At 39.7% G+C, this 126,310-nt stretch overlaps 2 protein-coding genes across 7 annotated transcripts; one reads left to right on the top strand and one right to left on the bottom strand.

The window, feature by feature from the left end:
- The first annotated feature begins 41,698 nt into the window (after nt 1-41,698).
- On the top strand, nt 41,699-51,014 carry LOC118797363 (TRPM8 channel-associated factor homolog). Its single transcript, XM_036556699.1, has 8 exons — nt 41,699-41,703; nt 43,066-43,109; nt 44,274-45,227; nt 47,358-47,452; nt 47,827-48,040; nt 48,139-48,378; nt 48,536-48,873; nt 50,772-51,014. The coding sequence occupies exons 1-8, from the start codon at nt 41,699-41,701 to the stop codon at nt 51,012-51,014; spliced, it is 2,133 nt and encodes a 710-aa protein (XP_036412592.1).
- Nucleotides 51,015-62,488: 11,474 nt separating this feature from the next.
- agfg1a (ArfGAP with FG repeats 1a) lies at nt 62,489-124,525 on the bottom strand. Of its 6 annotated transcripts, XM_036558728.1 has the most exons (15): nt 124,102-124,525; nt 98,375-98,468; nt 86,266-86,381; nt 85,686-85,848; nt 84,479-84,629; nt 81,586-81,723; nt 78,626-78,697; nt 75,473-75,679; nt 73,937-74,117; nt 72,120-72,202; nt 70,853-70,948; nt 67,257-67,274; nt 64,981-65,130; nt 64,004-64,101; nt 62,489-63,578 (listed from the first exon to the last, which is right to left on the bottom strand). In XM_036558728.1, the coding sequence occupies exons 1-15, from the start codon at nt 124,266-124,268 to the stop codon at nt 63,519-63,521; spliced, it is 1,794 nt and encodes a 597-aa protein (XP_036414621.1). In that variant the 5' UTR covers nt 124,269-124,525; the 3' UTR covers nt 62,489-63,518. The 6 variants fall into 6 exon arrangements, with proteins under 6 accessions (XP_036414621.1, XP_036414645.1, XP_036414629.1 ...); XM_036558736.1 differs by lacking the exon at nt 67,257-67,274 and having other exon boundaries at nt 62,491-63,578; nt 124,102-124,521; XM_036558744.1 differs by lacking the exon at nt 78,626-78,697 and having other exon boundaries at nt 62,492-63,578; nt 124,102-124,520.
- Nucleotides 124,526-126,310: the final 1,785 nt, after the last annotated feature.

Genomic DNA, 126,310 nt, shown 5'->3' with positions numbered 1-126,310 from the left:
AATTTTTAACCGAGCGATCATTTTCTCGTAAATCGGGGCTATAAGAATTTAGGACTTGAGAAAACGTAAGGCCCTTCATATGCTGTTTTAGAAAATACACGCAGTGATGACCGCAGGCGTCGGACGTATAGTCTTGTACTTGCCTAGCGTTACACAAAACTCGTCGTGAATTATTTTTTAGAAAAAGCATGATGTAACTGGGGAAAAAATCAGAGTCGGCGGAAACCCGTAGGAATCAAAAAATTCGGCATTTCCATCTGACAGAATTAAAACAGCCAACCAGTGTTCTCCAGGTCGTGTGTGGGGGTGGGTGTTAACGACATAACCGGACGGAGGTGTGTGGTTTAACACCCACGGCAGTTGATCGCAGGGGAATGCGCCTCTGAACCCTCGGGTGCATCGCATGGCTTTAGAAATCTGTCTGGTGTCCATTTTTTTTCAAAAATAGTCCATAAGCACTTCACGTTTGTGATTCATTTCTAAAACGTTGTCGAAAACCGCAAACACGATGATGTTTATGGTGTTGGACAAAGGTGCTCGAAACCGGAGGTCTAGTGTGACGTGCCCCGACTGTATTAAGGAAACGTGTTCGCCCGAGCTTTCGTCGGGGGTCAAGTTGAACGCGAATAAACAGTAGCCCTGAGAAAAATCTTCACGAGAGATGGCCAAAGGCTGGTCCCTTAACCCTCTGTCCGTAGCCTCGACCAGGCTGAAGTATTCTCGCAGTCTGGGAAAAAGGGGTCGAAAAGGCGTGGACGGGTCGGACACGCCGTCCACGCTCAGATTTAAAGATTCCACGTCGTAATGATGAAAATTAAAAGGATTTCATGTAAGATCCGCTAAAAGCTTCCTTATGAACAAAACCTATAGCGATGAATTTTGGCACTTGGCCCAAGTTAATAGATTATCCTGGTTTGACATTATCCTGGTTTGACACGCGACCCCCCGCCGGCACGCTTAACACTTTCACGTTAACTCTCTCTAAGGGGTACTTAGCGTTAGACTGGAGCAAAGCTGACGCGTGCCCCAGTTTCACACTGGATGACACGTGTATTCTTTTCACGTACAAAAGGGCCGTTAAAATGTGAAGTTTATAGCCCGGGTTCGGATCCGATGACATTAAAACAAACTCGGTTTTATTACGAACTAACTTGATTCTCACGTCGACGGAATTTAAAAGAAGCTTTTCCTGAAATGCAAAGTCGTTATGCAAATGCCCCATCAATTCGAACGTTCGGCTCCTTTCGCAATAAGCGCTTCGCCACGTTAACCCCTCATTGTCTCTGTTCGGGTCAGCTTCGTCCATGCGCCCCGCTGTGTCTTTGCGAAACAGCCCCGCTGCGAATTGCGAATTCGGAGTAGGTTCGGAATAATTAAGCAAACACTCCAGAACGGCCCTGTAGGCGTACGTGGAACCGCTTTGAGAAATGAGCTTATCGCCGAGGGACAGGTCGACTTGGCTAAAAAGAGTAGCCGCGGGGTAATTGATCAAACCTACGGCCGCGCCGGCCGCCAGATCGGTTCCGTCCGCGTTGGTAACTTTGCACGTGAGGTACAAAAGCGAACGGTTCAGATCGACGTAGGTGTCCCCCGACCCCGCTATAAAATTCAAGGGGTCGGTTATCGGTAATGGCCGTGATCGGTGGCGTTTCTACATATTTGTAGGATTCTATACTTTGTTGCGTCATAGGGATCGTAAATAGGTCCAGCTCGGACTTCATGCATTCCGCCGAGGCGCTGTGTATGAGAGACATCTTTTTTTAAAAATATGTCGGGGCCCGCACCGGTTTTCCGCTCGCTCTTTTTTTTCTTCTTATTCCTTAAACGAGAGGCGCGGACCCGCCAGCTTCCTGTTCAGACTGAGGCCTTTCGATGAAACGCTTTTATTTTTAAAAGGTACGGAACCGAGTCGCCCCGGCGGGCGCATGCGCCGATTCGCACGGCTCAAAACCACCAGGCCTTCGCCCTCCTGCCGCCTTTCCGACACGTTTCCCAATAATTTCCCCGCCGCTGCGGAAACCACGTCTTTCGCGATATTTTTAGCAGCGGTCTTGAGGTGCGGTCTGACCAAGTTGAAGCTCGATTTTAGCAGAGGCACCGCCAGTCCAAACAAACCCCGAAAAACGTTGCCGATCCCTCTTCCGTACTGCACGGGCGCTCCGCTGAAACCTTCTAAACCGGACCCCGCCTGTCGCGTATAGTAGAGGACGTAGGGGCTAGGGTCGGCGTGATAAGCAGACATTTTTATCAGATCGGTCTAAAATGTAGCTTCACGATCACTTTTCCAAATTCGAATTTGACATTTCGGTTTTGATCGGTCTTTAACTCTATTAAAATTTCATCAAACACGTGTTTGCTGACCGGTTGTAATGCACCTTGTCAAAGTTTAGCGTGACGAAATCCAGATGCGCTTTGAGTATTTGAATGGTTCGCAAAAGAGGTGCTAAGGTATCGGCTACAATCTGATGCGAAGAAATATCTGAATAAAGAAACAAATAAAACGTTCCGCCTTTAATATGGGCAGGGAATTTAGTTTCGGTCGGGTCCGTCCACTTCTGTTCTTCGAAGCCCAGAATGTGCGCCAACTGTCCGTGCGTTCGAGTCCGAATAGGCCATCTGTTCAGCGAGGTCAGTCGTTTAATCTCCTCCGTTGTGACCCCTAATTTTATCCGTCTCTGACCTTATCCAAATATAATTCGACGTGGGTTTTGGTGGTTCTAAAATATTTGTTCATTTCGGTCAAAATGTCATTAATGTAAGTGTAATACCCGCATTTTAATTTAAAAGACACCTGTTTGCTGAGATCCGGCCCCCAAAAGTCCGTTTCCTGTCGCCCGCCGTCCGCCAGCGTGTACCAACCTTTCCATCTCACCTTAACGAGAACCTCGGATTTAGTATTTTTCCTAGCCAGTATTTTTTCTACACGATAGACTTTATTTTCAGGTACAATCATTTTCTGCATTTCTTCTTCATAAAAAGAACCTTCTATTAATTCAGTATCGAGGTCTTTTAGTTTATACATCGACGGGTCTCGTTTAACAATTTTATCCACAAAAAATATTCATCAGTAAAAGACATAACCTTTCCTGAAGACCCTGCGCTCTTTCGAAATCCGAACCGCGTCACCTACTTTAAACTTGGGTCGGGGTAATTCGCCTCTCATTCTTTTCCCATACAGATGATGAAACACCTTTATCTGATTACCCTCGTTCACGTCTTCGGGACGCATTTTAATAGATCTGTGAAAGGCGCGATTGTAAGAGCTCACTAGTTCCTGAAGCACATCTAAATATCTCAAGGTGTTAAAACCTGTAAAATATCTGAACATCCGCGTTTTGAGGGTTTTGTTAAATCGCTCCACCACAGAGGCTTTCAATTCGCTAGCCGTGGTAAAATGTCTTATTTTATATTTGTTTAAAAGTTTTTAAATAAATGATTACAAAATTCTCGCCCCGGTCACTTTGAAGAGTTACGGGTTTTCTACCTTGTAAAAGTATTTGTTCAAAGGCCTTCGTTACGCTCTTGGCGTTCTTATTTTCCAACGCCTCTACCCACGCCTATTTTGAAAACACATCTATGCAGGTTAAAATAAACTTTTTCCCATCGTTGTGTTCCGATAGAGAGGATAAATCTGCCAAGTCTAACTGCCATTGTGAATCTCTTTCGGACGCCAGTACGAAACTCCTTTTAAAGTTTATTCTTCCGGGTTTGTGTAGCGTGTAAGTGTCTGAACTTTGTAAAAACCGATCAATTTCATCTTTATTTTTTTTTTAACCAAACCCACCTCCCTTACGCTTTTGATAAAGGGCTGCCTACCGCACAGACCGCCTTCCGACCCGGGTTTATGGTACAACTCTTGCAGCGCCGTCTGAGACATGTCCAAATGGTCGAGGTGTGAAACACGTTCGGGTTTTTATATTTTCTTCTGGGTAAAACACGGTCTAAAATAAAATGTGGAGAAAACAAACTGATGACAGAAAACGACTTCAAAAGGTTTTTATGTGTTTTTTTTTGTTGTTTAAAGGTTTTTATGTTTTTTTTTGTTGTTATAAACGGTTTATTTCTTTTATAATTTTTTTGGTTGTTAGTATCTAATCTACTGACAAACCGTTAGTTTGAGATATAGATGAATTAGTTTCAAACTAAATGTGATGAACACTGAAGTATAAAATATGAAAATAAAAATGATTACACTATTAAATATACGAAAATGAAGAATGGTTACATGATTTAAAATATTAAAAAATTAAAATGATTACATGATTAAAATATTAAATGAAAATGATTACATGGTTTAAAATATTAAAATGAAAAGACTATACAGTTTGTCTAATAAACATGCACAAAAGGGGTTCAAAAAATATGTAAACTACTAGCAGCGATCAAAAGATGTCATAAAGGTGCTATAAACAATTACACAAACTCAAACGACTAAAATATTAAATGAAAAACGTGGTGTTTTTTAATAAAACAAAAAGGTCCCAGTTTTTTCTAATAAAAATAATGTTTATGGTTTGTCTAATGAAAAAAAATATACAATGTATAAACTTACTAGCAGCAAAAAAACATCGGTGTCATAAATGTCTTATGTACAAATACACAATCTCTCTCTCTCGCGAATCACTACACCGATCTGTCATCCTCAGACCCCATCAGAATTTTACACACGTCGGCGGCCGTTGATTCCGCAGCGCTGTTCAGAGGTTCATCCGGTCGCATGTAGAACCGGCTCAGAATTTCGGACGGATCTCTGCTCAGGTATATTCACTCAATTTTTCCTGCGTCAGCGTGTAAATTCTACGCAAAAGGTTTATTACAAAACCATCATGAGGTTCTTTTAATTCAAAGTGTTGCTTTAGAGACTCTTTTATTTCCAATTCACAAGCGGGAATGAGATTCAGCCACTTCTGCTTTAACTCGTTGTCCAGAAATCTTACGGGGACGCCTTCCACGCAACTGTGCTGTCTCTGTGATGGGTGTTCAATTTGACACCCACAGCAATCTCTCGTAACCCATTGACGAACAGCCAGAAATTGCACAATTTTCGTGGCTCGGTCCTTCAGACTGAGGTCCGAAGGCTTCTCGCTCTGACTTTCCGAGCTGGCGCCGGCGTCAAGAGGTTCCTCGCATTGACCCTTTGATCCCGTTCCTGAGAAAGCGCTCGCGTTCTCTCTCTCACGCTGCTCGATGTCAGCCGGCGAAGAAGGTCGGCTTTGTAAGCCGTCCTCGTCCACCACGATAAATTCATCGCTGTCCAGATCGGTCACGCCGGAGACTTCCTCTTCCTCTTCTTCTACCTCGCTCGCGCTGGTCGAATCTGAAATGTCATTTTCGCCGCTTTTTTTTTCTAGATCAGAACTCTCTTCATCGTGCTCTGGCTGGTGAGTGGGGGAACACCCCCAGTCTCTCCCGCTGGGCATGTCCTCGCACATGCGCATCGCTGTTTTGTCATCTTGGTATTTAGACATCAGACTCGTCGGGCGTGGAATATGACAGCTGTCGCAACCGCATATTAGGCTGGCTGGTGATAGAGAGAGAAAATCGTTAAAAGGTTTAACGGCCTCGTACATGCTTACTCTTCAGCCACACGCTGCAACTTGAAACGGTATAACCCTTTTCACGGCTTATATTCACAAACTACGGTACCTCGAACGGTCAAAATGAATTCTTAAGAAAAAAAGCGTTTTTCTTACCTGTCAGAACATGTTTGACCGCGTGATAAATATCCAGTAGTTCGCTCTCCCGCAAAGTTATTTCAATCAGCTGGACGTGCTCTTCTTTTTCAGTAGGGGCAAAATAAAAAATCCACTGATCGTCATCGCTGGAGCACACGTTTTCGTGCCTTATCACAGGTGACGTGCACACTTCCAGTCGAACTCTGTAGGTAAACTCAGTGGTCTTGAGCCCTGTGATGGTCAGGGTGATTTGACGCAAATAATGCGCGGATCTGACCTTCAGTGTGATTGTGGCTGACCTGGACAGTTCGGTCTTGTGTTTTGTGTCGCGAACCATGCATGACCTGTTTCTGGCCTGTAAGATCATAGCATGCAATTCCCCCACTTCATTCGTTTTCGGGACGGTCTGGTTTAACAGGTACAACTCCTTTTCAGAAATGGAGACTTCAGTCGGCTTGTCACTGTGAAACAGTCTGCTCTGACGGAAAACGATGTAGCGATTGTTCAGCCGGGTTTCTTTCGGCAAAATTGTCAAATACGTCATCGAAAGACATCTCCTCTTTATGCTCGGTTTAAACAGACTGTCGTCCGCTCTGAATCTGTCGATTTCCTGCTTTTTCTTCTGCAAAGGTGTAACATCGTTTTCTTCCCGAATCGAACGGGGCCAGCAGTGTTTAGGTATGTCATTGCGAACGAAGGCCTTCCTCGCGCTCAAAATTTGAATGGTCCTCAGGGGTTGCTCCTTCAGTTTCAGTCGTTTTAGGCTGTTTGGCCACACGAAATAAGGTATTCCACGCTTTTGTAAGTTGTCCCGAATGAATGTGCGATAGCGCCATTTGCTCAAGGAATTCAAGATCGGAGATCCGGCTTGAGCCTTAGACGATCTGTCTGGAGAATCCATGACGATGGTTTTGCAGAAAAGTCACTCTCCGCACCAATCTGTCTCTTTTACGGCCAGTTTTTATAGTATTGTGAGGAGAAAAACACCACGACACCTGTTCAATTATTAGTCACGCCCCCCCCCCACTTGCTACTGTCACTCAAAAACACAACAACAACAACTATGTCATACCATTACATCCTGGGAATCTTTTTTTTTCCCAAAACACATCCTGGGAATCTTTTTTTTTCCAAAACACATCCTGGGAATCTTTTGAAAATTATTCCCACGCATCATACCAGGCAAACCTCGGGTAGTTATCAAAAAGCATTCACACACACACACACACACACACACACACACACACACCATACCCCGACCCAACCACCCCCGTTAATAACCGCGGCCCTGCCTTTTGTGTTACAAATGCTGACCCCGAAACAGCGATGAACCACGCGCGAAAACTGTACCTAGTCTCTGCCGACCAGTTGCAAAAACTCACACCCTCCTCTAAAGGAGACATTAGGGAAAACAGCGAGAATGAAAAGGGGGCGGGAGATTAAATCCCTGTTGGAGAGAAAGGATTTATCCACGGACACCAAACTGGATTTGTATTTTCAACTTTTGCGGAAATATCTGACTCTGGTCAAACAAAAATCTTTGGAAAAAAATGAACTGACTTTAAGTTTACCTCCTCCTAAAGAAGAAGAAGAAGAAGAAGTAGAAGAAGAAGAAGAAGAAGAAGAAGAAGAAGAAGAAAAAAAAACGAGAAGGTAAAACACCGGACGGTTTCTCCATAAAGGTTTTGGAACACTTGCCCGGTCATTCGAGAAACAAAGCCCGACTGATTATGGACGCGCTGGAAAACGCGGGGACGGCTCGCGGCGAATTCGTGTACAGAGGGGGTGTCGTGGAAGGGAGTCATATATTTGCTTTGTTAAAAACGGCAACCTCTTATCAGAAGCTGAATTACAAACCCGTCGGGTGGAGCAGTTTCCTTCGCAGCTTAGCGGACGCCAACGTTCCTTCGGGGGCCTTGGGGAATTCTTCTGTAAGGCGAGAGTTGGAAAATTACAAACACATCAAGGGGTCCGTTGATGATTCTTTAACGTTTAGCACGCCTGTGAGTACGCCCTCGCGGGTTAAAAAAAAAAAGAAATAGAAAAAGATATTTTGAACCTCCGGGGTGGATGACGTATTAAAAATGTTTTCATTTGTATGCTTAAATAATCACATCATTTATATCTGAATCAAAGTACATTTTATGCTTTTTATAATCGTGTCATTTTTTTAAACCAATGGGTAATGTGTATTTTTGAATCTTTTTACATTTTTCATTAAAACCAAAAATGTTTTCATTTGTATGCTTAAATAATCACATCATTTATATTTGAATCAAAGTACATTTTCATGTTTTTTTCATCAAAACATCGTCTCATATTTTCAACTCTTTTAATAAGTTTTTTCTTGTGTGTGTTTGAATAAAATAAACATTTTTTTTAAAGTGTAGCGATTTTATTGAAATATATAATCACACAGACGTTAAAAGATCATTTTGTAATCATTTATTGATAAAATCACAACGGTAAACACAACTTTGTACGCCGTGTACAATATGACAATAAGAATCTATCTGCAGCTAACTTTTTACATAATTTTTAACCGAGCGATCATTTTCTCGTAAATCGGGGCTATAAGAATTTAGGACTTGAGAAAACGTAAGGCCCTTCATATGCTGTTTTAGAAAATACACGCAGTGATGACCGCAGGCGTCGGACGTATAGTCTTGTACTTGCCTAGCGTTACACAAAACTCGTCGTGAATTATTTTTTAGAAAAAGCATGATGTAACTGGGGAAAAAATCAGAGTCGGCGGAAACCCGTAGGAATCAAAAAATTCGGCATTTCCATCTGACAGAATTAAAACAGCCAACCAGTGTTCTCCAGGTCGTGTGTGGGGGTGGGTGTTAACGACATAACCGGACGGAGGTGTGTGGTTTAACACCCACGGCAGTTGATCGCAGGGGAATGCGCCTCTGAACCCTCGGGTGCATCGCATGGCTTTAGAAATCTGTCTGGTGTCCATTTTTTTTCAAAAATAGTCCATAAGCACTTCACGTTTGTGATTCATTTCTAAAACGTTGTCGAAAACCGCAAACACGATGATGTTTATGGTGTTGGACAAAGGTGCTCGAAACCGGAGGTCTAGTGTGACGTGCCCCGACTGTATTAAGGAAACGTGTTCGCCCGAGCTTTCGTCGGGGGTCAAGTTGAACGCGAATAAACAGTAGCCCTGAGAAAAATCTTCACGAGAGATGGCCAAAGGCTGGTCCCTTAACCCTCTGTCCGTAGCCTCGACCAGGCTGAAGTATTCTCGCAGTCTGGGAAAAAGGGGTCGAAAAGGCGTGGACGGGTCGGACACGCCGTCCACGCTCAGATTTAAAGATTCCACGTCGTAATGATGAAAATTAAAAGGATTTCATGTAAGATCCGCTAAAAGCTTCCTTATGAACAAAACCTATAGCGATGAATTTTGGCACTTGGCCCAAGTTAATAGATTATCCTGGTTTGACATTATCCTGGTTTGACACGCGACCCCCCGCCGGCACGCTTAACACTTTCACGTTAACTCTCTCTAAGGGGTACTTAGTGTTAGACTGGAGCAAAGCTGACGCGTGCCCCAGTTTCACACTGGATGACACGTGTATTCTTTTCACGTACAAAAGGGCCGTTAAAATGTGAAGTTTATAGCCCGGGTTCGGATCCGATGACATTAAAACAAACTCGGTTTTATTACGAACTAACTTGATTCTCACGTCGACGGAATTTAAAAGAAGCTTTTCCTGAAATGCAAAGTCGTTATGCAAATGCCCCATCAATTCGAACGTTCGGCTCCTTTCGCAATAAGCGCTTCGCCACGTTAACCCCTCATTGTCTCTGTTCGGGTCAGCTTCGTCCATGCGCCCCGCTGTGTCTTTGCGAAACAGCCCCGCTGCGAATTGCGAATTCGGAGTAGGTTCGGAATAATTAAGCAAACACTCCAGAACGGCCCTGTAGGCGTACGTGGAACCGCTTTGAGAAATGAGCTTATCGCCGAGGGACAGGTCGACTTGGCTAAAAAGAGTAGCCGCGGGGTAATTGATCAAACCTACGGCCGCGCCGGCCGCCAGATCGGTTCCGTCCGCGTTGGTAACTTTGCACGTGAGGTACAAAAGCGAACGGTTCAGATCGACGTAGGTGTCCCCCGACCCCGCTATAAAATTCAAGGGGTCGGTTATCGGTAATGGCCGTGATCGGTGGCGTTTCTACATATTTGTAGGATTCTATACTTTGTTGCGTCATAGGGATCGTAAATAGGTCCAGCTCGGACTTCATGCATTCCGCCGAGGCGCTGTGTATGAGAGACATCTTTTTTTAAAAATATGTCGGGGCCCGCACCGGTTTTCCGCTCGCTCTTTTTTTTCTTCTTATTCCTTAAACGAGAGGCGCGGACCCGCCAGCTTCCTGTTCAGACTGAGGCCTTTCGATGAAACGCTTTTATTTTTAAAAGGTACGGAACCGAGTCGCCCCGGCGGGCGCATGCGCCGATTCGCACGGCTCAAAACCACCAGGCCTTCGCCCTCCTGCCGCCTTTCCGACACGTTTCCCAATAATTTCCCCGCCGCTGCGGAAACCACGTCTTTCGCGATATTTTTAGCAGCGGTCTTGAGGTGCGGTCTGACCAAGTTGAAGCTCGATTTTAGCAGAGGCACCGCCAGTCCAAACAAACCCCGAAAAACGTTGCCGATCCCTCTTCCGTACTGCACGGGCGCTCCGCTGAAACCTTCTAAACCGGACCCCGCCTGTCGCGTATAGTAGAGGACGTAGGGGCTAGGGTCGGCGTGATAAGCAGACATTTTTATCAGATCGGTCTAAAATGTAGCTTCACGATCACTTTTCCAAATTCGAATTTGACATTTCGGTTTTGATCGGTCTTTAACTCTATTAAAATTTCATCAAACACGTGTTTGCTGACCGGTTGTAATGCACCTTGTCAAAGTTTAGCGTGACGAAATCCAGATGCGCTTTGAGTATTTGAATGGTTCGCAAAACAGGTGCTAAGGTATCGGCTACAATCTGATGCGAAGAAATATCTGAATAAAGAAACAAATAAAACGTTCCGCCTTTAATATGGGCAGGGAATTTAGTTTCGGTCGGGTCCGTCCACTTCTGTTCTTCGAAGCCCAGAATGTGCGCCAACTGTCCGTGCGTTCGAGTCCGAATAGGCCATCTGTTCAGCGAGGTCAGTCGTTTAATCTCCTCCGTTGTGACCCCTAATTTTATCCGTCTCTGACCTTATCCAAATATAATTCGACGTGGGTTTTGGTGGTTCTAAAATATTTGTTCATTTCGGTCAAAATGTCATTAATGTAAGTATAATACCCGCATTTTAATTTAAAAGACACCTGTTTGCTGAGATCCGGCCCCCAAAAGTCCGTTTCCTGTCGCCCGCCGTCCGCCAGCGTGTACCAACCTTTCCATCTCACCTTAACGAGAACCTCGGATTTAGTATTTTTCCTAGCCAGTATTTTTTCTACACGATAGACTTTATTTTCAGGTACAATCATTTTCTGCATTTCTTCTTCATAAAAAGAACCTTCTATTAATTCAGTATCGAGGTCTTTTAGTTTATACATCGACGGGTCTCGTTTAACAATTTTATCCACAAAAAATATTCATCAGTAAAAGACATAACCTTTCCTGAAGACCCTGCGCTCTTTCGAAATCCGAACCGCGTCACCTACTTTAAACTTGGGTCGGGGTAATTCGCCTCTCATTCTTTTCCCATACAGATGATGAAACACCTTTATCTGATTACCCTCGTTCACGTCTTCGGGACGCATTTTAATAGATCTGTGAAAGGCGCGATTGTAAGAGCTCACTAGTTCCTGAAGCACATCTAAATATCTCAAGGTGTTAAAACCTGTAAAATATCTGAACATCCGCGTTTTGAGGGTTTTGTTAAATCGCTCCACCACAGAGGCTTTCAATTCGCTAGCCGTGGTAAAATGTCTTATTTTATATTTGTTTAAAAGTTTTTAAATAAATGATTACAAAATTCTCGCCCCGGTCACTTTGAAGAGTTACGGGTTTTCTACCTTGTAAAAGTATTTGTTCAAAGGCCTTCGTTACGCTCTTGGCGTTCTTATTTTCCAACGCCTCTACCCACGCCTATTTTGAAAACACATCTATGCAGGTTAAAATAAACTTTTTCCCATCGTTGTGTTCCGATAGAGAGGATAAATCTGCCAAGTCTAACTGCCATTGTGAATCTCTTTCGGACGCCAGTACGAAACTCCTTTTAAAGTTTATTCTTCCGGGTTTGTGTAGCGTGTAAGTGTCTGAACTTTGTAAAAACCGATCAATTTCATCTTTATTTTTTTTTTAACCAAACCCACCTCCCTTACGCTTTTGATAAAGGGCTGCCTACCGCACAGACCGCCTTCCGACCCGGGTTTATGGTACAACTCTTGCAGCGCCGTCTGAGACATGTCCAAATGGTCGAGGTGTGAAACACGTTCGGGTTTTTATATTTTCTTCTGGGTAAAACACGGTCTAAAATAAAATGTGGAGAAAACAAACTGATGACAGAAAACGACTTCAAAAGGTTTTTATGTGTTGTTTAAAGGTTTTTATGTTTTTTTTTGTTGTTATAAACGGTTTATTTCTTTTATAATTTTTTTGGTTGTTAGTATCTAATCTACTGACAAACCGTTAGTTTGAGATATAGATGAATTAGTTTCAAACTAAATGTGATGAACACTGAAGTATAAAATATGAAAATAAAAATGATTACACTATTAAATATATGAAAATGAAGAATGGTTACATGATTTAAAATATTAAAAAATTAAAATGATTACATGATTAAAATATTAAATGAAAATGATTACATGGTTTAAAATATTAAAATGAAAAGACTATACAGTTTGTCTAATAAACATGCACAAAAGGGGTTCAAAAAATATGTAAACTACTAGCAGCGATCAAAAGATGTCATAAAGGTGCTATAAACAATTACACAAACTCAAACGACTAAAATATTAAATGAAAAACGTGGTGTTTTTTAATAAAACAAAAAGGTCCCAGTTTTTTCTAATAAAAATAATGTTTATGGTTTGTCTAATGAAAAAAAAATATACAATGTATAAACTTACTAGCAGCAAAAAAACATCGGTGTCATAAATGTCTTATGTACAAATACACAATCTCTCTCTCTCGCGAATCACTACACCGATCTGTCATCCTCAGACCCCATCAGAATTTTACACACGTCGGCGGCCGTTGATTCCGCAGCGCTGTTCAGAGGTTCATCCGGTCGCATGTAGAACCGGCTCAGAATTTCGGACGGATCTCTGCTCAGGTATATTCACTCAATTTTTCCTGCGTCAGCGTGTAAATTCTACGCAAAAGGTTTATTACAAAACCATCATGAGGTTCTTTTAATTCAAAGTGTTGCTTTAGAGACTCTTTTATTTCCAATTCACAAGCGGGAATGAGATTCAGCCACTTCTGCTTTAACTCGTTGTCCAGAAATCTTACGGGGACGCCTTCCACGCAACTGTGCTGTCTCTGTGATGGGTGTTCAATTTGACACCCACAGCAATCTCTCGTAACCCATTGACGAACAGCCAGAAATTGCACAATTTTCGTGGCTCGGTCCTTCAGACTGAGGTCCGAAGGCTTCTCGCTCTGACTTTCCGAGCTGGCGCCGGCGTCAAGAGGTTCCTCGCATTGACCCTTTGATCCCGTTCCTGAGAAAGCGCTCGCGTTCTCTCTCTCACGCTGCTCGATGTCAGCCGGCGAAGAAGGTCGGCTTTGTAAGCCGTCCTCGTCCACCACGATAAATTCATCGCTGTCCAGATCGGTCACGCCGGAGACTTCCTCTTCCTCTTCTTCTACCTCGCTCGCGCTGGTCGAATCTGAAATGTCATTTTCGCCGCTTTTTTTTTCTAGATCAGAACTCTCTTCATCGTGCTCTGGCTGGTGAGTGGGGGAACACCCCCAGTCTCTCCCGCTGGGCATGTCCTCGCACATGCGCATCGCTGTTTTGTCATCTTGGTATTTAGACATCAGACTCGTCGGGCGTGGAATATGACAGCTGTCGCAACCGCATATTAGGCTGGCTGGTGATAGAGAGAGAAAATCGTTAAAAGGTTTAACGGCCTCGTACATGCTTACTCTTCAGCCACACGCTGCAACTTGAAACGGTATAACCCTTTTCACGGCTTATATTCACAAACTACGGTACCTCGAACGGTCAAAATGAATTCTTAAGAAAAAAAGCGTTTTTCTTACCTGTCAGAACATGTTTGACCGCGTGATAAATATCCAGTAGTTCGCTCTCCCGCAAAGTTATTTCAATCAGCTGGACGTGCTCTTCTTTTTCAGTAGGGGCAAAATAAAAAATCCACTGATCGTCATCGCTGGAGCACACGTTTTCGTGCCTTATCACAGGTGACGTGCACACTTCCAGTCGAACTCTGTAGGTAAACTCAGTGGTCTTGAGCCCTGTGATGGTCAGGGTGATTTGACGCAAATAATGCGCGGATCTGACCTTCAGTGTGATTGTGGCTGACCTGGACAGTTCGGTCTTGTGTTTTGTGTCGCGAACCATGCATGACCTGTTTCTGGCCTGTAAGATCATAGCATGCAATTCCCCCACTTCATTCGTTTTCGGGACGGTCTGGTTTAACAGGTACAACTCCTTTTCAGAAATGGAGACTTCAGTCGGCTTGTCACTGTGAAACAGTCTGCTCTGACGGAAAACGATGTAGCGATTGTTCAGCCGGGTTTCTTTCGGCAAAATTGTCAAATACGTCATCGAAAGACATCTCCTCTTTATGCTCGGTTTAAACAGACTGTCGTCCGCTCTGAATCTGTCGATTTCCTGCTTTTTCTTCTGCAAAGGTGTAACATCGTTTTCTTCCCGAATCGAACGGGGCCAGCAGTGTTTAGGTATGTCATTGCGAACGAAGGCCTTCCTCGCGCTCAAAATTTGAATGGTCCTCAGGGGTTGCTCCTTCAGTTTCAGTCGTTTTAGGCTGTTTGGCCACACGAAATAAGGTATTCCACGCTTTTGTAAGTTGTCCCGAATGAATGTGCGATAGCGCCATTTGCTCAAGGAATTCAAGATCGGAGATCCGGCTTGAGCCTTAGACGATCTGTCTGGAGAATCCATGACGATGGTTTTGCAGAAAAGTCACTCTCCGCACCAATCTGTCTCTTTTACGGCCAGTTTTTATAGTATTGTGAGGAGAAAAACACCACGACACCTGTTCAATTATTAGTCACGCCCCCCCCCCCACTTGCTACTGTCACTCAAAAACACAACAACAACAACTATGTCATACCATTACATCCTGGGAATCTTTTTTTTTCCCAAAACACATCCTGGGAATCTTTTGAAAATTATTCCCACGCATCATACCGGGCAAACCTCGGGTAGTTATCAAAAAGCATTCACACACACACACACACACACACACACACCATACCCCGACCCAACCACCCCACCCCACCGACGGTAAGTCCTCGCATCTTCTTTTTTTTTTCGTCCTTACTCTTAATTTTTCACAACCCTTTAAACTTTTACACAAAATTCACATCATTTTTTTCATTAACACTTCTCAAGGGGGAAAATTTGCTACGCTTGCCACCCCTCCCAACACGCACCCTGGGGAAAATTGAACATTTTATCACCGGAAAAAAATTCTTTACAACCTACAATAGTTGTTCACATTTTTTACACACATTACCTCCTGGGAAAATTAGTTGCAATTTTGCACACGTGACATCATACAACTGATGTTTACATTTTACACACACCAACCCCTGGGAATTTTTTTTACATATTTCACACGTGATGTCATACCACTGATGTTTACATTTTTATACACATCAACCCCCCTGAAAAATACTTTACATATTTCACATGTGACGTCACGCATAACTCATAAATCATTTTGACATTTACCGGGGTTAATAACTACTATGGACGTTATGAGTCAGTCGGCAGAATTAAAAAGGGCTTTCACAAAATATTCTCACCACAATAATCTTAGCGTGTCAGCCCGTTTAAGAAAAGCTCTCCCTTTTCTAAGCGCTTGGATAAACGCCAAGAGAAAAAAAAACAAGCCGACAAAAAAAATTACCCAAATACGTGATTTTGGCCATTTGTGAAATCGTTCTAAACGTTTTAAAAGGCAACGTTCCGCTGACTGACTCTCAGTATAAAGAGTTTAAGTAAAGGCGACGCTGTTTAAGGCATCTGGCTGAGAAAAGTTATCCGTTTGGGCGCAAGCGTAAACTCATTCAGAAGGGGGGTTTTATCGCCCCGTTAATAACCGCGGCCCTCCCTTTTGTGTTACAAATGCTGACCCCGAAACAGCGATGAACCACGCGCGAAAACTGTACCTAGTCTCTGCCGACCAGTTGCAAAAACTCACACCCTCCTCTAAAGGAGACATTAGGGAAAACAGCGAGAATGAAAAGGGGGCGGGAGATTAAATCCCTGTTGGAGAGAAAGGATTTATCCACGGACACCAAACTGGATTTGTATTTTCAACTTTTGCGGAAATATCTGACTCTGGTCAAACAAAAATCTTTGGAAAAAAATGAACTGACTTTAAGTTTACCTCCTCCTAAAGAAGAAGAAGAAGAAGAAGTAGAAGAAGAAGAAGAAGAAGAAGAAGAAGAAGAAGAAAAAAAAACGAGAAGGTAAAACACCGGACGGTTTCTCCATAAAGGTTTTGGAACACTTGCCCGGTCATTCGAGAAACAAAGCCCGACTGATTATGGACGCGCTGGAAAACGCGGGGACGGCTCGCGGCGAATTCGTGTACAGAGGGGGTGTCGTGGAAGGGAGTCATATATTTGCTTTGTTAAAAACGGCAACCTCTTATCAGAAGCTGAATTACAAACCCGTCGGGTGGAGCAGTTTCCTTCGCAGCTTAGCGGACGCCAACGTTCCTTCGGGGGCCTTGGGGAATTCTTCTGTAAGGCGAGAGTTGGAAAATTACAAACACATCAAGGGGTCCGTTGATGATTCTTTAACGTTTAGCACGCCTGTGAGTACGCCCTCGCGGGTTAAAAAAAAAAAGAAATAGAAAAAGATATTTTGAACCTCCGGGGTGGATGACGTATTAAAAATGTTTTCATTTGTATGCTTAAATAATCACATCATTTATATCTGAATCAAAGTACATTTTATGCTTTTTATAATCGTGTCATTTTTTTAAACCAATGGGTAATGTGTATTTTTGAATCTTTTTACATTTTTCATTAAAACCAAAAATGTTTTCATTTGTATGCTTAAATAATCACATCATTTATATTTGAATCAAAGTACATTTTCATGTTTTTTTCATCAAAACATCGTCTCATATTTTCAACTCTTTTAATAAGTTTTTTCTTGTGTGTGTTTGAATAAAATAAACATTTTTTTTAAAGTGTAGCGATTTTATTGAAATATATAATCACACAGACGTTAAAAGATCATTTTGTAATCATTTATTGATAAAATCACAACGGTAAACACAACTTTGTACGCCGTGTACAATATGACAATAAGAATCTATCCGCAGCTAACTTTTTACATAATTTTTAACCGAGCGATCATTTTCTCGTAAATCGGGGCTATAAGAATTTAGGACTTGAGAAAACGTAAGGCCCTTCATATGCTGTTTTAGAAAATACACGCAGTGATGACCGCAGGCGTCGGACGTATAGTCTTGTACTTGCCTAGCGTTACACAAAACTCGTCGTGAATTATTTTTTAGAAAAAGCATGATGTAACTGGGGAAAAAATCAGAGTCGGCGGAAACCCGTAGGAATCAAAAAATTCGGCATTTCCATCTGACAGAATTAAAACAGCCAACCAGTGTTCTCCAGGTCGTGTGTGGGGGTGGGTGTTAACGACATAACCGGACGGAGGTGTGTGGTTTAACACCCACGGCAGTTGATCGCAGGGGAATGCGCCTCTGAACCCTCGGGTGCATCGCATGGCTTTAGAAATCTGTCTGGTGTCCATTTTTTTTCAAAAATAGTCCATAAGCACTTCACGTTTGTGATTAATTTCTAAAACGTTGTCGAAAACCGCAAACACGATGATGTTTATGGTGTTGGACAAAGGTGCTCGAAACCGGAGGTCTAGTGTGACGTGCCCCGACTGTATTAAGGAAACGTGTTCGCCCGAGCTTTCGTCGGGGGTCAAGTTGAACGCGAATAAACAGTAGCCCTGAGAAAAATCTTCACGAGAGATGGCCAAAGGCTGGTCCCTTAACCCTCTGTCCGTAGCCTCGACCAGGCTGAAGTATTCTCGCAGTCTGGGAAAAAGGGGTCGAAAAGGCGTGGACGGGTCGGACACGCCGTCCACGCTCAGATTTAAAGATTCCACGTCGTAATGATGAAAATTAAAAGGATTTCATGTAAGATCCGCTAAAAGCTTCCTTATGAACAAAACCTATAGCGATGAATTTTGGCACTTGGCCCAAGTTAATAGATTATCCTGGTTTGACATTATCCTGGTTTGACACGCGACCCCCCGCCGGCACGCTTAACACTTTCACGTTAACTCTCTCTAAGGGGTACTTAGCGTTAGACTGGAGCAAAGCTGACGCGTGCCCCAGTTTCACACTGGATGACACGTGTATTCTTTTCACGTACAAAAGGGCCGTTAAAATGTGAAGTTTATAGCCCGGGTTCGGATCCGATGACATTAAAACAAACTCGGTTTTATTACGAACTAACTTGATTCTCACGTCGACGGAATTTAAAAGAAGCTTTTCCTGAAATGCAAAGTCGTTATGCAAATGCCCCATCAATTCGAACGTTCGGCTCCTTTCGCAATAAGCGCTTCGCCACGTTAACCCCTCATTGTCTCTGTTCGGGTCAGCTTCGTCCATGCGCCCCGCTGTGTCTTTGCGAAACAGCCCCGCTGCGAATTGCGAATTCGGAGTAGGTTCGGAATAATTAAGCAAACACTCCAGAACGGCCCTGTAGGCGTACGTGGAACCGCTTTGAGAAATGAGCTTATCGCCGAGGGACAGGTCGACTTGGCTAAAAAGAGTAGCCGCGGGGTAATTGATCAAACCTACGGCCGCGCCGGCCGCCAGATCGGTTCCGTCCGCGTTGGTAACTTTGCACGTGAGGTACAAAAGCGAACGGTTCAGATCGACGTAGGTGTCCCCCGACCCCGCTATAAAATTCAAGGGGTCGGTTATCGGTAATGGCCGTGATCGGTGGCGTTTCTACATATTTGTAGGATTCTATACTTTGTTGCGTCATAGGGATCGTAAATAGGTCCAGCTCGGACTTCATGCATTCCGCCGAGGCGCTGTGTATGAGAGACATCTTTTTTTAAAAATATGTCGGGGCCCGCACCGGTTTTCCGCTCGCTCTTTTTTTTCTTCTTATTCCTTAAACGAGAGGCGCGGACCCGCCAGCTTCCTGTTCAGACTGAGGCCTTTCGATGAAACGCTTTTATTTTTAAAAGGTACGGAACCGAGTCGCCCCGGCGGGCGCATGCGCCGATTCGCACGGCTCAAAACCACCAGGCCTTCGCCCTCCTGCCGCCTTTCCGACACGTTTCCCAATAATTTCCCCGCCGCTGCGGAAACCACGTCTTTCGCGATATTTTTAGCAGCGGTCTTGAGGTGCGGTCTGACCAAGTTGAAGCTCGATTTTAGCAGAGGCACCGCCAGTCCAAACAAACCCCGAAAAACGTTGCCGATCCCTCTTCCGTACTGCACGGGCGCTCCGCTGAAACCTTCTAAACCGGACCCCGCCTGTCGCGTATAGTAGAGGACGTAGGGGCTAGGGTCGGCGTGATAAGCAGACATTTTTATCAGATCGGTCTAAAATGTAGCTTCACGATCACTTTTCCAAATTCGAATTTGACATTTCGGTTTTGATCGGTCTTTAACTCTATTAAAATTTCATCAAACACGTGTTTGCTGACCGGTTGTAATGCACCTTGTCAAAGTTTAGCGTGACGAAATCCAGATGCGCTTTGAGTATTTGAATGGTTCGCAAAAGAGGTGCTAAGGTATCGGCTACAATCTGATGCGAAGAAATATCTGAATAAAGAAACAAATAAAACGTTCCGCCTTTAATATGGGCAGGGAATTTAGTTTCGGTCGGGTCCGTCCACTTCTGTTCTTCGAAGCCCAGAATGTGCGCCAACTGTCCGTGCGTTCGAGTCCGAATAGGCCATCTGTTCAGCGAGGTCAGTCGTTTAATCTCCTCCGTTGTGACCCCTAATTTTATCCGTCTCTGACCTTATCCAAATATAATTCGACGTGGGTTTTGGTGGTTCTAAAATATTTGTTCATTTCGGTCAAAATGTCATTAATGTAAGTATAATACCCGCATTTTAATTTAAAAGACACCTGTTTGCTGAGATCCGGCCCCCAAAAGTCCGTTTCCTGTCGCCCGCGGTCCGCCAGCGTGTACCAACCTTTCCATCTCACCTTATGGAGAACCTCGGATTTTGTATTTTTCCTAGCCAGTAACTTTTTCTACACGATAAACTTTATTTTCAGGTACAATCATTTTCTGCATTTCTTCTTCATGAAAAGAACCTTTTATTAATTCATTATTGAGGTCTGTTAGTTTATACATCGGCGGGTCTCGTTTAATAATTTTATCCACAAAAAAATATTCATCAGTAAAAGACTGTTCATAACCTTTCCTGAAGACCCTGCGCTCTTTCGAAACCGAACCGCGTCACCTACTTTAAACTTGGGTCGGGGTAATTCGCCTCTCATTCTTTTCCCGTACAGATGATGAAACACCTTTATCTGATTACCCTCGTTCACTTCTTCGGGACGTATTTGGATAGATCTGTGAGAAGCGCGATTGTAAGAGCTCACTAGTTCCTGAAGCACATCTAAATATCTCAAGGTGTTAAAACCTGTAAAATATCTGAACATCCGCGTTTTGAGGGTTTTGTTAAATCGCTCCACCACAGAGGCTTTCAATTCGCTAGCCATGGTAAAATGTCTTATTTTATATTTGTTTAAAAGTTTTTAAATAAATGATTACAAAATTCTGGCCCCCGGTCACTTTGAAGAGTTACGGGTTTTCTACCTTGTAAAAGTGTTTGTTCAAAGGTCTTCGTTACGCTCTTGGCGTTCTTATTTTCCAACGCCTCTACCCACGCGTATTTTGAAAACACATCTATGCAGGTTAAAATAAACTTTTTCCCATCGTTGTGTTCCGATAGAGAGGATAAATCTGCCAAGTCTAACTGCCATTGTGAATCTCTTTCGGACGCCAGTACGAAACTCCTTTTAAAGTTTATTCTTCCGGGTTTGTGTAGCGTGTAAGTGTCTGAACTTTGTAAAAACCGATCAATTTCATCTTTATTTTTTTAACCAAACCCACGTCCCTTACGCTTTTGATAAAGGGCTGCCTACAGCACAGACCGCCTTCCGACCCCGGTTTATGATACAACTCTTGCAGCGTCGTGTGAGACATGTTCAAATGGCCGAGGTTTGAAAAATGTTAGGGTTTTTATATGTTCTTCTGGGTAATTAAAAAAAACACGGTCTAAAATAAAATGTGGAGAAAACAAACTGATGACAGAAGACGACTTCAAAAGGTTTTTATGGTTTTTTTTATTTTTTGTTTAAAGGTTTTTATGTTTTTTAATTTTTTTGTTATAAATGGTTTATTTCTTTTATATTTTTTTTTGGTTGTTAGTATCTAATCTACTGACAAACCGTTAGTCCGAGATGTAGGTAAATTAGTTTCAAACTAAATGTGATGAACATTGAAGTATAAAATAATTAAACGATTTCAAAATATTAAAATATATAAATTCAAAGGTTACACATTTCTACTAAAATATCAAAATGAAAAAAAATTGTTACATGATTTAAAATATAAAAATTAAAAGGTTACACGTTTCTACCAAAATATTAAAATGAAAAATAATTACATTATTAAAAATATTAAAATGAAAAAAATGGTTACATGATTTAAACATATTAAAAAATATTTAAATGAAAAGACTACACAGTTTGTCTAATAAACATGCACAAAGGGGTTCAAAAAAGATATGTAAACTACTAGCAGCGATCAAAAGATGTCATAAAGGTGCTATAAACAATTACACAAACTCAAATGACTAAAATACAAAATAAAAAGCTTACTTTTTACTAAAACATTAAATGAAAAGCATGTGATGGTTTTTAATAAAACAAAAAGGTTACCCAGTTTTTCTAATAATAATGTTTTATGGTTTGTCTAATACAATGTATAAACTTACTAGCAGCAAAAAAAAACATCGGTGTCATAAATGTCTTATGTACAAATACACAATCTCTCTCTCTCGCGAATCACTACACCGATCTGTCATCCTCAGACCCCATCAGAATTTTACACACGTTGGCGGTCGTTGATTCCGCAGCGCAGTCCAGAGGTTCATATAGCCGCATATAAAACCGGCTCAGAATTTCGGACGGATCTCTGCTCAGGTACTCGGACAGCGGGTTATATTCACCCAATTTTTCCTGCGTCAGCGTGTAAATTCTACGCAAAATGAGGTTCTTTTAATTCATAGTGTTGCTTTAGAGACTCTTTGATCTCCAATTCACAAGTGGGTATGAGATTCAGCCACTTCTGTTTTAACTCGTTGTCCAGAAATCTTACGGGGACGCCTTCAACGCAACTGTGTTGTTTTTGTGAAGGGTGTTGAATTTGACACCCACCGCAATCTCTCGTGATCCATTCACGCACAGCCAGGACGATTGCTCTTGCCCAAATAAATTCCACAATTTTCGTGGCTCGGTCCTTCAGCCCGGGGTCCGAAGGCTTCTCGCTCTGACTCTCCGAGCTGGCGCCAGCGTCAAGAGGTTCCTCGCATTGACCTTGTGACCCCGTTCCTGAGAAAGCGCTCGCGTTCTCTCTCTCACGCTGCTCGATGTCAGCCGGCGAAGAAGGTCGGCTTTGTAACCCGTCCTCGTCCACCACGATAAATTCATCGCTGTCCAGATCGGTCACGCCGGACGCTTCATCTTCCTCTTCTTCTTCTACCTCGCTCGCGCTGGTCGAATCTGAAATGTCATTTCGGCCGCTTTTTTTACGTTCCACGAGGTCTAGATCAGAACTCTCTTCATCGTGCTCTGGCTGGTGAGTGGGGGAACTCCCCTAATCTCTCCCGCTGGGCATGTCCTCGCACATGCGCATCGCCGTTTTGTCATCTTGGTATTTAGACATCAGATTTGTCGGCCGTGGAATATGACAGCTGTCGCAACCGCATATTACGCTGGCTGGTGATAGAGAGAGAAAATCGTTAAAAGGTTTAACGGGCTCGTACATGCTTACTCTTCAGCCACACGCTGCAACTTGAAACGGAATAACCGTTTTCAAATCTTTTATTCTATTATATTAAGTTGTCCTGAATGGATGTGCGATAGCGCCATTTGCTCAAGGAATTTAACATCGGAGATCCATCTCGAGCCTTAGACGGTCTGTCTGGAGAATCCATGATGATGGTTTTGCAGAAAAGTCACTCTCCGCACCAATCTGTCTCTTTTACGGCCAGTTTTTATAGTATTGTGAGGAGAAAAACACCACGACACCTGTTCAGTTATTAGTCACGCTTATCAGAACGGAGGCCTCCCACTTGCTACTGTCACTCAAAAACACAACAACAAGTACATCACGGAAATCTTTTTCCAAAACACATCCTGGGAATCTTTTTTTCCAAAACACATCCTGGGAATCTTTTGAAAATTCTTCCCGCGTACCATACCGGACAAACCTTGGGAAGTTATCAAAAAGCATTCATACACACACACACAAACACACACACACACCATACCCCGACCCAACCACCCCACTCACCGACGGTAAGTCCTCGCATCTTTTTTTTTTTCATCCTTACGCTTTTAACGCCCACCCGTTTTAATTTTTTCACCCCCTTTAAACTTGTACACAAAATTCACATCATTTTTTTTCATTAACACTTCTCAAGGTGAAAATTTGCTCACGATTTACACTCCAACACGCACCCTGAGAAAAACAGAACATTTTATCACCGGAAAAAACATTCCTTACATCCTAAAATAGTTGTTCACATTTTTACACACATTACGTCCTGGGAAAATTAGTTGCAATTTTCACACGTGACGTCATACAACTGATGTTTACATTTTACACACACCAACCCCTGGGAAATCCTTTTACATATTTCACACGTGACGTCCTACTACTGTTGTTTACATTTTTATACACATCAACACTCTGGGAAAATACTTTACATATTTCACACGTGACGTGATGCATAACTCATAAATCATTTTGACTTTTACCGGGGTTAATAACTACTCCCCTTTCTCACCCGAGGAAATTTTTGGTGCCGTCCAGTCAATGCCTTCACGGAAAACACCGGGACCAGATGGTTACCCTTCCGAATTTTATAGAACATTTTGGCCTGAATTTCAGCCTATGTATTGATGCAAGTTATCATGGATCTGAGTACCCAAACTACCATGCCTGAAATCTGGAAAACTGCCTCAATATGCTTAATAATTAAGAAAGACAAAGACCCCGAAGACTGTGCCTCTTACAGACCAATCAGCTTAATAAATGCAGATTGTAAAATCTTTGCTAAAGCTCTGGCATGGCGATTGAGGTGATTTTACCTAAACTCATTAACCCAGATCAAACTGGATTTGTAAGGATGCGATATGGTTCTGATAACATACGTAGACTGTTGAATATTATTGACTTTATTAGAAAAACTAATGATCCCACCTTTATTGTTTCTCTCAACGCAGAGAAAGCATTTGATAGGATTGAATGGCCATTCTTGTTTGCTGTCCTTAAAAAATTTAATTTGGGTCCTACTTTTATTCATTTAGTTAAACTGCTATATGACAATCCGTACGCTACTGTCAATACAAATGGGTTTTTCTCTGAAAAGTTTCAGATAAGTTGAGGAACACGGCAAGGCTGCCCTCTCTCTGCATTGCTTTTCTCCATGGCGATTGAGCCACTGGCAGAAACAATTAGATGATACCAGGACATTTCAGGTATTAGAGCAGGAGGAGCGGACCACTGAATCTCACTGTATGCGGATGACATTTTGTTGTATATGGCCCACCCAGAAAAATCTATTCCAGCTATAATGAAGTGTATTTCAGAATACAGTAAATTTTCTGGTTATAAGATCAACGAAAATCATTAGCTTTACCTTTAAATATATATCCCTTAACACACCCTGGGTAGTTGCATCCCCCTTTCAATTAGCGTTAGAGGGTTTTAAATACTTAGGTGTTCATAATACCCCAGACCTTAATAACCTTATTGACAAAAATCTTCCACTTAATAATAATATAAAACATGATCTTAATTATGGAACTTTCTCCCTATTTCCTTATTTGGCAGGGTAAATGTAATAAGAATGAATATCCTCCCTCACTTACTCTATTTATTTCAGTCAATCCCTTGCCATTTACCCACAATCTTTTTCAAGGATCTAGAGAAAATTTTCTCTAAATTTGTATGGAATCATCTCAAATTAAGTATATGATCAGCTGGTGTACAAACAGGTTGGATTCCTGCTGGGTCTCTATGGAAACTGAAGCATGTAGCCCTATTCCTCTTGACTGCTTACCATTTATTAATGATGCTGCAAAGGTGAGGTGTGTCTCTGAGAATTTTCTTTTACACAATACCCTTATGGCCTGGACAGATGTTAAGAAATACCTTAGTATTCCTCATTGTCTTTCGCTACTGTCCCCTCTGGCCTACAATCCAAATTTACCTTCTCAGCTGAGTAACTCTGGACTCTCTACTTGGCTTAACAGAGGGATCAAGAACATTTCTTATATGTTTTCTGGTAGTTTGCTCAAATCGTTTACACAATTGCAAGAAGAATACGAGTTACCTAGGTCAGATTTTTTCAAATATCTTCAGATTCGTCACCTGATCATTTCAGCCATTAAGGATGGGAGATTTAGAAAGGAATTAACTGACCTTGAAGTGTTGCTAGCTAAGAAGGACCAAGCTAGAGGGTTGATTTCACTAATTCATAGCATTTTGCTGAAGAGTGCTAAACCATCGTCAGACACTCTGAGAGGAATTTGGGAAAGGGACTTGGACCAACCTATCTCAGAAGAGGACTGGTGCAATATTTGTAAAAATCTGTTTCCCAAATGTTCCTCATCTGGTGTTCACGAGCTTAACTTTAAATTCATGAATAGGATATACTTTACACCTGTTCGCCTACAGAAGATGTTTCCAGATAGATCTAATTTGTGCTTTACATGTAAAACTGAAAAAGGAACATTTTTTCATGCCTTTTGGCAGTGTAAAAAAGTTGGCATTTTCTGGGATAGAGTACACATCACGGTAGAAAATATCTTTCAAACACAATTTCAGAAATCCCCTGCCCTGTATCTTTTGGGAATAGGAGCAGAACATGTTTTTGATATTGATGGCAAATTTTTGTTTCTAATGTTTTCATTTCTGGCGAAAAAATGTATTCTAATTCGATGGGCCAGCCCCCTATTGAGCAGTGGCTTTCCCAAGCTGCAACTCTGCTTCCCCTGGAAAAACTGACTTATGATCTATGTCACCAAATGGACAAATTCTGGAAACTTTGGACCCCACTGTGGACTTACATAGAAAATCTTTCTTAAAATCCTACATATGTTGGCCTGCTGTGTGAGATTTAAATGTATGATTGTTAATACTGAATAGAGTGCAATAAAAAAAAAAATGTGATGTGGCTATTTTTATAAGGTGGTAAAACTACACAGCTCATGTTAGGAAAAAATATATGGACTGTGGTCATGTACATGATTTATGGTCCAATCAGTTTACTGTAAGTGCATGGTGTTAATTCTCAATTTACAATGAAACTGTACACAAAATTGAAGTCATGAAACAGGTGTTTCTTCGCTGTTGCTTTTATTTTTTTATTACTTTTTGTCTTATCTATGTGCACTTTGTAGTACAAGAATGCCATTGAAGCATTACAGTGTCATTGTCTTATATTTAACCAATAATCCAATCCAAATGTGCATATTGTTATATATTTGCACATACTGAACATGTTATAAGGCACAGTGCTGAAAGCAGAATGACTAAGATGCATAATTAACAGTAAAAAAAGGTTTAAAAATTAATAATTTTAAACATGTATTCTATAAGTAAATGTGACTCTGGTACATCTTATGGCTTTTAGCGTTAAACAGATTCTTTTTGGTGGTGGTAGATGATGATTTTATTACAGTAAATGAACATGTTGAAGACAGAAAGACTCTATTAGATAATGTGCTATTTTAATATTGTCAATTCCTTGTGTTAGTTTACAAGTAAAACCCTGTTGAGTTTACAAGTAAAACCCTGTTGTAATTTCACAGAGGACCCCTAAACCTGCAGGGATAGGGCCCTGCTGAACATAGACTATTGAAACCATTAGGATTTAAACCTGATGATTTTGATTCTCGGCTCAATGGTTACCATTAGAGACCACTAGTTTCCTGTAAAACTGCTTTAAATACAATTAGAAAACCATCAAATGCATCTAGAATCAGTCACAGATCACCTATTAAAACATTAGGATACTTTGTAAAATCAAACCATCACCAACAGCCAAAACGCTTTACAAAACTATGAGGAACCAACAGAACCATTAAATGGTTTGTTTGTTTTTCAGCAGTGGGATAGTGTGTAGGTCATGACAGCATATAAATATCATATTCATAGTCCTTGGAGCTGATCTGTAAGTACAATGAATGCCAGAAGTGAGATTCTACGCTTTCAAATGGAATGCCATATGTATGTGTAATGTAACATCCTTCAGATGTTAGAGACGACTTCTAATTTACTGAAATTAGAAAACTGTTTCTCTTAATAGGTAATCCTGCTTTCATTGTAAAATTCTTAATCAAGGCCAAACATAAACCTAACAGTTTTTGATTTTCACTCCTGCCAAAAGCAAACGCCATTCATAAACATGTATGTGAAAGCATTTTAGAGAAAGAAACTCTGAGATGCAAATATTAAATGATTTGAGGTCTCTCTGAACCCTAAAATGTTTATATTCTGAGACAGACACTGTTCACTACGAAACAACTACTTTAACTACTCAAACTGGACCAGAGGATGGTCACTCCATTCAGGCAGGCTGGACAGCTTCTGTTCAGTGCTGCACTGGATGGGCCAGCCCCAGGCTTTGAAGAAGACAACCAGATTCCTCCTTACCACCTTGGAGAAGGTCTCAGCATACAGGTTCATCTTGCCACTGTTGTCTCTTGGTATGTTCTGCATGTCATGGTAAGCTGCAAAGACTTTCTTGAAGGTGTCCCAGCCAAACTGTTCTTGCAGCTTTAAAAGAAAAATCAAGGATAAAACTTACAGGCGATGACGAAGAAGTGCTGATTGAATTGAATATTTCACCAAAAAAATATTTTTTTCTGTTTTCAGTGTGAAATCAACTTTTTTTTTGTAGATGTTTTCATGAGCTGTGGCGCTTTACAAAACTAGTACAACGTTAGAAAGAATTTAAAGAAAAATTAAAAGAATAGTTTGGCGAAGACTCTAATTTACACAATCTTTCACTTGGCCCAAATGCATGTCAGTCAGCTAAAACATTTTGATTCTTTAGTTTAGAACTGGTGTTAACAGTGGTGCTAACAAACACTGGAAGTCAGTAGTCACCAAAAGTCACGCAAATACATGCGAGAATCTTCATATGTTAACTTCAAATTACGTTGATAATGTATGTAAACTTGTTTTAAAAAACGATTTAGTAAAATGACATGAATAGACCATATTTACACATCTAAGCTGAGCTACAGTATCATCAGCATAACATCCTGCTTTCCGGTACCATTCGGCCTTCAAACTCTGGTAAACTGGAGCGCAGGGGTGTGTCGTAAAACGTCTTTATGCAGGTACATAGTATTAGCACAGTGATACCTGATAGGCTTGCTCACTGAAAGAAAGTTGGAAGTTGTATACTGAGTGATGATAAATGTACAAAAAACTAGGTGTTGTGCTCCATTTTGCAAAAACAAAATCTTTTTTGCACCCTCCAATTTTAAAACTGGAGATTTTTCTGTAATTCTGTTCCTTTTAAGTTGAGTTTTCATGCATTAGAATGTATCGTTTTTATTAAAACATAAAGTCAAAGTAATATTAGTGTAAGTGTGTAAATCATACTAGCCACAACTATGCTGAATTGTGCAAGACTAGTATAAGTAAAGGAGCATGGCCGGGAGGAATTTTGGGTGGGTTTTAGAGGGAAAGCCTGATCTGTTACAAGATCAGATCTGGTCCCACAAGACTTGTTTCAGGCCACACTCTCAGAAAAAATAGATACTTTTATCTGTTATAAGCTGTTATTGGGGTGGTACCCCCCCCCTTCTCCCCCATCACTCAACGAGATACTAGTCAGCGCAGGCGTCTGTTAGCTGACGTAACAGATCTGGCGGTTGGCGCTTTCCCCCGAGCGCGTTCAGCTGTCCAATGAAAAGATGCGGTGGCTGGTTTCACAGGTGTCGGAGGAAGCCTGTGTTAGCCTTCACCCTCCTGGCGTTGGTAGTATCGTGTGATTGGGGGAGTCCTAACTAGCGGGTGGAATTGGAGACGACTAAATTGGGGAGAAAATTGGTTAAAAAAAAACATTTTCAATACCTTGAGTTAGGGACCATAATTGTACTGTAATGACTCCATAATCCCAGTCTTGACTCCATGCTTTTGTTTTATTTTTCTGTAATAAAACATTAGGCTAACAAAAGTGTAAAAAAACATGCTTTTCCTCTGGGAAGAACTTATTTAAGATACAAAGTTGTACCTTAAGAACATTGATATATCTTTCAGGGTTTATTTACATTGTTTGTACCTTGATGAGCAAAAATTCAGTCCATGTGAAGTTCTGAATTAGGGGACAGGGTGCTAAAACTTACTAGAAGTAGATAAAATAAATGCATACATTTGAGAAACTATAGCTGGAAATTCACTACTTAAGTCATCTGTTTGACAGCCGAATAGAACCATTCCCACCACCATTAGTGATTACATGATTTACAAGCATTTAGCATCATGAACTAATCAGATAACTTAAAGATGATGGTCATGAATTGGGCCATAACCAGCAACGCTCAGACTGGGAGTTCCCACCACACACTACTGAGTGTACCTGTAACCTGTGGTCTGTATATGTACATGAGGTGGTGCTGGGTGTGAACAGGGCAAACGCTCATGGGGAAATGACAGAACACCGAAGACAGAGCCGAATTAAGAGATACATCGAAGGAGGTCGACATCTGGAGGACTGGAATGTCTGGACAGCACTGGAGACTTACATGCAGGTCAGAGATGTAGAACTTGAGTACTGGATGCCAGACAGGATTTTCATATCTTAGAGGCTGAGTTGGACTTAAGCTTGTGAACTTATCCAAACATTATATATGCAAATAATAATGATAGGATTCTAGGATCTGAGTACTGAACTTGGACTTCAGTTAGACTTGCCTATTTGCCATCCATTTCAGTACTGTTTTTATCAATGACTCGGCCTTAAGATTTTCCCTCAGGGGAATTTCCAACACAACGCTCCGTTGTTCCATTACTGTGTTAGTATAGGTTTATTAGATGATAGCGTGACCATATTCTGGTTTTCAAAAAAGAGGCCACTGGGGGCAGGAGGGCAGCTTGGAGCAGAAAGCAAAGGTCAATTTGAAAACCCAAACCGAAATGCCAGACATTTTAGACAATTTTATACAATTTCTTAAGCCCCAAAAAGAGGATGTATGGTCACCCTATTAGATGAGCCCTCAGAGTGGCAAGGGACAGAATGAAAATGTGTGTACATTTCCCTTTGAACTGAATGGTAGACAAAGCTGTTTATTGGTCAGAGCAGTAAATACTTTTAATGCTTAATAAGCTGTTCTGTACTGTGCCTTGTTCAAAAAGACAGTCCAGGCTAAAATGTCCCTTATCACTTCAGCATAAAAGAGCTAAACTATTGTAAACTAAATAGGTGGATATGAATGTAAATGGGTTGGTGTTCATGATGTCACAAAATCAGTGAATTCAAAACAGGCTGTTTTTTGCTGCTTAGTCTCCATATATGGGACTGTATATGGAATGTATATATGTATGGACTGGGGAGAGAATGGATGGTTTTGAATTGCATTAAACTCCTAATTATGAAGGTGACTGAATTTTGTTTTTTCATGATGTGGGACCTTTAATATTCAGTCATCACCTGTATGTTTTTATCTGATTTTTCCAAAAGCTGCAAGAACAGTTTGGCTGGGATGCCTTCAAGAAAGTCTTTGCAGCTTACCATGATATGAACGATATACCAGAGGACAACGGTGGCAAAATGAACCTGTAAAAAAGAACAGATAAATTATACCCAAACACAAATTTCTCATCTGGAAAATTGGTACAGAACAGCAAAACAAAATTATATGTTACCAAACATTGAGACACACTTACTCATTTTCCTTATATCTCTTCTCCATTAGAGATACAGAGCAAAGGCACACCCAGTTAGTTCAGATCAGCAACCATAGCCTAGCCAGGCATAAGCAAGCTAAATAGAGTAAAACTGGCTGTCCAAGGTAAAAGAGTATGTGGTCCAAATTAGGCGTACCTGTGATACACTTTTTAGAAGGTTTTTTTAAGATACTGGCTTAATTCCCAAAACCTTTTCCATAATCTCTTCTTGCCAACCAGAGATCTTCAAGCAGTATAATGATTCAAAATCTAAATTCACACACAAAGAAGTTTCAGTGACCACAGAATCATGCTTTTGACATGGCCGGCCCAGTCCCCTGGCCTTAAAACCCGCTGAAAATCTGTGGGATGAGCTGAAAAGAACTCCAGTGAACCTAGTGAACCTGGGGCCAAGGAAGATCTAGAGAGATTCTGTACTGAGTCTCAGATTCCTTGATCTGGATGCTGCAGTCTCACCAATAATTATAGAAGGAGACTCATTGCTGGTATGTTGGCAAAGAGAAGCTGCACAGATTATTGTAGGGCTGCTAGAAATTATGACATGAGGTTTTGTCAAAAAAAATACAATTTTGAAGGATTTTTGTATTTTTTTTAGACTAAACATACTTATACAAATAAATGTTAGGTTTATTTCATATATTTATATATCTAGTGGAAGACCTGTACAGGGTGTAGCCTGCCTTCCACCCAATGACTGCTGGTATAGGCTCCAGCTCCCCCCACGACCCAGAAGTATAAGCGGCTTAGATGTGTGTGTGTGTGTGTGTGTGTGTATTTAACATTGAGCTAATTATATGTGATTGTGTGGTCGCCACTTGATGGTGTTGTGCTACGTAAGTAGTCTGTAGGCTCCCCATTCAACACACTTGGACGTTTGGTCTCTATTCCACAGTGCTCTGAAGTTTATTGTAGTTTTGCACACAAAAATATTTTCACTCGCAAGAGAAAAATTTACAAACCAAAGCTGTAATCAAATGATGAAAATCAAAACGAATGAGCCATTTATCTCAAACAGAACTAAAGCAATTCTGCTCTCAAAGCTGCACAGACCTCCCTAAAGCATTCCTGACCTCCTCCATTGTCCCCCTTCCCTCTTAATCTGGTAGCCCCTCCCACATTAGCTCTGGGTCTATGGGTGACAAGAGAACAAACATTACACACATACTATATATATATATATATATATATATATATATATATATCGCTGCTGTTGGAACAAATCTCGTATCTCCAAAATGGTAACTTTACAGGAGAAGAAAAAAACATACATTACTTTTAATGTAAGTCAGTGGAACCCGACATTTTTCCAAGTCATTCTCGACCATTTATTTTGATCTGTTCATCATGAAATTTACACACAATGTAAAGAGCGACAGGCATTTTGAAATTATGCCAAAAACTGAAAAACGACAAAAATGGAGATACGAGGTTTTGTTCCGACAGCAGCAATATATACATACAATGGCCATTTTTTTCATATATACATGTGCAAATTCAACATAGAAACGACATTGATAGACTAGCTATATTTAACTTTATATTTTTCTCTTCTTTACAGGTACCAGTGACCCCCTGTACCCCCTGGACCTCAGTTAAGTAGAAGTTTAGATTGATACAATTAAATGTCTGTTATAATAAAAGTGACCTTAGTGTCGAAGGAGGAAAGGTGAATTGCAGTCCTGGTGATGTGTTACGGTATCCTAACACATCACATTATCCACAAATCATTTTTTCATGACCCAATAATTGTGGAGCTGACTGTATATATTCTAAACAGTACACAAAGCTTTCATTGCAAAGCACAGTTCTGCAAAGTGCAATCAAGCCATGATTCAGCAGTAGTACAGTGAATATGTAAAACGTGGAGTCCAACATGCAGGGACCAGTGGGAGAGGTAGAGGAGTGGACGGTGATCACGGACCATGTTTTGTTCATTCAGGACATTCCAAGAAGTGAATAGACCATTCTTACTACTGTATATTCACATTACTGTATTCCTGACTGTTGCTTTCGTATATTCCAGTAGATCACTGCACTAATGCAGGCAGGAATAGAAATATTGAACACTTTGTAAAGAACCAAACATATTCTGTTTTTACCGATTTGAAAGGCTGCTTACTGACAGCAGTCAAGTCTTGTTGGTATGCTAAAGAACACTAAACCCAAAACTAACATGCTGAAACATTTCTTGAACAAGCTATAATATGTAAACCGTCAACTAAGACAATCAGCTACTTCTTAGTTTTTGTGAGAAATAAATGCCTTTTAAACTCGTAAGACAGGTTGATTTCTGTGGACACTCAAAACTGCTGAGAGCAAACATACATTTTAATTACATCTTAATCAGCGATGATCATGATCTTACACGTGCAAGGGTGAGGTGGTGGTCAGGGATGGATTACTGACTGGGCCAGTGGGGCCAGTGCCCAAGGGCCTCGGTTGCCAGGGGCCTCGGGGAACCTCAGACCACAATGCTTCCACTGCAAATATAAACATTAGATGAACAAACAGACACTGAAAACGTACAAATGACTAAATAAATGCAGTAAATGAAGAAATGATTATGGTTGTGGTGATGGTGGTCAAACAGCAGAACAATCAAACACTGAACCAGAACAGCTAACACACTAAATGCTGTTTGGTTCTCTTGTTATCCCACACTCAGACAAGAGTACCGAAGCTGACAGACAAATCTCAAGCCCCACCTTATTTTTTTTGGCCCTCCAATCACAGCTCAGCAAACACTGCTTTCTGCCATCGCCTCAGCCAATCAGCCAGTCTGTATTTCCTGCAGAAAAGTAAAAAATAAAATAAAAAAAATAGACAATAAATAAAAGTATTCAACACAAGCAGGATGTCAGTGATTACAGAATCTTAACATAGTTAATAGCATCAGTCCAAAAATGAACTGTTTCTGCCTCATCATTATAGAATCTGACTGTCGCTCACTCCAGAATAAGAATGTCCAGAAAACATCTGCACCATAACTGAGATAAAGAAAGTTTCAAACCAATCTTTCAAGATTCATTTCTTGGCCGCAGATATAGCTGCCATCATAACCTTTCTTTGTTGTACATTAAGCGTTAAATTAGTCATCAAGAAGCAAAAGTAAAGTTGGGGACAAAGGAATGTTGACAGATTAATAGCCAGACAAGATTTGTGTGATTTACAGTCATAAAGCCTTCAAACTGAACACAATCAAAACATATGAACATAATCTCCCACTAAACCCATCAGACATCTGATAGAGGTTTTGTCATTTGATAGCTTCATCAAAAAAGCATGGCAGGAAGTGATTTAAACCCTGTGAGCTAATTTAAAGTGAATTAACTGATGAGACAAATTCTTAGAAGATTCAAAAATGTTACGCCACATCACAGGATCCAGTAAGAGATGATTCATTAACTCAGCTTTCCAGAGAATTCCCATATGCACATAACGCAGGACGTAGTCTCAGATATAGAAAATAGGAGGTGCCAGGGATAGAGAAGAGGTTACGTAACTCTGGAAAGGAATGAAGCCCATAGGTGCCAAAGATATCATCCAAAATGAAGATATTGTTACTAAACCAGGTGGAAGAAACAAATGGCTTGGAGCCTGTCAGAATAAAATTTGTTAAACCATATGGGAGATGATTTGTGCAGTTTCATATTACATTAAAGATAGAACAGAAACAAAGTTTTATGTCTCAAGAAAACAAGTGATAATAGTCCCATATCTTAGGAGAGACAAGAGAGAGAAGTTTAACACCAGTAAGGGGTAAGTCTTGGAGCCTGATGGGAGAAATGAGTTGCTGTTCTATTGTTCGCCAAGAAGCTTTAGAGGTGGCATCAAACCATGACCTTAAAGCTCCTAACTGAACAGCCCAAAAATAATGTTTAACTCCGTGCTGGCTGGCCGTAGTCTGCAAATTTTGGGGCAGTAAGAGTCGACGGCTGGGAGGATAAATTGAGTAAAGTGTGAGGGGCGAGAGGCCTTCTGATCGAGTTTTGATCAGTATATCAAAAATTTGATTTTTTCGACCCAACTCTGATCTAGTGGTGTATACTACTACACAATAACTCAATCTGAATGGACTCCTCCAACAGCCAATGAAAACTGAGAATGCAAAAGAAGTAAATACAGCAAGCAAATAGAGCCAAAGGGGAACAGACACTCACGTGTCTAGCAAAGTTTTTAAATGAGCTGAGTTTAAGACACAAGCACAGTTGAGTGCATGTGCATCTAAACGTACTCTAAAAATTACCACACTTATCACATAATTATATCCAGAATCCTCACCTAAGTATGTTTTACCTGTTGCTTCTTTACTGTGTCAGCAGAAACGACAGTGAGAACAGCAGGAGCAGCAGTTAGTGTCTCCTAGTATTGGGAGAATGTTTGTGTTTGTGTGAGTTCGGTTCAGTAATTTGGCTTTCAGTTTTGAGTATTTTGTTCTCTCCACAGTTTTAACAGATGAAGTCTGGTCTTGTGTGGCTGGAAATAACTGCCCGGCAGTGTTGCCAAAATGGTAGTGACAGAGAGTCGACTCGAAAAGAATCAATTCTTCAGCTCCAACAGGTCTGGGAGTCGGGGTCGACTCTTAGCCAGCGACTCTGAGAGTTGAAATTCTTGGAGTTCACTCTTCTCTGTGTTTTCTCATCATAATTAGCTTGAGGGACATTTTCATGAAGGTGTAATGCAGGAAAGATTCTGAGCTTCAGTAGATTTATTTAGTTCATATGTTTGATTTAATAACCAGCTTTAAACAGACCCTGCACAGCTGAACTTGGCTTCTTATTCACCAGCTTCTTACCCAAATTTCTGTTCCACCTTAAATGGCTCTGCAGTTACATTCTGGTGCTGGCGCAACATTAAGATAAATGCTGTATCATTTCAGGTGGAAAGTCAAAGTCGAATAAGAAGCTGGCAAATACAAATCTTCAGCCTTGTGAAAAGAGGAACAAGAAAACATTCAACTTCTCTGGAATGAAAACTTGGTTCCTTTTTATAGAATTATGATTACACAACTGATTTTCTCAGTACATCACTTTCCCCTCACTTGTCATTATGTGAATTAAGCTGATGGTAAGATGCAGCAGAAAATTCTCAGACTCTCGATTGCCGCTCTGTTAAACAGGGTGGACGTTCGATAGCGCTACTATTTACAGCCGGATGTGACAACACAGTGACTCTGAGGAAGGTCTACAACTAACTACGTAAGCAGTGTTTGCTAAAAAGCTACCGAAAATGTAAATTGCCAGTGGGGTGAGCGAAATATGCCAAAACCGAGTGGAAGATTTTAGGATTCCTCTCTGGTTAAATATGCCAGTGTCTGAGTGAATAACGTTAAATCTGTAATGGCTGATTGAAATACAGCAATAACTGAAGTAAATGAATGATTGTATGAATCATCTCTGTTTAAAAATACATATTGGATTCGTTTCCATGTCTCAATGAAGATAAAACACTACAGATGCAAAACACAGGAGAACTATGTTAAATAATTGTAAATCCTCTTTTTCTATTGCATGTAAAGTTACAGCACTACAGCAACTTACCCAACATTCCCCTCATGGTGCTTTGATCACACTGAAAAACATCAAGCTTCATAGACTTAAGTAACCACATATTAGTCTAACATGTAGTGGATGAAGAAATGTATATTTCTAAACTGTGTTTTATTATACAAGTGCCACAGAGTTATCAAACTACATAACAAGATGTTTAAAATGTATTTCTTTTTCTAACATTTAAACTTAGATCATGTTATTATATAACTTGCTGGCTGTATGAATACATATAAGTGACAGCTTAATGATTTTTTACTTTTTTGTGGATTTATTATGTGCCGTCTTTTTGTCACTGGTGTTACCTTACACCTTTGGCATATTAAAAGCTTTTATTAAATATTATTTCTCCCTCTCTTCAGCACATGTAGTCAGAGTTACAGAAGAATACTAATGCAACAAATCAGGAGATTATTCTTTTATTTGTTTTAATCAGATTTGTTAAAAGCGTGATTGAATGATGTTTGTTCAGTTGTGCAACCATATATTTGCAATGAAGATATTGTTAAAGGTTATGCACAAGTAATGATGTGATTCTTTAAAGCTTAACTCAATGAAAATTAAATGAATATAAAAGTATTATCATGTCAAATGTGATCCATTTTATTTAATGTGACAGAATAAAACAGTAACACCAGTGACATACATAAGACCAAAAATCCTCAACTCAGATTAACAATGATAAAGAGAAGTTATAATCATGCACTCTGAGTGCCATTTCATGCAAAAGAATTCAATGAACAACTCTGAATAAAGTTTATATATACATAGGAGTCATTGGTGTTACTGATCCTCACTGGTGTTACCCATAAGAAAGGTAACACCAGAGGCATTTTCATGAAAAAGCCAAAAGCTTCATATGAAATCATGAGATAAATGATAACATTTCTGAGAACTGAAAAGAGACGGTGGACTTACCATATGCCTTTCTTAATAGATCTTCTAGATAAAAGGGGGTCGTTATAAAATCAGTGATTCATTTTTGTTATGTGGCAACTCCGGTGTCATGACTCCAAAAGACCACTACTTTCATTGTAAATTTAAAATATTTATTTGGCATTTTTTATGTCATTTAAATCATATATTTGATAGTTGTTTATACTTTGTTGCAGTTTCAATGGTAGTAAAACATATTTCTGACCTCAAAATACAACCTCATTTCCAAAAAAAGTTGGGACGCTGTGCAAAATATAAATAAAAACAAAATGCAATGATATGCAAATCATTTAAACCCTATATTTCATAGAAAATAGTACAAACACAGCATATCAAATGTTGAAACTGAGAAATGTTATCTCAATGTAAAACAGCAAAGAACTTGGGGATTTCATTATCTACAGTGCATAATATCATTAAAAGATTCAGAGAATCTGGAGAAATCTCTGTATGTAAGGGACAAGGGTGAAAACCAGTACTGGCTGGCTGTGATCTTTGGGCCCTCAGGCAGCACTGCATTAAAAACAGACATGATTTTGTAGTAGAAATCACTGCATGGGCTCAGAAACACTTCTGAAAACCACTGTCTGTGAAAACGGTTCGTCACTGCGTCCACAAATGCAAGTTAAAACTCTAAAAGGCAAAGAAAAAAATCATATATAAACAGGATCCAGAAATGCTGCCACCTTCTCTGGGCCCAAGCTCATTTAAAATGGACCGAGGTGAAGTGGAAAAGTGTCCTGAGGTCAGACAAATCAAAATTCGAAGTTGTTATCAGTGCACAATTCAAAAGCCAGTATTCATGATGGTATAGGGGTGCATTAGTGCACATGGCATGGGTGACATGCACATCTGTGAAGACACCATTAATGCTGAACAATACATACATCTTTTGGCAACAAATGCTGCCATTCAGACAACGTCTTGTTTTTCTTTTTCAGGGAAGGCCTTGATTATTTCAGCAAGACAACGTCAAACCACATTCTGCATGTATTACAGCAGCATAGCTCTGTAGTAAAAGAGTCTGGGTGCTAAACTGACCTGCCTGCAGTCCAGACCACAGTCACCACTGATAACATTTGGCGCATTATGAAATGAAAAAATATGACAAAGGAGACCCTGAACTGTTGAGCAGCTAAAATCCTATATCAAACAAGAATGGGAAAACCTTTCGCTTTCTAAATTACAGCAGTTGTTCTCCTCAGTTCCCAAATATTTACAGAGTGTTGTTAAAAGAAGAGGTGATGAAACACAGTGGTAAACATGCCCCCGTCCCAACCTTTTTGGAACATGTGGTTGGCATCCAATTTAAAACGGGCATATATTTTTCAAAAATATCAGTTTCAACATTTGATAGGTTGTAGTATTTTCCTTTAAAAATATGGTTTACATGATTTGCATATCATTCTATTTTTATTTACATTCTGCACAGCGTCCCAACTTTTTTGGAAATGGGGCTGTACCTTAAAATGCCTCTGTACATGACTGTGGGGAGGAGCACTTTTGAGGTGCTTTGGAATTCTATATAATTAATTTAAAAATATTTCCAACTTGACGGCTCAGCAAGGTGTAATTGTTCAAATAACATACTGTTTTGTTTTAAAATATAAATCATGTTTTTCAAATGTCATATTTCTGTGAAGGCTAGGGACACAAAAACAGACGTTTCCATAGAAAGACTGATTGCTTTCACCGCCGCACAGCCCGTCTTCCTCATGCACGTATTGTGTGGGAGCAGCCCATTCCTGATCCTGTCAGATCACAGAGGGCGGGATTTACTGCATATATAATACTTCACACAGGATACTTTCAGCAGGGCTCTGGAAAAGGACGACTGATCTCATACTTGCTGCAGCAGGAAACTTGACATCCAGCCATGTACATAGCCTACTGAGATGATTCCTACTTACACTACATTATATTATATTATATTATATTACGTTAAATTGAGAGAATGGTCATTCATATTTACATCTACTTTAAGTCAAATGTAAGGTTTAATGTGCCTAATATCTAGTCCTCTCCAGGATTTCAATGTTCAGTTTCAATGTCAAGTTTTTTTCCAGTTTTCTTTTTTTTTTCAGAAGCCAAAAGTAGTTTAATGCACTATGGATTGATAACATTTTGAAATGATATTGATGACCTCAGCAAATCCTAAAAACAAAGTATGATCTGATTGAGAAGCTATTCCATGGAAAAAGAACTATTCAGCCATAGTCTATCAGTAAATATGCACCCAAACTGTGTTGGGTAAAACTAGATGGGCATTTTCTGAAGAAAGGCAATGTTTACAGGGCTAGAAAATCAAAGAGGCTCATACAGAAAGGCAGGGGGTGGGGGTTGAAGTGAGTGTGAGCCAGGCATTATCTAGCCTGCTGTCTAGCCACAGTAAGTTACTGAACTTCAGCTAAGGGGCTCGGGTCGGGCTGGTTTTCAAATGTGTTTTTTTTTTTATGTACACTGTAAAACAAATTGTAACTTAAAAAGGGAAACAACCTAGCTTCCTTGAAATATTCATTTTATTGCACTTCAAATAATCAGTAAAATGAAAGTAGCACACAGGATAACTGTTCTGTTAACTGACTGTTACATGTTTTATAGATTTGTCTTTTTACAGAGATTTCAAGCACTCTAGCATTTTTTCCCTTGCACTCTCTTGCGTATACTCTCTCTCTCTCTCTCTCTCTCTCTCTCTCTCTCTCTCTCTCTCACTCTCTCTCTCTGAAGAGTTGGTGAGCGACCCTAAATGAAACTATCAATGATTAGAATTAGTTTAGTCGAGTGAAACTTGTAAAATGTTACTGTTATAAAGTTTGGGGCTGGTTAAAATATATTCGGGGCAACACCCCTCATTTGGATGCTTAAATGCTTTTGTGTCAATGTTTTTAATCTGTGTAATTGAACGCTTTGAACAGAGGATTCTATTAATACCCTACACCAATTACTTACATTAATAAATTCATTCATTCCAACTTTTTCATTTTGTTCACACACTCAAGTACATGCGTAAAACCATAAAACAATGCCATTTCATATTAATGTTTCATTTAAAACTCAGTTAATTAATGTTTTTGTGAGTTTGTCACATCACAAAAAAATGTGTTATTAACCACTCAGCCCAATTTGAGTAATAAATCACCAAGTATATAAAATAATGTTTCAAAATAATGAAAAAAAAATCAGTATTCTCTGCTGTGAAAAGCAGGGGGTGTGTCCACCCCCAATCTTGGGAAAGATGCAACCTCTCTTCAGCTTTGTGCTTGCCAGAATGTAACTGCTGCACTACTTAAGGTGGAATGGAAAAAGTCAAAAAGAAAGCTGATTTAAGCTTTGTGTTCACCAGAATGGAACTGTTGCATTATTTAAGGTGGAACAGGAAAATTCAAACAAGAAGCTGGCAAAAAGGAAGCGGACTTTGTACTAACTTTGTACTTTTGTTAGCATACCCATGAGCTGGGTTAGGCAGCAAAGCCTTTCTTGGATTCAAATAAAGCCGCTAGCAGTGCTTCAGCTGACATGAACACACAAAATTCACTTCATCTAGATAGATAGATAAATAGATAGATAGATAGATTTAGTCCATTGACTTATGGCAAACTGCCATTGATTTAGTGCTGAGTTGCATACTTCAGATGTTGACTTCTGAGATGAGACCACAGTTAAGGCTTCTGATGATGTGGGGTTTTTGCTTTGAGTCAAACAGGCTCAGAGATATTACAAAGGGAATAACACTAGTGGAATGACTGAAAGGGTACCCAAACCTTTGCACATGCCACATTTTATTTGATTTTTCCCCAAAATATTAAATTCAGCAATTAATGGGTAATCATGCATTAAATTTTGTCTTTTAAGTCTAAGTTTGTATGGAACACAGTACTTGTTCCAAACATACAGTGGGCCTCATTCACCTATATCTTCCTAAGTTTTCTTCAATGTGTTCTTGAGCTCTTTGTGCTTTTGAGTGTGTGTAGATTCTGTTCTTACCTAAAAGCAAATCCCAAATAAGAAAACATTGGTGAATATCAGAAACTAAGAGGGTTTTGGGAAGAAACTTCTTCTTAAGAATGGTTGGTGAATGAGGCCCATTGTGTTTACTACAACGTTGAGAGATAGTATGACTGTCAAAGTATGAGGTAAAAAAACTATTGGAAAAGAGATGTTCAAGCTCCATGGGACCACTTTAATAAAGAGCATTCTACTTTGACTACATGTAGCTGCAAGCTAATCCAAATGTATTGCTGCAATGCTCTCAATGGTCTCTCCCAACTTACAACCCTATTTCCAACGCTGTGCAGAATGTAAATAAAAATAGAATGCAATGATGTGCAAATCATGTGAACCATATTTTTGAAGGAAAATATTACAAAGACAACCTATCAAATGTTGAAACTGAGAAATTGTACTGTTTTTTGAAAAATATATGCCGATTTCAAATTTGATGCCAACAACACATTCCAAAAAAGTTGGGACGGGGGCATGTTTACCACTGTGTTTCATCACCTCTTCCTTTAACAACACTCTGTAAGCGTTTGGGAACTGAGGAGATCAATTGCTGTAGCTTTGAAAGTGAAACATTTTCCTGTTCTTGTTTGATTTTCCACTCTCACTTTTCCACTTCCCCTCAGTCCATTTTAAATGAGGTGGCAGCATTTCTGGATCCTGTTTATATGTGGTTTCTTCTTTGCGTTTTAGAGTTTTAATTAGCATTTGTGGATGCAGTGACAAACGGTGTTCACAGAAAGTGGTTTTCAGAAGTGTTTCTGAGCCCATGCAGTGATTTCCACTACAGAATCATGTCTGTTTTTAATGCAGTGCCACCTGAGGGCCCAAAGTTCATGGCCAGCAAACACTGGTTTTTGGCCTTATCCCTTACATACAGAGATTTCTCCAGATTCTCAGAATCATTTAATGATATTATGTACTGTAGATGATGAAAAGCAAAAGTTCTTTGCTATTTTATTTTGAGAAACAATAAATTTTGAATTGTTGCACTATTTTATCATGCAGTGTTTCACAGAGTGGTGAACCCCTCCTCATCTTTACTTCTGAATGACAGCCATATTTTAAGCATTATACAACTTTACCAGCCTTTTGTTGCCCCTGTTCCAAAAAAGTTGTTTTTTCAAAAAACAATACATTTCTCAGTCATTTTCTCATATCAACATTTGACATGTTGTCTTTGTACTATTTTCAATTAAAAAATAGGGTTTAATTGATTTGCACATCATTGCATTTTGTTTTATTTACATTTTGCACAGCATCCCAACTTTTTTGGAAATGGTGTTGTACTATTTCTGGATTTTTTAAATAAAACCTAATCAAATGTTCATTCAGTTATGCTTCAAAATTGTGTCAATATGATAAAGATCAGACCATGTTTTGTTTTCCTCACCAAAGCAGCTACCTTGATTCAGAAAACAACACTTTTTCTTTTTTTTTTTCATTTCAGTCACATTTTTGATTATCTTATAATCTGTGTTGTTCTTTTTCCCCAGGAAAGGCAAGAATTTCAAAGATGACCTGGAATTCCTTTTACAAGGTGTGTCAGAATTTGACATCTAGGGTGAGGCTGTGCCATCCAATATATTGGTGCATGGATCTTCAGCATTTCCTATTGGACTCACCCCAGACGGACAGACATTCCTTGCTGGAGCTTACTTTGGACAGGGACGGGTGATTGTGACCAGCCATGAAAGTTACTTGGGTCATGAATCACTGTCCACTTTCATGATCAATGCCGTCCACTGGCTTGATAAAAGTCGTAGTGGGGTTATCGGTGTCTTACCTGAACTGAAAGATGCATATATGCTGCTGAGCAAGTCTGGGCATCAATGTCAGTTCACTGAGTTTATGAAAGACCTGAGTGTCTTTGTCTGCACCTCCTACAATGATGCTCGGTTTAAAGACATCCAGGAATTCGTTGCTGGTGGTGGTGGCCTCCTGATTGGTGGACATGCTTGGTCGTGGGCCTATAGCAACCCTGACCACAATGTGATGACAGATTGCCCTGGAAATCGCATCCTCAGCAAGATGGGATTGTGCCTCTTAGATAAAACTGTAAATGCTGGGTTGTACAAGGCTCCACATGTTTTCCAAGATGACATAGAATTTCTTTTACAAGGTGTATCTGAGTTTGACATCCAAGGTGAGGCTGTACCATCTGAAGTATTGGTGCATGGTCCTTTAGCATTTCCTGTTGGACTCACTCCGGATGGAAAGTCATTCCTGGCTGGAACATATTTTGGACAGGGACGAGTAATTGTGGCCAGCCATGAAGTCTATCTAGGCTGCAAATCTCTGTCCACTTTCATGGTCAATGCTGTTCAGTGGCTTGATAAAAGGCGTACGGGGGTTATTGGAGTCTCACCTGATATTAAAGAGGCCTACTCCCTGCTGAGCAAGTCAGGACTAGAGTGCAGGTTGACTGGTTTAGAGAAGGGCCTGAGTGTCTTTGTCTGTACCTCCTACAGTGATGTTCAGTGTAAAGAGATCCAGGAATTTGTTGCTAGTGGTGGTGGCCTCCTGATTGGTGGACATGCTTGGTGGTGGGCTTATTGCAACCCTGGTAGCAATGTGATGACAGATTGCCCTGGAAATCGCATTCTGGGTAAGATGGGATTGTATCTACTGGATACAACTGTGAAAGCTGGGTTGTACAAGGCCCCACAACTTTTCAGCTATGCTCTAGAATTCCTTTTACAAGGAGTTTCTGAGTTGGACATTCAAGGCGAGGCTGTACCGTCTGAGATATTGGTGCATGGTCCTTCAGCATTTCCTATTGGACTCACTCCAGATGGAAAGGCATTCCTTGCTGGGGCCTACTATGGACAGGGCCGTTTAATTGTGGCCAGCCATGAAGTCTATCTAGGCTGTGAATCACTGTCCACTTTCATGATCAATGCTGTCCTCTGGCTTCACAGAAAACCTAATGGGGTTATTGGAGTCTTACCTGAACTTAAGGAGGCCTACTCCCTGCTGAACAGTGTGGGACTACAGTGTGAGTTGACTGGGTTTAAGGAAAACCTAAGTGTTTTTGTCTGCACCTCCTACAATGATGCACAGTGTAAAGAGATCCAGGAATTTGTTGCTGGTGGTGGTGGCCTCCTGATTGGGGGACATGCTTGGTGGTGGGCCTATTGTAATCCTGGCTGCAATGTGATGACAGATTGCCCTGGAAATCGTATCCTCAGCAAGATGGGATTGAGCCTCTCAGATAAAACTGTGAATGCTGGGAAGTACACGGCACCACAGGTGAAGCAACATGGCATTTCATCTATACAGATGTATAATTTCCAGGATTTGCTTCAGCATTTTGCACAACATGTGCTTCATGGTCAGCAGCTGGGAGATTATGAACAGCAATTCCTGAAGAGGCTTGGCAGTGACTGCGCCAATTATCTCCGCATGCAGGCATTTGACTGTGACATGTATAAGTCAGTAGTTGCACTTCTCACAGACATAATTAAGGCAGGATTTCCACAGGTGTCTCCTACACGTCCTGTTAAAAGTGCAAAGGATCACCTGCTCCTCCAGGTGGGGACAGAGTTATTCAAGCTCTGCAAAGACACTGATGAACTTCTGTCATACCTCATCGTAGATACACCTAAACTACCAACTGTGTCCAATGCAAGAGTCTGGATCAGTGCTAACACAGCAGGTAAAGAACAATTACTAACTAGATCATCATGATTTTTCCCATAGATTTCCCTACATATACAGATAACACCATTAATGAAAAGGAAAAAATGAAAATATAAGCTCTTTGAAAAAAAACAATTGTTGCATCATTTCTTCTTTAATACTTGATTGAGCATGTCATTGCCTTAATGACTGGGCCAGCTTATTCAGGTAAGAATTAAACCAGTTTCTTTCCTGTGTTTATTAGCCCACTCTTACACTAACTTTTTGCTTCATATCCAAACAGAACACAACACTGACACTCGCACATTACAGAATGACAAATGTAGGTGTCTGTTTCTGATTAGTTCAGCAGACATGATGGCACACTGGGCCAGTTTGACTGACTAGTAAAATTACAGCACGAATCCCAGTTCTCAATTTGGAGCAGCAGGTTCAGAAAAGCTGATACACACCCAGTTTCTGAAAGAGTGGGCTCGATAAGACTGGTGTAATCCTTCCCTGACCGGATTTATGCTGTTATTACCCTTAGAACCCTAAACCTAAGTGGGCAGTTTGCTAGGCTTCATAAGTCAGGAAAGGGTTAACTTACAAACATGATACATTGGTGTTGCAGGAGCACAAGATAGAGCCATGCAAATTGCACCAAAGTGCATGCTTAAGTTTCTAGGGGTTAAGGCAGCGGGACATGTAACCATGTATAAGTATGTAAAAGAAATGAAGCATGCGACAAGTTTAGTGTATTTGTTTAGTTGTGTGTTTATTTATATGGAAGAAATACAAAATTTTGATTAGACTAACTTCTTGTGAGCAAGGAAAAACACTCATGTGCATAGAAAATGATTCTTTGCACAAGCAAAACCACTCACGTACGTGAAGAGAACTACTTCCAAGGTAAAGCACTCTCCTATTAAGCATCTGCTCACAGGATGGTTGTCAGATCTCTTGCTGCATGATAAACCCAGGAATACGACTTTGCACCAATCCAATGGCGTTAGCCAAATCTCTGCCTGTAATTACTTAATTCTATATTGTGAATGTATAATTGTGAATTGTTATGATGTCACAGCAAGTTAAAGAAGGCCTATGCAGCACCACAATGGCAGCATACTAAATACAATGTTGGCCCATCACCACTATGAGCACATTTACCCAACAACCATTTACCCAACAACCAGTGGCAACACGCATGAAGCATGCACTCGATCTTCACAACCAAAATATTCACCCCACTGAAGACAACATAAATTACAGTCGGCAGCTTAAGTGTGCATAAAAATGGATACAGATGACTGCTGACTAGGATTAATCAACTCGGGTGGTTGACATTTTGTATTTAGCAGGAGTGATTAATCGAGATTAGTAAACATTCACAAAGATAGAATACACCATTGTATTAGTGAACTCTGTGGGGCCTCTTCTAGGGTGAAAGTTGGATTCCTGGGGTTTTTCATGCAGTGTGCAAGTAGAGTGTACGCGAGACTGCTTTATTTCATGCAAGTAGTTCTCTGTGCGAAGAATCATTTTCCTCATGTGCGAGAGTGGTTCTTTCGCTCCCAAATTTGTTATCCTCACTCACAAATTTTGAATTGGATTTGATACCATATATAACCAATTAATCGTTTCTAGTGCAGCATAGACCTGCTAACGTTATCATTAGAGGAGAAATCATTTGAATAGCAATGCAAAGTTCATGTAATCAAACTACATACATAATGGTGCTTGGATACCGTTTTTGAGGGCATCTTATGGCATTGTTGATCTTGATGAAAGTATGATATAGAAGATAAGGCAGGTGTTTAATGGCTGAAAAAACACTGTGCAGAAGGAGGTATAATCCTTGTAGTTTTATGCGACACTCCAAGCTGAGGTTTGTGTCAGCTTTGGCTGTAATGGCATGTAATAAAATAAACAGTAGTTGAGCATCTTTCAATTACCAAAGGTTTCATATTTTCAGTCAGCTTGCTTTCTTGTTGCCCTGTGATGGACTGGCAACCTGCCCAGGTTGTTTCCTGCCCTAAACCCAATGACTGCTGGGATAGGCTCCAGCACCCCCTGTGACACAGAAGGATGAGCAGCTTAGATAGTGTGTGTGTGTGTGTGTGTGTGTGTGTGTGTGTGTGTGTGTGTTTGTGCTTTCTCGTTTCAGCTGATGCAGAATGGATAAGTACAGGTCTGTATCTTTCTCCTGGAATGAAGACTAACATTACAGTGCCTGGGACAATTACAGGAAAGGGTTGGCAGGTATCACTTCATTATTCTACCCCTTTTTAATTTTTAATGTAAGATTTGAGGGATGATATTAAGAAAAAGAATGTCATTTCCCACCTGGATCGTTGTTTTATAAATATTGCTGTATTATAGCTATTCCTTTTTTCTTTCTTTTTTGTTCTTCTTGGTTTTGTGTGTTTGTGTTCCAGTGTTAAATAGCCAAATTCCATGTATGGCAAAAATGTTGGCCCACAGCAGCAGTTACTCCTAGGTTAAATATGAGACTAACCTGGTATCAATATGTCTGGTTTGCAATGAAATACGTCACAAACCTGTGGCAACCAAACTATTTTAATCTTGTATTGTGGGTTTTTTGACGCATGTAATTAAATTCGACATACAAGCAGGTGCAGATCGGCTGTCAAACAGATGACTTAAGCAGGGCAGATGAACTGAAACGAGCTCCGGTGGTGTTTGTACGTTTCCCTTTGGAAAAAGAGAATCTGCAAGTCTGGAATCTGTGGGGAGGACTCATATACCTGATCGCACCTCCTAGAAGTACAGTATCTGAGATGGAGGTCGTCATACAGACAGCTGTAAAAGCACCGTACTACAAGTCTGGTACATTTATCTATTACTTACTCATTCTTAGTAAGTCAAAGTGAGCTACTGCAGTACATGATAAAAGTAAAAACTATGAATATTAACCATTCTCTCAGGAGAGACCAGCGTATCTGACTGGGTCGCTGAGATCTGTAAAGCACCAGCACCTTGGGCAGAGCTGGAGTTTGAGAATCTCATCATCACCTTGCCATCTGACATGATACGACACCTGGACCGTCCACATGAAGTGGCTGCTCTCTGGGATTCCATTATGAGGAGTGTAGCTGACTTGGCTGCTAAGCCTGCAAAGTTTACCCGCAAGGAACGCTTCGTCGCTGATGTTCAGATCTCAGCTGGTCTGTATAGTGTAGAAATTTTTCATCAGAACTTAAATAAGAGAACCACCATCACTAACATTAATGTTCCCACCACCATTAGTGATTACATGATTTACAGGCATTTACCATAATGAACTAATCAGAATACTTAAAGATGATGGTCTTGTTTCCACAGGCTTTATGCATGCAGGTTACCCCATTATGATGTACTCTACATCCGCCCCTGACTTGGTGAAACCATTTGCTGCTGGTAAAAGTGATTTTTGGGGCCCGTTCCATGAATTGGGCCATAACCAGCGACGCTCAGACTGGGAGTTCCCACCACACACTACTGAGTGCACCTGTAACCTGTGGTCTGTATATGTATACGAGGTGGTGCTGGGTGTGAACAGGGCAAACGCTCATGGGGCAATGACAGCAGACGAACGACAGAGCCGAATTAAGAGATACATCGAGGGAGGTCGACGTCTGGAGGACTGGAATGTCTGGACAGCACTGGAGACTTACATGCAGGTCAGGGATGCAGGATTTGGGTACTGATGACTGTCTTAAACCTACACTACTATAGCCTTATGTAAATCAAAGGTAGTCAGTGTTGCCTGCCTAAATAAAGTCATCAATATGGTTGAGATTACTGACCATTCTGGAATATATCATGGTATAATGTATTATTACATACTGGATGCTTAGTAAACCTTTTATTGTAGAATAACAATGACATAAATTGGATTTTTCTTCACTTTTAGTAAGAACCATATTTAAAAATTCAAGTCATTTTTTTTTTATTGGGTGAAATAGCAAAAACAGAAATGAACAATATATACAGACAGATGTCATTATTGCTTTCCAACCCTAACAAGATAAAGATGTGTGGGTAACACTTTCTATGAATGTCATGTTTTTTCTAGCATTTATAAACACATTTATAACATGTTATAATGCATTCATATGGCATTGCAAACATGGTTATAAATATTTATAAAAATATATTACACTGAATTACACTTTGTAGCCATGTTTATTACATGTTATGAATTGTTAATATAATGCATTATAAACAGTGTTAATAACATGTTATACTGTCAGTGCCAAAGAAGTCAGCTCCTCCCCTGTAAAGTGCTTTACTGTGTATGTTTTAGTGTTTCAGTAAATCCTTCAGTAAATACTTCAACTTGAAGCCTCACTCTTAACACTGGAGGTGGCTTTAGTACAGTATGCTTCACTTTACTTAGAGTGGACAAATACAACTTATGAGCTCTTATAATTTGTTATGAACAGTACTTATAATGTATTATGCTAACAATTCATAATGCATAATAAGCATGGCTATAATGTGTAATGCATTTTTATAAATATTTATAGCCATGTTTACAATGCCTTATGAATGCATTATAACATGTTATGAATGTGTTTATAGATGCTTACAAAGGTGACATTCATAGAAAGTGTTACTGATGTGTGTATGTAAACTGATAGCAGCTTTTCTGAGCTCAGCAAAAATGGTGCTGAATGTTATTTTATATTCGAAAGTCATTTGTCTCATACGGCTATGTTCAGACTGTCAACCCAAATCCAGATTTTTGGCATATCCAGATTGTCTTTTGATAGTCTGGACAGCAAAACAAAAACAAAAAAAAACAAATCTGATTTTTGCAAATCTGATCCAAATAACATTTGCAGGTGGTTTGAAATGCAATTCTAATCAAATTTTTACTTATGCGTCTCAGTCTGGAGGCTCAAATCAGATTTCAAAGTGTCTTTTGCGTGACTGCCAATGCAACAAACAATGACGATGTCAAATTCAGGGTGACGTAAGTGTTGGAATTCAAGGAGCCAGAGCATTTTGAAGAGTTTGGAGGGCAAGATGATACACCTCTGTCTCTTATGCATACTCCTACTCTGGGTGTTGGATTGTGGAGAAAAGTCTCAGTTTGTTCCTGGTGTAATGAGTCTCCATTCCCACCAACATTTAGCCAGAATTCCCTCATGGTTCTGGTTCCCCAAATGTAGATTCTTGTTATGTGATCATGTCTGGCCCAGCAAGACTAGAAGTTGTGTGACTTGACTATATCATTGACGCAGATATATCACTGCATGCTTCCTTTCATTTAGATTAATTTTAGAGTGATTTCACATTGAATATTTTAATTATATTGAATATTTTAAATATTTTAATATTTAAGTACAGTCAGTAATATTACTTTAACCAAAAGGTTTTTCTAACGCTGTACTTGTAAAACACCACAGCTCATGAAAACCTTGTTATATGAAACCAAAAAAATATTCGCACTGAAAATAGAAAAACCAAGTTTTTGGTGTGAAATAAAAAGCACTCATGTGAAACATATTCCATTCCATCAGCCCTTCTTAGTCATCGCCTGTAAGTTTTATCCTTGATTTTTCTTTTAAAGCTTCAAGAAAAGTTTGGCTGGGACGCCTTCAAGAAAGTCTTTGCAGCTTACCATGACATGAAGAACACTCCAACAGACAACAGTGGCAAGATGAACCTGTACGCTGAGACCTTCTCCAAGGCGGTAAGGAGGAATTTGGTCTCCTTCTTCAAAGCCTGGGGCTGGCCCATCCAGCGCAGCACTGAAGAGAAGCTGTCCAGCCTGCCTGAATGGAGTGACCATCCTCTGGTCCAGTATGAGTAGCTAATATTTCCATGCTTCATAGAGAATAAGGTCTGTCACAGAATATAAACATTTCATGGTTCGGATAGTCCTCAGAAATCATTTAAAGAGTATACATTTATATTTAAATGATTTTTTCTCAGTTACTTTCGGTAAAATGTTTTCACATAGATACATTTATGAATGGCATTTGCTTTTGGCAGGAGTGAAAATCAGTCTTTTCGGTTTATGTTTACGTTGCTGATGGTTTAATAGGTGACCTGTGACTGATTCTAAATGCAGTTCCTTTTAGGAAGCGAAGTCATCAGGTTTTAATCCTAATGGTTCCAGTGGTCTTTGTTCAGCAGGGCCTTTTCCTGCAGGTTTAAGGGTCCTCTGTGAAATTACAACAGGGTTTTACTTGTAAACTCAGACTGAACACGAGGAATTGAGAATATTAAAATAACACATTATCTAATAGAGTCTTTCTGTCTTTAACATGTTCATTACCGTAATAAAATCATCATCTGCCGCTATCAGAAAGACTCAGTTTAACGCTAAAAGCAATAAGATGTACCAGAGTCACATTTACTTATAGAATACATGTTTAAAATGATTCTTTTTTACTTTGTTTGACTGTTAATTATGCATCCTAATCATTTTGCTTTGAGCACTGTGCCTTATAACATGCTCAGTATGTGCAAATATATAACAATCTGCACATTTGGACTGGATTATTGGTTAAATATAAGGCAATCACACTGTAATGCGCAAGTCGTTTTCTTGCACTACAAGTTCCTTAATGAAATTAAGGAAAAATAAAAGCAATGGCAAAAAAACCCACCTTTTTCATGACTTCAATTTTATGTACAGTTTCTTTGTAAATTGAGTATTAACACCATGCACTGAAAGTAAACTGATTAGACCATAAATCACGTACATGACCACAGTCCATATATTTTTTCCAAGACTCACTGTGTAGTTTTACTACCTTATAAAAACAGCCATACCACATTTTAATGAATTTCTGTCTTGTGCTGTCGTTGCAATTATATGGTGGTTTACACATATATATGAACAGAAGATTGTCCATGTTCAAAAGATTATCTTGTGCCACATTGTGATCTGGTATATCATATTTCTGGTGTGTCCAGTTTAAGAAGTAATGTTATAATATGTTACTGGCATTTACTCTACAAATCCAATTCCAATAATGTTTCAATAATGCCAATAAAAACAGAAAGCAGTGATTAATAAATTCTGTTTGACCTGTTTTAAAGTGAAAATGGTACAAAAACACAATATTTTATGTTTTGCCTTATAAACTTCATTGGGCCTCATTCACAAATACACTATATTGCCACTGTATTCGCTCGTCTGCCTTCACACGCATATGAAATTGAGTGAGATCCCATTTTTAATCCATAGGGTTTAATATGATGTCGGCCCACCCTTTGCAGCTATAACAGCTTCAACTCTTCTGGGAAGGCTTTCCACAAGGTTTAGGAGTTTGTTTATGGGAATTTTTGACCATTCTTCCAGAAGCCCATTTGTGAGGTCAGACACTGATGTTGGACAAGAAGGCCTGGCTCACAGTCTCTGCTCTAATTCATTCCAAAGGTGTTCTATCAGGTTGAGGTCAGGACTCTGTGCAGGCCAGTCAAGTTCTTCCACAACAAACTCGCTCATCCATGTCTTTATGGACCTTGCTTTGTGCACTGGTGCGCAGTCATGTTGGAACAGGGAGGGGTCTTCCCCAAACTGTTCCCACAAAGTTGGGAGCATGAAATTGTCCAAAATCTCTTGGTCTGCTGAAGCATTAAGAGTTCCTTTCAGTAGAACTAAGGGGCCGAGCCCAACTCCTGAAAAACAACCCCACACCACAATTCCCCCTCCACCAAACTTTACACTTGGCACAATGCAGTCAGACAAGTACCGTTCTCCTGGCAACTGCCAAACCCAGACTCATCCATCGGATTGCCAGACAGAGAAATGTGATTCGTTACTCCAGAGAACAAGTCTCTGCTCTAGAGTCCAGTGGCATCGCTTTACACCACTGCATTCAACGCTTTGCATTGCTCGGCCATGGAAACCCATTTCATGAAGCTCTCTATGCTGTTTTTGAGCTAATCTGTTGGCCACATGAAGTTTGGAGGTCTGTAGCGATTGACTCTGCAGAAAGTTGGTGACCTCTGCGCATTATGTGCCTCAGCATCCGCTGACCCCGCTCTGTCATTTTACGTGGCCTACCACTTCGTGGCTGAGTTGCTGTCATTCCCAATCGCTTCCACTTTGTTATAATACTACTGACAGTTGACTGTGGAATATGTAGTGGCGAGGAAATTTCACGACTGGACCTGTTGCACAGGTGGCATCGTATCACGGTACCACGCTGGAATTCACTGAGCTCCTGAGAGTGACTCATTCTTTCACAAATGTTTGTAGAAGCAGTCTGCATGCCTAGGTGCTTGGTTTTATACGCCTGTGGCCATGGAAGTGATTGGAACACCTGAATTCAATGATTTGGATGAGTGAATGAATACTTTTGGCAATATAGTGTATGTCCCTTTTTTCTTAGATTTTCATTTACATTTATGGCATTTAGCAGATGCTCTTATCCAGAGTGTGCTTGACCAGATGGGGGATTGAACCCCAGTCTATAGTGTACAGGGCACTGTACAGTATAAAAGGCAGAAGTGTTACCCACTGCACTATACCAACTAGGGGTGCAGGAAAAAATTGATTCTTAGATGCATCGCGATGCAGACGTGGACGATTCTGAATCGATTTACAAATGTCAAAAACACAACTGGATGAGGGAGAAATCCGATTCTGCATTAAACGCCGGGTTAGATCAGGAGTCAAAACACAAATGATAAGAAGAGCCATTCTGTCCTTTCAACAAAAATCAAACCAGCTTGGGAGCCCCAACATTTAATGTTAAGTATGTGATATTGTCCTAGTTTAGGCTAAAAAATGTAAACGAAAACACGGACTTACTCTGCTCTGCTTTAAGCTTCAGCTATAGCTGCTTTTCTTCCATCTCTGCCAGGAAACTTTTCCTCAAAAGTTGAACAGTTTCTTGTAAAATGTCTCTTTTACGAGGCCGAAGTCGCTTTTCACTCGCCATGTTCTTGCTGACCTTTCCCGTTCCACCTTAAATTCTGACTGAGGCCCTTGAGTTTGGGTAGATTCTGTTCTTATTTAATGGCAAAATGTGTAGGTGGATTTTAAGAAGAAATTTCTTTTTTAAAATGGTGGGTGAATGAAGGCCTTTGTTTTTTTGTAAATATATGCTTATTTCAAACTTGATGCCTGTAATACGTTCCAAAAAAGTTGGGACCGGAGCATGTTCACCACTGTGTTACATCACCTTTTTAACAGCACTTAATAGACATTCGGAGAAAGAGGATACAAAGTTTGAAGGCAGCATATCGCTGCTGTCCTTGTATCTCCATTTTTGTCATTTTTCAGGTTTTGACATAGTTTGAAAATACGTGTTGGCCTTTACATTATGTCTAAATTTCATGATGAATGGACCAAAAGAAACAGCCCAAAATGACTTGGAAATATGTCTGGTTCCATTGACTTACATTAAAAGTAGAGTATGTTTTTTCCTTCTCCTGTAAAGTTACCATTTTGGAGATACAAGGTTTTGGTCCGACAGCAGCGATATGTTGCTTCAGCATTAATGATACTTTCACAGATGTGCAGGTTACCTAGCAATTACCCACCTCCATACCATGACAGAGCCTGGCTTTTGACCTTCACACTAGTAACGATAAACAATACAATACAATGATGTATGATTAGATTGAATAGATGTGCCCTATTAGTAATACAGTTACTTCATATATGTACAGTCTTATTTGACAACTGATCAAATTACGTTTTGTTGATTTCCCAGTGAAAATAAGTTAACAAATCTTTCAAAGTTAAAAAAAAAGAACCGGAACAAGTTATTAACATTATAACACAGAGATCTCATTAAGGAGGAAGCCGGTCACTGGTTAAAACATGAATAGGATCACTCGTAATGCAAATATGGCGTCTGTTTCCAGAGAAAGTCCTGCACTTCGATAAAAAAAGCCAATCCGCTTGCTGATTACACAGTAAGCGGAAAACCATTGACGATATCAAAGATGATATTGTGGGCTGATGGGGAAAGAGTTATGCGCATGTACAGTAGCCAGAAAAAAATGTATTTGCATTGAAAAAAAAAAAAGTTTTATTTTTTGCCAATCGTTACAAACTATTTATGAAGTTTGTCAAAATTTACTGGCAATTTACTGGCAAAGTTTTTAAACAGTAGAGTATTTTGGTCTCTCCCCATTGAAAGAGATATGAGTCTGGTCTTGTACGGCTGGAAATAACTGCTGGGCGGCGTTGCCAAGATGGCTGCTGAGTGAACATTGCTTTAAGAACTTTGTTTAAGTTTGGAGTTTGCGAGCACTTAAATAAAGAACCTTACAGCACTAAAATGCATGTCCCAGAAGTAGTGGGGCGTCACCACAGTACTTTAAAAAGTGGTGGGTCCAATGCCCGCTCACCAACGTGGCACTAGCGGCCCTGGATGAAAGAGCTTCTTATTTGCAGTTCTCAATCTGTTAAACTCGTCTTCTTAAATGCTGCTGCAGGCACTATGTTCCGCCTGTAGATGGCACTGCCAGTCATTTCATCATCAGTCTGTGTAATAATTGTAAAACAGGACTGAGCTGGCTTGATTTGTTGTTTTGACTAACTGGCAGACATATTACCTAACTGCCTATTTCATAGTACCTTAATGACAGAGCATTAATACAAGGGCCAGTATCAAATAAAACAGGCTTAGACTTTCATACTGGCCCTTAGTGTTCTTCATCCTTGAAAGTATCATGATATAATATATAAGAGGGTCTTGTTGTCTGTACGTGCCCATATATAGACCACAAATTAAAGGGTTAAAACATTTTGGCCCACTAAAAAGTCAGTATATCACGAAATAAATCTTAAATTTACATAAGTTGGTTTCAGACTGACCCACAGTGATGGTTTGTGTAATGCCATCACACATTGTACAAAAAGGCCACATTTCTCTGTGTGTGCCTATATTTATATCACTGTATAAGGAGGGAAAAAGTCCTGAAAAAGGAGTTCTGTTCCAGACTAGCCCAAACAGTTCAATCAACCTTAATTTAAACTCGGAATACATTGAGGGAGACCCTCATTTACAATGTAGCTGAGTAATACAGGAATCAGGGATTGAGAAGTTGTACAGTAAAAAATAAATCAAATGCTATAATTAATTAATAAAAATCATAAAAGTAAAATTCAATAATAAGAAGGTACCAATAAACTGTTAAATCAATAAACGTTTAAAATTACAATACAACAACTGAAGTAACAGAGCAGATAAGGATAGAATAAATAAAAACATAAATTAATGAAATAGATGAAATAGATGTAAGACAATAAATTGACAATAAGAAAAGAAATAAAAAGAATACTAATGAAGGAAATAAAAAGAATAAAAAGAATGATAAAAAGTAAAGAGGAAAAAGTAAAAAGTAAAAGTAAGAAGTATAAACTATAGCTAAGACATGGCTAAAACATACCAAAAGTCATATTAAAAATTAAGTAAAATCAAATAAAGCAGTCGCAGGCTGTGTGGAGGTGGTTGAAGACTGAAAGTTTAAAATGTTCATGTGACACCAGAGAGCGAAGCTTCAGAGATTCCTGTAATGAAGTCCAGTTCGCTGGTGCTGTAGCTAAAAGCAGATTTTCCCAGCTCTGTAAAAGCTCTCGGCACCTGAAGGGTGATCCACTCACTGGAACGAGTCTGATAAACTGCATTATTTACACTGAGCATTTCTGTGATGTACCACTGCAGATGGCCAATAAGCGCTTTATAGATAAAAAGAAGCCAATATGTCTCCCGACGCACAGACAGAGATGACCAGCAAACATTTTCATATAGTATACAATGATGGGTGTTGTAGGGGTCACCAGTAATGATATACAGAGTCTAGAGATTTCAGAGTAGTTACAGGTGCATATCTGGGTAATACGTCACCATAATCCAGAACAGGCAATAGTGTTGCTTCAATGATCTTTTTCCTTGTGTGCTTTGGGAAACATACTTTGTTACGATACAGGGAGCCAAGTTTTTGTCTCAGTTTACAGGTAAGTTTGTGAACATGTTGTTTAAAAGTGCATTTGTCATCTAGCCTTACTTATATAAGTTCCAGCATTACTTATATAAGTAGGTCTCATTTCTCTATGTGAATCAAACTTCAAACCACAGAATTCAAACCACAGAAAAAAGGGACCTTCAATGGAAATTCCTCAGATTTTTCAAAATATATGCTGAATTAGTGAAATGTGAAAAAAAAAAAAAGTCATTCAAAGTGGTTTGATGTGAATTAATTATAGACAATCTTACCAACTCAGATTTCTTTACAGTGGTGGTGACAGGAAACAGGGGTCGCAAATATAATAACACAAACATAGCCATTTTATCTATTATCCAAAACCACCAGTGAGCCTACAGTGAGTTTATATGTAATGTTGATGGTACAACAGTGGTAACTCTGAAATAAAGTTTGTTTTGGAGGTTACTTTTACCTCACAATGCCCCGCATGGACCCCTTTGCCATGTATGCACTTAAACTAAAGCATTTTAGGCCAAAACTTTCTCTCAAAACTGTCATAAAACAATGTCTCAACTTATTTGTTACCCTTCCATTTCATAACTGTCTGAGAGGGAACTTTCAGAAGAATTAAACTCTTCAAACATTTGCTTCCTAATTCAAATTAGTCTTCACAATAACAATCAATGGGTCAAGAAAGTCTACAAAATCAAAACCCAGTAAAGGTGTCAATGGAAATAATTTACCAAATAAATCTATGTTGAAATTAAATTGACAGATTTATTTAGTCAATTATTTGCATTCCGGTTTGTACTGTCCCGTTCCACAATAAATGCACTGCTGCGCCATTTAAGGTGGAACGGGAAAATTTGAATGAGAAGAGCTGGCGAAAGAGAAGCTCCAGCCTCACAACTTAGTGTTTGACTGTTTCTTGTTGCAGATTAAACGTATCAGGAAACCAGCTGGAGAGCTTTTAAATGCAGATAAGTCCATTCGTCTCCAAATTATTGATGTTTGTCGTAAATCTCTCTCTGCCATTTCGTTAGATTGTTATTATCTGCGTTGCCGTGTGTCCAGAAGTCTGTGCGTCAATCTTCAGCATTAAAGGTTGGTGAACGGTTAAGACCATTTACTGTGAAAACTGTGTTAGAACTGTGTTATAAAGATTTTACAGTAAAAATGATATTTTACCTAAAAATCTAGTTCTGCCGTGGAGCCGCCACAGCTCTGCAGCAGTGGAGAGATTCTTCAAGCCTGATTCTCACCCCAAACAGAGCCAGAGTAACTGATGAGAGTATTGAGGCTGAAGTGTTACTGAAGTTTAATAAAGGACTCTGAATGTCATGTCTGTTCATATCTTTAAAAAATGTTTAAATAGGAGTAGTTTTATTTTTAACAGTTGAAAATGCTTTGCACAAAATTGTTTGGTTGTATACAGCAATTTTTGTTAAGAGAAACCTGTAATGATTGACTTTGCCATTATTTACTCTACATTTTTGTTGGATATCACACCTTTGGGTGTGTAAGTTTGATTGTTGGTTACACTTAAACTCACTTTTTGTTGATCTTTTTGTATATTTGTTTCTGGCACATGATTAAATGCAGTGTCTTGTTCACACTATCAGGTGGGCTTGTTTGGTGTGTCAGGTGGAGATTCACAAACATTCTGACAGTCACGCTTGGAAAGTAGCTAAAAAGTAGTGCAGTACTTTTCAAAAAGTAGCTAAAAAGTAGCCACTACTTTTTCTGGAAAAGTAGCTAAATTGTAGCAAGCTACACATTTTGGGAAGTAGCTACAAAGTAGCTAACTACTAATTTTTCAGTAGCTATCCCATCCCTGACCATAAGTCTGGACGATCAAGCCATATCAAAAGATTAACTACTCTGCAGAAAAAAAAAAATCATACCTTTGGCGACTGTAGCCAGATTTTTCCATTCCATTCCATTTTTATTACATCAGTCCACAGCACTTGTTTCCAAAATGCCTCTGGCTTGTCTAGATGTTTTGCACACTTCAGACATTGACTTTTGTGATGAGGTAGGAAGGAAATTTTCCTTCTGATGACTCTTCAATGCAGATCACTTGTGCAAGTAACGCTGCACAGTAGAACTGTGCACTTCCAGCTAAACCTTCCTGCAGGTCCTCTGCTGTCATATGGGGGTTTTGCCTTTCTGGCCAGCATATGTGCAGTTTTATCTGAGAGTTTTCTTGTCTTGTCTTCCTCTCAATTGCCATTTCTTAGACATTTCAGACAGTGAAAACTGCATGCTGGAAGCGCTTTGATATCTTTTTTTTTTGTAACAGCTTTAACATGCTTTGTAGGCAGCAATTAGCCTTAGTTTCCTCCTCAGCCAGCTGCTAAGAAGAGCTGTTAGCAAAAGGTTTGAAGAGTCAGACTTTGTTCTGAAATTGTCATCAGCTGACATTTCCTAATGACATTTCATGACCCGCCTAACCAGTAAATTAAATACATTGAGACTTTACAACTGTTTGCAAACTTTTGCATATGTTGTATGTTTTTTTTTCTATTTTAATAGTTTTCTGCAAAACATTACTCATCACTTGAAAATCCAAAAAAAAATACACATCGATCAGGCTTAACATTATGACCACCTCCTTGTTTCTACGCTCATTGTCCATTTTATCAGCTCCACTTACTATATAGGTGAACTCCAGCAGCACTGCTGTGTCTGATCCACTCGTACCAGCACAACACACACTACCACACCACCACTGTTACTGCAGTGCTGAGAATGATCCACCACACAAATAGTACCAGCTCTGTGAGGGTCCATGGGGTCCTGACCCCTGAAGAACAGGGTAAAAGGGGGTTAACAAAGTATGCAGAGAAACAGATGGACTACAGTCTGTAATTGTAGAACTACAAAGTGCACCTATATAGTAAGTGGAGCTGATAAAATGGACAATGAGTGTCGAAACAAGGAGGTGGTCACAATGTTATGCCTGACCACACAAAGAAAACGTTGAAGTTATTTGTTCACATTCACTTTTTACTTTTAGATGCTTAAAGTTTCAATGTAGATACTTATTTTAACTTAAAGGTGCATTGTTAAAGATTTTGTGGCAACTACCAATGAGTTTGCAGATTACAACTCACTGAATACCCCTCCCTCATCTGTTGCTTTCTTAGTGTGTAGTAGAACCTATGGTGGCTGCCAGGTTTTCGCTTCCACTTAAGAACGCAAAAGGCACTCTAGAGCCAGTGTTTAGTAACATGGCAGCGTAACATGGCGGTATCTGTGGGAAGAGGATCTGCTTCCTACGTAGATATGAAGGTCTGATTCTAAGCTAACAAAAACACAACGATTTGTAGTTACTGTTGATGAAACACTAAGGAAATAATAGTGTTGTGTACTATATCCCATTTCCGCTAATAGAAATATTACACAATGGCTCCATACTTACTAGTTGTTGACACAGTATCCATACTTTTACTTTAGTTTCTATATACTTTTTCATCCCTGAAAACACTCATCCACTGAGCTTATGCAGTGAACCTGCAGCAGGATCCTTACTGGTGATTTAAACCATGAATTTATTTTCTCATTACAAGGAATCCTCACTGTATTCTTCAGTCTAGTAGAGAACTGAGCCTACAATGCTTCAGACTTGTGGGTCCCAGGCATTTTTCATGCATGTGATGTATAAATGGTCAGTGGAATCATACATATGTATACATATAATTCCTACATATAGTACAATTTAAAAAAATAAATAAAATGTATTGAATTACAGCCTCAACTAAAGCATTCCAGAGCATTTTTCACTCTTGGGCTGGCTGCACTGATCACACACAACAGCCTTCTGACATGCCCTTGTGTGTTGCACCATAGGGCCTAAAGAACAACACTATGTTGCAGTGCATGCAGGTTATATCGAGGAATGACAAAAACCACCTGACTTGGTTCCAAGGAGCAAACAAAACCATTAAAAGGAATGTCAGGACTGGGTATCACTGAAATATCAATACAGACAGCTTGACTTCAGAACTGATTAATGAACATTTTTAGCTTGTATATTGCTGTTTTACAGTCTAAGTAAAGGCTTGACCCCAAATCTCTTAAATCTCTGAATCCTAGCTATCTGCTGACCACATCAGCCCACAGTTATGTTCTGTTTATATTGTAGCTGATAAAGTGGGAATCCTACTTTAAAAAATACGTTTCGAGTCGGTTCTTATTGGTAAGCCGAGTCAACTCACTGAAAAGAACCACTGGGCAGTGCCCTGCAAATATGTAGCTGAACACAACATTGGCTGTTTTTGTGAAGCCACTGCATAGCACACACAAACAAACCTTTTCACCAATGAAATTATCATTCACAGCCTTAGAACCACAGCAAAGGCTAAAGATGTGAGTCTTATGGTAAAACAGCAGAATTGACAGCTATGCAGATTAGTTATTTAGCAGGTTTTTTTGTGTCGTGCGATGGACCAATAGGCTAATTTTCTCTTCATGCTCTGGAAACAGGCTTCGCGGCCAGTGGGATGCATGGAATGGAAAATTCCGCATGTCTGTATTCAAGCATAATGAAGTGGTTGGCTATTAAGGTCAAAACATGTTCTCACAACGATCCACTGCTTTAAATAACAATGCTAAAATGACAACAATTCAAGCTTGGGATTGAGGATGTAAAACTACATTTGATTGTCTAAGGCAGGGGTCACCACCCAAATGTTAGGAAGAGCCATTTTGTCCTCAACAAAAATCAAACCACATTAGGAGCCACAACATTTCATGTCCATTTTACCATCTTGGCTGTAAATATGACTCAGTATGTGCTCATGTACTAGTATAAGCTATAACATATATAAAACGTAGACTTGCTTTGCTTTAGCTCATCTTCAAGTTACAAATGTTTTTACCCCAACAGACGGTACGAAGTTCAGATAAATTACTCTATAGAAATTTTCTCCTTTTCCTACCTTGTATGTGCGTACTTAAACTTTACCTGTTTTTATAAAATCAAATAAAATGTTGCATTTTATAAACCCCACTCCCCCAAAAAAGCTTTTCTCGCATGGGCACATCTAAATCCAAATCCTTGTTGCATTTTTAAATAAGGAGGTAATTTACTCACACTGTAGAATGTTGCCTTTATCAATAATTTTCCCTTTGAACCTAAAAACAATTGACAGCTGGTCCTGCATTCTTAAGAAAACAAAGGAGGGCTCAGACAGATGTTAATATAGACACAAAAATGGTTTGTTTTGTTGTTTTTGTAGAAAGAAATGGAGGCTGATATTCTCCTCATGTGAAGCTCATTCAAACACATGAATAAATCTTAGCGAAAGCTGCTGGAGGTTGCCATCCTTTACAAACAGAAGTACGCAAAAGACGTGCTGTGAGCTGTCCTTACAGATCTTACAGAGTCTCATTTTGGCTGATGCATGGTTATGTCAAGATACACTCCTTGAAAGCAACTTTTTTGAAGGGCAAATGTTGATGTCTGTTGACTCAATGTTCCCATTAAAATCAGTTGCAAGAGGCACGTTCTTCACAAGATACCAAAATGTCTTACTGAACCATAAACACCTAAACTCCGGTCAGCGCACCCAATGAAACAAAGGTCATCACAGTCAAAGACGAAAAGGGATTTCTTAATTAAAATTCATTTTAATATATATATTTATATATATAATGTGTATATACATATACACATTAACTTAAATTTCTGTAACACTCAACTTAAGTGGTCTGTAGTCTGAGAGTTTCTGAATAGCACCTGGCCAGGTGAGAGTCTGAGGGCGATACTCATAGTCCAAAACTCCTTATAGCCGGGCATGGATGGGGGTGGTAAGGGGGGGAGTGAAGGAGGATTCTTCGTTTATAAAAACAGCAAAGCGCAGATGCTCTTCCTTGGTGAAATCTCTCTCTCTGAGGGAGAACAGGCTCTTGCTTCATGTTAAGCAGGTAATCTCCGCGACTTCTACTACAGCATGTCAGAGCTTGATGCATGTGAATGTCTGCGCAAATGTATGTGTGTATGTGTGTACGCGCATGTTTAAGATACAAATACTGATATGCTAAATTTCTGCCATTTCTGAGAAAAAAATATGTACAGGACTGCAGCATTAAAATGCACAGGACATTGTTGCAATAACTTAGTTGTCTGCCAGTTTGAAAGTACATTTTCCAGGCCAGGCAATTTCACAGATTCAGCAGAGGGAGCAGGGAAAAACCCTTCCCTGTAGGCACCCCAATACCTTGTTTTGTTTTCTTTTCAACATGGATGTATCGCCGTTTTACACCGTTGTTGAGTGAAATGCTGTTGTAGTTCATCAAACTCATTTAAAAAAAAGTTCTCAAGAGACGTTTTTAAAGCTACTTGAAAAACAAAACAGTGCAAGAGGTGCAACTGAGTCTCCCCCTGGTGGTGTGGAAAGAGAAGGACGTGCTATAAGAAAGGGTTTGTGGAGGAGTTTCCTGCAGGATACTGTCCCGCCGGTGCCCCCGCCTGAACGAGAGAGAGAGAGAGAGAGAGAGAGAGAGAGAGAGAGAGAGAGAGAGAGAGAGAAACCCAGTGACAATCAGGCTTACAATTACAATAACAAACAGAGAACTGCGAATAGAATTAAAAGGTAGATAGAATGGAATTAAGAAGTAGAATATAGTACAGAAAGAGAGGCTGAAAGCTATGTATACAATAATAAAATCAGAACACTATTTAACTGTACTAAACCACCATAAAGTCTAGTACAACTAAGACTCTGGTACAATTAAGACCACCAAAAATATAATAGATGCCTAATTTAGAAGCTATTAAATTTAAAAGAACAAAAAACACAATTCATGTGTTTACAAATGAAAATTGACACTTTTCCAGTGTGTATATACTACAGTTAGGGATTTACAAATACGACTGACAATATTACAACTCACCAAAAATGGATTATTGGTAACTCCTGTTGATGCCATGTTCTGTCCAAAAGGAGGTACTACAGCCTTACCCTGTCCACCAAATGCAGCAAAACCTCCACCTAAACACAAAAAAATGGTTAGAATGAATTAAAGAATACAAAGACTGATACTGACCACTTTCTCTGACTGCCAAAAGACAACTGGGTCACTGACTGACTAAAACTTTTAGCACTACGTATACACCGACCAGCCACTTCACTAAGTACAACTCCTGTAGTACACTGTAGTCCATCTGTTTCCCTGGACACTGTCAGCCCCATTTTATATTGTCTTTCAAAGCTGAGAACCCCCGAAAGAACCACCACAAATATGGTAAGTGGACAAAGGACAAAGAGTGTAAATACAAGGAGGTACACTTAATGAAGTTAGTAGCTTGGCTTCAATATAATATGTCCTAATTAATGTTTTCATGAAAAGTGTTTGTTGTGCTTCAGTGGGTTACGTTCAGATACCTAACTTTACAAGCTCACATCTCTAAAGAACATCAAATTCTAGCTTTGTAAGGTAGCAGTAAGAAATACTGGACTGGATATTTAGTAAATTTCTCATAGTGTAGTAAAAACTATGTGATCAAGTACATGAGTTTGTGCATCACTGTTAAAACATTTACCGAATTAGTGAGCTGTGCCAGTTCTCTCACTAAACAGAAATCATACACATTCCACTTTTTTTTTTTTTACCTGAATTTATGATTTCAACTGGTTTTGCTTCTGAGTTTGAGTATCTGCCTGTTTGTGCCTATCAGTCAATAGACTGGGAGGTTAGAAGTGGATATTATTTATTTATTTAACTATCATTTTTGTTAGAACTAAATGAAAAAAATGTCAGACACTTCCAGTCTTTTAAAAAAGTGGTGAGTCAAATGCCTGTCATTCCGATGGTTATGTAACAGAGCACATGCCTTTTAGAGCAGAAAGCCACATTTTCTTGCTCCTCACCGTTTGGTTGCTGAGGGTAGGTCTGCTGCTGGGGGAAGCCCTGGCTGGGGAAGGCTTGCTGGAAGCTTCCACTGAAGCTGGTGGGGAGGTTGTAGGCGGCAGCATTTCCAAACCCAGCTGGCATGCTCATCGAGCCAGGACCAAATGAGGCTGCAACATGACAGAGAAGAAAATGTTGCTTAGACACACACAAGATAATACACCATCTCTGCAGTAGGGCTGTCACTATTGATTATATTAGTAACTGAGCAATTCACCCGATATTTTCACCATTAATGGGGTAATTGAGTTTTTTAAAAAGTCTGCAACAATTAAAATAGACTTAAATTAACAACAAACCAACCATGCAGAGCCTCTAAAAATTAACAAGGAGGCCTTTAAAAATATTAAAAAGACATATAAAAACTCACATGGCACACATGGCACAAAAAACAGATATAAATGGCCACCGTACCATTTTATCATATGAGAGACCAATAAGGGATACTATAAATAGGGGTGGGCGATATGGCAAAAATACCACAATACTTAGACATTTTCACACTATATAGGATACTTAATTTTTCAGTGATTTCATAAGTTTGAACGAATAAAATAAAATAAACTCACACTTGATTTTAATTTAATGTTTTACAAACGGCACTAAATCCAATTATATAGGAATAATTGTGCCCACTTTGTGATGAAACATGTCGTTTGTCAGTGTTTTTAAGCACTGACAACATCCACAACATGCTCAGAAGTGTTACTGTGACAATTTATCACAGAAACAATACTGTCATATTGCCCACCCCTAACTGTGAGGCAAACTTAATAAATCGTTGCTGATAAATTTTAATCAGTGATGTTTAAGTGAAGTAATTTAATAATGGTGATAGCCCTTCTGTGTAGATACGCACAGTTCTAGACTCTAGTGCTAAAGGGGACAATATAAACTTAAGGTGGCTGTGGGCCAAAGGATAGATGCTACATGCCATATCTAAAGCTGATAGCTCACATTCATTTTTACTTATAGTGCTACCATAGCACTCCACACATGATTTACACACCCACACACAATCTCCCACTCACCCACCCACACAGACCACACAAGGGACTCGTTTTCCACAGATTAAGCCCAGTTCTACCCTGATATATTGCTTTATTATGGAATTCCCATTGGCTAGGTACAATCTGTGGAAAACTGGCTAAATAGGTAGCACAGCACTTCTATATGTATATAATCTAAAACAGAACATGCATACAAGGGGCTGGGCAGCAGCAGGAACTAAAAACATGTCTACTCTATTACTATACTTAGGCCCAATCCCATTTCACCCCTCGCCCCTACCACTTAGCCCTTAGCCCTCTGTTTTGCGCGTTCACGTCTAGGGTTAGGGTGTCCCAATTTTTGTTGAGATAGAGGGGTAGGGCCAAGTGTTAGGGCTACATGGCCCTCCAAACGGAGATTTTTCAGAGGCTCACTCCAAATGGAGTGTTATGAAAAAAAGAATAGCCGGCAAGATTGGTGCGCGAGTGACCAAAGAAACCCACAAATGTGAGTATTTTCTCCGTTAAAGAAATTACGATAATCATTGTATTATCTTAGTTTGATGTTGTTTCAATGTATTATGGTCGTTTTCTTCATAACAAGCATAAAAAAAAACGCTTATAGCACGCTCTCAATGTCTCGGTAGCTAGCAAGCTAACTTTCCCGTTCCACAGTCCAGCAGTTTTGACGCCTGAAGCGCCAGAATGCAACTGCTGCACCATTTAAGGTGGAATGGGAAAATTCGAACAAGAAGCTGGTGAATAGCTGACTTCAGCTTCGTACCTCCAAAGAATTAGGGGTGGGCAATAATAAATAATTGTCTTATACCCCCTCTTTGAAAGGATATGATGCCCTAAATGTAACTAAAGCCCAGCAGTGAGGTTGCTGAACTTTTCCCTTCTCTTCTATCTCTGAAGACAGGCCAGGTCGCCTATAGAGCAGCGCTAGTAACCTGTCATGTTTTTTCTTTTTCTTTTGAGGGTTGTCCCATTTTGTAGGGCAAGATTTCAACCACTACCCCTTGTGACTCAGTTCCAAGGGGTTAGGGTGACACTCGAAAACAAGAGGTAGGGGTAAAAAGAAGAAATGGGATTGGGCCTTGGTACTCCATTAATGTATCATTTTTGCAAATACACTTTTCTCATATGTAATTTAGCAATTGGTAATTTATAATTTCTACTTTTTAAAGAGCCCTGGACCTTAGGATGAAAAAAAAACAAAGCTCAACAGTTCAAAAATGTTGTACCTGCTGCGTGTGCATCTGCTGCATTTGAGAAAACAAAATATATAAACATACATGTCAGTTTAAGCCTATGCCCTTCTGAAAAAAGCCTGTGTAGCACAGAATTTTTAACTAGTTTGTCGTTCAATGATAGCCATAATTTATATAATTAATGAAAAAGTGTGTAGTGTCTTGTCCATACATTCAAGACATAAAATAAATATCATAAGAATGAATCATTCGGAGCTGACAAAGTGGGGTTTCTCAGAAATGTGAATGAGGAGTGAGCGAGGAGCGGGAAACAGAGAACCCAGAGCGGAGTTGGAGCAGAGCGATTACAGAAGAGCTTTGAGAGAGGAGTGGAAACGTATGCTGCTCTACTCCACTCTTTGACTTTATTACAGCTTCCATTCTTTCGGGAAGCTCTCTCTAAGTTTTTCAAAGAAATCTGCAGAGATACTGCTCCACAGCTCCGAAGTTCAATCTTAGAAGTTGGTTGCATTTTCTGCTTCTCACAATCCAAGTAATCCCAAACACAGTGATGAGGTGTGGACTCTGTCGATTTGCATATTTTCTTTAGGTTTATATCCTTTTCTCAGTAACAGCTTCTTGACAGCTACACATCCTTTCAGATCAATAGCAGATAGTTGTCTTCTCACAGTGGAAGGATGGACAGAAACACCTGTGGATTTTTTCAGATTTGAAGCAAGAGCGGAGCTTGATTTTCTCCTCTCTCTCAAAGATGAAAGCTTTAAGTGCTGATTATCTGATGGTGACAGTTGTGGTGGTCTACCAGCTCTTGCAAGGTTGTTAGGAAAGTCCAATTTTACATATCCTTTAACTGTGTAACGAAAAAAACTTAGGTCAGCTTTTGATCTGATGCTATTACATTATTAACCACAGCAATTATGTGGGCCTGCTTTTTCCCCTACCCTCGTCCAGCATGTCCGTTTCATAATTTATATTGTCCCTGTTCTAAGAATATCTCAAAATAAACAGACAGACTAGAAGTACTATCACAGTAGTTTCACTGAAATGTATGAACTTTTATTTAGATCACACGGTGCATTTCAAGGACATCAGCAATTAAATTTTAATGACTTGGGGCTGGGCAATATAATGATTTTTTGTTATGTTGATACATTACACCACACTATGCTTTTTTTTTTTAGCATATTGTCGATATCTTCACTTAAAGAACACTGACTGACTGCAGGTCTCATCACAAGGCGTATTTACTGTACTGGATTTAGCATTTTTCCGATTACCGGAACCGGCATTTAAAGTTGCTTTCCTAAAAGCTTTAACGTGAGTTATGGGCATCTCTATCATAGAAACTGCTGACAAATGATTCTGACTCAATGTCCTGCTCACAGCCTTAGGGGTAAATCAGAAAATGTGAAGTGTGGAGAACTACCACTTGGTAATGTCTTCCAGGTGTGTCAAATGCTAGAGGGCGCTCCTGATGAGTTCAAAATAAATGGGTTCCAATGGAGCTTTTGTGCAAAGCCATTGTCTGTAAACACTTCATTTTTTAATACAGGAAAATGCAGTCATTTGTTAAACACAGAACAGTATAAAATATTTCAACACCCTTATAGGACTTCATAATGGTGCCTCGTGTACGTTCATGACATCAGCGGGTGTGATCCGCTTCACTCAGCCAACGAGCTGATTAGCACGCCACCAATCAGCACTCAGTAGCAGTGATGCTAAACCAAAACTTATTCGCTGCAGAAAAAAAAAAAGATATACACAGGCACGGTTTCTTTCATTTTTTTTTGTATACATCCTTCTACTTTTCAAAATTAAAGGAAGGACCTGCACAAATGGTTAGAAACAAATTTCATTTTTCGTTTTTAGCCATTTACCTCCATTCCATGCATTGAGGACTCACTTTCAGGGACCTTGTAGTGTTTTAGAGCCTTTTTCTTTTATATAACAAAAATAGAAAGGGACCAGTCTCCCGTTAAACTCTGGCTCTGATGGCTCTACATGTCCACTGCACGAGGCACAAAATTCTCCCTATGCTTCCTTCGCCAGTGCCTCACCGCCTGAAGGTTGTATCTGTCTACAACACAAGATGTGAATGAACTTGAATGAATCAGCTGTGGATTTCAAATAAATCCTCTTTTCAAGTAGGCTTCTCTTGTAAACTTTAGTTTAGTATAATCCAGTATATATGTTGGCTGGCTACGTAGGCTATCCATTGAATTTGTGTCAATCAACTATATCAATTTATTGCATTCTAAAAGTTTTGGATCATACAGAATAGGGAACCTAAACACTGTTATTAAATGTTTGTCCATGTTGTCCAGGCAGAACCATGCACATCCTCAGTTTTCAAAAAGCTGAAGGTCAAGCAAACACTTCTTGCTGCTGCTGGCTGTATCACCACCATTTGTGCATATTTTTTCAGTACTCTTATTGAAAATGGGGGCCAAAATTCTGGATGATGAATTTGTGCACTGGGCTTGTACCACTCCTGAATTGATAGAATTAAGTACTGTGTAGGAAATACAACCAATTAAAGCTTTAGTATCCTATCTCCTTTAAAGTATATGAGCAGCGCGGAGTGGCGTGACTTTACTCAGAGCACGGACAGGCTTTTCAGGAAGTTGGAGCATCAGTGTTCTCTCTCACTCTGAAATCACTCCAATACCGCCCCACCTCACAAGCCAGACAGTCCCTTTTGTTCCCACACTGACTACCTCAGCATGACATGAGTGATGTGGCAGCAAGACTGCTACAGATCACACACGACGGCCATTTAGACACAGCATTTGTGCTGCAGAAGTGTTCAGCAGGTTTTATACCAATTGGTTTTATACCAGTTCTCACCAATTGCAACTTCTACAGATAATACGGACCATTAGTCGTATGTCGCCCATTTTGCTGCGAGATTGATAAAGAAGATTGTGTTAAAAGCATGTACATTTGTTTACCCTGGGCAGATCTCTGGATTTGGGCTGTCAAGATTGGGCCATCATTTCAAGCCTATGCACCGCACCACACCACATTTGCAACTGCAGTGGTTAAAATCTGATTCGATTCAATTAGTTACACGTCAGGCCAACACAAGTTTGTTAATCTGTAAAAAGGATGCAAAAAAATCTTCAAGGCAAGCAGCCACTGTGCCCACAAGCTCTGTATTTTCAGTTGCCAAAATGTGAAATGCTGTGACCAGTGGCACCAGGCAATAAGCATTCTCCCTGAGAAATGTCTGCATATCAAAAACAAAATCAGATGCTCTCTAGCACACGCTACAGTTTTCACCCCAAAAATATGTAAGCCTTCTACATTTCTCTCTCTCATCCACACACATACACACAAAATGTGCTGGTATGCATGCGCACTCGAGCATTTCGCTGTGAGCATGAATCCTGGGTATGTGTGACCCAGTTAAACTCCCTACAATGCCTTCATGTGGCCTGAATAACTGATAGCACCCAGAGGTGTTGCTACCCTCCCCAGGCTACCCACACAGAAGCTACAGTTATCAGACTTTAATTTGGCTCTAAGAAAAAGAAGCACTGAAACAGATGCAACATTTCTCCTTTCCTTGAACGTGAGATTGAGTGATAAACAGCTTGGTTTAAAACTGACGTCCTGCCTCCTACCTGCTCCTGCCACTGCTCTCCCATTGGTCTGGAATGGATTGGTTGGGACAGCAGCCTGTGGCACAGCAGGAGCGACAAAGGGATTTGTAGATGGGCCTACAGGACAAACAAAACAAACATATATTATATTTTCGACACCTAATGATGGATAGTGTCTGTGACTAGATTTGTCATGACACCAACATTTTGGTAGTCAATACCAACACCAGCACCATCTTTCATTCATAAATTATATTATTAAATCCACAATGACTAGCTATTCAAATACAACCTTAAGTGTATAGCGCACAAACTTTACCATGTCTAAAGACAAAAGAACTGGTAAGGCCAATGAACCAGAGTGAATGGAAGGAGAACATTCTTCCACCAGACATCACAAGCTTGAATTGGTTTGGGTTTGTCTGATACGTGTGCAACTCAGAGATATCACGTCATGATAAAGGCCAGCGTTCTCAAGCAAAAACAGAACAAGTGGGCCTCCATTTTGTGCTGCAGACAACAATGTTAGGACCAAACACAGTCAGGAGGAAGATCTCAAAACATACACTGGTTAAGAATTCTATTTAGCACCCAGAGCAAATGGCTGCGCTTTTCTGGCTCTGCTTTGAAATGTCGTTTTCTGTATAATTAAATAATACCGATGAAAACAGTCATTCAGAGTTTGATGCAACAGACATATAAATGAAAGAGTAGGGAAGTAAACTTCAGCTTAGTATCTTAGGACAAACACTTTTCCCCCCTTAATAATACTTTAAGGTCAAAGCATTATTAGATGTGGAAAAAACTAAATCAAAGAAATACATCACATGAAATGGTTACATATCTATGTCTGACATATTTTGTTAGTAGTTTTGAGATAAGGTTTTGGCTTAAAACATTTATGCTCTAAGCCAAAATAGTACCACTCACTTGAAGAAAAAAAAAAAAATAAATTAACAATATTAAACTGTAATCAATGTGTCATTTCGAAGTTAATAAATGGGAAATAATATGGCAGTAACATTTTTCCACAATGCAAATGACATCCTTTGAGATGTCAATTGTGCAGAAATTTAGAAAAAAACGGGCACCTGTAACCCGATTTTACCAACACCCACCTGTACAAATAAGAATTCTGTAATTAAGTGACATGTCATTTTATCTGTATTACCTGATAACTGATGGCTATGGATAAGGTAGTTTACCACTTTTAAACATAGAACCTGGACTGATGTTGCTATCTGTCTGTCTCTAGTAGGAAGCACAAATGCACACAAGGTGGCGTTACCTGTGAAGCCCTGAGGCATGCTCGGCAGTGACCCCTGCTGTGGCTGTGAAGCAGATACTCCAGTAGAAGCTCCAAACACAGTCCTACAGAGGGAGACAGAGTGAGAGAAATGACCCATGCTGTGCCTTAACACCAGTAGTCACACAGTCAATGCCATATCATTTTAGGGCAAAACAGCTGACTGATAACTTGATTAAATTAATAATTAATAAAATAACCTAACAAAGATTGTAAAAGTAATTTATCACGATAACGATAAAATATCGTCATCTTGCCCAGTCCTACATTCAGGACGCTAAAGTTGCAAAATACATAGTCTTAAAATAATCAGCATGTCCATTTTTAGTTTGTATGCTGCAGTGACTCCTTCAGTGAAGAACTGAACCATTTACAGAATACAGTTTTCACAGTGATTAGCCAATAATGCATCAAACACCACATGAAACATGAAGATTATAAACAAAGAACATCTTTTCGTGCAAACTTGGCTGCTTTTTGAAAGATATTAAATGACAGTCATTTAAAACACTGAGTGCGTTCACATGCACTTAATCTGATCGCTGTCCCAGAAATCGCAAGCAGCGTTTAACACAGCACACGCAAGATGGCAAACAAACACTTCTTAAGTGAAAGAGTTTATTGGTGGGTTGCAAAGCAGAAATGCAATTACTGTCTGACTCACGCAGACCCAGAGTTTTCTCATTATCTGATTACCCTAATGCATGTAAAAGCATTTAACAAATTTCTGACAAAAACAGATTATTAAAAGCATGTAAATGCACTCACTGTATTGCAGAAGTAACTGAAATGTGACCTAAATACAATCAACCATTCTGGATTAAGTATCTGTAGTCTATTCATTTGTACTGTTTGAGATATTTTTAGTACAGGGAGAATATCTTATGTAGCAAACAGTGGAAATGCTGGTCCACTGCAACACAATCTCAAACCAAATAGAATTACCCTGAAAAAACATCCTATTTTCAGTGCATGAAGGACAGTGCATCCTTGTGTCGTGGGCTATATTATTAAGGAAAGCAAGCCGCATCTTTGGATTAACCATAGCTAAAACAGCAAAACACATCTGAAGAAAACAAGAGTTCAGCCAGCACCAGTTCCTGACAGATAAGCAGATAAGCAGCTGTTGGCAATGATGTGAAAGGCCATCAAGCAATACTAAAAGTAACGGTAAAAGTGTATAATGTTAGAAGTTTGTTACCTGACTCGGGTCAGGCTGCCGATTGTTTTCTAAGTGATTCTTTCAATTCACTTAATAAGAGGGATGTGTTGGGGTTGGTCAAAAGATTACTGGATCTTTCCCTTTGATTGTTAAGTATGCCTGAAATGTATTCTGCTTTATTGAATGAATTTTTTTCATTTTGCTGCCTAACTCAGCCCAGTCTGGGGACAGCCATGGGTTTCGTGCCTTAGATTGGGGGTATACCCATTCAGTCCTGGGATTTGAACTCACAACTTTTCAGTTGCTGGCTCACATCCCCTACCATTAGGATACTGGCCACCCAACCAGCTAATAAAAGCCAAAAACAAAACAAATAAACAAAAAAAAAAAAACTGACAGCTGACATTTTCTATGGGTAATGGTGGTAAAACTACATAAGTACATGCTCTTAACCCTGGATGTTTCTGGTGAAATAGAAGCTACAAGTGTGTGTGTGCTGTTATGTCTCTGTTAGTGTGTTGTTGGCACTGCTGATATTACAGGTGTACATGCTGTTGCTCCTGAGTACTGGCAGCGTTAAAGCCACAGGTGTGTGTTGTTGAAACTGCTGAAAGCACAGGTGTGTGTGTGCTGTTACCCCTGGGTATTGGTGACAGTGTTGAAACTGCTGGTGGTGGAGGATGGGGAGCTGAAGACGTTGTCCAGGGCAGCCAGTGCAGCGTAGCGATCGCCTCCCAGCATGGCAGCCTGTGGAGGGGGCGGACCCACACCTGCAGAGGGAGGAGCTGAACTTGCACCACTAGAGCCTGAGCCTGTGCCTGAGAGAGAGAGAGAGAGAGAGAGAGAGAGAGAGAGAGAGAGAGAGAGAGAGAGAGAGTTTGAATATTTTAATACAATGTGAAAAACAAATGTATTGTCCAATGGCCATACTAAGCTTTAAAATGAGCTGTTTTTAATTGAAGAAGTTCTCTGAAGTTGTGCATTTAGAAGTATGTTATTATGCTCAAACTACTCCAACAGTTCCACAGGAAGAAATACACAGCTAACATCACATGCTATTTCAAGATAGATTTATTACAGGATTGTTTCTTCTCACTGACATCTGAGATGATGTCAGCCTGATATTGACACTTATCGATACAGATATGCCATCTCTAGTCATAAACAACTGACCTTAAAAAATTGAGCAGGCTTAAAATTTTGAACAGTGCTTAAGGCCAACTTCACATTACAGGGCTGAAGAGGCACAAATGTGACACAGACGGGATATTTTAAGAGCTGTGTGACTGTAAAAACCCTCTCAAATCAGATCTGATCACCCCATAGGTGGTCCACACACGAATACGTCATTTATGACCATGTCTATTCCACACAGAGAAACGAGGGACAAATTTCTTGTCTGATTACAGCTTAACAGGGCTGTCAGACGGAATCAGAAATCAAATTCGAATTTTTTTCAAGAAAATAATAAAGAAGATAAATAAATAAATAGATAAATAACTGCAGTCAATGATAGGTTTCCAAATCAATGTTATGTCTCTGAAATCTACCAGGGGGCACTCTGAACGGTTCTGAAATATCTTTGTGAAGGATTCTTCCACAAAATCCCAACAGCGATTACATCCCATTGTCATTATAAGTGAAGGTGAAGTATACAGATGGCGACCCAAATACATTCTGTTCCATTTTAACAATTCCAAAGAGAAAATCATCTGTATTCTTATGAATAAACAAGCGCACAGTGTCACTGGTGCAAAGCATCATTCTTTCATATTGACCTAAACCTTGACTCTAACCAAGTCCATGAAAACCAAAAATTGGTTTAACATTGACATATTTGATGCCTTATTTGAATACTTGAATAAGTAAACAAATGCTATGATTAGCTCAGACGTCCATCCTCTCACCACCCCCTCCAGGCTGTTTCAGACCTGTGGGAAGCCCTGTATTTGGCATGGAACATAGTAGGAGTTGCAGCAAAGATAGCTTTATACATTTCAAAGGACTTTTCATGTAAATAAGCCTTTTTCCTTATTCTAATGTCATGTTTTTGGCAGCTCTACAGCCTAAGGCTTGTAATGTGAACAGAGCCACATATCCACTCCACATATTACCCTTAAAAAGTGGGTTTAGTAATCACGGAGCAGCATTGTGTAAGCACTTAATTGCCTACCTTGATCAGGTTTGACCGAGCTGAAGATGTTGTCCAGATCAGCGAGCGCGGCGTACCTGTCCGCAGGTACAGCGGAGCCCTCGGCTTTAGCCCCACCCCCAGTGCAGTTAGTCTGGGAGCTGCTGTATGAGGCGAAGTCGGCACTACATGACTTGGGGAAGTTGTCAAAGTTTGCAAAGTTGGCATTGGCCAGCCCTGACGAGCCACCTGTGGGAGAGTGACATAAATGGTAAGAAGAGAAACTGGAACAGAGGTGTGTGTGTGTAAAAGTGTCCTTCAAATGACACTTCTCAGAAGGTTGAAAGCACATCCAAATATAGGAAACCTACATTTCGGCAAAACTGCTCCAAACACACACACGCACACTAAGGTCAGGCGTTCTGATTACTTATCATTAACATGACAAATTTAGGGCTGGCACAAACAGCATTTTACAGGCTGCAAATACTCATTTGGTCTCAATCACCTTTGAAATACAACATTTGAAACTTTTCTTTTCAGTCGTCTGTCCGACGGAACAGAAACGCTTCTATTATAGCCACTGTTTCAGTCCACACCGGCAGCTCTAGAAGTTAGGGCTGGGCGATAAAACGGAAAAGATCATTATCGCGATATAACTTGTCCTCGATAGAGCGATATGACAAGTTCGATAAATGTACGATATAATACACCGTTCTCACACCTCCACGTTCTAGCAAAAGCCTTGGTGGCGTTTTCTACTGCAAGGAAAGCGACACTACTCTGCTGTCGCCAGGAGAGGGCGCACTTCCGAGTTTTTCTACATGATTAGAGAGGGAGGGGGCCACGAGTAAGATGAGTCTTTAGCAACGGCTGAAACGCGGAGTTATACATTCCCTGTTCGAGTGGAGCGACCGCCGATCTGTTCTCCTGTGACCGAGTGTGAGTGACGAGGTCAGTGGCGTAACTATACTGTCCTACAGCGAACTCACCTCTTTCCGTACAACCTAACCAGCTTTAGCAGCGTTAAATCACAATCACAATCCTCACAACTGATGCTCCATCATCACCGTTTTCAGTTTAAATGTACCTAAAAGGAGGACTCTGTTTGTCTGGTGTTGATATTTTGCGGTTCACCACTTAAACTACTACGATAGTATAGAGAAATCCAGTCGTTACTAGCTGGTGTCTGAATACTGTGATGTCATTTGTAGTGGGGTAGCCGAGCGCTCGGCACCAGCTAAAAATAATCTGTTTTCTTTCTTAAATTATGACTATAAACTAAATAGCCATGCTTTTCCAGCTGGTAAAAACAGCTCACCAGACATTTTCTCCCACTCTCCCATGACAGATTTGTGAAATGTTCCACTGTTTGGTGAGGGTTTGTTGTGTTCTGACCATAAAGGATAGTTTAAAACAGCAATTAACCACCCAGGAGCAAAAATCAGCCTTCAAACTTGAAAGAAATAATGATTTGACATTTATCACGGTATGTATCGATATCGAACGATATGAATTTTGTTTATCGTGATAACATTTTTGGCCATATTGCCCAGCTCTACTAGAAGTGTGTTTTTCTTTCCTGTTTCAGTGAGGAGAGACATTCTTTATTCAAGAGCGCTTGGTATCTGGCATCTCAACAGCCAGTCTGTGTTCGAAACGCGCTCTGTCCATCTGTACTTTGCAGTCTGCCATCATGCAACAGCCCAGTCTGTATTCGAACAGTGCTCTGTCATCATCATGCAATCTGTGTATAATGCTAAAGCAAGGCCTACAAGTTTTTTTAGCCCACTTTTAATCCTGATTTGCCCCTTCTGACAAATTTTTACAATCTGAACTTATTCTCCAGGTGGGGGGCTCAATCGGAAGCGACTGACTGAGCAGATGATTTAGTGGTTAGAGTGGAGAACCTAGTCAATCTCGGAGTGATCAGAGGCCCTATGATATTTTCAAATGTTTGATTTTCAGGACTTAAAAGTTCTGTAGTGTGAAAAGGTCAGCGATGTAACTGAATGAGTGATTGAGGCAACAGCTAATTAGAGCTAGAAGACAGAGGGAGAGACAGAAAAAAAAAAAAGTTAAGAGACGTACGCACTCTGCCCCACATGAACAGCAAAGACAGAGGAGCTGCTTGTTGAATTTCAAGTGAGCTGCCAGTTTAAAAATTATTTCTCTAGCTCTGACTGTGATATCTTCGTTTCAACCCCATATTTGTCCCCAGTTTGCACTTCCACTGTGCTTCTTGTGTGTGCATAAAAGCATAAGCAGGTCCGGTCCAGCTTAGCTTTGTTTGTGTTACATGATAACAGTGAGATCTGGGATTCTGAAGACTTCAAAGTGTTCCCACAAGTGATTTCTTAGGAATTTTTGCGCTCTTAGCTAACTGCGGCTTAAGGTTGGCTCTTTTCCCAAGGTGTAGACAGTGAGGAGCTAAGGAACCATAAAAGCACAGAGGCACACAGTTACCTGTATAGTGCAAAAAAGGGATGGTTTTGTATAGCAAACACAGCGACTTCATTTTTTTTGTTTAAAGTTGATACAGAGCCAAGTCAGAGAAAGTGGAGTGGTGTGGTATTATACATCTATACCTCTACAGTTCGAAGTTCAAACAACAACTAAATCTCTCAGTTGCTGGGGCATCCAACAACAGCTCACAGCCCAAGCTCATCTGTGAACCCTGTAGTCTGTACCAGAGCATTTTTCCCACTAGAAATTCTCTGGTTAACACTACTGGAAAAACCAGCAAACAGAAATAATGAGGTATCATGGCAGCCCTCAGTGAATTTTCAGAAAAATTGAGGATAGATTTTGGGGGTTTTTTTTTTGTTTTAAATGTATAATACCAATGTAATTTGTTAAGGAAAACCAACATGATGCATACTGTGTATTGTGAAAATGCAGAGTAATGTTATATTTTTTGCCATACCCCCCACCCTTAATGCACACGCACATACACTCTTAACAGCCCGATACAATAAGCAAGAGAGAAAAAGGGCACTGCACCTCATTATCAGACAAGTGCAGAGACCTGCTGGGTGGAGACGCACACACACACACACACACACACACACACACACGCTGCACACAAACGTTCACTCAAGGGCATCTCATGAGATAAGCAGCTGAATGAAACAAACGTCTCAAAGCCAAAAGACGAGCGCAGCTCACAAAGGCGCACACACATGCATGACTTACTGTGAGTGGCCAGTAGGGGCAGCGCTGAGGGGAACTCTCCCACACTGCGACTGGATGGAAGAGTGGAGAACACTGGGGCGCGCGCACACAGGCAAATGAATGAACGAGAGAGCGCATGATAACAAGAAGACCAGAGAAAACAGAAGAAAAAAGAAAGAAAGCGTGAAAGTAATCAAAATTAAGATTTAATTAAGGTTAACAAAGGGGTTTAACCAATAAGCAATAAGGGTGGAAATAAGAGGAAGCAGTGCAATGGAAAAGTGAAGTGACAGATAAATTAAAAAAGCCAATCAGAGGCAATGAAAGTGTCTAGACCCACCCACCAAATGCACAGTTCCAGTGCTGAAGCGGACTGGATTTCAGTTTTAAATTCTAATGTACAGGGAAAGGCACTACGGTACCATTCAGACAGCATTAACCACATGATTAATGCTGTGATTAAGAAAAAGCACTGCAACAGCGATATGAGGGACAAGACGGTGCAGGACGCATTCACAGAAACACACACTTTCACACTCTTTACCATTTGTGTGGCTGATGTGGCTGTTAGAGTAAAAATGTAGGTGGAGCTGATGAGAACACAGTGTGTCTATGTACATTTGCATGCTTGTTTGTTTAGGAAGAAATGGTACTTGTGGAGTTGTTGGGAGAGAAATGTGCATGTGCTCGTCAGTGCTAATCAGATTTTACTGTGATATGAGGGTCTGCAATGAATACGTTGTTAAGGGCTGTGTTAAAAGAACGAATTAAACAACATTACACATGCAGTGTGAGAGTGATGCAATCAGACTGACTGGAGCCTTGTCAAATATTAGAGCAGTGGCGTCGTCCCGTGAAGAAGGCTAGACACCCAGTCTCCCGGTGTATAGTGAGTAACTTAATCACTCTCCTATAAAGCCAACTTTAAAGCACACAAAAGCTCAAAACTACTATAGCCTTAACTAACTAGTCAGTACAAAAAAATAAAAACCTAGACCTAGACTTTCATTTATTTAATTACCTGTTATTTATTTTTCAGTGTCGGACAAAGAACAGAAAACACATACTTAACAGAACATTACATACTCTGACACTACGTATAATAAATATACATTATTTAATTTGCCCATTCTTTACTTTTGTGCACGGTACTGCCACTTCAACTCTTCCATCCTTCCCATCTTAAATCCAAACCAAATCACAGCTGCATCCTCCCAAAGAAAGTTGTTCCCAAAGGAGTCAGTGAGATTACGTTCCCCTTCAAAAAGACAGTCACCTAATCAACGATCCAAACAAACCTCAGCTAAATTGAAAATTTCTTTCTTAAATGTGCATCTAAAAGGCTTTAAGGAGATATTTCTGAAGAGATCAGATATAAAAATCAATTTGTGAAGATAGTAAAAGTCAAAAACTAGTTCAAAAACTAATTAAAAGCTACCCAGAAAATGGGACTCCTTACAAAAAGACCTGGTAGACCACCAAACCAGATGAACAGTATATAAAGCTTTGAGGGGGAAAAATATATATCAAGCTCCACTATCAAATATTTAAATTCATCTGTTCATCCTTTCTCTCTGAGAACACTGATATGGGTCTGAAAGGATGTGTGGCTGTCTAGACGTTACTGAGACAAAGAAATGGGCAAAAAAAGAAAATCTGCACCAAAAGACCAAATCTGGACATCTGATATAGTAAGTAAGGTTTTATGGAGTGATGAGTCTAAACTTGTAATTGGGATAATTTGGATAGTGAGACGAAAAGGCAACCAACCTCTAAGACTGGATGAAAGTTGCAATAAAGGCAAAGGTCAGATACACTAATTACGGAAGTATTTGATATTATATTTAGTTTCAGCTTCTGCGTAATACCCAGTTAAATCTATTTCTGCTTTCCTGACAGTCAAAAATGAATACTGGACTCAACAGTTGTTTTGACTGGAAACTAAATAAATGCAAAGATGGTTTCTGGCTTTTGCGCAGTACCTTCTTTTTGGGTTTTGTAGGCCTATATAGAAAGGCGGTCCAGGGAAAGTACGAGTACGAGTATAGCTTACAGTGCACAAAAATGTGCTGGCAGTTAAAGCAGCTAAGAATCAGCTATTACTATCCTTTTTCTTTTTACACTTTGAATAGGGCTTTTCTAATTCAGCATTTTCTGCTATTTGCTTAACCCACCTGTTATCCTCAATGTACTGACATATTTTAACCTTGGGGTCCATTTTACCCCAGCAATTTAAACCTAAAGGAAATATCAATGTTCTGGTGGGAATTATGTTTTCCCCTCCCCTGTGTTGTGTGAACTACAAGTCGTTCTCATATGACTACAGGTACAGTTACAGGATAGGGCCCAAAGGAGAGGAAGTTTTTTTTTGAAGAGTAAAAAATTGCATGTTATAGTGACCTCAATATCATCATCCAGAACAAGCAAAACAAATGTGTGTTGATATTTCATATGTTTATACAGCTAAAACAGCTTGGGGTCAAACTGACCCCAAAGAACACTGATGTGTATAAAATGTGTACAGGACACTGAAAACATTTTGTATGTTGTCTCCATTAATTTAGGAAAGGTCATGAAATATGAAGCAAAAATAAATAAATAAATACATAAATAAAAAAAGATCAAGGTCAATCATTTATTTAGACATGTTACACTGAATGAAAACTGACCCCAAAGATAATAGGAGGGTTAAAGAAAAAGATAGATTTCTGTTTGATTACACAGGGGAAAAAAGTCTGCATTTTAATTTTAAATTATCCAACAATTTTATTAAAAATCATGTTATATATCCATATTGCACTGCCCTACTGTGTGTGTGCACATTTGTGCATGTAAACTGTTACAGGGCTGCTGAAAACCCAGTGTGTGATGTTTGTGTAAAATGACATGGTGCTAGTGGGACTGCTGGGAATGCTGTGTGTGTGTGTGTGTGTGTGTGTGTGTGTGTGGTGTGTGTGTGTGTGTGTGTGTGTGTGTGGTACCTGTTTGTGCAGGCTGAAATGATGCTTGTTGTGGGGCTTGGGGAAACGCAGCACTCGGTGGTGCAGCAGCAGCAGCAGCAGGACTCCCAAATGCATCAAAATTTGCAAAGTCTGCGCTAGCATTAGCATTCTGTGATGCTGGATTCCACAACAAACACACAAACAAACATACAAACAAACACACAAACAAACAGACAAACAAACAGACAAACAAAGGAGAGTTGGATGAGGAATGAGAGATGGTAGGAACATGATGGCCGTTATTCATCAAAGCAGCGTTTGGTCAAATCTGATCGTAAAATGAGCACATGCAGTTTTGACTGACAGTTTTGCTATTCCTCAATTTCACCTTCGGTGTATCTGTACGGTCAAACTCATGTCAACCTGAAAAAATGCTTGATTTGTGGTTAACTGACAAGACTACTATCAGTATCATCTATCATAACAATAATGAGAATAAAAATAGAAAATAACTTCTAATAATTTATCCACATGGAAAACCAGTACAAAACTGGATATACTTAGTTCAAATGCTCTCTGGATTAAACAAACTATGCCATATTCCACTTTACTACACTGTACTTTTGTTTTATACTACTCAAAAAGACAAAAAAAATAAATAAATACAACACATGGCTACCGCAGAAATATCTTACACACTGCAATAATATTTCTATTTTAATAAATATTCACACTGCAAATTCACAATATTCTACCGTCTTAAGAAACTAAAACGTTTTGTTTCTCACACATTTTCCTTTCTAGTCATAATAATAACGCTATAAAGTTTGGTCAGTAAGGGGAGCTTTGCACTCATTGCTCGACCTCAAATCCGCCTATGAGCACAACCTTTAGCTCACGACTGGGTGAATACTGTTTTATTGGCTCTCTACTGAAACATCTGCATAAATAAGGCCAGGCTTCATGTAAATTATATGTTAATAAGGTGCTGGTAGGCTGGCACTTGATTTCATGCACTGATGCTGACTCATCATTCGTACTCAAATCTCCGCTTGCTTCCAGGTCGTACAAAAGTTTCATGAGTTAGGTGCAGTGTTGTTCGAACGTCATTAAAAGTGGTTAAATCTGTGCTCTTTTTTACGCAACTCAAATGAATAAGGGCTAATGGGTTTAACATCACAGCTTCTGAACTATTGAAACAATAAGAATGGATATATACTCGGTTTCTTAAAACAGACTGAACTGAGATGGAATCACTGATGTAGACAGATGACACAAAAACATAAACGGATGATAATGAGTTATGACAGCATGGTGTATAAATGTGCTTTGCTCAAATTACCAAAAAGTAACAGTGCAAGGGGAGATGACAAAACACACACTAACGCCCCTTGGTGCATGGACAAAAAGGAAGATGTACTTGCACACATACTCGAACGGCAAAACTGACTCCAACAATGTCCCATAAAGATGCTCACAATAATGTGTCTCTGTAGTGACACTAAAAGTGTGTGTGTTCCAGTGCTAACTTCTATTAATGCTGTGGTGACATTATCCTTAAGGTAGTACAACAGCCACCATCAGCTTCACGTCACAGGCATTTTGGCAGTCATGTTGGAGAGTTTGTGGGTTGAAATCAAAGCTTCCTTGGGATTCTTTTAAATGGGCATCGCAGAACTTCAAACTTACCTGGTCAGCACAGTTGCTTCTATCATAATTTTAAATGTGTCTACACAACCAAGTGTGACTGAAAGAAACCCTTTTGTTTACCATCATTCCATGGAAAGTGTAAGAAGCAATGATGTGTGCTGGTGCACATCCCATAAATGCCCAATCACGTTAGCATTTGCAAGTGATATTTCACAAGTGAAATTACTTCAGTTTCAACAGTATTAACCATAATAAGCTATTTCTTTTCGCTTTGACTTCCAGGAGGAATCCATTTTGTGAGTGAAGTTCAATTAAACATTTTGGCTGTGCTGACCCCTGAAAGGTCACCTTTCATACAGCAGCACCGCATAACAAACACTGAAGAAACACTAATTAACCAGTGTCTAAGCACAAACCTTTTAACATTTCTTTCATACTGGCTCTAAACAAATACATAAAAGACACATAAAAGACTGTATGACACACAGTCAGTCAGGAGACTATTTTAATATTTTAGTACAATAACTACTGACGGTAGGCGAATAAGCCAGCTTACTAACTTATGTTAGCTCTTTGGCTGAGCGCAGCTGCACACAAGCCACCAAAATAAAGTTTCACGTTTTTTCCAACACTCACTTCACTGGTTTTTATAGCACAAAAATGCCTAGACAATAGTAATTAGACACTGTTGGAAACTATACAATATTAGTTATACAGCTATCCGTACAACTCTTCCATGGCTTGTTTCATGCATAAGACCCTGACTGTGGCCTCATTTAATGCAGCAGACCAAATTAGGTAGGTCCCTCAGGTGTCATGTTAGGCTAAGGCTTACCCCCAAAGACTGGCCATTCTTTTATGCCCACTGCCATGAAAACAAAGTAGACTACTTCACATGTAACAGACTAGACAGCAGGAGGAGATTGAGGTTCTGCTGCGTTCTTATTGTCATTTGAAACGTGACAAACATCCCTGGCTCAGTGGCTCAGCTAGAGAGGCTAAGATTAGAGCTGTTTTCACAGTATACATGTTAACTTTACCTGCTCACATTTGTTGCATACTAGTATAATGGTTCTGAGATTACTCAAAACACAGGAAACACATCAACCAGTAAACCGGGGGTGTACACGCCATGGGCTCTGAACACTATGCTTACCCATGAACCCCTTCTTTGCGTCTTTGTGCAGATACACGCATGTGCATCTTTGCAGAAGGATAAAAAAGACAGATATATAAAGAGAGAGACTAGTTAAAATGTGTTCATGACTGTGAGCCTTTTTACCTGGATGGCTATTGAAATGTGCGAAGTTGGCGAAGTTTGCGCCGCCTGGGGACTGAGAGGATGGAGCCGCAAAGATGTCTCCGCCCAAATCGCTGAGTAGATCAAACTTTCTGTCCTGCTGAGTCAACTGAGTACGCGACACTACAGGGGACTGAGAGGGACAAAACACGCAAGCAAAAAACAAAACTTTTCAGACAGAGCAAGGGAAATTACGGTGAACAGGGAGAGAAAAAAAAAAACATTCACAGAACACACTTTAGTGAGGACAGAGAGGCAAGCAAGAAAACAGACAAATGTGTGTGTAGCTGTAAATAACAGTCATGCATATACTGTATGTAGAATACCAAAATGGTTCTATGTTTGACATCCTGCACTAGACAAGATTTAAAATCCATGTCCTACCAAGACAGTAGGAGCCATTTCAGATATAAGCAAAGAGGATAACTGCGTGGAAAGTATGGCTGCCATGACTTTTTGTATAAACTTGATTGTATTCAATCATGGATAAAAAGGACCCTTCCAGCTAATTATGCAGCATTTATCTGGAAATTTGCATGATAACGCATAATTTAAAGCCTCTTTCAGAATTCACCAACATTAAAAAAGGGCATGACTGACACACTAACTTTTTTTTTTTGGCAACAATCTTTTTAAGGGTTTTCTTGTTTATCTTTTCACCACAAAGTATGCATGGTTTGTATCTGTCTAGTCAAGTACTTGCTTATAATATTTTTAAGGTAAGACACTACAGGCAGAAATGATTTTGGTCTCGACAACCATTTTTCAGATTTTGTGGACAAACTGAAGCTAACATGTCTCCTCTTAAACTGTAGATTTAACTGTAGACAAGATTTCAATAATCTTCTGTAAAATTCTGTCTTTTAAGTTTATTTCACAATGAAATAAACATGTTGATTCCAACATTATCCAAAACACTAGATTTTTATTCTTTAATGTAGATAATGTTTCATTAATGTATAAAAGAATTCTGATTAACAAACATACATACTGTAATAGTATCAGTAATCAACTGGCAATGATTCGTTGCGATAACTTTTGTTTTGAAACATTACACTGTTCACCTGTGGTGTCTCACCTTAAATCTTGATTAATCAACACAACAATAGTAGCTTACTGGACTACTAATATAACAGACAATGATCAGCAAATGCTGTTGTTGTGCTTCATCTACAGTTGAGTGTGTTACCTGGCTAGGTGTGTTTCTGCTGAGGTGCAGGGTCGGTGCTGTTTCTCCCAGCAGGGTTTTGAGGGGCCGCACCTCTGGAGTACTGCTGGTGCTGCTGGCTGACGAGCCTGAAATCGAAGCATGGACCGAGGCTACCACCTTAGCCTGCTCTGGAGGAACATACCTGACAGAAAAAGAGAGGAAAAATAAAAAAGTTACAAGGTTTTCCAAGGGTTATTGCATGCCAAACTGAGGCCTGGCAGGTCATTTAATTGATTTCAATTCCAAAAAAACAAAAAAAATGCTAATTTTCAAATAAATCAGGTATGAAATCAGGTTCTAAAACACATTTTAAATAATAAGTTTAAATCTTTATAGAGGTATATTAACACTAAGAATAACAATTTAAACTATTTTGTCCACACAACAGGTTAGTTTATTATAGGGTATATTTTTTATATCAGAGCAAAAAATCTTTCATTACTGAAATTTCATCGTTGGGGTTTTTTGGGCTTCTTTTTTTTTTAATGGAAATCCATTTTCCATTACATGATCTGCCAGGTCCATATTCTACACATAAGTATGTCTTGTCCTTGCTCACCATCTCTTCTTCTCATATTTTTCCTGGAGGAATTCTTTGACTTTCTGGGGTTCCCTGAAGTCCGGGATGGCTGAGGTTCTGTCATCGTACAAGCCCAACCATATCTGTTTGCATACCTGCATGAGCGTACAGCCAAGTAGAAGAAAGTAAAAAGAAAAGAGATGGAAAAATATTTTTGTAACACCGAATTCTCACACTTTACCAAAAACATGACACCAGGCTGACAGTAACAGCTTCATTCACTGTGACAAAATGGCTAATCTGTATATGATACATGTTCTCTCCTAAAAATGACTGAAATTTACATAAACTCATAAGCAATTAGTTTTCTAAAAGACTTAAAACACAAACTTACTCTATGCGTCAAATCTCTCAAACCATTTCATCAGCTACATAAACAAAGACTCCTTTTCCAAAATTCTTCACTGATCTCAAAACAGGTTGCAGAGCGTTTTGTACAAAACTCGTGCACACACAAATCCCTCCTTAAAAGCACAGCACATGCTCGTTTACGTTTAGCATGAACACACAATAAACTCCAGTCATCCAAACATGAACTCAGTTAACAACAAAGGTGGACAATTTGATGACATTATATCATTATCATGACAATTTTTGTTATCGTGATATATAACATGTATTTCTGAGCATATTGTGGATTTTATCTGTACTTAAAGATCACTGACCAACTGCACGCGTCATTACAAAGAAAGCAAAATTAGGCCTGTTCAACTGGATTTAGAGCAGTACAGTATGTTTAATGTGGAATAAAAATAATTGTATTTATTTAATATCTTATTAACACACAGTTCTACAGGTTTAAACACTATGAAGCAAAACCGTTCACACAGCAATCAAAACCTGGTAAATACAATTTGATTAAACTAGAGCTGTCAAAATTAATGCTGCAAATTAGCAACACCATTTTTTTAAACACTTAAGAAGCAGGAAAACATTTTTTCCTATTTTGACCCTTTGGTAACCGTAGCTGAAGCCCAGCTGCATGTTGCTACGACAGAATCTGTGCATGTAGCCCTCTCGTTCAAGCTTTTACGCAGACTACACTCGACATGGATAAATGAACAAGCAGCGGAAAACTACAGTTCCCCTCAAGAGCTTCCACTGTAAAAAGCTGTATGAACGAGAGCAAGAGGCTGCAAAATAGGAGAGGCAGAGGAGTCAGTACCACTGGTCTGTTTTCGACAGTAGAGCTGACTGGTTCTCAGCATGGGCCACAGTTTTAGGGCAAAAGAACCGCTCAGTGTGATAACATCATAACATAGCTATTGCTCGCCGTCATCTCAAAACCAAAAACAAATAAGTTTAGCTTGCTTACACTGTAACCAGTTAAATTTTAGCAGTGCACGGCTTTCAGTTCACCATTCAATAAATGTCAAACCATCTATCTAATGACAAATGTTAACCAGTGCTGCTAACTAGCAGAGAAGAGCTTTTGAGCATTAGCTTAGCATGCTAACAGCTCTGGCCACCTCAGAACAGGTTCGATTTTGGCAAAAACAACGCAAGTTTAAATGTTAATGTCTCTAATTTGAGGAACCAAAGTCAAGCAGACGAAACCTGGTGTTGGAGAGACAGAATGCCGAAATCAACCCTCCTCTGCAGTGTTTTGAGCTGCAGCCTAAGGGCTAAGCTAACACTAGCGTAGGTAGAAAGCTAAATGTGCCACCCATCACAGTACAGGCTCAGTTCAAAAAAGTTATGGTCAAATAATACACGTTTAGAAGATAAAGACTCTTAAAATCACTGAGCCACTTGTGTAGTTTTTCTCCAGTAGTTTTGGTTTAGCAGCACAGCAGAGAGACAAAGAAACCGTAAGAGTCCACACCAGAACAAAATGGCACATAAGGCCCTGGGAACCATTAGGCTGTACAGGAAAAACAACCAATGACTATATGTAATATATACACTGTCGCTACTGAAATAAAACCTTGCATCTTTGTTGTTTTTTCTGCCATTTACAAATTTATGATGAATAGACCTATGGAAATGCTCCAAAATCTTTTCTGTAAAATTTGAAAGAATCAGATTGAAAGAGTTAAATGAATCCCAGCGATGAAATTTGATCATGCGACTGAAATTGATCTGTATAATTCTGTAAGAGTACAAGTACACACAATATCACATTTCAAACAAATGATCTTCTGTCTGTACTGTATAGCACATGTACTGCTGAGGTCATGTGCCGCATTCCCGAGACAGGATGCTGAGCAGGAGGAGGAGTATGAATGTGATTTCTTTCATTATGTACAAAGTGTTTTCATTTTTCATTTTTTAATGTCTATAACCAGGAAAGGAAATGTTAATTGATTTTCAAACTTATTCATGTTTATTCGCCTGCACTAGCATATTATGCAGATTTAAGTAGCATAATCAAAATTCATATCTTTTTGTGAGGAAATGTACATGCCTCTTTAATCATTTCAGTAACAGGATTTATAGCAGCATTTTCAAGTGATCTTTAATCTTGATGTAAAATCACGTAATCAAAAGACGAAGGCACGGAAAACTGCACCTGGAAGCAAAAACACTAACAGAATTTGACCCATGCTGGAAGGCTGCAGGGCTCCTTAAAGACCATTCATGGTCCACAACAAGGCCAGCCATTCAGACTATTTTGGAGGAAGAGAGTTGATTTAGAATCTATTTTTTTAAGACCAAAACCCACCATAAGCAGGGGACTAATCTGATCCCAAATCAGCATTCCATACTTTGAAATTCTTCAAGAATATGGGCCCAGACTGGACCAGAGGCAAGAAGAAAGAAAGAAAAAGAGCATTTATGCTGAAAAAAGGGAAGGTGCCAGGCAGAGGAGGGTGAGCGTGAAGCACTGGAAAGCATGTGTGAGAGCATGCAAATGAACTGATAAAGGAAGCAAAACTAAACGAAACCCAGTGCTGCAAGAACCTCTTCTGATCCCACACCTGATGCTGATGTCTATACAGCCGTATTTCTTTGTATATGAAAGGCAAAAAGTGGTCCAAGAACAGTGCTACACTATTTAGCTGCTGCTCACTAGCATATTCTTACAGACAGCGAGTGCTTCATAACCATGGCAACTACCTTTTCCTTAGGGAAGCCCACTCGCATTCTCTCTTTTGGCACCTTTTCAATTCATCTTTGTATTCCCATCATAGACATACTATTGTTTCACCATTATCATTAGCCAGCTTGGCAGGAGAACTAGATTACTTTCTTGCTCTGTAATGCAGTGGAACCTTATTAAGAGCACCTCATTATATTTTCACACTCTTCTTCATCGCCACCTGTATGTGCGTCTGTCTGCGCTCTGAAACAAATACCGAAGGTCTGTACGTACACGACACTGAAGGGTGCAACAGTTAATGTTTTCACTGACTCGCTACTGCCAATAGAGAGGAGTCTAACCAAGCATCGGGACAGTAGCCCTTATTCATCAATACTGCTCGCCTTTAATGATGAACACGTCTGATTCATGAAACAAGCAAAGGTTTGAGCGCAAATGATTAATCAAATAAACAAAGCTCAAGTTTACCTCACCTCATTTACATGTCATTTACATGAAGCAGGCCCTAATTCATGCAGAGGTTTCGGCAGGGAGCCAATAATACAGCAGTATTCAGCATAAGCTAACGGTCATGCTCATAGCCAAAGTTTAAGGACAAGCAAGTGCAAAAGCTCCCCCCACTGACCAACCTTTGTAGTGTTAAACAGCAACAGGAAAAAAAGATAATGAGATAAATATCTTAGTTTTATAAAAACAGTAGATTGATGTGATTATGTAGTGTGATTGTTTTCCTACAACAACATCTAAACCCTATTATTTATTACTACATTGAACGAAACGCTTCTGTACTGGCTGTTTTGTATTTTTTCATTTTTGTCAGCAGCATAAAAGAGAAGTAATTAACCGGAACATGGAATAGCTTTTCTTTATACGAATGTGCATGTAAAAAAAGGTCATCCACTTTTGTATTTGCTTGCCATGCACACAAATTATTAGTATTCATAGCATCTGATGAAGTCACAGAGTGGTTTGTTATGAGATAAAACCATAACCAATTAAGCAAAGGCAGTAAAAGAGTTTTTTTTGTGACTACTCACTTTGTGCAAAAGTCATTTTTAAAGTGTATTAACCAATATATTTGAATGTTCTGCCTTGATTTTATTTGATCAGTTGCTGTAGTAATGAGGCTTTACGTAACAATATCAGAACCCGTTTGGTGCTATGTAGAACTATTTTCAAAGTGGTTCTATATAGAACCACGTATAACACATTCTCCATCAATCTGAGGAACCATTTTACCACGGATCATGAGACTTTAGCTCTCGACTAAGTGGCATACAAATAACTGCAATTAACAACTTAGTCCTTTTTATTTAGTGCATACAACTATTGAAGTACAAGCATAATGTAGCCAAATTGGCTGAGAAGCTCTCTTTCTTCCTAGCCATTCACATTCTGTTTGTTGTGTATAATGACTGTGAAAGCTAACAACTGTGGAAAATAACTTAAGTCAGCTTCAGCACAAAGAACTGTGATTAGGCAATAATTGTGACAGGCCTATCGTCAACCCAGTCCTGTGAGTCGAATCGAATCATAAACTGAGCAACACTGAATCCTCTCACAGAGAGACACTGCTACCATTTAGATGCTATCAATGTAAGCAGTCACAAAGTCGCTCGCACAAATGCACACAGAGACACTAACTCTTTTGAAACAGTGGCACTAGTCTATTAATCACGTAAAGCAACAGCAGACCCACATTATCACTTCATACTCTCGAGAGTGAACAGCAGAAGATGAGAAAGAAGTGGAACTCGCTAAACAGCCTGTTATTTTAAGAGCCTAATTAAAACTAGTTCAAACTCCACTCTGAACTAGTAAAAACTGTTCAGAGAGAAACAGAAGCCAAAAAATAACCAATTTAAAGCCCATTAGAATCATCACTGCAAGGAGGGAGAATGAGTGGTATGAATACGGCTGGTACTTGGCAAACATACCCAACAAACACACTCACCCCCTTATGAAATTCCCCAAACCCACCATAGTCTGCTTTTAGCTGTGTGAAAGTGTGTATACACATGAAGAGAATGAGTAAGGATTAGTGACAAGAGCAAGAGAGATTTCTTATTGCTGCGCCATTTCAAGTGGGGGGGGGCGGTGTGTCGGGAGAAACAGGCTGAGGTTGAAAAAAAAAAGTGGAGCAATGTGGAGATGGTGGAATATACAGGGAGGAGTGGAAAAAGAACAAAGGAGCGTGAGGAATGAGAAAGAGAAACAGATGGGTAGAACGAGGCAGAGAGAAACTTAAAGCCCATGTCTACTCATTTTCATGATTTTCTTCTCAATATCTATATTTTTGTGATGTTGGTGATGAAACTCCCAGCAAGTACATTATTTAAGCTTTTGTAAATGTGTTAATAGTGCTTGTTATGGAGATTTACTAGAGTTGTTTGTAGTATAGCTAGATGCTGCGTCCTACTAGCCACCCGCTGCAGGATCCTACTGTAAGCAAATAACTAGCGCTCCATCTTAACTGTAGGAATAAACCAATACATTAGCTTAGAGTTATGTTAGCTACCCCTCCCACACATCAATAAAACATGCAGTGTTTCCCCACAGTTGTACAAGTGTGACACACAATAAGGCATACGAGTAATGTCTCTGCGGCATCTGCAAATATGGCCGTGCCCCCTCATAACGGGAGCTAGTGTGACCTTATTTTTAGATATACGGTCCAGCAGTTAGCTAGTATTCAGGTTCAAATGTGTAGGCCTGAAACACACCGATTGGCAGTGTCACAGGTCATTAACACTGCCTGGGAGACGCCACTGTCAATCATTTTGTGTTCTTAAACGCCCACACACTTATGACCAGGCAGCAGGTCAGAATTTTTAGAGCATTTAACTACTATTAAAATGTATTAATTTGTATATATTTCTTGCATAACAGTGGCACTATTAAACAAAATATTTAGCCTTTGTAACCACGTTGACAGGGGCTTAAAAATGGCTTTCAAAGTGCATCTAATTTAATAAACTGAATTAGCTATTACATTAATGCAATAAATAGAACTGGGTGTTGGACCTAATTTAAGTCAATCATTAATTACCAATATTAAAATTTCATTTATTGTATCAAAGTCTGTTTTTTTAAGTTCCATTGTTAGACACAGCTGCTTTTCAACTTTTTTTTTTAAAGCGTATATCATGCTAACAGACAAAACTCAATCCGGGCTTCAAGTACAGCTCGGCTTGACCTGCCATCCTTCAGGATGCGTGCAAGACCAGCACAAAGACTCTTCTCTGTCATAGTGTTCAGATAGTTGAACGAACAGCAGAGTCCCTCATCTCTGTCTGAAGCTCTGAGAAGTGACTACTAACTCATTACTTACTTTCTAGTACACTGACCAACAGCACATTTTATCACAAAGAGAGCATAATTAGCCGTGTTTAATTGGATTTAGTGTTGTGAAGTATGTGAAATTCACTGATGGCAGTTTAAATGTGGCTCTCCTAGTCCACTGTGTCCAAGTATCAAAATATCATGATGTAGGGATGCATGGATACAACTTTTTTTTCAGACTGAGCACAAGTGTATGCTTGTAAGTACTTGCTGATACTGGTACCATGAGTAACCAACTTAGAATTAAGTAACTGTTAGTGTAAATGAGTGTAATACACCTTAAAAAGTGAAATCATTAAAATCTAGATTTTAAATGACATGCATTAGCTTACTATGCGACGTTACTGAAGAGCAGGTTTTGCTCCACTTTAGAAAAGCACTTCTGTAACAGTTCGGTAAGTTTCAGAGTTTTAAATCTGTCTCTTTCAAAAACAGTCTCTGTAGCACAGTAACAGCAGGAATCAGATCTGAGGCTAATGCATCCGGAGAGCTCACATGCCAAGATTTATGTCCTCTTGGAGTCTTTTGTTTGGCTGGTTGAGCTGCTGCTCAATGTCCTTTAAAGCCAGACACACACTGAGCAATTTCAGAAATCTTGTTCTTTGGCAATTCACACCAGGTAGGTTAGAATCAATCACTGTATACGGACAGAGCCTACGATTTACATGCTAACACTGAATGAAAAACCATGGTTTGACTGACAACACTACTTGAAACGCAGCCCTTACACAAGGCTCTGTCTAAGAATAATTATCAAAAAAGCGCCTCCGTTTTCCTAGCCTACGTATCTCCACCTGTGTTGGGGAACATTGTGTTCATGTGTGTTTAAAAACAGGACGAAATTGCACAGTGTAGGCCCTGCGGAAGTGTCTGCTCACACTTCTCTATGCGAGCAAACACTGGTCCACTGCCAGCTTGAGTGGTTTGTTCATTAGTGTGGCATGTACACCAGGCTTATGTCACATGGTATCAGCTGGTATCAGATGTTGGTATCTGTGCATTTTTTAATGAGCACAAGTAAATAAGCAGGGTATTGGGCTGATACCAGTATAAGTATAGATGCATCCCTAGTGATGTTCATTGTGTAACATGAAAATGTTTAAGTATCAGGATCTATTTTTACCATATCATCCAACCCTAGTTTAATATACATGATAACTCTTTAATATACATGGTAACATAGCCTTTAGGCAACATCTTAGACTTTAATACTTCTAGTACGCTATGAGTCATAGCCTATATGAGTCAACAGATTTTGGACTTTTGTTACACAAACTTTTGAGTGCATATCAACTGAATTCTGTTCATACACCAAGATAATAATAAGTGCTCCTTATGTGGAGAGTTGAATCTAGTACTGATAGGTAGGGCCAGGCATAATTGTGTACATGAAGTAAATGGCCCGTAACTGTATTAAATATATCTTACTTAAGAACTCTGTTTTGTTTAAAACAAAACAATAATTGTATATAAACTATAATATGCTCATAATGAAATGACCAAAAACTAAATTAATATGTAAATGATTAGAATACAGAACTGTCAACAGCCAATGTTCAAAAGTTCCATTTACAACTCATTACTAAGTTAGAATACATATTCTGGCACATAAGTGCCACGATCAGAGCAAGTTCTGGCTCTATGTACCTCAGTAGCTCTTGAAAGCTGTCAGTGTCCGCCAAGCGCTTCTCTCTAAATGTTCACACCCTGTGTGATCACACTTTTTCTCAGAGAACACTGAAGAAATAGCTGCCCGTCTTATCACTTGCAGATGTTTGCTTTCGATATGGTACATTGTTGTAATAAAGTTCTCTCGAAAACTGGTCTGAGCACCAATTTTCTTTTAGCTGCGAACTTTATTTTTGTAGACCTAGCTAATGTTTAGCATTTTATGCACTTATGTATACATTCCAAAAACATTCTTCAACGGTAATACAAGGATTATTTCTCCTTTTGCACACTGTTTCAAACATAAAACACATACCCTTATCAAGATCAACAATGCCTTCTGCACTGCCCTCAAAAATGCTTTTTTCAACGTGAAAGGTGCAGAAACAGTAAAGAAGCAATGCTTGAGCAAATCTTACATGGCAGTCCAAGTACTAATATGGAGACAGTTTGCTTCGACAAGAACTTGGCATTGCTACTGAAATAATTTCTCCTCTAATGATAAAACAAATATAAATTAATTCGTTTGTGAGGTCCCCAACATCATGTGATCAAACCTGATATTACTGAGCACAAAAACAGCCTGATTAATAGCCTTGTCAGACAACAAAGCAGGGCCATAAAGTATATTCACCTCTTGTATAAAAGCAATAAACATACACTGGATGTCAGAGCTTTCAAAAACGCAAAGAAAAATATCTGTATCCTGAATGCGGGCCGGTCTGCGTGCATTAGAGCACTAACAATGAGTAAGTATAGTTTAGATGAAAATGCAGCTCATCTCCCGGCAAAAACGCTGTTCATTTTGCTAAGCCACAACAAAGCTGAAAACAGATGAGAACATGCTGAGCTTTTATCATTTCGTGCCATGAATGTGTTTTATACATTACAGTCGTGCTGAGCCCAGTTTTACACATTTCACAGAAAACCGTCTATTTTTTGATGTGAAGTAGTCCCATATTTTTGATTTTTTTACTCGTGCATAACACTGTACTGTAATTGGTGCTATCTGTGCTTTACATCTTTTAGTCGAGTTAGGTAAAAGAGAAGTGCAAATGTCATTATGACAACTAAGACTGGCTAGACATTATCGATAGCGTTGATTAGCTGTTGCCCTAAATCATTTATATCCCTAGTGTGAACCCTTGTTTATTTACCTATTTCCCTTTTCATCTCTTAATATATTAGTAATGACATGAATTCTGCAAAATACAACCCCATTTCTAAAAAAGATGGGACACTGTGCAAAATGTAAATAAAAACAAAATGCAATGATGTGCAGATCATTTAAACCATATATTTCTTTAAAAATAGTACAAAGACAATATATCAAATGAAACAAACCGAGAAATTTTATTGTTTTGTGAAAACTATTTGGCAACAAAATTTTGAATTTGATGCCAACACGTTCCAAAAAAGTTAGGACCGGGCAACAAAAGGCTGGTAAAGTTGTGTAATGCTTAAAATTGGTAGTTGATTTACAACAGGTTGGTAACATGATTGAGAAAAGAGCATCTCAGAGAGGCTGAGTCTTTCAGAAGTAAAGATGAGAAGGAGTTCACCACTCTGTGAAAGACTGCATGATCAAATAGTGCAACAATTCAAGAATAACGTTTCTCAACGTAAAACAGCAAAGACCTTTTTGCTTTTTATCATCTACAGTACATAATATCATTAAAAAATTCAGAGAATCAGGAGAAACCACTGTCTGTGAACACAGTTCATCACTGCATCCACAAATGTAAGTTAAAACTCTAAAATGCAAAGAAGAAATTGTATGTGACAGTATCCAGAAACGCTGCCACCGTCTTTGGGCCCGGGCTCATTTAAAATGGACTAAAGTGAAGTGGAAAAGTGTCCTGTGGTCTGACAAATCAACATTTGAAATTCTTTTTGGAAATCATGGACACTGTATCCTCTGGGCTAAAGAACACTCAGCTTGTTATTAGTACACAGTTCAAAAGCCAGTATTCATGAGGGTATAGGGGTGCATTAGTGCACATGGTATGGGTGACATGCACATCTGTGAAGGCACCATTAATACTCAACGATATATACATGTTTTAGCAACATATTCTGTCATTTAGACAGTTTTTTTTTGCAGGGAAGGCCTTGCTTGTTTCAGCAAGACAGTGCCAAACCACATTCTGCATGTATTACAACAGCATTGCTCTGTATTAAAAGAGTCCGGGTGCTAAACTGGCCTGCCTGCAGTCCAGACCTGTCAGCCACTGAAAACATTTGGTGCATTATCAAATGAAAAATATGACAAAGGAGATACCGAACTGTTGAGCAGCTGAAATCCTATATCAAACAAGAATGTGAAAACTTTTCACTTTCAAAACTACAGCAATCAGTCTCATTAGTTTCCAAACGATTACAGAGTTCATTAAAAGAAGAGGTGATGAAACACAGTGGTAAACATGCCCCCATCCCAACTTTTTTTGGAACGTGTTGTTGGCATCAAATTCAAAATGGGCAAATATTTTTCAAAAAAACAATAAAATTTCTCAGTCTAATATTTCATATGTTGCATTGCATTCTACTTTTATTTACATTCTGCACAGCGTCCCAACTTTTTTTGGAAATGGGGTTGTAATTAACAGTGGTTCCATGCTCTTCAATTACTGCCACAATTTATTATCAAAATATGTTGCTTAAATATATATCAGTTTTCTCCTCACTCAGCTCTGAGCTGAAAAAATAGGTGTACTGAATGTAAACTGTGATGGTGATGCTCAAAGTGTTAGTCCAGTACCAGCTATTGCCATCCACTACCTAATTAACAACTCTGATGATCGTGCGACTCTGTCCAGCTGTGATCCACTAAGTGTGTAAAAGTGAATGGACTGTAGGTTAAAACGTCAATGAGAGGAAAGTCCTTGTTTTGAATGTCAGTTTAGACCTTCACACAGCAAGTCTGTTGATTTCACTGGAATTCATCAGCTAATGGAAAACAATCGCTATTATTCAGAAATGACAACGTGATCAGTGCATCTTACAACACAGCGAGTGCCTGTACATTATTTTAACATGCTTAAGGGAATATCCTCAAACTGACTGTGTGAACAGGCCCAGTTACACACTCATAACCCGGAACACTGGCAAGACTCCAAGTAAGAAAAAGGTCAGGGCAAGCCATGTCACAAGTCAAATTCCAGTTTCATTACAGTGTGTATTTTGCATAAGCCTATTTAGGAATACAATAGGCCTAACATGGAATATTCTTCTGTGTTCTGGGAAATTCGTATTTTTTAAGGAATAACCGTGAATTAAAGAGGGGTAATTTCACAAGACAAGATTTCTACATTGGCCAGATAATTTCAGTCAAAACTCAGGCTTGTCTAAAAGGAGGAGCACTACACCGGACTATCCATACTTTGGGCATTAAGCTTACTGAGAAATCCTGCTGTGTAAAATACTCCACAGACCAAAGAGGCTGTCCAGACAACAGTACAGCCCAGACCAAGATTTTCTATAGAGATCTGTGCAAAAGTCAGAGGCTACACCTTCATTCACTTAAGTTTTTTCAGGTGGGAAGCAAGAGTGGAGCTTGATTCTCTATTCTCTTGAAGGTGGAAGGTTTAAGTACTGTTTATCTGATGGGGACAGTTTTAATAGTCTACCAGGTCAGTTGTTAGAAGATCTATTTACTATTTTTTTATTATTTTTTGAACTGTAGCGCAGAAAACTCCTGTTTTTTATTATTTTCATTTGACTTTCTCCTTTTGTTTGCAAGTGGATTATCTTGCATCTGAGCTCCTCAGAAACATTCCCTCAAAAATTAATAACTTGCCTGTTTAGACTGGATTAAATAAGTAAAACAGAAACATAAGCTGAGGGATACAGCTTGGTTTCTTGGTCAATGTACGTATGATGATAGAAATCTTGTTGAAAGGAACCTGTCTTCCCCAAAATACTGACAACAGGACATCTGTGTGCATTAAAATAGATTCAGCAATCACACACAGACACACCCGCTCTTTAAAACACTGTTCCAAGGAAATATGGTACAATTCAGGTTTATTCTATTACCTCATTCCCGTGCTTCTGTAGAAATTCTATTTCCTGTTGCGTGAAGGTCGTCATAGAAATGGACTTCACTCTGTGGGGAGGGTTCAGACCTCGCCTAGAGAGATAGAGAGAAGAGTTTAATGCAGCTGAAAGTCATACAGATTCTCTATTTTAAGTTCTAGTCTCAATAAGCTTGAGCAGAGTCCATGGGTTCCTCTATAAAACATATATTCATAGGAATAACTTTATTTATAGAGAAATATGTCTTACATGTAGAAGCTCAATGAAACAGTACACTGAAATAGTTTAAAATAAAAAACAGAGGCACCTATGATAAACAAATGGTAATAAAAATGGAAATAAAATGAATAGAATAAGATAAAAAAGTGAAAAAAGACTGGCTACATTAAAATTTTACATGGTAGTTAAATTAAAGATATATACTGTCACTGTCACTGTCAAAAGAAAAACATGCATCTCCAAACTTTAACTTTACAGGAGAAGACAAAAACATTCTTTACTGTTAATGTAAGTTAACGTAAAGAGGTTTTAATCTAGGTCAATCTGCAGCATTTCTATTGATCAACTCATCATTCATTTATACACAACGGTAAAGCTGCTGGGTTCAAATGATGTCGAAAAATAGGTATACTTTTTTTTTTGGATAGCAATGATATGTTTTATATTCTTACAAGTGTGTACTGAATGTGACCGCTTGATTAGTAATGAGTTCCAGTGATCTGTGGGAACCCTATTTTATTTTCTTACTCATCACTAAAACGCTCTATTATATTCTATGCACATTCTCTATAGAAAGAAGCCCAACAAAGCCGGCCATAATTATCTGAGTATGAGCCAGCCTCCATTAAGGTTTGAGCAATGTACATTCAAGCTGAGCAAACTCTCACTAACTTTGAGCAAATGTACTAATACATTTGTAAACACAGTAAATAGGTGTACTAATATTAAAAGATGGCATATCAATATGGACTGGTATCAGTCAAATTGTTATACAATTTATCGTCTTATTTATCTTCTTTTTAAACCAAATTTTTAAAGAAAAAAGAAACTAACAGATCGGTAACAGTCAATACTCAAGGTTTCAATATTGGTACTGGAAAACAACAAAGCAAAAATAGTATCGCACCATCTCTAAAAATGATTACTGGCCTCTTTGTCAGTGCAGTCTGTGGTGTGGTGGGCAACTTTTTAGCTTGCATGTATAAGCGACTATGGACAGTCTCGTCATAAATCTAATGGCTGGCCCACAGTGCAGGACTCGACTCACGCAACAAATACAAAAGATGTCTCAATTTCAGGAAGTTCTTTCATAATTATCTTCCCAGACTATCCTATGGTGCTGGGTGTGTATAATTCAATCTTTACCCCTCCGATCTACTCACTGTCCACTCATGATCGTCCTGATTTCGTACAATATTTATGACTCAACATCCTGTACCGTGGGGAGGGTGTGGATTCTCTCATATGAAACGCTGAGCTGACGTCATGGATAAAACAGCAGAAATGAATGGCAGATTAAAAGTAATTTTATCCTTACCAAGATTGTAAAAAAAATTAACATTTTTTTACGCAGCTAAATTCATGCATATCTGGCACAGTAATCTGTGTCCTGCTGTAGTCTATCATCTTTATCTAAAGTCACATTTGTTCATGAAAAATTCAGCACGATCTCAGGTTCTGAGAAATTGGACCACTGATCAGGTCGCTGACTGATGAGCATAATCTGAAAGTGTATAGTATTTTATTCTGGGCAAGTCTTGTAGTGGGGGTCTTCGATGACTAAAGGACAAATAAAGATCAGAAAAAAAAAGTCAGTGGAATCTGTTATTACGTGCAGGGTCTCTCACATTCACACATCAGTTAGGATATCAAAAATCCTGTTGTGTGGGCCAGGCATATCAAAGACAGCTCTATCAGTTAGGATGGCATTGTTACGCCCTGTGTGACTGGCTTACTGACAGATGGATCGCTATTACTATCCTGTGCAAGTTATATAAAGGATGCTTCTAAGAATCGATTATTCTGTCTGATTATTAATCATTATGGCTCCGATTCATCGGAAAAAGAAGAAGTGCCCCCAACAGTCTATGCCTTCTGCACTGCCCTCAAAACAGCCATTTTACTCAACATGAAAGGTGCTGAAACAGTCAAGGAACAATGCATGAACAAGTCTGACATGGCAGTCCAAGCACAATTATGGAGGTAGATTGATTCTACAAGAACTTCACAATGCTATTCAGATATTTTTCTCCTCTAATATAAAGCAAAGATAAATTAATGAGTTTGTGTGGACAGTACTATGTACCTGAACCTGATATGACTAAGCACACAGAAGTAGCCGGTTTATCAGCCATGTCAGACATGCAGAGCCATTAAGCATGTTCACCACTTGTCAAACAGCAAACATGCATGTGAAGTAGAGCTAGGTGATATGGCCAAAAATGTTATCACGATAAACAAAATTCATATCGTTCGATATCGATACATATCGCGATAAATGTCAAATCATTATTTCTTTCAAGTTTGAAGGCTGATTTTTGCTCCTGGGTGGTTAATTGCTGTTTTAAACTATCCTTTATGGTCAGAACACAACAAACCCTCGCCAAACAGTGGAACATTTCACAAATCTGTCATGGGAGAGTGGGAGATAGTGTCTGGTGAGCTGTTTTTACCAGCTGGAAAAGCATGGCTATTTAGTAATAGTCATAATTCAAGAAAGAAAACAGATTATTTTTAGCTGGTGCCGAGCGCTCGGCTACCCCACTACAAATGACATCACAGTATTCAGACACCAGCTAGCGACGACTGGATTTCTCTATACTATCGTAGTAGTTTAAGTGGTGAACCGCAAAATATCAACACCAGACAAACAGAGTCCTCCTTTTAGGTACGTTTAAACTGAAAGCGGTGCTGATGGAGCGCTGCTTCAAGATAGCCAGCTGCTAAAAAACAGCTAGCCTGGAAAGCTAGCGCTCTCCCGCTCTCCAATGCCTCACAGCTTCCTCAGTTTGCTTTCGTTTAAATCAGGGCTGTAATTTACATGAACCCACTTCTTTCTTTCACTTTCGTTGCTTGGGAATGCACTGATACTTAAATATGACTGTCCAAGCGCTTTAACAGCGCTTTAGTTGTGAGGATTGTGATTGTGATTTAACGCTGCTAAAGCTGGTTAGGATGTTAGAGGTGAGTTCGCTGTAGGACAGTATAGTTACACCACTGACCTCGTCTCTCACACTCGGTCACAGGAGAACATATCGCCGGTCACTCCACTCAAACAGGGAATGTATAACTCCGCGTTTCAGCCGTTGCTAAAGACTCATCTTACTCGTGACCCCCTCCCTCTCTAACCATGTAGAAAAACTCGGGAGTGCGCCCTCTCCTGGCGACAGTGGAGTAGTGCCGCTTTCCTTGCAGTAGAAAATCCCACCAAGGCTTTCGCTAAAACGTGGAAGTGTAAGAATGGTGTATTATATCGAACATTTATCGAACATGTCGTATCGCTCTATCGAGGAAAAGTTATATCGCAATAATTATCATCATTTTATCGCCCAGCCCTAATGTGAAGTCGACGTTTTTCCTAAAATACCTGTCCACATGAAAAGATTTGTTTAAAAATCTCCACCCTGCACAGCATCTTGCAAAAGCTCAGTTTTCAGTGACCTAAAACACTGTTTTTGTGCAGGCAGAAGGCCAAAACGCAGTTTTTTGAAAGTACACTTTAAAATGCCTCTATCCATGAGGACGCGCAGGCCTATGTGCATTAGCGCACTAACAACGAATAAGCATTATCTACCTGTGCAGTTTAGACAAAAAAAGTGCTGCTTATCTTTTCAGTCAGTGGTGTTCATTTTGCTAAACCAAAACAGAAAAAACAGACAACAATGTGAGCTGTGCTGCTGTCAAAGGTAAACTCAGTTTTACATATCTTGCAGGAAACGGTCTTTGGAAGATGTTAGAGAAATGTTCGCATAGTTTTGACTTTTTTTTCAGTCATGCGTAGCCCTGTAATCTCCGCCATCTATGTTTTCCTTCTTTCAGTCAAGTTATGTAAATGGGAAGTGCAAATATCTTCATGATAACTAATCGATAAAAAGATTTTTTTAATACATATGTATCTGTTCAGGGCGGCACGGTGGCGCAGTGGGTAGCGCTGTCGCCTCACAGCAAGAAGGGCCTGGGTTCGATTCCCGGCCGGGTGACCAGGGTCATTTCTGTGTGGAGTTCTGCCTGTTCTCCCCGTGTCTGCGTGGGTTTCCTCCGGGTACTCCGGTTTCCTCCCACAATCCAAAAACATGCAGTCAGGCCAATTGGATGTGCTAAATTGCCCCTAGGTGTGAGTGTGTGAATGTGTATGTCTGTCTGTCTGTCTGCCCTGCGATGGACTGCCTTCCGCCCAATGACAGCTGGGATAGGCTCCAGCACCCCACCGCGACCCAGAAGGATAAGCGGTTTAGATGATGGATGGATGTATCTGTTCAAATAGCTGAAGTACATAGCTTCAGTATTTTTGTTTGTTAGCTATGAAATTTGGCTCTGAAACTGAATGAAGATGAAACAGGCCTACTTTTATTCTGTAATAACTCTCGGTAGGACAAAGCAATCTGAACGAAACAACGTGCAATGAGCTCCTCAGTATATAGAGCTTTGAACAAGCTGGGTTGCCCCTGCAGCAGAGCGATGAGGTAGGCGCCTGACCGCCGTTGCGACGTTTAACCTCCGTTTGCAACTTCAGGGTGCATATCCCCATACGCCTTCATGTGTCTGGCAGAAAACAGTGATCGATTACACGTACGTCACGTAACACAATCGATTACACATACGTCAAGGTATGTAGCGTATTTTTTTTGGTTCAGATTGTTTCATCCTAACGGGAGTTACAACAGAATATTCAGGGCCTCTTTCGAGTGAATCTCCCTGTACATGCGTGATTGTAAAAAGGAGGAGGAGCCATTTCACAAATCATGTAAAGGTGCAGTGTTAAGCTTGAATGTTGGCAGACGTGGGCATGTCCAGCAGTTATCCATTAGTGTGGTTTATTACATTGAATTAAATGGATTTCACAAAGATACTACGAAAGACCAACATTTACATCAAATTACAGTATTCTTGCTGTGCAGGGCTAAGCGCCTTCTGGTTAAATTTAACTCCCCCTGACAACCTTATAAACAGGAAAATGACATATAGAGTATCACTTGAGAATAATCTGTGAAATTCCTCCTTTCTTTGCTTTGGGGCACTTATGATACTCTACAACAGCCTTATATAGAGACTTTCGGGGCCTCTAACATGCTAAATTCCAGTTGCGGGCGCACACTGACTAATTTAGAACAACCTAGATTCATCAACACTTGAATCAGGGTAAGAATAAAAGTTATGCAAATCACCACCGCATGTGTTGTGAATGCAGTGGTGATTTGCACAAGATCTTTTTCTGGACACAAACATTTGTATGCAAACATTAGTGAATGAGACCCAGTATGTGACAGCGTTCATAATGCCAGTAAGTGTACATTTTACTTTTAATATTTTTGAATAACTCCTCAAAATTTCAGAAAATCTTTTACAGTATTTTAAGGAACACAACCCAAATAAATTATCAGAACAGCCTCTATCCAATATCTAATTGGTAATAGTATCTGGACCAGTACAGATACGAGTAAGCTTTCTATGAAACCAGAACGTGTTCTAATGTAAAGTGGATTACTGAGTCACTAATGCTGGTATTTCTCCCCAACACTGGTATACAGGCCTGTTGGGAATGGCAGTAAACCAAAAGTATACTCGAACTTTAGTCAAACAAGAGCAACTCTAAGCAAACATGAAACTTCCCTCTCTCCCTCTGTGCGTGCGCGTGTGTGTGTGTGTCTGTATGTCTGACCATAGACCAGGGGCCAGCTGCACCAGCTGTACATGAGATCAAAAGTAGGCTAGTCATGACAGAAGTGTTTACTAAGCCCAGGTTTACATATTGCAAAATCGCATTGGGCTGCACATGAACTAGTTTTTTACCTTGAGTTTAGTAGTAAGTAAATATTTCCACCTTCTCCTAAGCACATGTTGGTGAAACCAATGGGAACCACACAGACAGCACAAAAACAAAAACAAGTGTGCTGCAGTTTACTTTCAGCTCCAAACATGACGTCAGTTTATCTTCCAACTCACATAGTCCAAGTTAAATGAAACCATAATTAACATCCATAACTCTGCATCTCATTCCTTCTTCTTGTCATTTGCTAAAGCGTTTATGCTCACACACTGTTGGTCTGACAGGTTGAGGGAGCCAGCTAGCAAGCATTAATGCCCAGTGCACTGATACAGGGAGGATGATGACCACTAACTAGCCAACTACATTATGGCCAACTCGTTGCATCACCCCATTGCATGACATTTAAACACTGTGGGTACTGGCTAATTAGCCAGAATCCTACCTTTTACAGCAGTACGAGTAGATGTCTAGGCCAAATGGCTGAAGACTGTAATGTTTAAGTCATTGGTTTAGTACTGACTTTGTTTTCTTAACTATAGTCAAGTGTTACTACTCTTCTACTTAGGTAAGTAGCCTATGAGAACTAGCACACAAGTTCTCCTCAGTAGAAGAAACAATGGAGAAAGTTAATGCCTTGTTTACATGTTGGCACTGACACAAAAGAATCTTTCCTTTTTCTGTGACTGACAGTGTTACGCAGTCATGTAAATGGTAAAAGTGTCTGCTCAAAATTTACAACAGAGATCTTTGTCAGGCTCTTAACTATTAAAAGCCTCTGCCCATGACAACCTTTCATTTTGAAATATTAATATAGGCATTGGTAAAAAAAAAAAAACATTTAATGGTTAAAAATCTGCAGGGGCTTAGCTTCCAATAGGCAGTGCCACCCTTAGGTCCCTTCAGAGCTATGCCTCTGATTTAGGTGCCAAGAGGCATTATTAAAAAACAAAAATCAAGACTGGCTTCATATATTCAATTTTATTCAGTTCAATTGTAAAAAGAAACTTGTAGACACTGTGTTTAAATGCCAGCATGTTTACTGTCTTGTTTTAAATTTGTCATTGTTGTATGTTGAGTTTGTCACTTGGTACTAGCTAAAAACATCACTTATGGATTGGTGGTGCAACTACCAACTAGTATTAACTTACAGACAAATTTAAAAGTGAACAGCCTAGTCCAGAACTCCTGGGCTCAAGGTCTATAAAGGCATGATGTTCTCTCTTTCTCTCTCCATTCTTTTGTTCTCGCATTCAAGATTCAGCTCACAAAGGGCTTCATAATTAGTGGATGAGTGTTACGAGGGTAAACAATATCTGTGTCTACTCCCTGCTTTTAGAGGTTAGCATGCTCCATTGTGTTAAATGAGGGCCTTGGTCCTACAAACTTTGATACTATTCCTGCTCACAGACACCTTATAAAACTCAGAAGTTAGTTTAGTAGCTACCAGATATTGTTGGAGAGTTTGAGTAAAGAAATTTCCAAAATGTGCTGAACTCTGACCCTCCAAGACTGGAACTGTACACCTGTGCTGTGTTGCCGATTTTGAGCTGTAACAGCCACATTTATCCCAGACTAATAGCCGCCTGTTCCTCAAATCCAGTCTTGGAAGGCCACCACAGTGCCCCGCAAAGCCAGAGAAGCACAGTGGAAAAGCACCAGGCCCCGGCCCTACTGGCCTCCATTTGGCCTGGTGGTAGAAAAGCAGCTAACGGTGATATTTTGGTTTGTTTTGGCAGGGCGCTGTATATTACTCCTTCCCAAAAGGACTGAGGGACAAGCCAGCAGGCTTGGACGGGCCTGCATCATCAGGGGCCTCTGCTCCTCTCTCAAGCTCAAGCCCAGGAGCGGTGACCCAAGGCAGGCGGCATGAATAATTTAGCATCAGGTCTAGTCTTACATACGCAGGCTTCTCTTGTTTCTTCCCCTCAGAGTCTGGCACATAAATGCTCACAGTCTGTGAACCTGTTTTCCCCACCCTGACCACAACCATGCACACATGCAAAAGGTAATGATAACCAGCAAGACGTGTGCAAACACATGCATGTGTTTAAAACACTACAACGTCCTCAGTTCCTCTGATGTGTGCTTGACTGGACTGGAAAAAAAAAACTAATAAAATTACTTATTAATTGAAATACTGATAAAAATACATATTGTAATTTATTATAATACAAATATTATTTACTTTCTTGTCAAGCTGGTTTTTGTATAACTTCATACATTTTGTTTCTAAATTCTGCACTTTATTTATACTGGTCATAGTCAAAATTGTGGCTTGCAAGACACAACAATGGATGGTTGTGAGTATACTACCTCTTAAGGGGCATTCTAGCCCCAAACTAGCACTAGTATGTTATTTGTTTTGTTATGAGGAAATATATCTTAAACTCTTTAGATATGCTTTATATGTAGCGTAATTCTGCATCGCTCAGCCGAACACAGCGATAACTAAATGCGCTAACGAGGCTGATAAACATAGACGTGCTATTCAGCTTCTTAGCAGTAACAATAGTTATCTGGTTTTCTTTTGCATCGCTTACCAGTTGTCAGCGTAAGCATCCACCCAAAAGTGCTAGAGGTTTTTAAGTGTTTTTTTTTTTGTTTCTTTAAATAAAGGTTTCTCCCACCTCTAAGATAGATCACTTGAAGGAAGTTTTCCTTGGCTTTAAACCAGAAAATCGCTCTAGAGACTCTACATTGTGTCTCCACTATAGGAAGTGAGTAGGCATGTTTACAACAGATGTAAGCAAATGTTAAAGTTTTGGGCTGGAGTGCCACTTTAACACTGACTTAAATAACTCAACAAAATATCAAGCATGAGATTATTCTAGTAATTGCATTAAATTTTTGTTTACACTGAAAGTCATATACAGTCATAAATTACTGAGCATATGCCTGCAATCTTATTACACTGAACTGTTTAATGTGTGAGAGGAGGTGGGGTTGTGCTGAGCGCACGGTAGCCTATTCACTAAGAAAGAGCAAGTAAACAATCTGATAAGGATAGAATCGATACTGTGGAAAAAATGAATACTGATATCATTATAAACTGAAAACATCTATATTTCTGACAATAGTAGTGATGATCAGTGCAGGACACCTGAGGAAACAGTGCCTTTTTAACCACCCTCTTAAAAAGGAAAAGTCCAGCAACTGGCAGTGAGCAGATAAGTGACCATACTTCAGATTCTTTAGAGTCAAGGTTTTTAAGCCAAACTGTTTTCTACCAGAGCACATGCTAAACCCAATATGCTCTTAATGCCCAGTGCAGTCTAAAACAGCTTGTTAGCTATTACCATCTTATTTATTCTCAGAAATAAATGCAACTGAAGGCAGCTGGCTAGCAGTCTGGAGCAGTAGGAAACTTACCAGGCACTTAAGACCAATTTATATTATTGCCTCAAATAAAAGCTCTAAACAGGTCAGTTAGGATTGGTTTCTCAAAAGTCAAACTTCTGACTACTGCCGAGAGTCTGGTGGGCCAAGATATGCCTGCTTTGACAGTAAAGGGGTCATTTGACTGCTATTAAAATGGCCAACTATAAACAGCTGTTTCTCTGCAGTGTCTCTTAATCTCTTGTGATAGGTTGCAAACATGTGCCACTGGTGACTCCCTAGCATTTAGCTTGATAAACAACACTTTGTTTCTCATCAAACTGATAAAGATCAACGCACATGGTTTCATAAATGAGGTAAATGTACGGGTTATTCAAATGGCTGTACCAATTGTAGGAAAAATTTTCTTAGTAAAATTTAAGGGATTTATTTAAATCAAAGCAACTGTCAGCTGAGGGAGCTACATTTACACACTACAGGTACACACACACACAGATCCCAGGAGAGTCCTGTAGATCTGTGCTCTGGAAAATGAGGAAATGGAGACTGGCCTGCTAATGGCGTGCTAATGACCCAGTCCCTCCTCACTGGCCATTTAGTTTTACATTCATGAACACTTGCACGTCGTTCCTAAAGGCTGGACAAAATATCACAAAGATATCAATACCAAGAACAATCACAATGCATGCTTCACTTTGCCATAACAAAACCCTCCCCTCTGTCATGGTATCTTTCAAAACTCAGCAGCACATCTCTCAACCAAAATATATCCATATTACACACACACACACACACACACACACACACACACACACACACTGACCATCTTATTCCAAAACATGGGGATTAATGTAGAGTTGGCCCCAAAATCAGCTACAATATCCTCTACTCTTCTGGGAAGGCTTTCACACGATTCTGGAGTGTGTCTGTGTGAATCTGTGGCTATTCAGTAAAAAAGATCATTTAGGAGGTCAGGCACTGGCGTTTGAGAAGAAGTCGACGTTCCAGTTCATCCCAAAAGTGTTTGTTGGGTTGAGGTCAGGGATCTGTGCAGGCCACTGAAGTTCCTTCACATCAAACTCATCAAACCATGTCTTTATGGAGCCCGCTTTGTGCACAGGGGCACAGACATGCTGGAACAGGAAAGGGTCTTCCAAACTGCTGCCACAAAGCTGGAGGCATATAATCGTCTAAAATGTCTTTGTATGCTGAAGCATTAATATTACAATTTACTGGAACTAAGGGGCCCAAACCCTGAAAATCAGCCCCAGACCCATTATGCCTCCTCCACCACACTTTACTGCTGGCAATATGCATTTGAGAAGGTAGAATTCTCCTCACACTCACCAAAGCCAGATTCATCAATAAGGCTGCCAAATGGAAAGCATGATTCATCACTCCAGAGAATACGTTTCCACTGCCCCAGAGTCCAGTGGCAGAGTGCTTTACACCATTCATCAGCATTGTGCATAGTGATCCTCCATGGAAACCTATTTCGTGAAGCTTCTGTCTTACAGTTCTTGCACAGTCACTGAGCTCATCAGTGGTTGCTTCCAGGGTTTGGAACTCTGTACTGAGTGATGCAACAGAGGATAGACCATTTTAACCGCTACACACTGCGGTACTCTGTGTTCCCACTCTAGGAGTTTGCTTGGTTTAACGCCTGATGAGCTGCTGCTGCTCCTAGACACGTCCATTTCATAATAATAGCACTTACAGCTGACCAGGGCAGAAATTCTACTAACTGCCCTGTGGCAAAGGTGGCATCCTATCACAGCACCATTCTACTGCCAATGTTTGTCAACAGAGATTGCATCGCTATGTGCTTGATTTCACACACCTGATAGAAATGGGTGTCCACAAACATTTGGCCATATAGTTTATATAGATGCAGGACTTGGGTTGAACACAAGCACACAAAGATTTAAAGCTGCCATGCAGCCTAACTTTGCAGTCTTTGTCCCAGATTCGTGAGTAATAAGTCGATAACTCAGATTTCCACAGCCGAGTCTGAGGAAACAGAGACTGCATACACATACGCACAGGGACTTGCACTTAATATAGTGTACACACACGCGCACGCAGGGACTGCAGCTAATCTAATACAGGGAGCTGAAGAAGTGTAACACTTCCCCAATCAAATTAACCCCTGCTCTGTTCTTTTCTCTCTTCTCTTCCCGCTCTCTTCTACATCTCAGTGTTTCTATCCTCTTCCTCTGCTCTACTCCACCATGATTTTGTGCTACAGGTATTAGAATAATGTTACACAGACTGTGCTATTCTGTAGTGTTATGCTTTATGCTGCTCAGTATTACTATAAATAGTATCTGGTGGTTCGAGTATGTGATGAGCATATTAAAAGCATACTCAAACCTCAGTGCAATGCTCTTGTAATGTAAACAGTAGCTGGTGCGAGGAAGGCTTCTGCATTAGTGAAAGCATGTTCCCTTGAGTTTTCTTTTTTTTCTTGTAGGCCTCAACAGTTGCATATAATCAGATAAGTACAATAGGTGACTAAGTTTACCTGGATTATATATAATTAAATATTATAGAAATATAATTTTTTTCTAGAGGGTTAAAATTGCACAGACATGTTCACAAGCTGATCAATGTGAGGCCAAATCAAATCTGGAGTCACTGGGGTTGGAGCTTTTGCAGTTTGAGTCTGTGGTTTCTCACAATGACTCTTGCTGATGGTTTTGAGTAAATGTGAAATGATGTAAAACGGTTCACTGTAGAAAAAATAACTGATCTGGATTTCTTTACAGTGTAAAAATAGCAACCAGGGGCAATGCATTCGTAATCATTTCGTGTAATTCTGTGGTAGCTTTTAAAGGCATTTGGATGTCTGGTTCCTATCACCATCACTATGAAAAAAATCTGTTAGGTTCCCTAGAATGGAGCATTTCACATCAAACCACTCTGAACTATCTTGTCTACATTCTATCCATTTTTAAAAAGCTGCAGAATTCACCTTTAAAGAACAAATACCAACTGCACGTCTCCAAAAGCATAATTGGTCCTGGTGAACTGGATTTAGGACAGGGCAGTCTGTGGAATGTTAAATAAATATTATTATTACTTATAATACTTATTTAGATCCTTTTTGATAGTATAGTTTTTAACAGTATTTTTAAATGTGGCACTAGTCCATTCTGCATGTTTGAAGCCCAGATAATGAAATATGATACACAACGTATTGGAAAAATATCCTAAAGTGTCATAACATTACATTTTTACCACACTGCATTCACCTTGGGCAGATGAAGGACAGGCCCCGGTAGTGTCAGGAAAGGGAAAATGGGTCACAGTCTGGGAGAGACTCCCAACCACCTCCAGCACTACAGTATCACACGCTGTATGTATGTGTAACCATAGTAGTGTTAAAATAAAATGTTTACAGCATTCATTAGGGCTAGATGACCCCTCCATAATCATACAGAGAGGATACAGAGTCTGTCAGATGAAACAGATTAGACTCACTTAGTCTAGTCAAAGTATAATTAGGCCAATGCACAGAAGTAACTGCATCCATTGATGATTTAATAATGGGCACATTAGAAAAAGGATTTTTAAAGTCTAAAAATAGGGCTATGCAACATCATTACCTACAAATGATTAAAAAAAATAACACACTGTCAGGACTTCTAACATCATAATGCAGCATTACAGCCCAAACTATATATCGCCAGCTTCACCCTCCAGCATTTTTCCAAATGGGGCAGTGTTGCCGGCTTGCTAGTCTTAAGAGAAAAAAGTAAACTGGGATAGATATGAAATACCGTAATGACCTCAATAATTGCCACACTGTCTCTCTCTTTTCAAAGCAGTCTTTTAAGATGCACAACGTGCTGTCTCTGTTTCAGCAAACTAGCAAATTATTCCTGGACAGAATACTGTGCCGGAAATGACCAGGGGGTTACAAACAGATACAGAGAAACCCACCCATAGATAAAATCTGTTTACACAGTAACTGACCCCACCTGACAACTAACAAAGACGTGTGTGTTGACCATGTCAACCACTGGCTAACCCTTTACAGTAGCGCTTTTACACATAGCTGAATAAAAACCCTGCTATAACATGCTGGATATCCACAAATATTTTCTACAAACTCCAGTAACTAGCTGGATTAACTGATTAGTGACCCAAGGAGGTTCAGCTCAACAGTTTTCTAAACTGAACCAAAGATCTGTCTGGCTCAATTCAGAGCTAGATAGCCTTCAAAATCATAGTATAACACTTAGTTAGAGATGCAAACTCTAGACAAATAGCCAACTGTCATTCATCTACGATTAATCATAACCCGACAAGCCTAACCATCAAGGGTGAAACCCAGAAACATCCGAATCTATAAGTTGATTGGCTGAGCCGCATTCGAAATCACTATAAAACTCTTAATACACACAGTTATAAGTGCGCCCACACAACTGAATTCTGAATAAATGCACCAAGATATTAGAAAGCGTTTCTTGTATGGACTGTGGAATGTAGTCCTGGTAGGTGGGGTCAGTCTAAAGCAAACAGCCCATAAACTGTATTAAACATACCCTACATATGACCCCAGTTTTGTTTAAAGGGAGGGGCTGACAACTATGTGTTATGTATTGATACTGTGTTTTTTTTCAGATTGAGTACATGTTTTTTAGTACTTAGCGATACAGAGTCTGGTACCATAATTAACTATTTTGAACTAAGTAGTTGTTAGTGTAATGAGTGCAACGTATCTTAACAGCTAAACTGTTCAAATCTAGCTAATTTGAAATGACATGCATTAGTCAGCTAGGATCAAGAAGCGTTACAACGGAGAAGAGCGGGTTCTGTTCCACACCAGAAAAGTACTTCTGTACAGCTGTAACTAAAGTATGTTTCATAGTTTTGTTCTCATGCCCCTTTATCTGTCTCTTTCGATAAAAGTCTCTGTAGCAGAGTGACTCACATGGAATCGTGCAGGAATCACATCCAAGGAGCTCACTTGTGGAGTTCATGTCTTCTTTAAGTCTCTTGTTTGGGGTAATTTTAGAAATCTTGTACACTATATGTTTGAATAGACCGTCATGTACGGACAAAGCCTACGATTTATACTCATACTGGCCCATGTTTATCAAACATCTCAGATAAATAATGCTGATCTGATGTCAGTTTATGCCTTTTACATAGCATTGAATAGGACTTGGACTAATGAGGCCTGATCTTAGATCAGTGTTCTTACATTGGGGTGCCTGATAAATAAGGGCCACTTTACAAAAATGCTCTATGTGAGCGTTTTTGTAAAGTGATGATGGCACACATTTCCCATGAAATACTGCTGTTACAGATTTTGCCACGAGCATTTTCAATGCTGCTTGTCATCCCACCCGGCCGACGTGTTGTTAAGTTCCGTTTACTGGCACACCTGCACATGTTAGAAGCAACTTTTAGTATTTTTCCGGCTTGGTTGAAGCAACAGGCCATGAAGTCCTGCTGCCGAGTGACACAGCTGACACTACACCAGCTAGTGGGCTGCTATAAAGGCTAACATTACTCCAAGAGTCCTTCCACTCGCTAAATAACAACCTGGACTAAAAATTTCAGATTTTAAGTCACTACACAGAGGCAGATTACTGTAAATTACTAATTTCCCTCAAAATAACGCTGTTACAGATTTTGAACTGAGCACTTATAGTGCTGCTTGTCATCCCAGACTGCCGATGTGTTAAGTTCTGTCTGCTGACACATATACAAGTGCTACTGTATGCACGCATCAAAAAATTGCTTCGTAGTGTCAGTCATAGGTATCAGCAGATCCACTGCCAACACGATACTGCGTTTAAGTCAAATAAAGACAACACACGCCAATAAAACTGAAGTCATCTCACACAGTAAGAGTGACTCATTTGAGCAGACAGAAACGGACCCCACACAGATTCACTTGTGTTTGCTAAATTCCAGACTTTGAGGTGAGGGACCAGAGTTAACTTCCTGTCCTGCTGTTTCCATTTCCTGTTGCACATGCAGACCACATGCTGCTGATGTGGCGGAACACAGCACACACTTCCTGCTTGCGCACACAGACGGCCACAAAGACAAACACAGTTACTGATCATTCTGTTTCTGTCTAGGAAAACCACAACAACTCAGATCAGATTGATTTCTTCCAAATACACCCAATACTCACGTTCTGTGCAAATGTGGAGAGCATGTCGGTCAACAAATCTGACCAAGTTCACTGAAGGCCAGAGGAAGAGCACTGAGTGCATTACAGGATATTGCATACATGCACAATGCTGACACATTCACTTTCACAAAATAACTACTTTATTGAAAACTAGCCTGGCACAATCATTCCAAGAAACTTAGCTAACCGCCATGCAGCAGACATTCATCAGAGAACTACTAACACACAATGAACACAATGACTCTGCGGTGCATTGCAGTCAGAGCTTTCACGGCTGTAGACTTGAATACAACAGACCACAAATGTGTGAGCCAGCCTCAACAGAACAGGACCACAATGCACTAGATGAACTGCCTGTAAATAGGAATAAGGGTGGGAGAGCATGATGTTCCGTATGGCACACCATTTTGATATTGTGCTTTAAAATTGGACAAATTTAACTCTGAGTTTCATTTTCATGTATGATCCTGTCTGTTTTATCTATTGTTGTCCATGTTTGCACTTGCATAAAATAAGTATGAAATACTGTCATCTGCAAATACAGTGGGGTCCAAAAGGCTGACACTACATTTAAAATCTGTTTTCTTCCTGAATTAAACCTGGAAATAAACAACAGAATGTTTAAAAAAAATAATAATGTAAGCAAATTTGACAATAACCATGATATAAATTTGACAATAACCATGGTAAGACCTTTGAATAAAAAGGTCTGTTTTTGTCTTATCCCTTACACTAAAGCATATGGTCAGAAGACTCTCAGGTGGATGTACTCATCAAAGGCTTTTGTACAAACCTGTAAATCCATGGTAGGTTGGTATGCTGCTAATACAATTTCTAACTAATAACTTTGTATTAAATTGGTAAAAAAGGCAAAATAAAACATAGACTTACAAAACAGAGACAAAAAGTCAACATCTGCAAGAGTGAAGTCATTGACAATAGAATTTCGGGTAAAATGTTTTATACAGTAATTTTTTAGAAATTTCTTTGTAAAATAGGCTGTAAAAAGAACGTTTGATTTTAGTTTCAGTGCACAGTGTGGTACAAGTTAGCAAAGCTGCTGTAGCAGCTTCTCAGCATGTTTGCTCAGTACTCAGAGGTACTGTGTGTTGTTTTAAATGAAACTGCTTTATTGATAATTGATAGAGCTGTCTGTAGGAGCTGCATTTCACGTAGCTTGTCAGCTGGACCGAGTGTAAGTATATAAATTGTGGGCTTTGTCCATGCATGATTGTCTATTCAAATGTATACTGTGAGTGACCAAAGAACAAGATTTCTAAAACTGCACAGTGTATGCTCAGCTTTAAAGGACATTCAACTACAGCTAAACCAGTCAACGAAAAGACAGCAACAAAATGCAAAACTCAAAATGTCCTTGGATGCAAAAGCCTTGGATGGGATTCCTGCTGTCACTCTGCTACGGAGACTGTTGCTGAAAGAAACAAATGAGGAGTGGGGATCAAAACTATGAAATGTACTTTACTTATAGCTGTTTCTGACATGGGACAAAATCCATTGGCTGTTCTTCACTGCAATGCTACTTGATCTAAGGGAACTAATGCTAAATCTAATCAGCTAGATTTAGGTTACTCATTACAGTATCAGTATTGGTAAATACCAAAAACATACACTCAGTCTAAACAAAAAAAAATAAAAAAAAATTGGTATCTATGCATCCTATTTTAAAAGAAACAACCAGATTACCATAAAAATATGTTTATGAGCTCAATGATGTCACTCTGTAGGCACTTTGCAAGCACAAATCGATACCTCATATTCGGTATTTCCTGTATAATGCACACAATTACAAAATTTCAAGAAATTTCGAATGCTGATCAAGGTCAGAGATTCCTTCACTGTTTATGTTGCTTTTGCAAGCTGGTAATAAACAAGTTTAATCATCGAGCAGTTTATCAGTGGAATGAGGGAGTGACGGTTGCAGGCAGGAGCAGGCGAGTACAGTCTTGTGGCTTTTTGGGACGCTAGGATTGGGAAACGCTCCCCACTGAAGCACACAGCATGACCTCTTTTGCCCCCCTTTCTTTTGTTTCTTCGCCTTTGTGAGTGACTGTAGAATTCTCCAAGCAGTTCCAGAATCTGACTGTTATCAATTGTTCTACTGCCTGCCATTGTGATAACATAAACAGAGCTCTCAACAATGTCACTAAAATGTCAATAACATCAGTGTGATCAAAACCTTGAAAGAAAAAATAAATAAATAAAACCTCACACCACTCCCATGAGATGGGTGGATCCAAAGACGGAAATAAAGCCTAAAGCACAGCAAATGTTAACTACATCCTTCTAATTTGCGTATCATTCTCCTTTCCCTTTCAGACACTGTTCCTCTTCTAAACCACAGGTTTAGGATGGGGAGTATCTGCAGTAACAGGAGAAGAGCAGAAGAGCAGACAGGCTAATAAGTCAACAGCATGGCAGTAAAGCTCATAGAACCATTAAGCGGACACGTCGACTGTATGGACAGTCCACCACACCTTTGATGATAAAATGATTAAAAAAAAAAAGCCCATTCAAAATGAACACACACAATCAGAGTGTGTGAAATTTGTTGATCATTAAGAACTACGACTAATCATCTTAGAGCCATCTTATACTAGTTATACAGGGTGATTCAAAAAGATTTATCCGATTTCAAAGCCCCAAATTTTTACAACCGTGAGGCGCCTAGGAACCAATCACACACCAATTGAAAGAGGGGGTCATAGAGTTTCTGACTGTCACCGTAAGATGGCTTCCTTCAGTCTGCGAGGAGATGGCGGACCCTGAGCAGAAAGCATTTTGCGTTCTCCACTTCAATAAGAATGAATCAGTCATAACTGTGCAACATGACTTTCGTGACATGCTCAGAGCATTCGTCGTTGGTTCCACAACACTGGATGATCTCCGAAATCGCATTGAAAGAGCCGTGAGTACAGTCACAACAAACATGCTCAATCGAGTATGGGATGAATTTGCATATGGCATTGATGTTGTCCGTAAAGCTGAAGGAGGTTCATATTGAGCACTTGTAAAATGACATAATAAACTTTATGCTCGCTTAAACCATTTACTGCATTATTCTGTAATGACTTACAAGTGAAATAAATCATTTTGAAATCGGATGAATCTTTTTGAAATCACACTGTATAATAGAGATCATTTTTGATGATTCAATACACCTAAAAAAAGGTCTAATAAAAAGTGAATTAAACAAAATAATAACACCACACTGCCTTTGCGTGTCTGTCGGAAGCTGAAGCCTGGCTGTCTGACGCATGACCCACCCAGCCACAGCAGAGCGCTACTGATGCCAATTCTTACAGAACTCAATTATCTCTCTGACTCAGAGAATGGAGCCACCCTACCACAGGGAGACATCACCCGAATAGCCCCTTCAGAGGAGACAAGTCTCCTCTCAGAAGTTACACAATGTGGCAGGTATCTAAAGAACAGCTGTCAAATACATGCTCTGGTTGAAAGCAGTTTCAGGGTAGCTTAAGTAATTTGAACATTTTCAATCTCTATGCTATTAATGCTAGTAGAACACAAAAAAAAAACGGCCCCCAGTCTAATAGTGCATTCCACTCGGCTCAGAAGTGGGAAGTCAGAGCTCAGAACTGCATCATTTTCGACTTCAAGCTACAAAGTGGGAAAAATATGAAATGAAAGCGAGTACTGTCAGTAACACACTAGCTATCTAACTTTAGTGATATGAGTGATAACTGCAACGTTCACAATGTAAGTACCTTCTCAAAACCGTGAACTTCATGGTCAGTGTTACAGTTCAACCAACCACTGTTTCTGCATGTTGACTGATCTAAAGCAAATGTCATTTAAAAGTAGAGAAGTTGTTCTTTATTACTATTGATAGTAGAAAAGTTTCCATTCTTATAAGATTATGGTTACATTGATAATACTTCTATGAAATAAAAACCTGCAGCCACACCGCTCTCTCCATTATGCTAATTTTTCATTTTGCAGGAGGCTGGTATAAATTTGCCACCCTGGTCCCAGGACTGGACTTTCACAGGCTTTTCACAGTCAGGATACACTGGCGGCAAAGTTGAAGTTGTGCTGTCCATGAGGTGCTGTGTGAAACGGTGCTACCAGCAACCGACTCACTGACTGGCCAAAGGAAATGCAGCATCAGATATCTTGGTGTAGATTAACAAAAGCAACAACCGGTCAGACCAGTCAAATAATGAAACTTTTATTTACCTCAACATAATGTGTGAGGAAAGAGAGAAATGGCCTAGAGCAGTGGACTTGATAGGAGCATCCAGGCATCTGGACAGCTTTTAGGAAACATCTACCAAGACCAGATGACACTGCCGCTGACAACAGTTACTGTCTGTTCCAATTTACTCTCCCAGTGCTGGTTTATTAGACTGTTTGTTCCGTTTTCCGTGAATGGGTCCTACCAGTGGTCGATTCCTACATAACTTTATCAATTAAGAGGAAAAATTCAATTTTGCAGGACATAAATTACATTATTAAATTTATTATTTGAGATAACAACAAAGAAATACACCAGCAGGTTTGAACAAGTTCGTTCTCATTATCCAGAACTGCCCTTTTCATGCCTGGTATTGACATCTGTCTCAAATGATTTAATCACAAGTGGACAGTGAGATGCATAGCTGTGAAATTACACTTCTGCCATATCACCCAGCTTCACTTTGTTTCTTTTTATTTAACAAAGATTAAGACTCAGCTCACATGGTATCACAGATTAACATAGCTCTCTCGTGTGCTTCTTGGACATTACACACCAAAAGGGTAAAGCAAAGGAAAAAATACCCCTCAGTAAAAGCTGTGGTTGCAGTATATCGACATCTTGGCCACAAAACTGTATCTTCATCTAGTAAGAAAGAAATTAACTGCTATTGTTTGTGGCCACGAAGCTTAGCCCTTTGCTTCTTCTATGAAGACATTACACCTGAGGCCGTTTAAAACAATTTGCTGTCCCTGATCAGTAAGAGCAAAGACGTGTTTACTCGTGTTTTCCCCAAGACCGCAGCCGTTTTTCGGTCTGAGACCTCACACAATGTACAGGCATGATATCAGCCTGAGGTACAGAGTGTGTTTAACCACTGTAGCGGAGTTCCTACAACAGTCTCATCGGTAGGTATAATGAATGGGGTAGGTAGGATATCACAACACCCAATGTTTAAAAGTTCAGTTATGTTCACATGTGGGAACACTGCTATCTCACTATAGTTTGCATGAAAGAAATCAACAAATGAACAACTTTTAATTGTAGGTAAACAAGTTTTACCATTACTGGGGGCTGTTACCACAGTAACTCAATTAACCTTCACCAGGCCTAAACAAGAGTGCTTTGTTTTCTCCGTCACATGGAACTGTGATGCTACTGGAATGCAATCAAAACTACTCTGTTAATAGTCAAAAGTGGGTAAAATTAGACCATGTACAAATTTTTAAAATCTTGTAAGATCTCAAAACCCAGAATTTATGACCATCACAAATGGGATTGCAACAGCAGGTTTTCTTTTCCATGGGCCAGAAAATACCTCAGTAACTCACTCTCTTCTTTGAAATGATTCTCTCACAGCTTAATGTGACCACTAAAAATCCAGCTTAGTTGCATTGTCCTCAAAACCCTGCAAAAGTTTGAGTACAGATATACAAGCCCAGATTTTAAATGGATGTTCCTAGGCTAGGGGGCAAAATGTGTTTCGCGATTATGGCAGAAACATTCGGTTGGAGAATGGAAGTGTCGTTTATTAACGTTTTTAGCAAAGTCAAAGAAAGTGTGCTTATTTTTTAGTTACTGTTTTGTCCAAGTAAACGTCTCCAAGTCATTCTGCGACAACGTACTGAGGAAAAATGAAATCACGGCAAGAACAGCAATGTTACAAGCATAATTAGCACAGAGATTCAGCAGACATTAGACTGTGGCTTCATAATGACTCAGTGAAAAGCCCAGTAGAAATCTGTGTCTATTGAATGCAACTTGATGATACACTGCCAGTTGAACATCACTGCTTACTCCTAAAAGACTCACGTTAACTTTTTTTACATGCTATATTCTCTTGATAACTGGTTATATTCTGCCCTCACTAGCAGGGTGGACAGGTAGCAGAAAGCTAGCTGGCTAACAGGCTAACGCTAGGATAATAAAAAAAAAACTTCCAAGTTTAAGCCTTTAAAGAAAACGTTAACTATAAATGGAGACATATAACGTAAAGAAATGTTACTCACATACTTTAATGAGCTAAATACGCCCATATTTAAAGTAGAACAGACATAAAAATCCCATATAGCAACAAGCTAACCCTGCTAGCTAACACAGCTAGCTACCACGGTGAAAATTATTGAAATACCAGTTTAAAAACAGATTTCTACATTAGACATTAATGTGAAAAGGGAATAATTTATGGTTCTATGACTGTACCTGACTATCAGTGTAAACACAATTACAAAGTTGACATGAAGTTAATTTGTTAGCGTGAATAATTGGTGTAATGTTAGGCTGTAAACAGGATCCGCTGACTAAAGCGTTGATGGCTCAACAACATGATGTCTGTCATGATCATCTATGTGTCCAACCCTAACAGCTGCTACTACCAATATATTAATAATAATAACAATAATAATCATCATCATCATCATCATTTGTAAAATTAATAAGCAGTAACTAATAATTATCAATAATAATAACGTTAAGATTTTTTCTACTCGGTCATTAAAACGAAACGCCTTGCGCTTTTCTGGGTCTTATTAAAATACTGAAGACAGTATTCGACAGAATACAAAAACAAAAACATTCAATAGTTTTGGCCTTAAACTAAACCCAAAGTAACTTTGTCCTAATAACCTTATGCTACTAAAGTGCCCAGACACACCAAGCTGACGTTAAACTAGTGCCAATTAAGGTTAAATGCCCATCCTGAGTGATAAAGCTTTGCTTCTTGCACTGGTGTTTAAAAAAAAACAAAACCAAAAAAAATTATCAGGCTACGGGGCTCCCACGTGACACGACTGTCTAAGCACTGGTTCTATCATCAGGAGATCATGAGTTCGATCCCTGGTGATGCTACAGCCGTCCTGGCCTCGCTCTCTGGGTAGGTAAGATGGCCCCCACTTCTTCCCCCCATCACTCAACACGATGCTAGTCAGCGCAGGCACCTGTTAGCTGACGTAACTGGTGGCTGGCACATTCGTCCTAGTACATTCGTCCAATGACGTTGTGTTCGTCTCTGAGTTCAAAAAGAATCCAAAGAAAAAAAGAAAAATCAGGCTACTCTGTGTGTGTGTCAGCCTAAACAGCCGATCAGAGAACTCTCTCTTAAGACTTAACGTTGGTGCAGATTCAACATTCTCAACTGGCCAAAACAGTGGTGACAAGGACCAACTAGAGCCAACAGGTGACGGTTGGCCACCGGCAGCCTGACACCATCCGACCTCCAAAGCTGGCTTGGTGTGTGAGGGACTTAAGCCTGACATTTATCTTGCAACCTCAACCAGCGCTGTCTCTGCTCAACCACAGAACACCTGGCACAAACACTAAATAGTAGGCAACATAATACAGAAACTTCCAGATTTCAAATCGAGTTTCATGTGCCACGAAAGTTTTGAACACAAGTGCAAAACTGGTTCACTAAATATAACTGAAAAACAGCCCCTAACAGACTCATGGCTAGAAAAAAAAATGGGTTGTATCTCAACCTTTTCAATCAGATCCTCTGGGAAACCTGGGCCTTAAACAAACAATTACTTAGAATATATTCAAAACTAAGCTTTTTCTACATATATAAAGAGTTTAAAAAAACTCTTTAAAAAGTTGGAGAAAACAGGTTGTTTCTGGTTTTGGTCACAATCACATTTACATATATCCACCTATTCAGCCTAAAGCAGGTTAGCATGCCCAACCACACTGAACTTAAATGGAGTTTCAGCCTAAATTTCCTTCTGAATGAGATACACTACAGAGCAGACAATCAGAAAAGAGGTTATTAAAGACACAGTTACAAAAATAGCCTGTTTAATTCTAAGAAACGAAGTAAGGTTTGAAAATGATCACATACAAAGGAATTAGTACTGTTTTTTGTCCTTAAATCCACTTCAGAAGAGAAAAGTACAGGAATAATGTAGACCCTTTAGGCTCGCTTTTCCAGTTCCGCAATTTCATAAAAAAATATGTTAAAATATTCTCACAGTTCTACGTATTATCTGCGCTGCTGGTCAAAATCTTAGGAAACTGCTTTTGTCAGCCTTTCAGTAAGGTTTTAGCACACATTTAGAGGCCAGCTGAAACACAGACTTACTCGTCATTTCAAGAAAATCTCACAAGTTGGTCCATGAATAGCCTAACTGTGTCTCTTGTGCTCCGATTTAAATCTGCATTTGAGGGAAATATCCAAATCTAATCCTAAATCCTTGGCCTTAACAGATGCCTGGTTACACAACAGCAGCAGAGCATCATTGCCGCAAACGTTAAAGGGGAGCTCCACTGATTTTTCAAAAATTCCACATAATCAAATGGTTGAGATGTAAACAAAGACATTCGGAGCGGTTTGATGCGAAACGATCCGCTTTAGAGAAACTTGCTGAGTCAGAACTACTCACAGTGGTAGTGATACAAACCAGACGTATGAAGAGTTTAATACCTTTAAAAGCTCCCGCACACTGAATACACTGCTTGACGTCTGAGACTCTGTTTTACAGTAGTTTTGGTTTGGCCAAAAACATCCTGTTAATCCATTTATTGAAGCTCAGTCATGGCGGAGGGGTACATGTGGGGTGTTGCAAGGCAAAACAGACTCTAAAAAAAACTTTTTTCAGATTGTCCATTTACCATCATCAACATTACATATAAAAACTCAGAAGACACGTGTAGGTTCACTGGTGGTTTTGGATAGTAAATAAAATGTCTTTATTTGTGTTGCAGACATCATAACTCCTAGTTCCCATCACTGCCACAGTAAAAAAAGAAATCTGAGTCTGCACGATTCTTTACAATGAGCCACTTCACATCAGACCAATGTGAATTACTCTCTCTCAACCACCGAATTATGCATAAATTTTGAAAAATCGGTGGAATTCTCCTTTAACATCGTTAATACACAAATTATAGCTAAATTATAGCTAGTTATGGAAAGTTAACGACAACTACAACCCAGTGGTGACCCTACAATACAGATTATAGCTACCAAATTAAACACATCGACAATACTATGCCAAACTGCTAACGGTTACAACGCAAAAGCCCCGTTACAAGCGTGTCTGTCAGGGTTCAGGAAGCTTATCAGTAAACTTCTTCCTAAGGAGTTCCATTAAATTAACTCATTTTACACTACGGACTATCAGTTGGACTGCTAACTAGTTGACCATCATTAGGGTACTTTAATCTGAAACAGTTTTGGTGAGAATGGCGCTGTATTACTCGGCGCACACGCCCAAAAGGTTTAGCTAGCTATGCTAGCCGGCTAGCGGTTTTCCACCACATAGATTCTAAAGACGGTTACGTAGCTACCCAAGCTAACTGTCTAGGAGTTTTACACAACATGGAGATTAAAGGGTCCTTGGCCAGCTAACGTGTGGACTCTACTGTGTTGCCAACTAGACACTCAGACCATCCCGTTATCGCTAACATGCAGACAGTGAACTTAACGCTACAACTCTTGTTTAAGCCTAACAGGTAACCGGTTACCAAGCCGAGTAGCCAAAGCAATCACATTCCAACGAGGCTAAAGTTGGCTTCCTATTCTAATTTTCCCGTTCCACCTTAAATGGTGCTTCAGTTACATTCTGGCGCCCCAGACACCCGATTGTAACTGATGCACCATTTAAGGTGGAACTGGGAAATTCGAACAAGAAGTCGACTTCGTCGGTCCATGCTGTTCAATCTTGTCAACACTAGCTAAATTACCGCTTAACGAATAGACTTAAATAACAGAACAACTAAGCTAGAGCACACTTAAACCGACCTATAGCATTAGGTAGCTAACCGATTTTATCGTGTGCTAACGTTCCCCAGCTAACGTTATCTGTATTACGTTAGTGTCTGTTAGCTACCCTGGCTAAGTTAGCTAGCTGACCCACTAGCAGTTAGTGAGCCACCCCCAACCTACCCACCCAACGCAGACAAAAACGTTGGTGGAAGTTGGCTAACTGCCCAGGTGAAATTGGAGCACAGTCGATATAAACGGTTAAGTCTCAGTAAGCACAAAAAGGTCGTTAAAGTACACAGCGGACAGTTAGCCGTTAGCTAAGCTTACTCACAGAATGCCGGAGCAGGAGGTGCAGACGAAGGAGCCGACTGTCATGTTAGCGTAGGTCGGGCCGCGCTGGTCGCAGTCGAAGCACTTGCGGTTGGGCGGTAAGCTGGTCATCTCCCGGAGCATCTTCAGGTGCTTCTCCTCTTGTTTTCGCTTGGCACTCGCCGCCATGGCTGGGGGCCGTGATAAAAGATATGAGGGGGAAAGACGTAAAAAAAAAAACAAACAAACCGACAAAAGAGGTTAAACGCCACAAGCGACGGACGAACAGATTCTAGAACTGACTGAGGCGACTGGGGTAGGACAGGAGGCGCCGGGCGGCAGAAAGACACGCAGGAGGAATTCACGAAGGGCCTCCCGTTTCCAGGGAGGGAGGGAGAGAGGAGACAGCCAGTTGGGGGGCGCTCTCGCACCGCCCGCAGCTGCTTTCCGTTGGCGCCACCCTGCGGGCTGATGCTCCAGTTCAGTGACCTACTTGCGAAGCAGGGCTAGCTATAGTCTTCTGGGGACCCCATCTCGTTTGCTGAGGTACTGTAAAACTACAGGCTAACAAATAACAATGACTACCATAAGCTGTCTAAATTATATACATTCATAACTGACTAGTTTGTCTATAGGTGCTGATTGAATGCTCGTCTGGGGTTCTAATAAGTTACCATTTTAATTACAGACAACCTGCTCAGCATTCTGGATCCAGGGGTCTGTCCCACTATGCAGTGTTTCTTGCTTACCCAGCTAGATCAATCTAAACCTGGTGGCAGTGATGACAGTGATGCTTTTTAACATTATAAATGCTTTGCTTTCTATATTTTTAGGTAGTATCATTTCTTTTTCCTTTTTTAGAGACGACTCCTCATGTTTCACATGATTGGCTGCTCATAAACACTTCAATGAGCGCACACACAAATATTAATCACAGCCTGAGTGTTTAAACCTGGATTAAAGTCTGTTTGTTAGGTTTCTTGAGGCTGAAACTCAGTCTGAAAGCCTGTCTCAGTTGAACGTGTTTTGCTAAACAGACCCCAGATCCACTACACCTCGGCTTGTACTGCTACAAGCCAAAACGAATGGCATAATGTTCACACCACATAAAAGACAAACATAACTTTTTCCATTTAAGCTTTTTCTCATGATCTCATTTTCTTTTCTGTGTTTTTCCTCCAGATGTGTACATTCTGTTTTGAGACATGATTAACAAGTTGCTTTCTTTTTCTCATCACTGGAGCATCTTAGACAACATTATGGTACAGTAATAAACCAAGTTCTTAGGGAGCCCCCCGACACCTGCAGGGCCCTAAGTAGCTGCATTAGAAGTCGCTTATCAGGTAGAGCCGGCAGTGAGGCGAAATATGAAAAAGTCAAAATACATCTTTTCTTTTTTCCACAGCTGTGTTGGTTCAATGTGGTTCATAAGCTGTTCTCTCTTAAACCAGACAGTTAACACAACTGTGGGTGACCTATGAGCTGATTATCCAGCTCTTAATCAGTTAAATCGGATGTCGCTATGATAAAGCTAATTTCCACTAAGGATTTGCCGTGTTATGTTAGTGCCAAGTTAGCAGTGGTGTATGGTCACATTTCTCTCTACAGTTTCTGATATAGAAATATGATAAACATGTCCCACAGAGCACTACAGTGTCAGCAGAAATGAAATAAAATAACAAGGAAAACGAAGCACTAAGAAGTAAAAATGAATCATATTACAGAGGAAATCAAAGTTCATGTTTCTACAGATCTCCGGTGAGGGAGGCTGATTACTTCCTGTGAATGACTGGCCTTAATTCATTACTGATAACAGCCTTGCAAAGTCTAATCTTCAGGCCCTTTAACGACGTTTTGAAATGTCATCTTCTTCCCTTTTACCTAGAATAAGAAAAGGCAGCCAGAACTGTGTTCACCGCTATTTATTGCCTGATTTACTAAATTCCTTAAACGTCACGGTTTCTCCTATTAAGCATTTTTGTAAGAGCTACAGCCATGCGCAAAAGTTTGAACAGTCGGACATTTTGTTGATTGTCTAAGTGAAAGGAAGTCACACATCCTCTACAGAGAACACACATAACACATAAAAAAATATAACAAAACGTTTGCACAAGCTGCTTGCAACAGAAAATTAGAATGTGTCAATACATTTCACCAATAATGCCATCCTTAAAGTCCTCGCCACATCAACTTTCTCTTCTCTAATGTCCTGCTAACACAGAGACATTTTA

Source organism: Colossoma macropomum, unplaced genomic scaffold (assembly GCF_904425465.1).
Source record: "Colossoma macropomum unplaced genomic scaffold, Colossoma_macropomum, whole genome shotgun sequence".
NCBI classification, from domain to species: Eukaryota; Metazoa; Chordata; class Actinopteri; order Characiformes; family Serrasalmidae; genus Colossoma; species Colossoma macropomum.
The sequence above is the reverse complement of the archived record's forward strand: the minus strand, read 5'-3'. Positions and strand labels throughout refer to the sequence as shown.

Bases quoted from the DNA above. Each gene is read 5' to 3' on its own strand.
- LOC118797363 (XM_036556699.1), top strand. The intron at 45,228-47,357 runs GTAAAGAACAAT...TTCTCGTTTCAG, and splicing joins GATCAGTGCTAACACAGCAG to CTGATGCAGAATGGATAAGT. The intron at 48,041-48,138 runs GTACATTTATCT...CCATTCTCTCAG, and splicing joins AGCACCGTACTACAAGTCTG to GAGAGACCAGCGTATCTGAC.
- agfg1a (XM_036558728.1), bottom strand. From the start codon at position 124,268: ATGGCGGCGAGTGCCAAGCGAAAACAAGAGGAGAAGCACCTGAAGATG. The intron at 81,724-84,478 runs GTAAAAAGGCTC...TGTGGAATCCAG, and splicing joins ACATTTCAATAGCCATCCAG to CATCACAGAATGCTAATGCT. The intron at 64,102-64,980 runs GTGAGGAGCAAG...TTTTGTGTTTAG, and splicing joins CTACCCTCAGCAACCAAACG to GTGGAGGTTTTGCTGCATTT.